The sequence below is a fragment of the Erigeron canadensis genome, chromosome 4, assembly GCF_010389155.1.
Source record: "Erigeron canadensis isolate Cc75 chromosome 4, C_canadensis_v1, whole genome shotgun sequence".
Classification (NCBI taxonomy): Eukaryota; Viridiplantae; Streptophyta; class Magnoliopsida; order Asterales; family Asteraceae; genus Erigeron; species Erigeron canadensis.
Genome location: NC_057764.1, coordinates 40,955,619 through 41,098,559, shown reverse-complemented (window position 1 = coordinate 41,098,559; position 142,941 = coordinate 40,955,619). Strand labels below are relative to the sequence as shown.

The 142,941-nt window shown below is 33.5% G+C and overlaps 15 protein-coding genes and 1 long non-coding RNA gene across 20 annotated transcripts; 10 read left to right on the top strand and 6 right to left on the bottom strand.

Moving 5' to 3' along the window:
* The first annotated feature begins 2,543 nt into the window (after positions 1–2,543).
* LOC122597629 (E3 ubiquitin-protein ligase RNF144A-like) lies at positions 2,544–3,211 on the top strand. Its single transcript, XM_043770204.1, has one exon. It carries the CDS (start codon positions 2,544–2,546, stop codon positions 3,201–3,203), a length of 660 nt encoding a protein of 219 aa, XP_043626139.1. The 3' UTR covers positions 3,204–3,211.
* A 4,854-nt stretch (positions 3,212–8,065) lies between these two features.
* On the top strand, positions 8,066–10,774 carry LOC122597628. Its single transcript, XM_043770203.1, has 2 exons — positions 8,066–8,111; positions 10,008–10,774. Exons 1-2 carry the CDS (start codon positions 8,066–8,068, stop codon positions 10,772–10,774), a joined length of 813 nt encoding a protein of 270 aa, XP_043626138.1.
* An 8,156-nt stretch (positions 10,775–18,930) lies between these two features.
* LOC122597745 lies at positions 18,931–21,868 on the bottom strand. Its single transcript, XM_043770314.1, has 5 exons — positions 21,767–21,868; positions 21,136–21,373; positions 19,788–20,997; positions 19,469–19,671; positions 18,931–19,336 (listed from the first exon to the last, which is right to left on the bottom strand). Exons 2-5 carry the CDS (start codon positions 21,193–21,195, stop codon positions 19,100–19,102), a joined length of 1,710 nt encoding a protein of 569 aa, XP_043626249.1. The 5' UTR covers positions 21,196–21,373; positions 21,767–21,868; the 3' UTR covers positions 18,931–19,099.
* Positions 21,869–41,504: 19,636 nt separating this feature from the next.
* Positions 41,505–45,165, bottom strand: LOC122595603 (protein REPRESSOR OF SILENCING 3). The gene is made up of 4 exons (XM_043767999.1): positions 44,924–45,165; positions 43,975–44,202; positions 43,113–43,517; positions 41,505–42,830 (listed from the first exon to the last, which is right to left on the bottom strand). The coding sequence occupies exons 1-4, from the start codon at positions 45,128–45,130 to the stop codon at positions 41,670–41,672; spliced, it is 2,001 nt and encodes a 666-aa protein (XP_043623934.1). The 5' UTR covers positions 45,131–45,165; the 3' UTR covers positions 41,505–41,669.
* Positions 45,166–48,040: 2,875 nt separating this feature from the next.
* LOC122596350 (protein transport protein SFT2) lies at positions 48,041–52,266 on the top strand. Of its 2 annotated transcripts, XM_043768915.1 has the most exons (5): positions 49,251–49,494; positions 49,757–49,799; positions 50,582–50,849; positions 51,307–51,411; positions 51,950–52,266. In XM_043768915.1, exons 1-5 carry the CDS (start codon positions 49,467–49,469, stop codon positions 52,058–52,060), a joined length of 555 nt encoding a protein of 184 aa, XP_043624850.1. In that variant the 5' UTR covers positions 49,251–49,466; the 3' UTR covers positions 52,061–52,266. The 2 variants fall into 2 exon arrangements, with proteins under 2 accessions (XP_043624848.1, XP_043624850.1); XM_043768913.1 differs by lacking the exons at positions 49,251–49,494; positions 49,757–49,799 and adding an exon at positions 48,041–48,472.
* Positions 52,267–57,825: 5,559 nt separating this feature from the next.
* Positions 57,826–62,407, top strand: LOC122596554 (zinc finger CCCH domain-containing protein 16-like). Its single transcript, XM_043769158.1, has 10 exons — positions 57,826–58,050; positions 58,694–58,871; positions 58,991–59,079; positions 59,168–59,260; positions 60,022–60,115; positions 60,627–60,907; positions 61,003–61,103; positions 61,528–61,642; positions 62,020–62,092; positions 62,189–62,407. Exons 1-10 carry the CDS (start codon positions 58,007–58,009, stop codon positions 62,225–62,227), a joined length of 1,107 nt encoding a protein of 368 aa, XP_043625093.1. The 5' UTR covers positions 57,826–58,006; the 3' UTR covers positions 62,228–62,407.
* An 857-nt stretch (positions 62,408–63,264) lies between these two features.
* LOC122595513 (light-mediated development protein DET1) lies at positions 63,265–70,767 on the top strand. Of its 2 annotated transcripts, XM_043767882.1 has the most exons (11): positions 63,266–63,596; positions 64,637–65,064; positions 66,067–66,295; positions 67,883–68,056; positions 68,580–68,648; positions 68,728–68,784; positions 68,976–69,056; positions 69,170–69,334; positions 69,657–69,752; positions 69,899–69,998; positions 70,129–70,767. In XM_043767882.1, exons 1-11 carry the CDS (start codon positions 63,525–63,527, stop codon positions 70,266–70,268), a joined length of 1,611 nt encoding a protein of 536 aa, XP_043623817.1. In that variant the 5' UTR covers positions 63,266–63,524; the 3' UTR covers positions 70,269–70,767. The 2 variants fall into 2 exon arrangements, with proteins under 2 accessions (XP_043623818.1, XP_043623817.1); XM_043767883.1 differs by lacking the exon at positions 69,657–69,752 and having other exon boundaries at positions 63,265–63,596.
* A 558-nt stretch (positions 70,768–71,325) lies between these two features.
* LOC122596602 (protein ALTERED PHOSPHATE STARVATION RESPONSE 1-like) lies at positions 71,326–76,447 on the bottom strand. Its single transcript, XM_043769214.1, has 5 exons — positions 76,278–76,447; positions 73,813–74,998; positions 72,608–72,825; positions 72,296–72,519; positions 71,326–72,157 (listed from the first exon to the last, which is right to left on the bottom strand). Exons 2-5 carry the CDS (start codon positions 74,927–74,929, stop codon positions 71,440–71,442), a joined length of 2,277 nt encoding a protein of 758 aa, XP_043625149.1. The 5' UTR covers positions 74,930–74,998; positions 76,278–76,447; the 3' UTR covers positions 71,326–71,439.
* Positions 76,448–80,281: 3,834 nt separating this feature from the next.
* On the bottom strand, positions 80,282–83,254 carry LOC122596440 (cysteine desulfurase, mitochondrial). The gene is made up of 3 exons (XM_043769017.1): positions 83,063–83,254; positions 81,311–82,628; positions 80,282–80,545 (listed from the first exon to the last, which is right to left on the bottom strand). Exons 1-2 carry the CDS (start codon positions 83,148–83,150, stop codon positions 81,364–81,366), a joined length of 1,353 nt encoding a protein of 450 aa, XP_043624952.1. The 5' UTR covers positions 83,151–83,254; the 3' UTR covers positions 80,282–80,545; positions 81,311–81,363.
* Positions 83,255–91,217: 7,963 nt separating this feature from the next.
* LOC122596202 lies at positions 91,218–92,220 on the top strand. Of its 2 annotated transcripts, XR_006323295.1 has the most exons (4): positions 91,218–91,417; positions 91,534–91,599; positions 91,689–91,751; positions 91,869–92,220. It is a non-coding gene; the product is annotated as an uncharacterized LOC122596202 (long non-coding RNA). The 2 variants fall into 2 exon arrangements; XR_006323296.1 differs by having other exon boundaries at positions 91,218–91,599.
* A 2,316-nt stretch (positions 92,221–94,536) lies between these two features.
* Positions 94,537–102,206, top strand: LOC122596201 (putative inactive cadmium/zinc-transporting ATPase HMA3). Its single transcript, XM_043768737.1, has 9 exons — positions 94,537–94,756; positions 97,337–97,603; positions 98,746–98,843; positions 98,936–99,191; positions 99,447–99,584; positions 99,716–100,043; positions 100,145–100,347; positions 100,426–100,634; positions 100,707–102,206. The coding sequence occupies exons 1-9, from the start codon at positions 94,561–94,563 to the stop codon at positions 101,985–101,987; spliced, it is 2,976 nt and encodes a 991-aa protein (XP_043624672.1). The 5' UTR covers positions 94,537–94,560; the 3' UTR covers positions 101,988–102,206.
* Positions 102,207–102,604: 398 nt separating this feature from the next.
* LOC122597627 (homogentisate phytyltransferase 1, chloroplastic-like) lies at positions 102,605–109,561 on the top strand. Its single transcript, XM_043770201.1, has 11 exons — positions 102,605–102,755; positions 106,848–107,116; positions 107,280–107,363; positions 107,518–107,676; positions 107,761–107,850; positions 107,949–108,050; positions 108,175–108,270; positions 108,371–108,442; positions 108,533–108,628; positions 109,099–109,203; positions 109,517–109,561. The coding sequence occupies exons 1-11, from the start codon at positions 102,605–102,607 to the stop codon at positions 109,559–109,561; spliced, it is 1,269 nt and encodes a 422-aa protein (XP_043626136.1).
* Positions 109,562–112,233: 2,672 nt separating this feature from the next.
* On the top strand, positions 112,234–115,563 carry LOC122597626 (homogentisate phytyltransferase 1, chloroplastic-like). Its single transcript, XM_043770200.1, has 12 exons — positions 112,234–112,306; positions 112,443–112,720; positions 112,864–112,947; positions 113,087–113,161; positions 113,352–113,435; positions 113,966–114,058; positions 114,256–114,357; positions 114,440–114,538; positions 114,698–114,769; positions 114,854–114,949; positions 115,236–115,340; positions 115,522–115,563. Exons 1-12 carry the CDS (start codon positions 112,234–112,236, stop codon positions 115,561–115,563), a joined length of 1,203 nt encoding a protein of 400 aa, XP_043626135.1.
* A 4,560-nt stretch (positions 115,564–120,123) lies between these two features.
* On the bottom strand, positions 120,124–123,630 carry LOC122598440 (nicotinamide/nicotinic acid mononucleotide adenylyltransferase-like). 2 transcript variants are annotated; one of them, XM_043771032.1, is made up of 9 exons: positions 123,299–123,629; positions 123,004–123,077; positions 122,721–122,806; positions 122,328–122,411; positions 122,002–122,086; positions 121,737–121,816; positions 121,017–121,118; positions 120,731–120,789; positions 120,124–120,643 (listed from the first exon to the last, which is right to left on the bottom strand). In XM_043771032.1, exons 1-9 carry the CDS (start codon positions 123,376–123,378, stop codon positions 120,544–120,546), a joined length of 750 nt encoding a protein of 249 aa, XP_043626967.1. In that variant the 5' UTR covers positions 123,379–123,629; the 3' UTR covers positions 120,124–120,543. The 2 variants fall into 2 exon arrangements, with proteins under 2 accessions (XP_043626967.1, XP_043626968.1); XM_043771033.1 differs by lacking the exon at positions 122,328–122,411 and having other exon boundaries at positions 123,299–123,630.
* A 4,667-nt stretch (positions 123,631–128,297) lies between these two features.
* Positions 128,298–133,746, top strand: LOC122598074 (glycosyltransferase BC10-like). Its single transcript, XM_043770685.1, has 11 exons — positions 128,298–128,515; positions 129,886–130,357; positions 130,446–130,544; positions 131,183–131,283; positions 131,677–131,748; positions 131,842–131,932; positions 132,131–132,211; positions 132,705–132,764; positions 132,842–132,964; positions 133,067–133,105; positions 133,190–133,746. Exons 2-11 carry the CDS (start codon positions 129,980–129,982, stop codon positions 133,316–133,318), a joined length of 1,173 nt encoding a protein of 390 aa, XP_043626620.1. The 5' UTR covers positions 128,298–128,515; positions 129,886–129,979; the 3' UTR covers positions 133,319–133,746.
* A 405-nt stretch (positions 133,747–134,151) lies between these two features.
* On the bottom strand, positions 134,152–136,718 carry LOC122598073 (oxysterol-binding protein-related protein 4C). The gene is made up of 6 exons (XM_043770684.1): positions 136,485–136,718; positions 135,810–136,055; positions 135,621–135,717; positions 135,245–135,536; positions 135,019–135,121; positions 134,152–134,498 (listed from the first exon to the last, which is right to left on the bottom strand). Exons 1-6 carry the CDS (start codon positions 136,713–136,715, stop codon positions 134,235–134,237), a joined length of 1,233 nt encoding a protein of 410 aa, XP_043626619.1. The 5' UTR covers positions 136,716–136,718; the 3' UTR covers positions 134,152–134,234.
* Between the last annotated feature and the right edge of the window lie 6,223 nt (positions 136,719–142,941).

Below are 142,941 nucleotides of genomic sequence, written 5' to 3'. Positions count from 1 at the left end.
ACTTGAGGGTCGACTAAGTACTATGTGTCTTTTATCTTTCGCGTATTATGGATAATAATGATTATTATGTATTTTAATTTATAGTTAAATTAATAATGACCTTATCAATATTCAATTTTTAGGATTGGAAAGTTGTGATTATTTAGATACAAATGTATAATTAATAACCGTGTGTTGGATAATTGGGATTTGCTTGACTCTAAAATTTAAAAATCATATATGTTTGGGATAATGTGACTAAATCTTTGTAAAACATATGTCTTGAATATTTATTTAAATGCAAAAAATTAATTATGATCTTATCAATATTCAATTTTTAGATTGAAAACTTGTGACTATTTAGATACAAATGTATAATTAATAACTGTGGGTCGGATAATTGGGATTTGGTTGACTCTAAAATTTAAAAATTATAAATAGATAGTAAAATTTTATTTAAATAATAAATGTTTGAGATAATGTGACTAAATTTTTGTAAAACATATGTCTTCGAATTTCATTTAAATGCAAAGATTGATAATCATTGTGTGCCATATTTTTCTTAATGGTATTCTGTATGATTGTTTATACCATATTTTTTTCATTCCTTATTTCACAATCATCACACACTAATGGGATTAAATATTGTCATTGTGTTTAATATTTTTTTAAATATTTTTATCTATTATACTGATTAATTGTATATATTTGATTATTAGAACATTGAAGTTTGGATGAGTATTTGACGAATAGACGCATTAATTTGAGTCACACTAATGCAAGTTTTTATCCGATCAACTCGATATTGAAAGCGAATGAGTGGTACGCTTTTGTCTTTTGTTCACATTTTGTGTACAAAGCAATATGATGTTAAAAATAAAGTAAAATTAAAAATATTGAATACTGTAAAAGTGGAAAAAAAATGGTAAGACTTCATTAAGGTCAATGACATTTTAGACCATCTTTATACAAATAGTAATGTATATTTTATAACTTACATAATTAATAAACAATAATTCATAAATCATAATATCAACTTCTTCTTAACATGTAGTATATAAGTGTTTATATATGATTTTTAAATATACAGTAACATTATACTAATTATATGTGTTCACTCGCGTATTACGCGGAATAATAATCTAGTTTGTAAACATTATTATAATTAAAATTAAAATTTTAATTTGAGTTCCTATAAAACTCTTACTTTTGATTTGATTCTTAGCATATGGATTTGCCTAAATCCTTTTCTTTTTTTCTAATCTTCGATAGTTATACTCAGATTTTACGTTACTTTCTTTTTGTTATCTTCTATTTTCTTTAACCATTTATATATTCAAGTTTAGGCTATATTATATATTGTTTCAACATTGTAGTATGTAACGATTTTCTATATATGTGTATGGTTGTTCTTATAATGATATACGAAACATATTTTTGTTAATTAATATATCTTTTTATCCTTTTCATGTCAAGGTTATTTTTCTTTTATACACGTATAAAAAAATTTTTAAAAAGTCGTTAATAGTTTATCGAGTTTTATCTTTAATAAAAGATGACAAAATTTCTAAGATTACACAGTTTTTTTCCGTCTACTACCAGGTATACTTTTGAAAAAAAACAATTTGAATAAAATAAATCATTTTTTTATTATTTTAATATATACGGGATAAATATGTGATTCAAAATAGTTTTCACAATATTTTTTTAGGGTTTTTAAAAAAACACTTCAACCAAGTATTATCTTTACTTATTTATCCAACAATTTAATATTTTTTTTATCTATTTTATTTATTGTATGATTATTTTTCTTTCAAATCAATTTTTTTTATGACACTTAAAATCAAACTCTAACTTTATACATACAAAACACATTTTCTCATTAATAAAATTTTTTCTTTTTCTTTCTAAATTTTAAAACATGAAAATCCCCGTCAACACTTCGCTCTGAAAGAACATCATATATAGGAAATATCACAATCAATGGATCCCGCCACCAGAAGAATTTCGATTAAAAATTTACGTTCAAACTTATTCAATAGTTGCTATTATAAGCCCAGGATATCTGTAACATAAATAAAATAAAAATTAATCGTACCAAATATTGATTGATCAATGATAAAATAAAGGAAAATGATAATGATAGCCCTAAGGCTGTCACTAACAACATATTACATGCTTAAAAACTTGTACATTGTATATTAAAAATCGCCCTCTGATTTTTCTAACAGCAAAGTACAAATTTTAATGCACCCAATTAGTTTTTACTGTCAACCCTAAGGGCTGTCACTAACAAAACTCTAAAATAAAAAGTACCAAATATTCTATGTGTGCGGATACCTTTCCGCATTTATTACGATATTTTTAGATTTTTTAGGAAAATATAGAAAATCTTTAGCGACAATTCGATCGAGATAAAATCAAAGGAAACAGATAATCTTTAAATCTTACATTAAATACGATATCTATAGATTTTTTAGGAAAACTTACAAAATCTTTAGCTATAATTCGATCGACAGAGGAAACGAATAATAAACCTAAGTTTGGAATTCCGTCTTTATCCGATGGCGGATGATCTAATAATAAGAATTCCAAAGAGCCTAGCACAACTATCTCTTCTGGATGATGAAGATTCATTGTTGGTCACATGCGACATCTGCTTTGAACCCGTGATGTTTCCGAACAAACAGTTCCAAAACAGCAATCGATGCATCCACCGGTTCTGCACGGATTGTGTCATCAGATATATACAAACAAAACTCGAAGACAACGTCTCAGACATCAAATGCCCTTGCACCACATGTGCTCACTCTCTCGATCCCCTGTCATGCCGCCCCATTGTTTCAAACCGGCTGTTCACCCGATGGTGTGACGCGTTATGTGAGTCGACGGCGTTGGGCTTTGAAGGAGTTTATTGCCCTAACAACGAGTGCTCGGAGTTGATTATGAACGAGTTTGGGGATGGCAATGTGAAGAGATGTGTTTGCCCTGCTTGCACGAAACCCTTTTGTTTCCAGTGTAAGGTTCCGTGGCATGATGGCTACACGTGCGAAGAGACGAGGGACGGAAACAATGTCGATTTTGCTGTGGTTTGCGAGAAGAATGGATGGAACTGGAAGAGATGCCCCAAGTGTGGCCACTGTATTGAGATTGATCTATATTGTTACAGAGTTGGTTGCTGGATTCTTAAATGCAGGTTTGTTCTTCTTAATTATTTTTTCTAGAAGACGTATATTACTCGTGAACATTAAAAATATGTTTTTTTAGACCCTTATCACTAATTAAATAGATCTCAAAGAATTATCAACCTCGTCATAAGTGAAAAAAAAATTTGTTTGAAGGAAAGAAACCTGTCCGGTATCCTTTAGCTTAGATACCCACATATATCACTCCCCCCTCGTACCTTTTAGCTTGGATACCTATTTATATCATCCCGTAAGATTTTAGATGTTCGGCGAAACACCTTCGCTTAGTTCTCATAAGATATGGGTACCCCCGAGTATCGAAACCCTTGTCACTTAGGGTGGGGGAGTGCCTCACCACCCCTCCCCGTTTTTTCTCCTCCTCCCCGCACTCGCTCCCTAATGACATGGATTGCTTCTCCGCCCATCCACACCCTTTTATATATAATTTATTTTCTATTTATTCATTTGAAAACTAATATAATTTAACTTAAACAATAATAATAAAAATTATTCAAAATCAGATAGTGTTAAGTTAATATTTTTATTATATAAAAATCTATCTATATATCTTGATAATAAATACAACATCACACGTTTGACACATATGACGTCCCGCCCTCCCGCTATCAATATTCTATGCGAGTATCTCCTCTCTTCTTTCTCACTCACCTGAAAAAAAGGATGACCGGAAAAAATGGCGGTAGAAAGAAACAAAGGAAGAAACAGAAAGCCACAAAAGAGAAGAAAATAAGAAAGAAGAAAAAAACGGGGGCAAAAAAAAAGAAGAAAAGAAAAATACGTTTTTCTTATAAATCAATCATCGATAACGGTCACAATAACCGCAGTGAAACCGGCACCACAGTCCCTAATCTCCTCCTCACTCTATCGGTACCAGTACCACGTGTTCCCTTAGGTACCGGACCGATACCTATTCGGTCACCGGGGCACTCCGTGCACCCTTAAGACTTACAATGTGGGCTCTAAACATCATGGGTGAAAGGTACCACTGGGTTATTGCCAAATTGATAAACCTACCATATATAGAAATTAATTTATATATATACATATATATGTAGTGAAGGGATCAAGTGAGAACCGTAAGAACTACTAAAAATCCATCTCTAAGGGCTTTTTCCTTAGAGTTAAGGGCTACACCCATACCGTATACAACCCTACCATCTCTTGGATCGCCGTCTATCAAATCCATACCATTCTCATATGCGTCCGGTGACAACCCCTTTAGAACGGATGAGAGCAACTCACGTACCGTGTCCATACGTTTTTTTAACACGTAACCATATGAATTTTTACAAAACAAAATCTTATATGTGTATATATATATATGTTTTTACCGGAGTGTTACCATATATATATATATGATCACCCAAAATACCGTATTACTTAGGGATAAGAATCCTTTAAAAATGGATCAAATTTATAGATAAGTTGGTGAGATTTAAACTTTTTGATAAAAATTAAAATTAAATAAATTTGATATTTGAATCTTAACCTTTAATTTAAAGATTAAAAATTGTCTAATTTCAGCTTTAAATTAGTTAACTCAACTTTAGAATCTTAATACATTACTTAGATACTTTTGTATATATTTGAAAAGGTTAGTCAATTATATACGTAGGCACCCCAAATACGGAAACATAAATCCCTGTTGGTTTGCTCGGAATTTGTTTTTTTTCGAACATGTGAAAAGATAAGGAAAGCTGTTAGATTTCGGGGTTGAGTGGGTTAGTCCATATACAAATAAAAGATAATATTAGTTGTGCTTAAAGTACCAAGGTGTTCCTTTTTTTATTTTGTGTGTAAGTACTATACCCCTCTTTTAAATTTTGTAATAATAATTGATACTTCATTCGTCACATTTATTCATATTGTCTATGACTCTATGATGATAGAGATAACCTTTAACCATTGATATCATGCAAATGCGGAACTAAATTTTGCTACGAATGTGGAAAAAAGGTACCATTTTGGCATCGGTTTGATATGGTCTATATATGTTGCCTGCCAACACGTTGATAGCTTCAGACTTATTTTTCTACTTGAGATGCAACTTTATAAGATCTCTTAATTATTATATATATATTGTGTTTGAAAAGAAAAAAATAGAGTGTGTGATATGATATTATAATAGTGATAATACGTGGACCAGTTGCACATGTGTGGTACATGGCATGAACGGGTAAAAAACAGAATTATCTCTGTTTTATTTGTTTGATTGTTGCATCAAATTTCCTTTCCTTTATTTATGGCACCTGATAAGAAAGATTTCATCTAGCATTATGGTTTCTGTCTTACTAGCGCTGATGGCCATGTGGTAATATATAGACGAAGATAATATATAAGATACTAATGAATGTTTTTCCCTTCAAACCTACATTATCGGTTGACTGGTTCTTATAGTATAGGTTTTGAGTGTTGTAATGAGGATTAATGTAAGTGAGTGTTGTTAAGTTAATTGCATCCATTTAGGGGACAATTATTATTTCTTAATTTTGTATGTATAGCAACACTCGATTGAGAACTGCTTCTAGGTTATTGTTTATGATTAAAAATAAAATTCCTTATCATAAAAGTAGTTGAAAATTACCATTTTTTCATTCTTCCTTGAATATTGTCGTTCTTTGAGCCGTCTTTAAAGCAAAATCGTCGATCAAACTTAATAGTATCTAATTGTTGGCTTTAGAATAAAACAATACTTGGAGTCTTACCACTTTACGTCCTTATCATATGGCCATTCCTTCAAAATGGGTTTACCGGACCAAGTATCTTCTAGATGACATAGTGGAAAGACTCCAGACAAGGTTGGTTATTAGAGGTTTTAATCAACAAGATGGTACTGATTACATGCATACTTTCTCTTCCATTGCAAAAGCAGAGGGCTTTAGTTGCCATTGCAACTAGCCAGGTACATATAGAGTTGTGCAGAATTGATTTAGTAACATATCTTAACCAAAGAAAATACATTTGGATATTCTTAAAGATGTAGGATTAACTGGTGCCAGTTGGGTTTCCTTTTCCTACTTATGCTAAATTGTCTCTAGATAAACGTCAATTACTCACTTCACCGGATGCTTATAGAAGGTTGGTTGGAAGGTTATTATACTTGTCATTAACCAGACCTTATATCTCATATGTCGTAAAATAAACTCCATATGATAGCTGCATTTCACTTGTTGAGATATCTAAAGGGAACTTAAGGTCACGGGATTTAGTGACGTAGATTGGGCTTCATGCTTGATGACAAAAAGGTCACTCACTGGTTACTGCATTTTCTTAGGACATGCTTTGGTTTATTGGATAACAAAGAAGTAGGCAACTGTCTCAAAATCATATACATAAGCAGAGTAAGCAGAGTATGGGAGTATGACAGCCGCTATCTGTGAATTATTCTGGCTTACAAACTGTTAAAGGATTTACATATACTTGTTAAGGTTTCTTTGACTTTGTTTTTTTGATAATAAAGCAGCACAACAAATAGCTGCAAATCCATGTTACCATGACAGAACCAAATACTTAGATATTGATTGCTATTTTACAAGAGACAAGGTGCATGGGGGATTTTTACAAGCCGCTTATGTTCCCAATCATTTGCAACTAGCAAACATCATGACTAAAGCTTTTGGATCTTCACAACATTCGTTTTTGAGTAGCAAGTTGGGTCTCCAAGAAGCTCCAACTTCAGTGTGGTATATAGAATATAAGTTGTTGTTTTATAACGTATAGAAAGTACAAGAGCAAGAACCGTATATAGTCAAGGTTGTTAGAGAGTTTATTAGAGTTTAAATTTTATAAAGAAATTGTCACAAATCGTCCCCGTGGTTTGTTCGATTCACATTTTCATCTTTGTACTTTTTTTTATCATTAGGTATCCCTATGCTATTCATTCTCATTACTAACCGTCCCTGCCACTAACAGCCGTCACTTTTACCCCGTTAAACCCCTCATGTATTGAACATGAGGGTATAATCGTCCATTCCATAACCACAGGGACTACTTGTGATAAAAAGATTCTAAATTATTAATTATATACGAGTATATCATGTATCTTCATGCTTATCTGTGTGTATATATGCTATATCTATCTATATCTATGTTAAGCATCATAATTAACCATTTAGTAAACCATAGATCAAAGAAATACATCAGTGAAGACACCACATACATATAAAATAATAAATGAAAACATGAACAGATGAAAACATAGATACAAATCTTTACATAACAATCATTTTGAAGAACCCTAAACTAAAAAAGGGGAATTTTTGTCTTTGAGTTTTTGGATCTTCAAAAATATCAAGTGGGTTATGGTAGCAATTGTAGTTGGTAAACGATGAAAGTGGTGTGGTAGTGGTGGTCAGACTAAACCTCAAGCGGACTAAAGTTCCGACAGGCGGCGTAATCTTTTTCTTCTTTTGATGGGTGCGACGGCTGGTTGGTGGTGGTGATGATGAAGGAGAAAGGATGACGTCGTGATTATGGCCATTGGGTGGTGGTGGTGGTGGTGGTGTGGTGCTTGTGAGAGATAAAGGTGTTGCTTCTTTTGTTGGACTCACGTAGTTGTGACCTTCACCGATCATATATCAGTCTGATATGATAATTGACAAATAATTGAAATCCTTATGTCGGTAAATATACGATGGGCGTATTTACCATTAATGACATAATATAGGGTTTCCCATTAGGTGATTAGAATTAAAGAGACTTATAATACACATCACACAAAACACCAAGGGGGCTAAGTATAAATGTTATATATATAAATATAACATAATTAAGTCATTAGTGACTAATCAATCACTAATTTCGGCTGCCCCATTATTTGTGTGTGTTTTCTCTTCTTCCCCATCTAATCCATAATCATCTTAATTTGGGAACCGATCACAATGGCACGTATGCTGAATCAACTAACAGGTTCCTCGGAATCTTCAGGTAAGTAATCATTAATCATGTTTACATTATACTAATTAATACGAATCATATTATCTCCAACATCTGGCATCAGAGCAAAGGTTTATGTTTTCTTGATTCGTATTATTATTAAAACCGAAAATGGTTTATAAAATTAAAAAACGTGATTTTAATAAACGATAATAAGGTTTTGGTTATAATTTTGATCATAAAAAGCCTCGTTTTTTCTTAAAAAATTGAAGAATCTTAATTGTGTTCTTCGTGTTCTTGATAAAACTCAACTAATTTCTTTGAGTTTGATCCTAATTACTCTAAAATTTGATAAGTAATTCGTGTTTTTCACTCGAGCTCGACCAATGGACTAAACAACTCGAATTCGATGTTAACTAAATAGCTCGAGCTCGACCTTAAGCTCATAGCTCGAGCTTGACCTCATTTAACCTCACTCGAGCTCGACCCTAAACACCCTAGTCGAACTCGACCACTAAGCTTACAAGTTGAACTCGACCACCTAACTAGTCTAGTCAAGCTCGACCTTAATCACCTAGCTCGAGCTTGACCTTACATAAGACTACTGGAGCTCGACCTCAGCTTTCTTCGAGCCCGACCTCACTCTTGCTCGAGCTCGACCTCTAGGCCGCTCCTCTTGAGCTCGACCTTATGGATACTAGTCAAGCTCAACCTTATGGACACTAGTCAAGCTCGACCTTACATTGCTTCACTAACTTACTCGAGCTCGACCATAAGCTAAACACTCGAGCTCGACCTCTAAGTTAATGCACTCGAGCTCGACCTTAGGCTCGACCTCGAGCTCAACCTAGCCTAACCTCGACCTCGACCTAGCTTAACCTCGACCTCATCTTGCACTAGTCGAACTTCGACCTAAATTGTGGTGCTAGTCGACCCTCAAGCTGGCTAAACTTCGATCATAAGTCTTGGCTAAACCACGAGCTAGTCAATTTCGACTCAAGCTAGTTGAGTTCGACCTCAAGCTAGTCGAACTCGACCGTATATTAATTTTTTGATTTAGACTTTATTCAATTCGACGTTAACTCAAGTCGTTTTTTGATTAAGTCTCTATTGAATTCGACATTAATCTTAGTCGATTTTGATTTAGTCTTTATTGAATTTGATTTTGAGTTAACCTAAGTCGTCTTTTGATTTAGTCTTTATCGAAATCTGAAATTATACGGCCTTAAAATGACAACCTTGACTTTAAAATAACCCCATAATTTTATGGTCAAATTTGTCTCTAATTTTTCAGAAATGATTTTTTTTAAGACATTTTTACCATAGTACTTTAAGGGTGAAAATTTTTGCTCGATCCCAGCCAGGGGCTCTGCCCCTTGGACCCCGCTTCCAGGGGCGCTGCCCCCGGACCCCCGTAATGCTTGGGGGCTTCGCGCTAATACATGGTTTCATTGTTTGCGCCCAAAGGTCAAATATGATTCTCGTGTTGCGTTTTCTTTCCCTTTGCATAATAAACACTTAACATATTAATTCTGCCCAAAGGTGATTTAATATGTTATGTGTGGTAAAAGGAACTCTTTTTCATGCATAAAATACACGATGCTTAATTTTGTGCCCAAAGGTCAAAAGATAAGTGTTGTGTTGCACGAACCTAAAGCTCATGTTTTTCGCTTAGATATTAGTTACTTCTGTCCAAAGGTGATGTAACATCTAAGTGGAGCCTAATTTTAGCTTATGGTTTTGGTGTTTACTATAAGCATACTTATCACTTGCTTCATTAATATAATGGTCACAGTCTCATAACTTTAGGAACATTAGGCATACTTAATTTAGTTTCATTACTCTAAGAGACCTCACTTAGTCCGCTTTACACAGCTAACTACGTCACTATAATAACCTTCTTTAACTCGTATCATAAATTCATATCTTCTTTATCTCCACTGTCAGTACCTAACTTTGGCATTGAGCCACTCACTGGCGCGAACTTCGCTTCTTGGAAGGATCAACTGATGCTGACTCTAGGCATGTTAGATTACGACCTTGCCATTCGTCAGGATGAACCTGCTGCCGTTACTGAGCAATCCACTAGGGAACATAAGGCGGCTTATGATAGATGGGAAAAGGCGAATCGCTTATCACTTATGCTGGTCAAGAACACAATCAACCTCAGCATCCGAGGAGCAATTCCTGATTCTGACAAAGTGAAGGAATACCTCAAATCTTTAGAGGATCATTTCAAGGGATCATTAAAGGCGCTGGCAAGTAACTTGATGCTGCAAATGCTTACTCTGAAATATGATGGTAGCAGTGGTGTTCGTGAACACATCATGAAGATGACTGACATGGCTAATAAGCTTAAGAGCCTTGAAATGGAAGTGTCAGATAACTTTCTTGTGCATTTCATCATGACATCCTTACCTGCTCGTTTTGACACCTTCAAAGTGAATTACAATGCTATGAAGGATAAGTGGTCAACGAGTGATCTAATTTTGATGTGTGTGCAAGAGAAGGAACGCCTCAAACTGGCACAGCCTGAGTCTGTTCATCTTACCACCACTGCTAATTCTAAGAAAAGGAAGGGTAGATCTTGTAATTTTGGTAATAAGACTGCAAATAAAGTCCCTAAGACCAATCCTGGTGCAGTTGCTTCTAGCTCTAATCCCTTGAGTGGCAAACTTCATTGTAAATTCTGTCGTGCAAATGAGCACACTTAGAAAAATTGCCCTAAATTCAAGGAATGGCTAGCTAAGAAAGGTAACGTACTTTATGCAATATTTGATTTTTTTATGACTGATGTACCTATTAATACATGGTAGGGTGACTCTGATTCTATGGTTCATGTGACCAACTCAATGCAGGGATTCCTTACAATCCAGAAGCTACCAAAGGGCCAAAGAAAGCTTAGAGTTGGAAGTGGTGATCTCTTAGATGTCGAAGCCATGGGAACTTTAATTTTACATATGAGTACCGGAAAGACTATTAGACTAGTAAATACCTTATATGTACCGAGAATTACTCGGAATCTTGTATCTATTGGTAAACTTGATCCTGAAGGTTATGTAATGATTCATGGTAGCGGCAAGATTGCTATTACTTTAAATAATGAATTGCTTGGTCGTGGTTTTTTGGATGGATTACTGTATAAATTAGAACTAGATCATAAATTTTCCCAGTCTTTGTTGTCTCTTAATGTTGATGATGTAACTAAAACAAAGACAAAATCACCTAAGAAATTGGAGAATTCCTCTATGTTGTGGCATAAACGTCTTGGCCACATCTCACAAGATCGCATGAAACGACTCGTGAAAGATGGAATCTTACCTTATCTCGATTTCAGTGATTTTGAAACATGTATTAAGTGCCTTAAAGGCAAAATGGCTAAAGGTAACAAGAAAGGAGCCACTAAGAGTTCCAACTTGTTGGAAATAATACACACTGACATTAGCGGCCCTTATTCCACATCAATCACTGGTCATACATCATTTATTACATTCATTGACGATTATTCGCGTTATATGTACCTGTATTTAATTAAGGAAAAAATCTGAGTCTTTACAAACTTTTATTGATTATAAAACTATGGTTGAAAACCAACTCGATCGTAAAATAAAAGTTGTAAGATCAGATAGGGGAGGTGAATATTATGGCAGACATACTGACATTGGTCAAGCTCCTGGTTCTTTCCATAATTATTGCAAAGACCATGGCATTATCAACCAATACACCATGCTTGGTTCTCCTCAACAAAATGGTGTTGCTGAAAAGAGAAACCGAATCTTAATGGATATGGTGAGAAGTATGCTTGCCAACACCAACTTACCTAATTTCATTTGGACTAAGGCCTTAAAAACAGCCGTTCATATACTCAATAGGGTTCCATCCAAATCTGTCCCTAAAACTCCTCATGAGATTTGGACAGGTAAGAAACCAAGTCTAGCATATATGAAAGTATGGGGCTGTCCTGCCGAAGCTAAAATCTATAACCCAAACCTAAAGAAACTGGACCCTAAAACCATTACATGTTTCTTTGTTGGTTATCCAGATAACTCAAAAGGTTATCGGTTTTACTGTCCTACCCATACTACTACCATCACTGACACGCAACATGCTACTTTTCTTGAGAACTCAGAGATCAGTGGGAGCACGACAAATCATAACTTGGATTTGCATGAAGTACAAGATGCGGGGGGAAACCACTCGTCGGTTATTAGTCCTCTGATAATTCCTCTTGTACCCAACGCTGCTCAAACCACTGATCAACCTTCTCCTAATCACAACGCTGCTAATATCAATGATCCTCCTTCTCCTAATCAGAATCCTCCTCCTAATCATAATGTTGATGTTGCGAATAATGAAGGACCTTCCGTTACAGAACCTGAAATTCAGCTTAGAAGATCATCCAGGCAACGAAGGGCCACAAATTTTGATGATTATGTCACCTTCTTAGCTGAAGATGAGGACATTGGAAAGCTTACTGATCCTACCTCTTATCAAGAAGCCATTAATAGTGACCAAGCCTCTAAATGGAATGACGCCATGATTGAGGAGCTTAATTCCATGAAACATAATGACGTTTGGGATTTGGTTGAACTTCCTGAAGGATCCAAACCAACAGGTTGTAAATGGGTCTTCAAAACCAAACTAGACCCGAATGGAAATGTTGAACACTATAAGGCTAGACTGGTTGCAAAAGGCTATACTCAAAAGGCTGGAATTGATTATCAAGAGACCTTTTCTCCTGTGTCTCGTAAAGATTCCCTAAGGATCTTCATGGCACTAGTAGCTCATTTTGATCTTGAGTTACATCAGATGGATGTCAAGACCGCTTTTCTTAATGGAGACTTGGAAGAAGACGTATACATGTGGCAGCCTGAAGGATTCATTCCAAAAGGTAAAGAGCACATGGTCTGCAAGTTGAAGAAGTCCATATATGGGTTGAAACAAGCGACACATCAATGGTACCTTAAGTTCGATGAAGTCATGAAAGGACAAGATTTCTTAAAGAATCCAGTGGATCAATGCACCTATCTCAAGATCAGTGGGAGTAACTTCATAATCCTCGTTTTGTACGTAGATGACATCCTACTTGCAAGTAACAACTTGGATATGCTGCATGAAACGAAGCGCATGCTTTCGCAGAATTTTGAAATGAAAGATCTCGGTGATGCCTCTTATGTCATAGGTATCGAAATACACCGGGATAGGCGTAATGGTGTTCTGGGTCTTTCTCAAAGGGCCTATATTGACCGTATTCTGGAACGCTATAAAATGCAGGACTGCTCGCCCATTGTAGCTCCAGTAGTTAAAGGAGACGTATTCGGTTCTTTCCAAACCCCGAGGACTGAGATTGAAAAGGAGCAGATGAGGGTGATACCTTATGCATCTGTAGTTGGGAGCATTATGTATGCTCAAGTCTGCACTCGACCAGATATCGCTTACATCGCCGGTATGCTAGGACGTTATTTGTCTAATCCTGGATTGGCACACTGGAAAGCGGCTAAAAAGGTTCTACGATATCTGCAAGGGACCAAAGACTACAAACTAACTTTAGAAGGAGTGATGACTTAGAAGTAGTAGGATATTCAGATTCCGATTTTGCTAAAAGCAAGGAAGATAAGAAATCTACTTCTGGATATATTTTCATGTTAGCTGGCGGACCTATCTCTTGGCGGAGTCATAAACAGAAACTGACTGCAAGGTCCACCATGATGGCTGAATATATTGCCGTTTACAATGCCACTTGTCATGGGATGTTGTTAAGGAACCTTGTCAGTGGACTTAAAATTGTCAATTCTATTTCTAGACCATTGAAGCTTTATTGTGATAACTCAGCTGCCGTAACTTTTTCGAACAGTAACAGTTCGACTGGCGCTGGACTGTACCTCGATACAAAGTATCTGTTTGTACGCGAACGGGTTGAGGAAAATGTTCTTTGTATTGAGTACATAAGTACAAATGATATGCTAGCGGATCCGATGACCAAAGGTCTTCCTCCTAATATCTTCATAGGACATGTGTCGAAGATGGGGCTCACAAAAGATTTAATTTGATAGCATATTGTACTTGTTGGGTCATTATATTTAATAAAATTTTCCTCTGTATTCAGATTTTGTTTGTCTATTATTTACATTCAGCATGCTTATTGGTGTATAGACATTATTGTAACAAAATTTATCTTAGTCAATTGATCATTGCCTATTTAGTTTTGAATTTTGAGTCATAGTTTGACTAGTGGGGGTCCTGAGTTGATGTTCTTTTCTACGACTGTACTTATTTGCTATGATTTCGGTTTAAAACAAAATGAGTATTATCCCAGCCGGATTAACTGTGATACTCATAGATAAATGATCGCTTGGTCAAGTGGGAGAATGTTGGACTCACGTAGTTGTGACCTTCACCGATCATATCTCAGTCCGATATGATAATTGACAAATAATTGAAATCCTTATGTCGGTAAATATACGATGGGCGTATTTACCATTAATGACATAATATAGGGTTTCCCATTAGGTGATTAGAATTAAAGAGACTTATAATACACATCACACAAAACACCAAGGGGGCTAAGTATAAATGTTATATATAAATATAACATAATTAAGTCATTAGTGACTAATCAATCACTAATTTCGGCTGCACCATTATTTGTGTGTGTTTTCTCTTCTTCCCCATCTAATCCATAGTCATCTTAATTTGGGAACCGATCACAATGGCACGTATGCTGAATTAACTAACAAGTTCCTCAGGATCTTCAGGTAAGTAATCATTAATCATGTTTACATTATATTAATTAATACGAATCATATTATCTCCAACATCTTTTTCATCCTTTAACAAATCTGCCATTAAAATCCACACTTGAGTTTCTCATTTTAGGAAAAACCCACTTCACTTAGCTGTTGCTGATTATTCGGTGAACTTGATGATGTATACTTGCTAGCAGGTATTTGATACATTTGTGTATAAAAGGTCTATATATAAAGGGAATATGTTGGTTGTTCCAAGTTGTAGACGATTAACTATTCCAATTTATTAGAAATATATGTTCCTAGGGAAAATAAATGTATGCCGACTTTCATTTTTTCATAGTTAATCATCAATTCTAATATATTAAAAAAGGGTGGATTCATTTATGAGCAATAAAAGGATATAGTATGGCTATCAGTGTTGTTCGTCTGTAAATCTCATTGTTTTTGTTTGGATTTGTATGTGTCTAAGAAAACATGAGAAATGAAAAAAAGGTCCGTTTATTTTTATTTGGGGTTGATGAAGAAGAAGACTCTTGTTAGAAAAAGACCAAAATACCCTCATGTGCATTGCACATGAGGGGTTTAAGGGGGCAAAAATGACGGCTGTTAGTGGCAGGGACGATTGGTAATGAGAATGAATAGCATAAGGATACCTAATGATAAAAAAAACATAAAGATGAAAATGCGAATCAAACAAACCACATGGATGATTTGTGATAATTTCTCAATTTTATAATAGGTGGTTAAGTATATAGATATAGATAGATATAATTAGCATTAGTTTTTCAGCTTTATATGTACTTGTAATTGTAAATCATTTCTTAATTAATCAAATACATCAATTATTCCCAAATTCTGTTTCTTCCTAAAATTCTACATTTCATTTCCAAACGGTTAACTAAATCAAGAAAATCCTTAAGGTTTATCAGGTTTTGAAGGCCAAGTTGGTAACTTCTTTGAATCAGAATCTTAGGATTTCGTTTGTAAACAATCTATTTGTGGACATAATGGGGTTTAACCGTAAGGATGGTAAAGGGGTACCCATGGCAAAGGATATACTAAAAGGGTTGTCTCCAATCAAGCTCAAACTCTTCCTGGTAATTATAAGTAAGGTTGAGAAACTCGAGATCGGATCGGCGAGGAGGGGAGTCATGATTTTTAAAAATTCGGATCGGATCGGAGAAAAAATCAGGTTGAGTTTTTTTATATATAAAGTAATAAAACTATTACTTTTTGTATTTATATGTAAAATACTTCAAACTTAAATATAATTGTTTGAAAAAATTAATAAAATAGTTCAAATCGTGAAATTTAAACATAATATAAGTTAATATATGTGTTGATATACCTCTTAATTATGATATTAACTTTTTGAACTTTTATGAAAGTTTATAAGTTGGAGGACTTTTAAAACTAAAGAAGTTGTAAGAGGGGCTAATTGTATATATAAAAAAAAGAAAGGGGTATAAAGTAAAACATGTCATTATGTAAGAAAGTAAAACAAATTTAGGGTAACAAGTTTATCCATTCGTGTTGTCATTTTTACTCTCTCTATTTTACTGTACATATATCTATGTATATGTATGTCTCACCATTACCAAAAATCACACCCTTTCCTTTCATATAATAATAGCAGTCATCCTTTCCTTATTTCTCTTCTTTTTACCCGATCTGACTTTTGAACTACAATCTTTTTGGCCAGAGTTTACCCTTTTTGGCCGGAAGTTGGCCGTTGACCGATGTTGACCGTCGTTTGCCGATTTTTATGGCCGGTCCAGTAGACTCTGACTCGTAGAGGTGCCGATCCACGATTCGATTCCGGAAAATCGGCTGGATTGGCCGAGTTTTACAACCTTCATTTTAAGACATGTAAGTTGTTTGCATAGGTTGTCTCGGGTAAGAAGATGAGGTTCCTACTCTTGAATCCTTCCTGTTTTGAAAATTGTCTCAATAAAAGATGGTGATTGTACGTAGGAGTAGGGGTGTCAATGGATGGATATGGATTGGATCATCATCAAATCCATTAGTAATCCAACTTAAATGGATCATGATCCGATCCGTGATCCAACATAATGAATTGTGATCCAATTCATATCCAAATAATTTTAAATAGATGGATCATCATTCGCATCGATCCATTAATTTTTTTCAAATAATTTTTATTTTTTAGGTAAATGAAATTTACTTTCTAGAAACTAACGAAACGTTTAGTAAGGGAAAACCTTTGGTGCCCCCGTCACCCGTGTCCCCAGTTACCTCGACTTAGTCACCACTCACCCCAGTCACCTCAGCCCATGCCCCCGGTAACCTGTGTCATGGTCACGGGTGCCCCCGGTGACCCGTGTCTCGGTCACGGGTGCTTCTGGAGACCCGTGTTCCGGTCACGGGGCCCCCGATTAAAGGTGTCCCCGTCCAATGGTGCCTTTGGTGACCCGTGCCCCGATCACCAAGGGAACCATTGACCGGGGGCACCCGGGGCACGGATCACCAGGGGCATCTTGTCCTGGGGACCCGTGACCGGGACACGGGTCACGAGGGGCATGTTTGACCGGGGGCACCCGGGCCGGGGGCATGTTTGACAGGGGACACCCTTGACCGGGACACGGGTCACCAGGGGCATGTTTGACCGGGGGCACCCGGGCCACGGGTCACTAGGGGGCACCCGTGACCGAAACACGGGTCACTAGAGGCACCCGTGACCGAGACACGGGTCACGGGAGCACCATTCAAATTTGGTGATATATCAATCTGGATCGATCTGGATGGATCACGGATCGATCCAAATATTTAAATGGATAAATGGAGCAATCCATTGGATTGTTAAATGAATTAATGGATATTATTTTTGATCCAATAAGTGCTATAAATGGATTGGATCGGGTCGGATTTGGATCAATGTCCAATTCCATTGCCACCCCTACGTAGGAGTTTGATTTCCATCACATTATTTTGGCTAAGGTGAATGACGTGGATGTCATCTGTAATTTGTTTCATAAGATCCGAATGATGGGATGTGATGAGGTTATATTGATTACCAAAAAATATATACAAATAAAGAAACATATACTGATGATCATATCTTTACTAATTATGAGGTTGGTATTCACCATGTTGGCGGAAGGTGGGTATGGATAGAAATGGGTACTGATGATCATATCTTTACTTACCCGAACGCAGTAGTAGCTCAAAGGTAAAGCAAGTGAAGCAAGAGCTTTAGGCCTCAAGTATCCAAAGGCCTCATATTTTTCTAGTTATGCATATAATTATGTAAAAACGGGAATTAAAGAACTTAAGTTTTATCAACTAAGTAACAAGTGTTCCAACGGATACAAGTTTATACGTAAAAGCTTAACTTATGTAGAAAAATTTATATGGTTAAACGTTACATAAAAGATGAAATGAAACTACAATTCTATTGATTACAAGTGTTCATCTCAAATTATTGTTCAAAACTTGTCAAAATTTCTGCATTTAATTAAATTGAAAAATTTAACCTTTGTTTAAGATACCAATAGTATTGTTACTCGAAAGGCCCCGTTAATAAGAATTTGCTTTAGGCTTCCAAATTCATTGAGCCGCCACTGCCCAAACGGTTATGCTAAATACTATATATTCTGAGTTTAAACAAGTGACTAAAGATTATACTCCAGAAGAGCGCTTTGTATGGTTAGATTCAGTGGATCTTCCACTACCTGCGTGGTCACCCAATGCTAATGCTTTGAAGAAATTGGGAGGTTTGTGGAATGTGTATGTTAACATGGACAGGACGGTCCAATATCTCATTGTAAAGTTTCCGTGCTCAGCGAGTCCATGTCCCGCATAGAAGAAATAGTTGTGGCTATGTTAAATGGAAAATCATATGATGTTTTCGTTGAAGAGATTGCATATTGGGCCCTTTGTTTTATAAAGCTTGGGTATGATAGCTCAGAGAATTAGAATTACAAGTTAGGTGGTTCAGGATATTAAAAGGGCATACGGATCATGTCAGGTCCATTTTTGGGCTAGGTTAGGTCATTATTATAGTAGATCAAAGTCAAACCCATAATTAGTATTGGTATTAAAGTTTATATAGTTATTCAGTTTGCATATATATAATAGAAAAGTAACCCCATCCCCATCACTGGGCACATAAGCTCAGTTAATTAAGAGTTGAACACACATGCTCTTTATACATAAAACTATTACTACTATATTCCTAATTCATCAAAGTACTAAGATAGCTCCTCACAGTTCAAATATATGATCAAAGAGAATATATAGCATCACAATGCTCATAACAATGAAAGACATCTAATCCCCCGGTCGATTTTGTTGAACAGGTAGCTCCAAATTCCTCTGTGTGGTCCCAACCGGAATTAACGAAACACAGAGTCCGGTTACAAGCATTTTGGCCTCATAAAGCAGAAATGGGAGCATGTAGCCACTTTCATGAATTATGCTAGATATGATTGGCCACACCGTCCCCCGGGTGTTACCTAGCGCCGTCGCCACCAAAACTCCGGTTGTTCTTAATGTTGTCGGAAAAGCCTGCAATATTTCACCGTATACACTTGGTATAAATTATGTAAGGTATAGGCAAAGTATATATATGCATTTCTTAGGAATTAGGATATCTTTAAAATGAGAAAGTTATAGCATTTATCTTTTGAGATGACATACCTCTGTGGAATAAATCTGAACCAATACAAAGCTCGACCACATAAACATGCGGGCTAAAAACATTAAAATCAGAGTCAACACTTTGCCTTGAAAGAACATTATAAGAAATATCACAAATGCTCCTGCCACCAGAAGGATTATGATTGAAAATTTGCGTTCAAACTTATTCAACATAATAGCTGCAATTATAAGCCCAGGGATCTCTGTAAAATTGAAAAAATAAAACCAAATATTGACTGATTAATGATAAATACTCTGGTAAAATCAATTACAAAGATAAAACAAAAAACTGAATGTATGAAAAGTTAGGTAAGGTTACCCGCCAAGCTAATGATAAAAACATTGCGCAAAGGCCAAGAATTCTTGAAATCTTTGGCAGTAAAAAGTGAGCCAGGGCTTGATTGGAACGTCAGGAGCACAAATTCATAGTAATTGAACGTGTTAAAAAAATACAATACCCAGATTAATAATGTTGTGCGCCTCCACCTTGGTGATAAAATCGAGGTTATGCTATGTGAACCGCTTCCAAAAGAAGAAGAAAACGGCAACTGAGGTACCATTATATGAATTTCATTCTCATCATTCTGTCTCTCATCATCATTCACATCGTTAAATCCCTCATCATGAATGGAATGAATTTCATTCTCATCATTCTGCCTCTCATCATCATTCACATCATTGAATCTCTCATCATGAATGGTACGAATTTCATTCTCGTCATTCTGCCTCTCATCATCATTCACATCATTAGATCTCTCATCGTGAATAGTATGAATTTCATTCTCATCATTCTGCCTCTCATCATCATTTACAATATTAAGTCTCTCATCTTGAATGGTAGAAATTTCATTCGCATCATTAACTCTCTCATCATCATTCTCATCATTATGTCTCTCATCATGCTCATCATCGAATATCTCAGTCAAAGAATTAGTTCTTTCTGGTGAATACATAGAAATGTCAGCAGAATTGTGAGCACTTTCTTCTAAATGGCCAAGAAAGTCACCAGTGACAGATTCAAGAGGATTTTGACCTGTATTGGCAGAATTATCATCATTGACTATATCTGTTTGAGCCAAAGTACCCAAATTGTTACGAGTACTTCGTGGTGAACCATCAAAAACAGAACCAGTTTCTTGAGAATCAAAATCATTTGGATTGGCATAACTTTTATTTAAGAGAGGAAGGGTTAGAGTTGAGTCGGTTGAATCCTCATGATTTATTGACGGTGAACTAATGCCATGCCCGACGTGGGCCTCCTCTAGTCTCTCTAGAGGTCCACGTGTTCTTACGGGCTGATCTATACCCACATTGGAAGTTACTTGATCATAAATGAGCGTGCGTTCAGGTAGTTTTCTACTATTGATGGCAGCTCCTGCTACCAAGACAAAATGTGCAGCAACCACTCGTCCTTGTTCACAAAGAAATCTAGGAGATTCAGGTACCAACCAAATGAGACATGATGCAGCAAAATGGGGAGCTATAGCTGCTCCCATTAGCCATCTCCAACTATAATTGGGGATTATCAACTGCAAATAAAAATGAAAGGAAAAAAAATTCAAAGACCACAATATTTAATAATAGAAGATTTTGGGTCAAATATATTTTTTAAAAAACAAGACTATGATGATCCTACAGAAACATGTAATCATAGTTTTATGTCGTACCCAAACAAGAAGAGCTTGCACTATCGTTCCGAATGTATAGAAGCCTGAAAACGCAACCATCCAAATTCCTTGATTTGGGGTTGGAAGAAATTCCTCGAACCATGTGTAATATATGTGCCCCCCTCCGAGACCCAAGCCAAAGATAGCTCGAACAAGCAGGAGCCATTTATAAGTGAAAGTTTTAATACTTATGAAGCCAGCTATAACAGCAACTATAGACGCACCAATTATCCCTTTCCTGAAACAGAATTGCTAGGTTGTGAACTTGTATGGAGAAGTGGCCTTCAGATATCACATATCGATAAAAGTGGCAAACTAGGTCCTTGTTCATAAATTCAATTACTTTTTAACCATAAATAATTTGTTGGAAAGTAAATCACTAATATCAAGGTTGAACCCTAATTTATGAATCACAAGTAAAAAACTCCAAACTAAACTGCTGTAATTTAAACCTAAAACAACCAGACACAGAACAAGAGAATTTTATTGTATGAACATGATAAGTAATAACACCAACAGAAATCAACAAATTGTTAACTTTAGCATTTTAGTGTGAAGATTGTATAGTATATATTAGTATAGTATAGTTGCAGAGCTAATAGATTTTTCAGAAAAGGCGCAGAATTCTTACTTTCTTAGGTAGTGGATGATGATTTTAACATGGCATCTAATAATTTTAGCATAAAAGCAATCAAAATATGTTTTCTTTTTCTAATGTGGTGTGGTAAGTATACAGAGGCTGGTGATTTTCAATATGTTTGTACTTAGAACAAGAAAGTTGGATCAAGCCAACTTTTTGACTCTGATTTATCCAATCATATAAAACAAAAAAGTTGGACTACTTCAGGCTTCAGCTGTTAGATTTGACCCTGTTTTGACTTTTGAGTTTTGACCATATCTTGGCCCAACTTATATGACAATAATGAATAAAGTTGGACCAACCCAGCTCTTTGACACTATATTGACCCAACTCATATTAAACAAGAAAGCATTACCAATCGAACCTTTATACCCTGGTTTGGCCCAAATTTTGTACCTTTTTTTAGCCCAACTCATATCAAACAAGAAAGTAGAAGTAATCAAAAATTTTGACTCTGTTTTGGCCCAACTTTTGACCAGTTTATAAAGTGAAAACATTTATGATTTTACATCTATAAGGCTATCTCCAATGCTAAGGATGTTTTTAGGCATCCTTCAGCTACCACATCACATCCTTACAAATCCTTAAAATCCTTTAATTTTACCTCCAACCATACAAACATCCGTACATATCCTTACATCTTCCACATCATTACCCATTAATATAGGTAAAAGGCTATGGACATCCAAAACCATATCCTTGGTGAAGGATATATAGGTTATGGACAAGCAAGGACAAACATGCTTCAATGCTATGGACAAGAAAGAACAAGAATGGATCTCGACGGATGTGCACAAATTTCTCAATTGGAGATAGCCTAAGCATGTTATAGGAAACCTTAAAAAGCTCATACACTTGCTAATGATCATTGATCACACGGTATATATCTAAATTATTGTAGATATTCATCCTCCAATATGTGCATACATAAACACACAGAAACAGTGATAGACAGGTAGGAGTATCCACTGTGTTAAAGTTAGAAATAAATGACAGAATCTAAATTGAATTTAACTTATGATCATATTAAGCTCAATTGAAAATAACAGTTGGTCAACCCAAGCCGACTGACCCATTTATGAGGTACCTGACTTTGGCAATTTACCCAACCTGATCAAATTTGTGCATTATATGCCACATATGGATATATATCTCAAATCATGCATCTACAAGTTATCTAGCATGTTATACGATTTGTCTTCGAATAAGCAACATATAAAAGCTTCTATAGTTACGGAGTTACCCACACATTAACACAGAAATGAATTCCAACGAATATATACTAGATTTCCAGCATATGCATACTTTCATACATAAACACACACATATATGCACATAAATACATTCATACACAATAAAATATATAGATGCTTGCAGAGGAACTTACTTTCTTCCATAGCAATCGGATATGTATCCCCAGAAGCATGACCCAACCAATAATCCAACATAAGTGACAACTGATATCAAATTTACTTGAGTCGGAGTGAGACTCATTTCAGACTGGATCCGTAGTCCAATAAAAGTAAGCAGCATCATCTCCATGGCTTCTGCTATCGAGCCCAATCCAGCATAAGCAAGCAGATAAAGCTGGTATTTCCCAATGCCAATTGCAGATAAAGCTTGATCAAGTGTATAAGTAGCTCCCTGTCCTTCAGCCATCTGAATAAACACAATATACAAAACATGCGATGAGTTACGCATTATATACACAACATGAGGTCGAATATCACACAATCGCTAATTCTGTTGCTGCTAGCTAGCTAACAATGTATTAACCAACTTGCATTGAAGTAACAGTTTTGCGATACGCATTTTACACAATGATAATTCTACTACTAAAAACCAATTGAACTAATCAATGAAGTAAACATGTAGTTTGATGAATTTGGTACTGCCCAGCAGTTTAACAAACATATTTCAAAGATTTAGAGGATTTTTTTTGTTGCTGAAAGCAATAAATTAATTTAGTGAATCGCTTTGGCAAAACTTTCAGATTCATCTCTTTGCACATATACACAATGTAGCTACAATACAATGTCATGGTCTCAAAAATAATGAACGACATATAATACGAGTACAATTCTAAATGTAGCTAAAATAGCCTTGAATATATATACTAGAAGTTAAAAAATGTAAATAACTCAAGTATATCAATTAATCACTGTAGAAAAGAAAAAACTACTAGTGTATTAAGCATTAGTTAGTAGAAAGGGATCACTTCATTAAATTAATCTATTTTAATGATATGATGATTTATCATTGGTTAAATAATACGAGTAGCTTAAGTTAGGGCATTAAATAGTAAATTATCCATAATTAACTAATTAATCAAAAACAGAAACATCAATTCTATCTCCTTCTTCACGTCGTCACACTTTTCCTAACAATTTTCCACCGTTTCTCCGGTAACACTAACACAACAACTTTCTACCGTTTCTCCGGTCAACACTCACAAACCACCCACGGCGACCACCGTGCTTACCGGCCACACACACACTATCAGAAACACGCAAACACACTCGTATCTATGCTACCGCCACCACACACACGGCGACCACCGCCTTCCGCCGTGCTTACCGGCCACACACACACTATCAGAAACACGCAAACACATCATAATCACTCTGTCTCTCTCTGTTTCTCTATATTCATCACATACACAAAAAAGTTGTATTACACATATACAATACTATATCTGATACATATAAGTTGAATTTATCTTACAATTTAATATAAATAAGTAAATATTGATATGTATATATGTATGTATATACTATGTGTGTGTGTGTGTGTATAATACAAATAAGTTGAATTTATCTTACAAATTATATATAAATAAGTTAGTAAATATAGAATAATCATGTATTATAAAATAAACATAGTAATTTGATATGTGTATATGTATGTATATATTATATATATGTGCGTGTGTGTGTGTATATATATACACATCTGAATTTTAGTATACCTGTAATGAAGAAATGAAAATCTAGAATGGATTTTGAAAAATGAAACAAAAATATGTGTATATCTCAATAAGTGATAGCTTGAATGGAAGAAGAGCTGATGTTAATTAATTTGTAGAATTTAGGAAGATATAAAAAAAATGTGAATGTTAATATTGGGGATTGTTATGTGTATATTATATATGTGTGTGTGTATGTATATATATATATATTCATCTGAATTTTTGTATACCTGTAATGAAGTGATGAAAATCTGGAGTGGATTTTGAAAATTAAACAAAAATATGTGTGTAAGCTTGAATTGAAGAAGAGCTTTCGTTAATTAATTTGTAGATTTTAAAGAAAATATAAAAATTGTACTGTGAATGTTAATATGGGGGTGGTGGATGATGATATATAGAGAGTGAAATGGAACATGCATATGGTGTAGGAGACAATAGAATCACTATTCGTACATGTATACTGGCACCTTTTTTATTATGACCATTTTACCCTCGTATATATTTTCACCAATTCGTACATGCATATTGGCATCTTTTTCTAGCTTACGAGTATTTGATTATTGGAGCCTTGGAGGAACTATTTATTTTAATATACATGTACTTTTTGAGACTAGTGAAAAAATAATAAAATTAGCTAGCTAGTAAAATGTAGTTTTGACTATTTGACTAATTTAGTATTAAGTTTGTTATTCTTTATTTTGAGAAATTGAGTGTTTTTAAATTCCTTTAATTAGCTAGATCGGTACGACCTATGGATTGACGATGTTGTTGATCGGATAAACTGGGCATGTTATATCAAGCATCTGTGCATGTCCACACCTTAAACTATATAATATTGTCCAACGCCCGACCATGCATTTTAGTTTCATCGCTAGTTATCGTTTTTAAAGAAGAATAATGAAGTATAACACAATACAAAGTAGGCCAAAGAACATCTGTTACGACGACTATTATTTTTGCAAGTACCACATTGTACAATCCCATTTGATATGCATTAAAAAATGTTACTAGTAATTTGTATAGTTCAATTTAATTAAGAATGAAAATTGGCAGATTTTGAAAGCCCCCAATCCTCATGTAGCGCGTGGGCCCTTGTCAATTTATGCAAGAATGTAAAATGTTGAGGTTAATTAACTTTCAGACTCTGTGATTTTTCAAAATAACATTTAGACAATATCTGACATATCAAGTATAATGGTGAAGTAATTCTGCGGCACGAACACAAATAGACAGAACTTTACAGAAATGAGAAGTACAAACTGAATGGCTAGTTATAAGGAAGGGCCTTACATTCATAAATGTCATAATCCATACATATTATTGTGAAACACATACGTACAATTAATAATAATTAGTTAATATTATCGATCATGTTACTATTAAATTAGAATGATTATTAGTTAAATCATACTCTAGTAGTCAGTAGTCTAGTCTAATTTCTTTTCATCATGATCGTCTTGTAATTGTTATACAATTGAATCTTATGGGAGGAAATGGTACTCAAATTATTCCAATTAAAACCTTTCAACTCATAACTACTCAATTCTTACTCAAATTATAGACAATACATACTCAATTCATTAAACTTATCTAATTTCATTTTCTTTTTCATTTAAATTTAATACATATAATTAAAACCATATAAACATAAAACATAAATTCCATTAAAATTAAAAAAACACAATACATAAATAATACTAAAATAAACATAATAAAAACACAACACATAATAAATAGTAAAGACATAAATAATACTAAAAACACATAATAAAAAACATTTCATAAAATACAAAAATACATAACTAACACTCGGAATAGTCTGATTCCACAGTATTGTCACCGACGTTGCGGTGAATGTAGCGGTAGGGCTCAGGAGACCTGGCAGCGTCGCCGGGTTGAGGAGATACGTACTCCTCCTCCGGGTCAGAGTAGTAATCTACGTCCTCACCACCGACACTGCCTTGCGAGAATAACTCGTGGTCTAGCGTCGCAGTCAACGTCGTAGAGGCGGCGGTAAGATGAAAAATAACTTGATTCAACTAATCGATCGTCTGTCGAAGATATACAAGATACTGATTTTCCGCGGTGTAACAAACCCGATTGGGGGCGGTAAGTTGGTTGATTTCTGCTTGGTAGGTTGCTTTGTCGTCAGAAATGCCCTGAATGACGTTGTTTACTTCAGAGCGGTATCTGGAGTCGTAATTCAGGTGGGTTTGGATCGCCAATTTACAATCCCGAAGATTCATTGTAGTGGAGGAGGGAAAGTGTATGTGAAATATTGTATAAGATGGAAGAAGATGTGTGGAAGTTGTGTAAAAATATTGAATATAAGTTGTGTGTGAAATAGATGTGGAGAGTGTGTATATAAATAAAGGGGGTTCAAAAAAAAATTTACTAATGTAGCGGGTTTTTTTTTGGTTGGGGGGGGGGGCACATTGCCAAACGGTCGAATGCATATACCCGCTGATCGACTTCATAGCTCAAATCGTTACCCGATTGGCCTTACCTGGGTCTTACCCAAATAGTTGAAATTGTGTTACCGATCGGGTTCATGGTACAATATACAAGAGTCTCATTTATTAAATTAAGCTATACATTTTTCATTCAAAAGAAGCCACTTACAAGTTGTGTCCCTAAAGGTTTTTGTTTGTACAGCAAATCCGGTTACCTAGAAAGGAGGAATGGGGGTTTTTGGTTGTATGTTGGCGATTCCCTTTTGGTAAGGTGTGAGAACCTTTTGTACGCCAACTATGTGTAGTATGTGTATTGTGAGTGTAGAGAGAATGATCTATATTGTATATCGCATCCCTATTTATAGGGTGGATGTATCTTGTCCTCCAAGTAGGGTTTCCATGGGCCGTGTATATCTCTTCCAGGAATAGAGGATTTGTTCTGATCTTCTTTTCTAATATATAGGATTCTTGATAGATATAAACCCTTTCCTTGTTTACCGAAAGTAGAACGTACCCTTTAAGCGTATCCTATTGGAATAGATTTGTTACCTTCTTTTGAGGAGATTTGTAGTTATCCGTGTAACTAACTATACTGGAGATAAATGCAGATCTTCATATTTGAGAGAATGTATATCCTTACCATAATTATCGGATTGAGGTAGTCTGCGTGTAGGCTCCGTAATGAGGCTGCGTGTAGGCTCCGTAGTGAGGCTGGGTGGGTAACACCAACAAGCCCCCCAGTTTAATATAAGGAGCTGCGAAGATCATTGTATTAAACTCGAAGAACCTCCATAGCTCCTGCTCGCCAGAGTATCGCCTTGTCTTGATAATTCCTAACCCTGCTCTCCTACACCTCAAGAACTTCGTATATTAAGCCTGTCACGAAGGTTGATCAAGTCTTGTCATTTAAGCCATTACAAGGTTTGATCAGCTGTCGAAATGCAAGGGAACAAAGGTTTCAGAAGTTATATTATAGGTATTTGAAATACTAAGAGAAGCTCGAGGGCTATCTTTGTAAGTGTATCAATAGGTTGTAGTGAAATAGTCGTTTTCCTGAAGTGGAGGGGTGAAGTTTGTAAATGTTTGGTAGGTTTGTAATTAGTGGATGCATGTCTCGAGAGTTCAAGATTTAAGCCACCGATCATGATTACTTCCTCACACTTCTTTGTTGTTTCCAGAGATATCTTTTTTCTCATCTTTCTTTGATTGTAACGACGGTGCCCCAAAGTTCGAGAAGATCTTGCTTCTACATTTCTTCTTTGAGGTAATAATCTTTTTTCTTCCATATTTTGATTTTTCTTCAAAAATGTCAAAGAGAGGTATACGCAATACTCATTCCTTAGTAGATGATGATGTGTTGAATGAGTTTGTTGCTAAGTATTTTCCCGGCCGCCATCAGTTATTTCGATTGCCTAATCGGAATCAGACAATGATGGATCCTCCTGCCGGTTATGTGGGTGTGTCTGTTAAAATGTTCACTCATGGGAGTGTTAGATACCCTTTTTCAAAATTTTTCCTTGACATTTTGAAATACTATGGTTGTCATATATCCATGATGCATCCACTTGGGTGTGCCCGTATTATGGGTTTTGAAATTGTATGTCGGGCCCATGGTTGTAATCCCACAGTGTCCCTGTTTCGAAAGCTATGTAATGTGTGCGCTGCTGGCGACTGGATAACAATAGCAAATAGGCCAAAAGTGGATTTTATTGTAAAGGGTGGGGTTGATATCCGTGATTGGAAGGATGAGTTTTTATACATGCAAAGTAGTTTGATTCCTGATGACTACCATGCATTAGTTGAGAGGGAAAATCTTGTGGTTCGTAAGAAAGGATGGTTCACTGATAGTATTCCCCGTAAGGATGTTGGGGAAATATTCAATATATTGCTTAAGGAAGGGATGACTGTATATTTGTATCCTGAAGGAATTTTATTAAGGGTTGGGGTTGTAAATAATATTGCTGAAGATGAGGAAAAGTTTGATGGTAGGTGTTTATTTATCTAGGATATTGTTGCTTTTTGTTTTGTAGCGAGACTAAAAATATATTGATATGCAGATATGTCTTACTTGCAATTTGTGAAGAAAGGTGCCAAGGAGGTATCTGGAGCTCCTCGTGCTGAACCCTCTGCTGCTGCGGGTAAGAATGATACTATTGCTGATAGCGGGGAAGTTGCATGTCGACTTCCTGCCCCGGTAAATACTGTTGATATCAAGGCTGTGCCTGGGAACGTTTCTAAATGGAAAGATGATGTCCCGTCTGATACGACAATTACTGGTCGTCTAAAAAGGGCAAAAATTGCTGTTGTTACTGGAAAGCTAGGTAACAGTCCGTCTGGGGGTGACGTGTATGCTGCTTCACGAGGGGGAAGAATTGTGGGCAAGCCAATTTCCAAGAACCTGCGTACCACTGCTGATGGCTCCTCAGATGGTAGATACTTTCTTGAGTGCCATCTTCTTCTGTTTCCCTCTTTCTTCTTCTTTTTTTTTTTTTTTTTTATAATGATGTTTTCCATTGTTTTTATTTGTAGCTCATGAATACTATGAGTCAGAGTGGGTTTTTCGTTCTTCACTTCCCAAAAAATCAGTTGAGGATGCTCGTGCTCAAAATCCGCTGGAATTCTTGAAATCTATGAGTGAAGATAGTGATGCTCATAATCTGATGGTGCAACAACTGATGTTAAGGTATGGGGATTCTCTAAAAGATCTTGCTTTTGAGAAAGAGAAGAGTGAAGGTCTTCAAAAAATGGCTCAGATGTTGGAGGCCAAACTGAATTCTTCTGATCAGAAGGTTGTAGCTGATTTAAAGCAAAAATTGAGCGAAGCTGAGACTGCATTGGGATTGCAGGGTAGTAACTTGTCTTCCAAAGTTGAGGAGGATGCCAAATTGAAGGCTGAGTTGCAAGCCAAAGTTGCCGAATATGCTGAGCAGTTGTTTTCTTTGACCACCCAGGTAGAGTCATTGAGGCTGGATCGTAAGAGATTGATCACCGAATTTGTTCCATATGCTTGTAAAACACTGCTGGGTAGTCGTGAAGAGGAGAGGGCTAGAGTTTTGGAAGAGTTTGATGTGGAAGGTCATGTTGATTTAAGCAAGCGTGCAGATTATAAGCCTGGTGCATCTGAGGAAGTGGCTGCAGCTGCTATGGAGTGGGAGCGGGTTGCGTTTCCTTTTATTGATGTGTTAAGTTCCAAGCCTGACGCTTCCACTGATGAGCTTTTACAACTTCGTCCTTAGGTATACTTGCTTTGTGCTTTGTTTGGACGTGTGTAGGTGTATGTATGTTTTAAACAATGTTATGTATGTGGATGGAACTCCTAACCCTTTCTACCCCCACCAACAACTTCGTATGTTAAGCCTATCACGAAGTTTGTCCAAATCTTGTAGTTAAGCCATTACAAGATCTGGGCAACTGCTAGGTGTAGGTAAGCCGGGGTTTCAGAATCATTTTGTGTCACCATGTTTGTTCATTGGTGATGTTTATAACCCTTATGTAACTGCAGTTTGTATGCATGTTTGTTGGGCGTCTCATAATGTAATTGCTTTGTGTGAGGTTGCAATCCTTCTTCACTTAGCAAATGGTGCTCGAGGGCGACCTTTTTTATATATGTGTGAGGTTATGATCCTCTTCACTTAGCAAATGGTGCTTGAGGGCGACCTTTTTTATATATGTGTGAGGTTATGATCCTCTTCACTTAGCAAATGGTGCTCGAGGGCGACCTTTTTTATATATGTGTGAGGTTATTATCCTCTTCACTTAACAAATGGTGCTCGAGGGCGACCTTTTTTATATATGTGTGGGTTATTATCCTCTTCACTTTAGAAAAAACTATGTAAGCAAAATGAAATTATAAATGAAGTTGGAGAGAGTTACATGGATCAATATTGTGAGTGATAGGTTGTCTTCTCTCAGCTTATTTTGTAAAAGGATGCTTCCCTAGGTAGCTTTAAATGCTTTGTCCTTGCTGGGTGCAAGATCCTTTTTGTTTGACGAATTCCTTTGACTAGATGTGCTAGCTTTCCAATCTTTATTGCTTTATCTATTCTTCAGTTGGTAACATGAATTTTTATCATGTCCTATATCTTTGTGGAATTCATAGTACTTGGTTTTATTTCTACACCCTGTGTCAGGTGGTGCTGGAAATGTCTTTCCTATTGCTTCTGTTAGCAGTATCTTTCGTGATGTTTTGGGAGTGTCGCTGGATTATATTCTTTCTATTGGAGAGTGTAATGGGCTTGGTTGTCTTTCCCTTTACTCCATTTGCTTCTTTCGTTTCTTGATGTGCCTGTTGTTTGTTGTGTTCAAACGTTCAACAAGTTCCATGTATTAAACCAGAGATTCTTTGGGATTCTGGCATCCCTGGAATTCCCTGGGTTTTACTCGTGTATCGCTAGATGAAGTCTCTTGTTGTTTCATGTGTTGGCTAAAGCAAGATTGAAATTTCTGATTTAAGATCATCAAAACTGTTTATAGATCCTTCCTGGAGGTTTGATAGCCATTCTCTTGCATCGCTCATGAGTCCCATTCTGAATTCCTTACATGCCACTGGTTCAATCCAATTTTGCATTTCTGCTGCCCCTTCAAAAGCTTGAAAAAAAATCGTCGGGATCGTTCTTTCCCGCTATATGTCCCTAGGTGGGAGGGGTATTTCGTGTTTGCTGTTAATGGGTAGCTTTTTATCCATTCTGTAAATGTGGATTTTCGCAAAGTTTTGCTCAAGGTGAATGGTCTTGGCGTGATAAATTGTTCTGGGTGCAAATTGTGACTCCAGGGGTATGTTGTGTGAATATTGGGTTGTTGTATAGACCCATATTGATAACCTGGGTGATATGGAACCCTAGGTATTTGATTGGCCTCGGTTGTGCGCTTCTTCTTGATTTGATCTGACACCCTGGGGGTTGTGGTACATCCTGGGTTTTGTGTGCCCAGGGTATTGGTTTGAGATCCTGGGGTTTCTGCCTCCAGGTATTGCTTTGAGATCTTGGGGTTTCTGCCTCCAGGTATCGGGTTAAGATCCTGGGGTTTCTACCTCCAGGTATTGCTTTGAGATCCTGGGGTTTCTGCCTCCAGGTATTGGGTTAAGATCCTGGGGTTTTTGCCTCCAGGTATTGCTTTGAGAACCTGGGGTTTCTGCCTCCATGTATTGGGTTAAGATCCTAGGGTTTCTGCCTCCAGGTATTGCTTTGAGATCCTGGGGTTTCTGCCTCCAGGTATTGGGTTAAGATCCTGGGGTTTCTGCCTCCAGGTATTGCTTTGAGAACCTGGGGTTTCTGCCTCCAGGTATTGCTTTGAGAACTTGGGGTTTCTGCCTCCAGGTATTGGTTTGCCATGGCTATTGAAAGCTGTATTGGAATTTATCATTCTTCCGGTTATCACCCCGATCGTGCGAAGGTGATGTAAGGTATTGATGAGGTTGTCATGATTTTGAAGTATATATCCCTCATCAGACAATGATGTTAAAGTGGAGGTAATGATTGTTGTTCCTGATGGAGATTTTATGGCCACCTTGGTTGTTTGAGCCTAGGTTGGTTTGTCCCTGGGTGTTGGACCCGGGGTTGCTTTGTTCCTGGGTGTTTGACCCAGGGTTGACTTGTCCCTGGGTGTTTGACCCCAGGTTATTTGGGTGTTGAGTATTATCTTGTGATCCCGCTGCATTGTTTGGCTGATTATTAGGCCTTTGCACTCTTGATCGAGGATCATGTGATTGCCTACGCCTTCCGCTTGGCGGTGTATCACCATCATACTCATCGTATTCTTCATCGAAGTTGATTGCCCTGCCTGCCAATTCTCCTGCGTCCTGGAGACGTCTTAGAGTGCTCAGGATACTGACATAGTTTTGCCGTACGTATGCATCGTCGAGCTGGGGCTGAGCTGATGTAGAGGCATGCGTCGCCCCTACTGATGAAGGTGTTATTTGTGTGCCGCCTTGATTTCGGTTCAGATCTATGCTTTATCCACCGAAACCAGGTGGCGGCTTATTTTCCTCACTTATTCTTCTAGGTTTTAGGGCTTGGGAAAACAAAAATTTTTACAGGTTTTGCTATTCGGAGAATGTCCCGCGGATGGCGCCAATTGTTTGTACAGCCAATCCGGTTGCCTAGAAAGGAGGAATGGGGGTTTTTGGTTGTATGTTGGCGATTCCCTTTTGGTAAGGTGTGAGAACCTTTTGTACGCCAACTATGTGTAGTATGTGTATTGTGAGTGTAGAGAGAATGATCTCTATTGTATATCGCATCCCTATTTATAGGGTGGATGTATCTTGTCCTCCAAGTAAGGTTTCCATGGGCCGTGTATATCTCTTCCGGGAATAGGGGATTTGTTCTGATCTTCTTTCCTAATATATAGGATTCTTGATAGATATAAATCATTTCCTTGTATACCAAAAGTAGAACGTACCCTTTAAGCGTACCCTATTGGAATAGATTTGTTACCTTCTTTTGAGGAGATTTGTAGTTATCCGTGTAACTAACTATACTGAAGATAAATGCAGATATTCATATTTGAGAGAATGTATATCTTTTCCATAATTATCGGATTGAGGTAGTCTGCGTGTAGGCTCCGTAATGAGGTTGCATGTAGGCTCCGTAGTGAGGTTGGATGGGTAACACCAACCGTTTTCAATAAAATATACGAGTAATTTGGTTTACAGCAGTATAGAAGAGTATGACAAGCCGTACGGCCTAGCTACTAAAATTACACATTTATCCTTTCTTTATTATTTTCATTACAAGCTAATTTCTACCCTTTTTTTTATTTCTATCGATTTAGTTGGATATTAGTAGATTCTAGAAGATGTTTGGTTGTCATGTTAGAGATAAACTAATTTAACTTTTTTATGGATCATTTGATCGCATTCAAAGAGGAATTTATTGTGAAAATCCTTTAAATGTTCTCACTATGTCTCAGACTCGAGACTTCCAGCATTTAAAGCTGGTTCTCAACCACTGAGATATAATGAAAATTACATTATAAATTCAACCCTTTTCAATTAAGCTATCAACATAAAAAAATGATTGTAAACCAACAAATATCATTTTTATGACATCCTTGATAAGTAATTGATCAATTTTCTACACTTTCAAGTTGTTAAATGTTACTCAAAACTTTACTTAATTAATTTACTTGGTTCACTATAAACTTAGCCGCCCTTAACGTTAATTCCTGAATTCGCTTTTGAAAGGTTCAAATGCATGTATATGATTGTGGGTTAGATAATATTACAAGGTAAAATATTCATTGAGACCATATGTGACATTAAAGTTCGAATTAGAAGGTTGTTATTTGACAAACTACAAATGTTATGTTTTAAGATGGTTCTTTCCTTTACGTTTACAACTTGTAGACTACGTTTCTTGGACTAATTAACTTACCAAGTCGTGTGATATGCAACAAATACGTCGATCGACAAAAAAAAACACGAGTTGAGCAAAATAATTAACATCATGCTAATTAATCATAATTACTTAGTCCACATACACGGTTATTTACTTTTTACCTATCGTGGTATGGGTAGGTTTTCTCATTAGAGATTTTTCATCGGGGTAATTGGGAACCAAAACATCGTATATTAGACCTCTCGATATTAGCTAGTAATTTATACTTCTAAAATATATGCATTGATCGAGCAGATGTTGACAAACACGTTCGAGATTGCAACCCAATGAGAGATGATCATTTTAGTGTACGTCTTTGCCTTCTCGTATGAGTTTACGTGTACTCCCTCGATGTTCTATAAAAACTAGCTGGTAATTATTGACATATATATATCTACGAAAAAATTCCAAGTTCCATTACCCTTAATTATAATAATGATATATATACGTACATCTCACTATGTATGAACAACTCGATAGGTATTGGTACGTGTTCTCCCGGCCATATAATTCCATTTATATGTGTTGATGCAAGTTAAATATATATATATATATATTTCAAAGTTGTAATAGAAAAATTTTAGACACTGTAGGCAATCTTTTACATTTGACCATCAAGATTTTTGGTGGGAGCGATTATATATTTAGCACTAAACAGCGTATTTCAAGCATTTTGAAATTTTAACATCTACAAATGTGATTAATAATTTTAGACACTGTAGGCAATCTTTTACATTTGACCATCATTTTGGGATATACCGCTTCGTGGCTCAGCTACTTGGAACTGGCGCAAAATCCTTCAACTTAGGAACCAGGTTCGTAATTATTTTTGGTTTCGCATTGGTAATGGTGTTAGCGTTTCTGCATTGTATGACTCTTGGACTTCGGTTAGTCCTTTAGCTGATCGTTTAACTCCAAGAGAGATTATGAATGCTGGATTTCAACTTAATGCTTCTATGGCTGATCTTATTGAAAAAAGAAGCTGGAAATGGCCTTTTGAATGGAATACTCGGTTGATTAATATTCAGGTTCCTCTTTTAAGTGTGCAAAGGGATATATTGCTATGGAAAGATACTAACAACAACTTGAAAGACTTTTCTGTTCGTGAAATATGGGAAGTTGTGCGCCCAAGGGACAACCTGGTAGCTTGGTCTTCAATCGTTTGGTTTAGTCAGAATATCCATAAACATGCTTTTATTTTGTGGTTGGTTTTTAGAAGAAAGTTGAAGACCCAAAATTTGATGAGTCAATGGGATTTTAATAGTTCGATTGCTCCTACATGCTCGCTATGTGAAACTCAAGCATATTCACATACTCATTCTCTTCTTTGAATGTCCATTTTCGCTTCAGATTTGGAATTGTGTTAAGGTGAAAGCTAAACTTGCCCATGTTGGTCACCATTGGGACTCGGTTGAGCAGGAATACTTCCAATGGCAAGAAAATCTAGTATGCAAAGTGTTATAGCTAAATTGGTTCTTGCGGCTACTGCCTATTACATTTGGAGTGAGCGGAATGCAAGATTGTTTCGTAAGGAAAGAAGAACTCGAGATCAGCTTATTGGGATTATTATCAATACGGTGAAACTCAAAATTCTTACATGTAGATTCAAGAGGACGAAATGGATGGAGCTATTCTTAACAGCTTGGGACTTGCCTTTTTCATTATTTAGTAGCTAGTTTTGTTTCATCTAGTTTTTATGTTTTTCATATAATGGCAAGTGGTAATTGGGGGGTGGTTTGCCGCCCCTAAGTGATGTTGCTTGATTAGCATAGACAATTTGTAAAGCCAACTTGGTATTTCAGCCAAATTGTCTGTTTTTATCTTGTGAAAGATATAAAAAGTTAACAGGGGTGACGGCCTTTTATTGAAATGTGATTAATATATATACATATGGATATGGGAAATTAAGTAGTCTAAGGCCAAAAAATAATTGCCTTATAAATTTAAATGCATTATGAACAAAAACATATGATAATACACATAAATTCCCACAAACCTTTTTGGGTTGTCGAGGCGGTCACCCAATGTTATATCACTGGATCCGCCTATGACGACGATAATTTATCTTTTTCAATTTATTTTCAATCTAAAATTGGTTAAACACTTAAACCTCTTTTCTTTCAATTTATGAAGATCCTAAGTAATATTTAATAAAATATGAATCTTGGTTCTTGCTAATTTATAAAAATTTTAAGTAAAGTGTTTTTTCAATTTATTTGCAAACGTTAAACATTAAGCCTTCTGTACTTCATATTGTCTGTATTTTCCCACGTTGATATAATTAATCAGTTAACACTTACTAAATCAAATAGTTCAACTCATGGGCGTTTATTTTGTATCTCATGTTAGATAAAGGCACTTTTTGTAAGATGAAAAAGGAGAGCTTATTTACAAAAAAAAAATAACACAAAAAAATAAAGAAAGAAATAAAAAAGAAAGTGGCGTGTGGTTGGGCCCGGGCCGAGTGGATCATTTGAGGGATCATCCAAAAAGGGAAGTTTTTCTTGATTTGTAAGTTGCAGCTAAATTTTGGCGTATTCACAATTCAGGTTGTTTCGATTGGCTGCAGCCCCAAAGGGGCAGCAGGCTGCTCACTGGTTTTCCATGTTGTACTATCTGATTCCTTTGTTCCCTGGCTTTTACGAGTAATATATTAAAAAAAAAAAAGATCAAAAGTGTCAATTCAGTTATGCTTCGGCCTTTGGGCCCTTAAAATTTAAAAAAGGACACAAAATGAAAACATATATATTCTCCATTTAATTCAACACACTCATAAGCAAAGTGCCAAAGTCACAAATTTAATGTTGTTAAAGTGTTAATTAATAACATTACAATTGTGAGGGCAGGTACTAAAAATAAAAGATTTTCTAGCAAAACATTACACAATAGAAATTAATGTTATATATTTCAAATTAATTACCAAACTGTTTTCGTCTATATATAATAATAAAGTTGTAATTTTCATTTTAATATATTCATATACACACCCATGAAGACATTGCTCTTTTTGTTTTTATACCTTTTTGTCACAACATATGCATCTCCAATAGCTTACGCAACAAAAAAGTTTTGTTAGTTAGATTATTGGACGATTTATATTTACAATGAAATAGAGAGTCCCATCACCGTTCATGTTAAATCGGCTAATGATGATCTCGGCAACCATACACTTGCATTGAACGACAATCAAAATTGGGGGTTTTGTGAGGGCATCAACACTTTGTTCTATTCCCATTTCAATTGGAATGCAAAGACAGCCATTGTTGATGTTTTTGAACATAAAATGGCTAATGCCTATTGTTCAAAGTGGCATCTTAGCAAAGAACGAAGGTGTTTTTGGTTAGTTAGAGAAGATGGATTTTACGTGGGACCAGAACTTAATCCGTTTCCTAATAAAAAATGGACTAAGCTCCATGATTGGTCATGAGTCTATCATGTATTATCTATTTTATTTTATTATTATTATATATACATTATATAACTTTATCGAGTTATCATTCTTGTATGAACACATCCAAGAATTTTCATTTTCTTTTGTTTTGGAATAATCTAATAAATCAAATTAAACTATGAATATTACAATAGACTTGTCATTTATAAAATACATAGGTATTTATGTATAGGCGGGCGTGCGGGCATTTGTTTGTTAATTTCTTTACCAGTGAAAAAAATGTGGATGTATTAAACATGGCATAAGATATGATATATTTTAAAGATAGACACTTCCAAGACTTCTCATTTTCTTTTGTTTGTTAGTTTTTTTTTATATTATTTGTGATCACCAAATCATGGAAGTAAATAACAGCTAGTTATTAAACGTTGCTCATCACGATTTTAATTAGCTCTGTTAAAGTCATATTATAAGTTAACTTTTAAGAATGGCTGAATAATTCATTTACATAAGTTTTTGTTACTCCTAAACTAACTCGAATAATTTAAATGCAACCTATGACTTCATTAAAAATACTCAGGAGAATATTCTCATATGTTAACACGAGTTTAAAGTTTTATAGGAGTCTATATGTAGGATTTTGTCATCGAAATCTTAAAATTTGATTCAAAATTGAAGAAAAAAATTAAATTACAACTTAAAGCACGCTTGTCAAATGATTCATATCTATACTCCCTTATAAAGCATTTTGAAGTTTTATTTATGGTATGTCTTAAAAAATTAAGCATACTTTTTTTTTCTTCCAAAACCCCTTTCACTATATATATGGTTCTCAAAATGATCTTCCGTACACTACAACACTAAATTACCGTATCTACCCTTATAACAAATTGTCACTCCTAAAACAAAATTCCGCCGCAACGTGCGGGTAGTATGCTCGTAATAAAATACGATCAGCCGTGTTAAACATTTGATTAAACATATCTTAATTATGTTCCAAAAGAGTTTTCACTGGATCTTTAATTATAACCCGGAGTAGAACATAAACTTAAAAGATTAAAGGGGCCCAAATCTCATTTATTCTGCCTTTTCGTTGAATACAAATCGGTTCTACTCTAGAATTCCAAATTAGTACAATTATTTATCATTTATTACAAAAAGTTAAACCTACAATATGTATATTTTTAGTTGGTTACAATTTGATAGATATGTGTTCATAGCTAAATACATTTCTAAACATTCATTCTTCAAAAAATTCATTGTGAACTTAGAATTTTTACCTTTGAGTTTAGTGATCACCAACATACTTATAGTAGATTTATTAGTTGTCTTTCTAAAAAATAGATTTTCAAGAAAACTGATATTCATAATTATTGATTTTCATTTTTTTATATTATTTTACCAGAATGTGCTTCTCAATATTGAAGGATTTCATTTTTAAGTTTGGGAGCCTTATGCAATTAAGTTAAAATTTATCTTTTGCGAGGGCGTATATAGTTATCCACTCGTTACTTTTGACTTGACTAGAATTTTGATTTTTTTTTTCTTGAATCGTAAGAGTTAGGATATTTAATTATATACAATTTTATTATTTTTATAATTCTATATAAGTTTTTATTGTAAAAATATAGTAGTGTATTGATATACTAAGCTAAAAATAGAAAACATTATTAAAAATAAAATCAAATTTAAAGCACATAAAGAGTTATGTTTTTAAAAAAAAATATTAAAAATATCAAATAAAAAAATTATTCAATGACCTGTGAGTCGACTCGTAACTCGGGACATGAATCATACCGACAAACAACAAAACACACGTCATGCTACGAGTCTGGAGCAAAGTCGAGTCATACGAGTCGACTTGTGATAGGACTTTCACAACTATGGTCGCATACATACGTGGATGTTGTTCTTGACACCAAATAGAGGGCAAATATACATCACTACTACTAATTGGAAATAAAATAAAATAAAAAGAGTTGTTTTTCGTTAGATGATTTTCTAAAAACTATTATATGTTGTCGTTCTTCTTTTTCACCAAACATCATGATTTAGGCAATACTGTTTTTAACAGCAAAATATCATTAAGAATTTAGAACATAGTAAGATTCAAGAATCAAGAAGTCAAAAAGTACAATTACAAATTTAGAAATATTACAAAAAATGATACATTTTGGATCTTTCCTAAAAGTTTAACTGTGAAATTTACAAAAAAGATATTCCGTAGAAAAAAAACTTGTGTCAATTACAGTTTTACAAAATCCTAAAGACAAGAGAAAATCTATTCACGTACGAAAACCGAACCATCAGTTTTAGTCGGTAGTGTTTTTGATTTAATCTCAAAAAAGTTTCGGGGAAAGGGACAAGACAAATTACAATCGTTACACCAGTTGAGTTGGGTTACTTGACCATGAATCCCACGACAAAATTAACGCTTTAATTAAATTCATCAACGAAATGGCCTTGTGGGAATAATTAACATACTTTGATTTTTTAATCACACACATTAACAAAGCATTAAGAGTTACTCCGTATGTACGTTATTTCCTTAAGCTGTAGTGTCTTGAATATATTACTACCTACATGTTAATGAATTTGTTCGTTTTGTACTACACTTAATAGCTCAGCGTTTTAACAAATTAGCATTTATCATAGATACGGGTATGTTCTTGTAGCCGTGCATCGCAAACAGGTCACAACTTTTTTGGTAACGACATATATAGTACAAGGTCTCAACCTTTTGGTGTATATATATATGTATGTATCATACAATACAATTTTCTAGACTTGCATCCATGAAAAGCTTATTCGTTTTGTTCTTTTACCTTGTAATACCAGGAAATGCATCTGATTCTGCTATACCATCCTCGTTACCACCTCAAATAGATGCATCGCCTGCGCCATGCCGCCATCTCCTATAGACGATTCTCAATGGGTTTGTCTCAGGTCTCATTGGAGGATTTATATCACTAACTTAATTCCTGATTCTTTAATTGTCCACCCTCAATCAGCCGACAATGATCTTCGAAACCATACAGTTGTATATCATGATTCAATAAGTTGGAGCTTTTGCCTACATACCTTTTTCAAGACTCGATTCTATGCCCATTTTTATTGGAAAGATAGGACTGCCTTTTTTGATGTTTTTAGCTACGATCTGAGTAAGTCATTTTGTGCTACGGGGGTCTTGCCTATTAAAGAGCAATGGTGCTTTTGGATGGTTACAGATGATGGCTTTCATTTGACAAGGCACCCTGATAAGTTTCCTGAAGGAGCGAACAAATTACATACTTGGTCATGAGTAAGGTTGGCGAATATACAAACATTGTAATGCATTGAAACAACTACATGTATGATCACTAATCATTTATAAGATGAACAAACCGCAAACGTAGTAGTTTGACATGCAAAAATAGCCCATCATAATGTAAGTATGTAACTTAAAGTAAGAATATCAGGGTGAAGGGTTCTGAACTAAATACACACAATCCATTGCAGGGTTTTACACTGATTTGTGCTGCTTTCAAAATAGAAGTCTTCTTTCTTGGGCAAACAAACAGTTTATAAAGCCATACATAATTGATTCATAATCAAGATTTTTACATTATAATCCGATTGACCTAACCCAAGGCATGAATAAGCTGTATGCAATCTAATAATAAGATTAAACAAGACAACAAAATCAATATTCAAGATAACCTTAATAAGGTCAAGCAGATTCATTAGCTAACCGTTTCTTTTTGTTGAGAGATCCACTTAAAGATGCCTTCGCTTTCTTCCACTCTTTCATGGAATCTTCAGTCCTCATAAACGAACATGTTCCCTTGGATTCTAAGTTTCTAAGAGACAAAATCCTCTTTTTCTCTGAAGTATTCTTCTTCACAGGTGATGAAGTAACTCCCTTCCCAGTTGAAATCTGATTATCAAGAACCTTGTGTGCTGGTTGTGGATCGGACGTATCCACCTGCTGTTCTTGCTTTTCAAAACTTAAGCTGGGGACAATTTGTGAAATACTAAAAGAGCTATGGCTTGTAGTGCTAATCAGTTGTGTCCATGAGGATTTATGTCGCCAAAATTCACCTCTAGCAGTTCGAACTACATCTTGCTCATTTTTCACAGGTGAAGCCTCTTTTAAACTCTTTCTATCTTGATCAAATTTCACAGGTGAAGCCTCATTCAGCTCTATATCTTGATCATTTTCAAGCTTTTCTAAGTTGCAATCAAGATCCTCATTTCCGGGTTCCTCCCCTTTTTCATTAAATGAACCTGAAAGAACATCTGATACCTTGCATTGCTGACCACTTGCTGTCAAAGACATTTCAAGACTGTCGGCTTTCAATTCATCTTTTTGATCATATCCATTTGCAGGGGTTTTGGAGATACTGTTTTTAGTGATAACTGCACCTACTTCGGATGTGGGCTCTTTGTTTATAAGCAAATTTGCAGATGTAGTCTCAGAGACTGACACTAGCTCATTATCGCCCTCTGACTTCCTCTTCTTGGCCAAATTCTTCTCTTTTGAGACGTGATTGGTATCAATAACCTTCAATTCCTCTTCTTTCTGTTGAGCAATGAAGTCTGCAATATTGAATGATGTTTTGCGCTTTCGACCAAGCATATCTTTCCATGTTGACTTAATTGACCGCAAAGAATTGCTATCAGATTGCTTTGTACTTGACTTTACTTTCATTTTGCCATCATTTCGAGTATCCACGTGAGTCTGAGAATTGCTACTTGTTGCAGGGATCGGGGTTTTACCAGATTCGTTTTCTTCTGAGTAAGGCAACTTTCTCTTCTTAGGGGGTGACACAGTCTTCTTTTGAATCTTTGGCTTTTCAGTTGATGTAGTTGGTTTCTTAGTGACCGGTCCCTGAGAATCCAACAGATCACAATGTATTAAGCTAAAATTATACATATAAAGGATGAAGAAAAATACAGTTTGGACGGGATCCTGCTACTCAAATTGCGATCATCAGATAATCACATGCTAGAGTGCTACTTCACGTAACCAAAACAAAAAAATGACATTCTAGTGGGAAGAAATAATATGAAAGATTGTTTTGTCAATTAGGTTTGATTCTGACAATTTAGTAAAAATCCTTTTTGTTGCAGCAATTATTAAAGATGAGGAGCAAGTATCCATCATTGTTACCCGATTTGCCATCATGGTCCTCATTTCCTCTAACATATCCAGGTCGTCACTTTTTCCATTAGCCACATTAATTATCAGATTAGCTTCATCTGCTAGATTATCTGCCTCAGTTTCAACAACCACCAAATTATCTTTTCCAGGTGTAGTTTCAGACTTCCTAGATACTTGCTTAGCCGGATTTGCCCTTTCAAAAATCTTGTTCATCACTGAGTTCATAATATTGAGCTCCTGCTCATCAACTTCATAGTTTACTTTCTCAATTTCAGGAGATTGTTTCATAATGGGTGGAGTAAAAGCAAGTGAGTGCTCCTCACAATCACAGAAATGGGTCGGAGTGGACGGAACTTCAATGCGTTGGAAGCTATATTTGTGTTTGCCAATTCCCACTTGAGCCAATGATTTCACCTATACAATAACTAACAACATGATGGAAGCAATAGAATATGTGTCATAGAAGCGACAAATTCAAGCCATTTACTTATGATAGTTATGAATGGGTTGACTTAGGTTAAGCTTTATCTCTAAAGGATCAAAAACCGTGTAAAAGACATTTAGCTCAAAGAAACAGCCACGATCCAGACGAGTCATAAGTTGCAGACAATGTATTTTCAATGTATATAATCTCCTAAAGCTTTACATTCAAAAAATTAGACAATTTTTATGAACACAAATTGTGTACCTTTTGTTATATAAAAGGAACCCAATACATTAATCAACACTCAGACAAAGGGGTGTTTCTGATTGATTGACCCTCAAAACCCATAACATATTACACGTTTTAACCTACTTACCCAACCTGCCTAATTTCCCACCTCGACTAAATACTTGTTGAGTTGTAAACAAATGTAAAGATGGGAATTACCTTGCCCAGCTTAGGGAAAAATATGTTAATTTGTGTTTTATCTGCCGGGGAAGGCTTTTTTGGCTTTTCTAAACTATCATGACTTTTGGCTGCATCGGTATTACAGTTATCAGACACTTTGCTGGCTTTTTCAGATTCCTCTTGCCACTCACGCTTCAATCGAAGAAGATAATGCTCCTTGGCCTTCTCGAGCCGTAGCTTTCCTCCTTTCCACATACATCCATTATACTGTAATGTTAAAGTATTAGTACAGAAATAGAATATACTGCATTTAGCAATAATGTAACATCATCAAAACAGATTACAAAACAAACAATAGAATATTAAAGACGTAGAATTCTTTCCATGAATTATGCACCATTAATTTTAAATTCTAAATTCTTTACAGAATTATCATTTAGGGCGTATACTCATGGAGGCAAGAATGTTAAGCTATGTGCAAGTTCCCAGGAGAACACATGTATTGGTTAATGTACTTGTAAAAACTAGCGATTAACTGCAATATAACTTTCTAGGCATTTACCTATGCAGTCACAAACACACAAGGCGTAATCAACAGGATTCGTCAAAACGAACAACACAATTTTTGTTGACTTGGCATCTCATTTCCCATGTGGCGGATTACAAGATTTATAATATTTTAGTTTTAAGTTGTTTGTGTGACTGTAATACGATTACTTCAACAATTATCTTTGATGTATCATAACTATTTGATATATCTAGTTATTTCTCAACATTAATAGTGAACCAAATTCATTTAAAGTGTAATATATTCAATTGAAACTAGAAATTACAATAAAAACAATTTGAAAGTCAAAGCAAATTATATGACTTTAACATATTTAGCATTTTCCTCATGAAAGTTATACAACCTAAAATCATAATGTAACTACAAAGATTAACACAAAACTTAATAGATATAGAAATATATAGATATATAGATAGAGACCGTGCTGAAGAGTTTAGGGAGCGATTTATCGTTAGAAGGAAGGAAATCGAGATAAGCGAAGCTACGGCCTTTGGTACGGACGACATCGACAGAGATAACTTCACCTAACGCCGAGAATGTTTTCCGGAGATCGTCTTCCGTCACGCCGCCGCCTAATCCTCCGACGTATATTCGCGTTTTTGTTAATCCTTCACCGCCTTCCATCATTTTTGAGACACAGAAACCAGAAGAGGTTTCGCACAGCTTTAGGTTATCGATTACAAGAGTTTTACTGGCGGGCCGGGTTAGTGGATGGGCCGGGTTAATTTAGAACTTGAATTTAGACGGGTCATACCGATTGCTTCTTTTTTGAGTTTCAATCTTTATAGAAAATACCTCTTAGATAAAAACCCCAAAGCTCGAATCCAAAATTTTGCTTAGCAAAGTTTATTTAGAAAGATATCTTTGATCACCGACAAGAAAATTTAAAAGTTTAACGTCTAACTATGTAAAAATAAAAATATATTTGGTGACTTGGTCATCGAGTAACTAAATATAATGTAGAACTTAGTATTTTAGTTGTTATTGTTATCATTATTTGAGTTTTAAACATAAGATTTAAGATAGTAGATTAGTAGTTACGGCTAGTTATTTCCTTTGATTACCTATATATTTGGTAGAGGGCTTTTAGGGGGTTTTAATAGCTTAAATCTAGAGCTTTAAAAATAAGTTCTTTTTAAAATGGTAACCCTGTTTGAATACATATTTAAGATCAAAAGCCTCCGTCCCAAAAAAGCTCTTAAAAGTCCCAAAAATTCTTTGAAATAAAAATTTGTATAAAAAAAGTTCAAATATAAGTCTCAACTCCTAACCCCATTTTCAAGTTTCGACTCCGAGTTCCTAATTACAACTCCAACTCCAACTTGAAATTTTTGTGACAAACATACCCTACATATCAAGGTTTTGTTTGTTAAAATTTAATGGACTTAGTAAAAATATTTAGTTTGTTAAGTTATTTAAATATAGTTGTTTTTTGACTTGAAAAAACAATATAACTTTTTATCGATTTGATTAATTCAAACATTACTTATACATTGTTACTTTGCAAATTCAGTTATTTAATTGATAAAAAACAAAAACAAAAGGAAATTTTTTTAAAAAAATGGAAAAGAAAAGTTACAAGCAAGGAAAAAAAATTATTTTTTCATGCAATGGTAATGACATGTACGCAGAAGGCAAAAAAAATTGTTTTAATAAAAAAGAAGGCCAAAAGATCTTTTCCACCATTTATATTTATCATCATGCATGGTCTCTAATTAAAATCAAAACGGTTAAAAAGGAGTTTTCCCAAGGTTATTCTTAGCATTTGAATATTTGATTTACATGTTTACTTGTAACTTTCAATTTTTAGTTTCGATACTATCACAATCATTTTAGCTTTAGAACAACTTTTTATCAGTCATATGCTCTCGATAATAATGACAATAAGTTAAAAATTTTAAAATTACATTTTTCATCATCGTTCTCGATTCTCGTTCACAACTTGTATCATCGGTCTCATTATGGATCTAAGTTATCTTCAACAACTATCAAGAAACTAGAAAAAAAATTATAGTTTTGTTTATTAAGAATTCTTTTGTCAAATTAGATACAACTTTTAGATCCTTACTATTTATCTAGCAGAAGTTTAACATTTGTGTTTGTACACTTGCCTTTTATCCGTGCGATGCGGCGGACCATAGGAAAAAGATGTTTGTTAAGTAGCGGTACCGTGTTATTACATGAATGTATCTCAAGTGTTTCTTAGTCCGGCTGAAAGTGCAAATCGCCTTTGTTGTTTTAGAGTGAACGTATTTTATGTTGATTGATTATTAAATTCGGAAACGCATGCATGTTTTTTTAGTATACTATGTGAGCAACTTCAGAGAAAGAAAGGGACATGCGTACGATTTTTTTTAAGGGTATTTTTGGAATTTCAGGGATAAAGTGTTCTATGCTAGTATAGATTAAAAGGGTAAATTAGAGATTTTAAAGATAGAGTGTTAAATTTTAGAAGGGGTAATTTGTTTATATAGATAATATAGATATAGATTAGTTTGTATTGACAAATTCAAATTTACTTTCAAATTTTAGACTTAATCCACCAAAATATAAAAATTTACCCTACACTAAAAATTATCTTTATGTGATTATTCTAATTATTATATTTTATTTTGACAAATTTTAAAATTCAACAACAATAAAAACAAAGTTTCAAATATTAATATACAATAATCAAACTAAAATCTAAGATTGCATTTGATTGGCTCCAATGAAAGTAGTAATTGAATGGAGCACTCAATTAAAATGGAAATAATGTGTTTGATTAATAATTTTTATATTAAATAAAAGAGGATTGTTGTGACATTATCATTTCATAAATATCTAAATTATTTTTTAAAATTAAGTTTTATTTTTTTAAAATTTATTTATGATGTCATAATCATCTTTCTTCTTACAATTTATTACATTTTTATTTTTGTTATTTTATAATGTTAATTTTTAAAAATATATATATATATTTTAATATTTTAATGAAAAAACACTAATAAATTATACATTGTCTTTTAAGTTTCATCATTTAAATAATTTGTCATAACAAATTTTTAATTATCCACATATTATGTAAGTTAATAAACTAATTATAACTTATAAGATGTAGTATTTTGACTTTTGAGGATACGAGTACTGTTAAACTATTGCAATTTCGGTGACGAAAATGTGTTTTTATAGAACTTTGATTGATATGTCCGGGTTGAACACGAGTTAATTAGCTAGTTTGTAATATACTAATGTTTTACTCGTATTACGTTACAAATTTCATTTTTTAAATATATGTCAGAGAGATGATTATTATTTTTTTCATTTCATGAAATCAAAATCACTTAAAACCCCTGTTATTGAACTTTAATTTATAAAAAGATGATATTAAAATTTTTTTATTTTTAAATAAATTTTTCATTCCATTTCTAATCGAATCCATGATAAACCAAGTAACTGTCTATTTTATCCCATTAATAATTTTATAAGTTATTTATTTCATTTAAACATCATTCCATTCAATCTTCTTCTAACAAAAGTTAGACGTTTATTACCCTGGATAAATTCTAACATTTACTTACCTTAGCTCCAAAGAAAGAAATAATTCACCAAACTGTAAAAAACCAACACTAATAAGTTCGACGGCGGTGGAGGGCCCGGCCAATACGACACCGTATCAATTCAACACAGTACATCACAGTAAAACCTTGTTGATCCGACAATTCAAAAACTGGTAGTTCAGATTCCTAAAAGTAAAATCAAACAAAAAAAAAAAAAGATGCAAAATTGGTTTTCAGGTGGTGATGATAATTCTTCAAATGGATTGCCGAAATCGTTGTCGGGAACATCATCGTCTTTGTTAGCAGACTGGAATTCATATGCTGCTTCTTCTAATAAAGATGTCAGTAGCTCTACCAGTCTTGTTGCTTCTTTCGATATCGAGTCGGCTGTTCGTTCTGCAAACGACACCGTTTCCGGCACTTTTAGTGTGTAAGTTTTATTTATTTCTGAATCAAGTTATATGATGATGTGCCAATAGGTTATTACTTATTAGTTAGTGTAATTATTTGCCATTAGATCTAACTTACAACATTATCATTATTATTATTATTATTATTATTATTATTATTATTATTATTATTTTAAATTTAGTTACTAGATGAAGTAGAAATAAGGATTTCATATACTCACCGGTCATAAGGACAAAATATGGAAGACAATGTTCACATCGTTTCAGTAGATTTCTTTTCGCATTGTGACGGGGTCAACATGGTCCGAACATTATGTCCAGTGTGATCATTTCGGGTAAAAAGGGAGTTGAACGTAATGCTAGCTTCTAACGTGGCGATGTGATAGGTTTGTTTCAGTTTGACCACTCTAGATACTCTATTGGAAATGTACATGTACCCCAACTTGGAAGCAAATAATGATAATCTAAGTAACAATGACTGTATTTGAAAGCTATGTGCTCGAGGGCTGGTCTTAAAGTTGTAGCATGTGAGGATTGAAATTGGGGTGTCCACTGGAACTTATCACGCCTAGTAGCGTTAAGCTACCTCCATCGGGTTAAGATTGATTTGTTGAATTTTAGTTACCCTATTGAGTTTTTGCTGGGCGGATTTAGTTCAACTGATTTGAAGTCGATAGCCAGCATATGTTGTTAACTTTACTTCTTTGGAGATAGATCCTATAAACAAATAGTTCCTTTTTTGTGGTTTCAATAATACTTTCGTATTTGTGGCTGTTAGGTTGATCGTTTCAGTGTTTGATCTTTTAAACGCATAAGCAATAGGCTGTGGTATAAGATAACTTTTTTTGTGGGTTGAATGATATTGTTGTTGTTACAATAAGAAAGGCTGATATGGAAAGAAAGTTGAGTTTTATGACTACGAACAAGAATAAAGTCAACGAGAGGTATCCCGAAGATAATATGAACACCTATTCCTAAATTTTGGAGACTCAGTTGGGTTTTCAGCAGTAACCTATGGTGCTCGTGTACAAGAGGAGAAGGGTTGTGTAAGAAAGGGGGAAGAGGCCGATGTATCAAATTCTTATTGCTTGGAGACGAGAGGGTGATGTGGCACAATCTTGTTAGACCTCATTTAAAATGTGTTTATGTGTGTGTGTGTGCTGCGTGAGAAAGAGAGGAGATCCGGGGGGGGGGGGGGGGGGGGGGGGGGGGGGCTCCTGTGTCTTGCCAGTTAATAAATCACATTTTGTTTCCATCTTCGGCATAATCAATGAAATACAATATAGTGAATATACACATTTATCAGTATTATGGCATGCAAAAGAACTTATGGCCCAGGTTTATAAGGTAGTTGCTATACAAACAACATTTCTTCGTAGATTATAGGTTTAAAATTGGAAAAAGTGTTCCCATAAACAGTCAGACTACTCTAATGAATGTAGCAGATGTAAGGTATATGAGTAGGAACTTACTTAAAGTATGATATTGGAGTGTGATTTTCCAAGGCTCCTATTTGAGGTACTGATAAGGTGCTACCGTTTTATCAAAACATCTATAGGTTTAGCAGTAATAAATAACTTAAATACTTTTTTGTATGATTTCCTTGTTTGAAGAGTAAATATGTACCTGTTTCTGTTTTTACCTTTTTGTCTCCCATATTTCAATCATTTTGAGCTCTTTTAGTTCTTGGTTTCATAATCCTCAATCACATTCAAATTTCAACAACCTTTAATTCTGCCTTTTGTGTTGATAGTTTTGGTTATTACTTGTTAGTAGAACTTGCACAAACTACTTGTGGTATTGTCAGTTTGTCACACACAAGGGGACACACTCGTTTAGTATTTAGTATTTAGGATATGACGAGCTATAACCATCCACACGGGGTATTTTCAGACTTACCGCTTCGCTGCAATTGTGGGATACCATTTGTGGCATTATGAAAACTCCATGAAATTTTCTTATATACTTCTTTGCGTAGCATCTGATTTTTGTTATAGGGGCAAAACATCAGCCATTTTTGTGATATTAATTTTTTGAATATTTGTGCTACTCATGCACCCGTTGCTTTTTTACTGTAAAGACCAGAAAATCTAAAATCATTATATAATGTCTGCTTGGTTGTTATTCAGGATGTCTAGGGGAGTGAGTAACATACCTGGAAATTTGCAGTCTGCCACCAGTAATATCCCTTCAGGAAAATCTCTCATGTATTTTGGCCTTCTCCTTGCATCTGGTGTGTTCTTCATTTTTATGGCGTTTACCGTTTTCCTTCCTGTGATAGTACTAGTACCACAGAAATTTGCTCTCTGCTTCACGGTTGGATGTGGCTTTATAATTGGGTCATTCTTCGTGCTCAAAGGCCCAAAGAACCAGTTTCTGCATATGACATCAACAGAGGTAATCACATTAAAGTTGTCAGTTAAAGCTAGAGATAGCAAACTGGACACAAAGTGGATGGGTCGTGTAACGGGTATTTATACTGTACGGGCTGGGCTTGGTTAACCTGAGATACTTTTTGTTAAAAACTTTTCTCAAATACTTAGTGTGTCAGTATGATTACAAGAAACTTCTTATTTCAATAAAAAAATTTCCTTTTTTTTTATAATAAGATGATTAGGGGTTTTATGCATTGAAGTTATAAAGTACATTTGGGGCTGCTTTTTAATTAATGTAACTCGTTTCCTCTTAACCTATTTACTTTTTATCATTTGACCCGATATGAGATGGTTCATGAACCAATTCAACCCATTCACAAGTTAACGTGTTGGAATTGCCACCTCTGCTTCGAAAATCCAATAATGCTGGCTTTTAGCTTCTCATCATTCGTATTGTTACTTTGTCTGATTTCTACCAGAGACTTCCTTTCACATTGGGATTCATAGGCAGCATGGTTGGTACCATTTATGTTTCCATGGTTCTTCATAGCTACATCCTTTCTGTGTCCTTTGCCGTAATTCAGGTATTATTGATTATCTCGTTATGTACCCAACTGTCATGGATTATTTTGATTATGCTTTGTGCTGCTCATAGTTTGCTTGTTACACAATAGGATACAGTATGAATGACTAAAAGGTTAAACGTTAAACCTTTGATATTCCAACTAATAGATAGGCCCATGGATATAAACATTTTGTAAATTACGAGAGTATAAGCGAAACTGATGATCTTTTTTTTTTTTGTCTAAATAGGCTAAGTGGCTAAGTAAATTGACATTTTTCTCTACTCCCTATGCCAACAATATAACCCTTGATCTTCTACCTTTAGTCTGAACGGCCCAAATAGGGTTGACAAACGTCAATGTTATTGATAGTTTGCAAAGATTGTTACTGAACAAAAAGACCTTTTTAGAATGAAAAACAAACTTGCTCTTAGTTGAAAAATCTCTGAGTGTATTTTTCCATGCTTCTTTTATCTAAGGGCTGCAAACTTAGTCTATTGATCCCCGAAATCGAATGTGGCTCCTTTAGATGAGATCTGACATTATCGTTCTATGACAGGTTCTTGCTCTTGGTTACTATTGTATTTCATACTTTCCTGGTGGATCGACAGGGATGAAATTTCTAACATCTTCTTTGACTTCCTCGGTCATGAAATGTTTCGGGCAGTGACGGCCACATGATCAAACCCTTGTAATTGTTTAGTCTTTTATACTTTTTGAAATGAAACCCCTCTATAGTAACCAACTTTAATTTTGAGATGAGTTGATATGTTTTTCTTTTTCAACATTTTAGCTCGTGGCAACTTGAGACTTTGATTGGTCAAATACGTAAAATGTGAATGAATTATATCCTAATTGTTTCTTTCAAATTTGTCATTTGGCTTCTTTTTTTTCTTTCCTTTTTTTTTTATTATTAATATTGCCAGGTTTTATATGAATGGCATGATTCAAAGTTTATATGTGGTTGTGGGTCATATTTACATTTGAATGAAGATATATTAGAAAAATGCTGTAAACATATATAACCCGTATCTTTTCTTTGAGACCAACATATGAGTTTCTTTTACTGGATAATTTTAGTAAAATACTCTTCATAATCTACTCTATGCACATGCTGAACTAATGGTTGCTGTGTTGCCAGCATTGGTCTTGACGATTGAGGCAGGCTAAATTGTGTCACATCCCGTGCTTGACGTTAACTGCAAACTTGTGACAATGCATGAGGATGGTACATGGTTTCATGTGCAGTAGACCTTTGGGCATTTTCTACCTAGTTGTCATCACAACCTGGATGAATGATGATGAATGATCCGTCCATTTTGCATATGTGCTTAATAAGCTAAATCATACAGAGATGCACCTAGTTCATATTGAATTTGATATTTTTTGAAGCATTTAGTTTTCGTGATAGATAAATGATGAAGTTAGTTTAATAATGGCTAGTTAAGGAGAATTTTCTTCAATCTAAATTAAAGATGACCGACCAATGATGAAAGGTTGGAATGAGATGATGAAATTAAGTGATAAAAAGAGATTAAAAAGATGGGAAAGGGGAAAACACGGGTGTGCTCTTGTTGGGCTCAAAAACCATGATTTTGCTGCGGGATAATGATTTTCAAGGCGTAAAACATGAGAAAAGTTGTCTTGATAATCAACGTATGTTTGTCCCGTTTGGATTCAATAATTTTGGTGTTTTTGCCCTGAAGTTGTGTGACTTCTGAAACTAATTCAGAAAGTAGTTTATAGTACTTTTTCGTTCTTTAAGGTCCAAAACATTATATTAAGTAGGATTGAGTTTGCTATTTAAAAGGAGTAGTGACGCAATTTGTGGTCGACTTGAATGTAAGATTATGCTCTCGTTAATCCAAAAAAAAAAAAAAAAGATGGATGTTGATGATAAAGGAGAAATTAGCCCCTATTGTATGTCTGAACTAGATGCTTATCAAAGAAAAAATGAAATAACTCGATATCTATACATGCAAATGGAACGATCAATATTTTAGATGCTTAAAATGTTACTTCTACGATGACACTCTCTTTCAAACGGCTCTCTCTCTCTCGTTTTCTTTTTCTTATAGATTTTTTTTAGATCTAATTATGAGATGGAGAATTTTTCTTTTTGACTTGGCTTCTTTTTGTAATCGGGATTTTTTTCAAGAGTAAATTTCTAAGTAGGAGGTCTTTATGTAAACTACCTCTCTACCTTTAAATCTTTATCTTTATATATAATAAAAAAGAATTGTCTTCTTAAACTATTTATAGAAAAAATTGTGATATGGCATGCCTACAATTGTATTAAAAAAAAATAATTTTATTTATGATGTCATATTTAGTTACTAATATCTTAAAAATAGATGCCCATTAAATGTTTATCTTAAATTTATATCCTTTTATTAATAAAAAAAAAGTAAAAATTTTTTTATATAGTGTCATGAAATGTCTTTTTATGTTTTGTTAATACAATAGATACTCATATAATAAATTATTGTGTTAGTTAATTTATTTTTTTCAAACCGAGTTATAATATATAAATAACAAAAATTATATACATATTTTTTAGAATTTTTTTGCTTTTAATATTTTAGTTAAAATGGTCAGGTTGAACCCGAGTTAATTAACTAGTAAGGATATAATTGTTTAAATCATACCTCCCTCATATGTCGCTTAGTTATTGTAAAATGTTACGAGTACTTTTTAGTTTTCTAATCGAATATCAATTTTAGCTTTTTAACCAACTCATGTCACTCGCACACTTTCGTTCAAATCAATTTGCATATTTTCTTAGGCTATAGATTCATATTTTCATGGATATAATACTCATTTATTTGATCAAATATAAAAGAGAAAATTACATTTTTCGTCCCTCAACTTGGCAGTTTTTTTAGTTTTGACCCTAAAGTGAATTAGTTACAGAAAAAACCCTGAAGTTGGTTAATTTTTTCAGTTTTTACTCCGAGACTAAACACCGTTTATCTGATCCGTTAAGTGAGGGGCATATTCGTCATTTTGCTCTTCTTCTTCTTCAATACTCAAACACCACCAGATCTTCATAACTTCATTCTCCAAATTAAAAACAAAAAAACACCATTTCTAATTCAATAAAACCCCCAAATCCAATATAAAAAATCCACCATTTACTTTTTGTTAATTAACAACACCTGTTTTTCATAATATAAAAATAATCCATCACCATGCTCAAACCAGCCAAACTCAAACCCAATATATAAAATCAAACAGATAAATGCAACTAACTACACATTTAAAAACACATAAAGTACATATAAACAATAATATTGATAATTGATACTCATAATTTATATCTCTTCATATTTATATATATCTACCTGTATGTATATGTACAATCCGATATTCCAATTGGTATGTATTTATACTGAATGAAATGCAACAAAAGGCAAATAAAGGAAGCTATGATAAGATAAAAAACCCGTCAGAATCTTATGCTACTTGAAACCGTCGGATCATTTGCCTCTTTGAATCGCGGAATCGTTTGTCACCATCTTGTTATTTTGTAAACACCGGTGTTGACCTAATCTATTGAAACACGAGATGGATAGCATCGATGTTTCATAAATCCCTTATTGCACAAATGTTTTTGAAGAATTGTTGAAGTACATAAGAAGATAACCACTATGTGAGTGTGTGATGCTTTGTTGATAATGTGTGAGTATGTATATGAGTGTTGAAGATATGGTTTGTGTGTTTATGTATTTAATTGAAGAGTTAGATATTTGTTGAAGATTTGGGTTGTAAAAAGGAGGTGAATAATTAGATCTGGTGGTGTTTGAGTATTGAAGAAGAAGAAGAGCAAAATCATGAATATGCCCCTCAATTAACGGATCAGATAAACGGTGTTTAGTCACGGGGTAAAAACTGAAAAAATTGACCAACTTCAGGGTTTTTTCTGTAATTAATTCACTTTAAGGTCAAAACTGAACTGCCAAGTTGAGGGACGAAAAATGTAATTTTCTCAATATAAAATAATTATAATTTTTTTTATTAATACCTTCACACCAATGGTATGGTACACTAAACTTATGTTATTGTCATATGGAGTTATCTTTACATGACTTATGATGAAACCCTTGATATGTGACTATTTTTTTATATAAAAACTTATGATTGTGTTTGACAATTTTTTTCCAAACAAAATTAACTATATTTTTGTTTTTGATTAATTTTTGTTGATCTTTCTTCTTTCAAAATAAACATATAATTAATTTTTCTAAACACTAACATCTAAAAATTTCAATTAAACATGTCTTTATTCAAATCATGACTATATTTTTTAATTGGGTTTATGCTAAATAACCCTTTTATATAATACTTTATATGAGAAAAAACCCTTTATTAATTTGCTTGAAGATATGACAATTAATAAAAGTAACTCAGAAACAAGCCTTCATTGAAAGATTTACTGTATCATTGGACAATGAACCCAAACTTACACTGGATTGTAGAGCAGACAAAATCAACCCAAATACAGAAGTTTGGATCAATTTGGGTGGTTTCAAAAATAAAATGGACCTGATTGGTTGACATGTAAATTTCATGCGGGTCGTGATGGATAAAAAAACAATGCATCACTTTGTAGCCGGGTTAATTTGGGTGGACAAAAGAATGATTTGGGTGTCTGCCATATTTTACAACTTAAAGAAAAGAAAACTAGATAAAGACAATCTATTGTACTGCTATAAATGTCTTTTGTACAATATATCAAACATTAACACTTTCTAGTTTCTCCGATTCGAATTCTGTTATAACACGTAGGACCGTTTAAATCACGACCATTATGACTATAAATGTGCGGAATCCATTCATAATCGTCTTTGAGATTTCTGTAAATTAATGGACATATGAACACGAATTACATGAAGAATAAGAGATAAGAACAGATGCATAAATCGTGTATATCATTAATCATATGAATATTACACCAAATCAGCATACATCTGACTGGCACATGGTATAGATCTCTACCACGCGCGCTATGGACGAAATTTGTTGCAACTAAGATCGTCAAACGTAACCCTAGACCTAATTCTTATATATATAGGCTATCGAATGGGCTGAACTTCAATCACGTTCGTGGGCTTTGGATCTCTTCACACGAACTAGATACCTCGTGATGACATAATCACGGCCTTGATGACGCCTTTTCTTCATCATTGCCAGCCATCAGAATTGCATTGCAGCTGACAATTAAAGGTGCTGAGAATTTGCACCAACAAATTCCATTTGATTCATTTGTCCTTGTGGGACCCTCCACCCCACCAAGTATTTCAATTAATTTATCATCCAATTTTATATTTTACATGATATATAAAAATAAAAATAATAATTATAATGTTTATAGCGACAATAGTAAAGTAATGTATAAAATGGCAGTACGACGTTTATATTTTTTTTTACGCGTATATTGTTTTTATAACTAATAAGCGATAATAATGTAAATTATAGTTATATGCATATTTTCGTTTAAGATTAAGATATGCTGTTATTTTAAAAAAAATTAACAAGTATAAACAATAATGAGTATTAAAAAGTATATATACAAACTCATTTTTAAAATAACTCGTTTTAACCCGAGTCTGTTTTGACCCATTTTCAAAATGACCCGTTTTGACCTGGACACCAATCCGATCCGACCCGTACATTTTGCCACCTATAGTAGATTGATATAAAATAATGAATTTTTTTTTAATAAAGTGAGTTTCGATTCAGACGTGTTGGAGACAATTTTAGAGATTTTTTGGACCTTCAACCCCTTCCTCATGAAAAATTCCTTTGAGATGAGAACCCCAAAACTCGAACCTGAGACATTGGGTAAACTAATCCCCGAGACCCACATAATGGATTTTGAAGATACCCGGACCACTAGGTTTAAGTTTGATACCAGTGTTTTAAATACCGGTACATACTGGTCGGTATTACTCGGAATACCGGATACCGGGTGGTACTCCGGTACAACTATCCCGATATTTTCACTATTCAATACCGGCCGGTATTTCCGGTATTTTCCGGTATTACCGGATATGGTAATACCGGTATTTTGAATTTTTTTTAAAACTATTTTTTGATACTTTAATATTATGTTTTGTTATTTGTAAAGTTTAAAACTTATATTTTGTTATAAAATACCTATTTGGTATTATTTTTAGTGGATTGTACTTGGATTTTGACTATTTTTGTTAAATTATAATAAATTTTGTAGGATTTTTATAAAAATAAAAATACAAAAATTAAATTACCGTATTGATACGTATCGGCCGGTATACCGGTACCGGGTACTCGACCGGTACGACAAAAATACCGGTATTTAAAACTACCATTTGCTTTTTGCATAAGGTCTAAACTTACAATAATAGAAGGATAATAGTTAAAAAATTTTTGTTAACCAACTGTACTAAAATCGTTACTTTGGGAGGTAAAATAATACTCCACCGTATTACGCAACTCGGTCACCGGCTACGCGGCTATGGACGGCAGTCAGATCATACATATATACATAGCATCAGAATCAGAATCAGAAAGAAAAAGAAAACATAGGGACGCTTGAAAATATACATATACGTACATATATGATATACATATAAACATGCATCCCCGGAAAGAACTTTGCCGGAACTTCCAGCGTGGCTAGTAAGCTCATCTTCTTCCATTTATTTCTCATTGTTTTATCCTTGTTTAGGGTTTTAACTTTTTTTTTTTCCTATAAAAAATTAAAACCCATGTTAAAAATCTAAACTTTTTAATAGCCCAATATTATTTTTCTTGTTATAAACTTGCCCACATTCTTATTTAGGGTTTTATTAAAAAATGGATTTTTTATTTGTTTGTTTATAATAAATGTTTGACTAAGATAAATTAGCATCAATTCTGTCTCTATGCATGATATTATTGTTATATATAATATCTTGTTAAAAGTTTGTATTTTTTTTGATGGTGTTGAACATTTTGGGTTTATCTATATATTTGAGGGTGTTTGAGATTGCATTTATAGAACTTAAACAGTTATGTTTATGGTTTTTGAATTTCTAAACCGAATTCTGTTTAGTTCGTTTCGTTGAGGGAAGTTTGATTGTGTGTTTTGGGTGTTTATAGTGCAAAGTGAACAAACATGTTTATGTTCCGATTCTTAAACTGGAGTTATGTAGAGTGTTTGCTTTTGTGGTCAAGTTTTGTTTAGTAAATATAATATGACTACATTGCTCGGATTGTGTTGATTGTTCATTTATTGGTGTAACAGTTCGATTTATTTACATTGTTTTATCTTTTTGTATAGCTGTCAATATGGTGAACGTTGCAGATTTCTTCATGCTAGTCAACAACAGCAAGCAAAGCCAAACCCTTTTGGACTTGGTACACAAAGCACTAATAGTTCTCAACCTCAAAAACCCAATCCGTTTGGGTTCGGTGTTAAGAATAATAGCCAAACCGCATTTAACTCTAATCAGTTCAAGGTTCACTCTGCTAACTTTTATATTTGTGTAGTTATGTTTATCTACGTTGTCAGTTTTCATCTCGTTTGTTTCAGATTTTTCTTCTTGTTGATGACTTTCTAATATGTTTTGTTGATCAGCCTGGTGAAAATAAGTGGAGTCGATTTGGCCCAACAAATGCTCCAGCCTCACAAAAAGAGGATAAGCAGTCTTCGGCGCTTAACCACGTGTAAGAATCCACTCAACCGTTTTTATGCCTTTCTTTCATTCTATGTCTGTTGTGGTTACTGACCGAGTCAGGTTTTGATGTTATGAAGGTGCACAGATTCAGAGTCCTGCAAGCGCCAAATTGCTGAAGATCTAAACGAGAAACCAGTTTGGAAACTTACATGTTACGGTCACTCTAGAAAGTATGATGTTCCTCATCTTCTGTATCAAAGTTAATGTGAATTCTAGTCTAATGCCATGGTTAAATCAAAATGTCATGATAATCTATTCACTTTGTTATAAAAACACCAACAAGTATTTTTGCCAAAGCTAGTTGCTGTTGGGTATTCAGATGAAACTCAATTAAATATGTAGAGAGATCAACAAAATTCTAGGTCAACAAAAACAGTCTTTGACACTGGTGCACTGAGCTTATGTTTGACATTCATCCCATGTCATGGTCTAAGATAATTTGGAGGTCAATGGGTGAGGTATAGTGCTTTGGGCTCATGTATTATCATTGATGAAGTTTATGAAGTTATGTTTTTGTATATGTGTAGCCCTTACAACCTTGTCAGCTTTGATCGCTGTTTTGAAACTGAGTATCTGATTACTATGATTTGAAATCGCAAGAATCAATTCTTAATGTTTGGACAAAATGATCTTGTTTAGATCAAATAATCAGTTTTGTATGAGCTAGGTACAAATGAAAGTTATCTTTATGTACAGCAAATAGGCATGGTATTCCTTTTCCATAAGATGATACAAAATTTGATATGTGAGATCGTTAATGGAAGTTAATATGAAAACAGTACATATCCATGTAATATATTGGGCATAGAGGAAACACATGATTTCAATCTGGCTGTTTGCAAGTTTCAGGAATGCATGTCATTGTTCTTCAAATTTCTTTTCTACAGAGGAATGCAATAATGTAACCTGGAACTTTTTATTTTGTTTTTAGTGGCCCTTGTGACATTGTTGGAGATATTAGCTATGAAGAATTACGAGCTGTTGTATATGATGAAGTTAAACGTGGGACGAGCATGCAGTCGATTGTAAGTTTATTAAGAACCACACAATCGTTCTATTTTCTGCATCCCTTTTCTTCTAAGATTAGAGATAGCAAATTTGACCCATTTACTTATTAATGGGTCAAACGGGCGAAAGAGCTACCCAGTGTGTCTTTTTGATGCATACGACCTTCTGCATCTTTTTTCTAGTTTTGATGATCATGGTCGTAATGATACAGTTTTTGTAACCACAGTTAAGGAAAGGACAAAATAGTGTTCAGGGTCAACCAAATTTTTTACAACCCAGTGGCTCCGTATGTTCAAGTTTGGGTTTACCCCAACCCTCTCAGTTTCTACCTGCACTAACAATGACCCGCTTTGACCCGAGTTTGTTTTATTGGTTACCCAACCGCCCATTTATTGCCTTTAAAGATCATGGTAGTCAAATTTAGCTCTAGTCTTTACTCTCTACTATAATAAGTTTAATTATCTGTTTCCATGCCATATATCATCTTGTTCTCAAATTTAGCAACTAATAGAATTCACATGTATACAGGTGGAGAGAGAGAGGAGCTTACTTAATTCCAAGTTGATTGAATTTGAAAATTTACTTTGTAATCCCTATCCATCTCCACAAAATTCAACCCTTACTACCCAGAATGCCTTTTCCGGAACTAATGTCCCTTCTTCGGCTCCGGGTTTCAGCCAAGTGGGTACAAACTTCAATTCTGGAGCTAATACAAATGTATTCTCTCAAACAATTCAAAATAGAGGCCCAACTCCAGTTACAAGTTTCAGTCAATTGAATACAAACTTCAATACAAGTTTTCAAATGAGGCAAGTATTTCTTTCTATCTGGTTTTCATTCTTTTTTTTAGCAAGCTATCCTGACCCTTACTTTATTACATTATGTTTTTGTGGATACCTTCTAGTCCGGATGCTCCAAATAATGCTTCTGGGCCAGTAAGTCAGTTCCAAGCTCCTACTCATATTTCAACTCCATCCCAGAACAGCTTTGCTTTTGGAATTCCAGGTGTGGTTTTTGAAGTTTTTCCTCTTATGCAATATATAGAGTTGGCAATTTCAACACACTTATATCTGAACTGGTCTATACTCTAAGGGGTCAAATAGGCCAACGAAATGGTGAAATTGGCCAAAAGTCGCTCAAAGTGTATTTTTGACGAGTACAACTTCTTATCCAACTTTATCTGGTTAACTATTGTAGATAAGTTCTTTGCATTAATACTACAATATTTCATACTCTGGTTATTAATAAAGCGTCCAAATTTTTGGGCAATCAGTGTGGTCCGTATGGAGCCAACCCCAACCATATCTATTTTGACTGGTGACTCAACAACTCTCCCAACACATCCATATTACTACCCACATTTATCAATTTTATGTTTTTATTTTTTATTTTTTATATATATATCAATCTTTTGTCTGGTTACTTGTAGGTCAACTGAGCGGTCAACCCTCTAAACAGTCATTTGTTAGCTCCTTCCCCGCCTCGACAAGTAGCTTCACCAACCCGTTCCCTGTCGCTGCAACTTCACAAAATCCTTCTGCTACGTAAGTTTATTTTACACATGTCAAGTGTTACGTATGTAGCATTTCTAAGATGGCCAACTACTTGGTGTTTGGATGTGCTGTTTTAAACTGATTATCTACTATTGCGATCTTGAATCTTAATAATTTCTTTTGAATACACACTGCTACAAAAGTGATATCCCAACATTTTACAAAAACGTCTTCCTTTCTTACAAAAATATCGTTTTTGGTCATGTTCTAATTGTTTGAACAAATAATCAGAATATAAATTTCTAACTGTTACAACGTCGAACACAGCCAAACACTATTCTCTACGGCATGTATTATTAGAGATGATTTTTCTTTGCATTCCGAAATCCCTTACATTTTGGGTTCACTGTGCTCCGACTTGTATACAGGCAAGACCTTCCAAGTGCAAGTAGTAATAATGACTACAGTATATGGTTAAAAGACAAATGGAGAGCGGGAGAGGTAATTTATTGAAGTTAATGTGAAGCTATAGATAAAGAATAATAGCATGCTGTAATATAGACATTATATAACTGGATTCATGTTTTTTGTTTGCAGATTCCTGAAGAAGCCCCTCCAGATGGAGTCGTTTATTAGCCAAGAAGAAAGTTTCATTTTTTTCCACTTTCCATTGAAATATATCCAAACTTTATGTAGTTGTTTTTTTTAAAAATTTTTCCCGGGACCAAACTGTAGCCTTTTATACAAATGAAATGTCATAAACATGACAAGAACATTATGGGTTTTGTGTTGTTATTTACATTTATTTTTTGGTAACTATTGAGTATTGACTATATGGGGTGTTTGATTTCAAGCACGGAATCGCAATTAAAGTGGAAATGAGAATAAATTTTGAAACCCACCATCTTTTGTGGGTATACGATTCCCAAATTGTAACATCAAGGCTATCAATCAAACACTTTTAAGGCGTGTTTGGTCTGCATATTGGGTTCGTTAATGGGTTTAGTATGAATTTAGGTTTGGTTTGATTCTCGTAATATAAATTGTTTATTTAAACCAAACGTAATCAACCATTACTTAAACTTGCTGGTGCATTTGGAAAGCTAGAAACAACAAAAAATATAACAATAAGGAGGCTTGCCTTGTGAAGATTGTTCAAGACATTAAGTCGTTTGGTTTTCTTTGGTACAGGAACAGAACAAAAAATAAGTCCCTTAGTTGGGAGGATTGGAGGAATTTTAATATAGTGTAATTATTGGACTGTATTATTATGGCTGCTTGCAGTTGCAAGAGCCTTGTCAATATATATACATATATTTTTACCTGTAAAAAAGAAATACTTATTGTCGTCTTTCATTATCGTCTTTCACTCATGAGTCATGATGTCAACCACGAGTGCCATCACCACAAGCTGACCAAGTTAGCCCAACTGGTCAAGTGGTGTGCACTCGTGGTCAGACAACCACTAGTCCAACGATCAATCTTTTGTGATGGCATTTGAGGCTTTTTTTAATGATACTCAAATAAGTGGTTAACTTACGTGGCGGATCATAAAGACACGTAGGCATAGAGAGATGCGGGCAGCCCATTTCCATACCTTTATTTTTATTATTATTATTATTATTATTATTATTATTATTATCCGATCAATCCTTTTTTTCTCTTTTTTCTAAACAACATTTAAAGGGGGTTTTATGTATGTATGTATGTAAATGTAGAGGCTCTTCCAAGTTTGCTGCAAAAATCACTTATCAATTCTTTAAAAAAAATGTTTTGTTCTGTAAAGTCGATAAATAGTAACAATAACAACAATAAATTTTTAGCAAAGCTGGGGAGGTAATGAAAAGAAATACAGTAAAAAATTTGTTAGATTTTTGTTGAATAAAAGATATAGATATAGATAGATATAGAAAGAGAGTTGGGGGTGGATATTATGTTTAGAAGCAACAATATAACTGCAAGGTTATTTGAGCGTCAGATTCACACTCCTGCTCCTGGTACCACTGTATGTTTTTTCCTTTTTTTCTTTTTTAATACGTATATGTATTATATACTCATTATATATATGCTTTATGCTTTATATATGTTTAGCTGTCCGTAGCAAAATCCTTACTAATTATCATTATCATAAGATTTTTTTTTTTTTTAACACTAAGGATTCTGTTAAGTTTCATTAGATAAGTAGTAGTAGGTTTTATATCAAGAGACAAGATGTATACTGTTTACAAATTTGATAAAGCCATAATTTTTTCCCTTTTTTTGAGGTATATTTACAAATTGCGTTTATTAGTACGAGACTCGGAAATGAAAACCGTTGCCTTTCCGAAATGAAAACCATTGCCATCTTGGCATCAGCTATTTCCCACCCCGCAAGGACGACTTCGGGCAACTCTTCTGGCGCAGGAGGCCGGTTTTAAACTTGAGACCTGTGATCTTGATAAAGTCACTCTTAGGGTCCATGTGTTTTGTGGGTGTGGGTACCGATTGATTTATGATCAATTGGTTGGACCTGTATGTCTCCTCCTATACATACAGCTTATTACAGCATTTGTTGAAAAAACCAAGTGGAAAAAGGAATTACATATTCGAGGAGTGTATCTGATGCAGTCAGGTCCGACTTGGATGGCAAGCTAGAAATTGTTTTATCTATCAACTTTTTATCTATATTTAGGATTGATTTGGTTTGTGTCTATCTTCAGTTAAGTTGCTTGCGTAACTTAAGGCTTTGAATTGCTACCCAAGTTTCATGCCTAACTTGTGGTTTGGAGCTTCTATATATACGGTTTCAAGTATTTTAGTTTAATCAGTTTTGAGTGAAAATAATAAACCATGAAGGTTTTATTGGTCTTTGATTAATCTTTTAGCCTTGAGCCATTTGATTGCGTGCGAAACTGCATCAGTATCATATGTGCATATTTGACTTTATGGATTTAGGTAGTCTCTTTTAATGAAGTTATCTTGGAGAACACTTATAGTTTGTCACAAAATCTAGAGAAGTTGTATTTTATTACTCGTAGTTGTATGCTTATTAAATGGTATTTTCAGGTTCACCGAGCCAGAAGGTTTTATGAAAATATAGTTCCAGGATCCACAATATATGATGTTGAATGTCCTGACCATTCGTTCCGGAAGTTCACAGAAGATGGAAAGTACTTAATAAGCTTCAGTAGAAATCATCAGGATTTGATTGTCTACAGACCGACGTGGTTATCGTTTTCTTGCAAACAAGAAGATTGTGAAACTCAAGATCTTCCAGTAAAAGCAAAGAAGTTTGAAAGTTTCTTCACTCAATTGTACTCTGTGCCTCTTGCTACTGCAAGTGAGCTCATATGTAAAGACTTCTTCCTTTATGTGGAGACTAACCAATTTGGACTCTTTGCAACGTCAACTGCACAAATCTATGATGCCCCTGCTACTGGAGGCGCTATTCAGGGTGTTCCCTCCATTGAAAAAATAACATTTCATCTTCTGAGGTATGGTCTCAACTCTTGTTTACACCTTGTGTTAGAGAGGTGGCAAACATGGATCTGGTCAACAGGTTCTGGTTAAAGAAGGTCAGCTCAGGTTGGGTTAATAAGGAATGAGTTACAAATACATTATTTATTTCAATAATAATAATAATAATAATAATAATAATAATAATAATAATAATAATAATAATAATAATAATAATAATAATATAAGTTTTCAAATCAAATGATTTATGTGATTATATGCATTAATAAAATAAGTTTTGGTTAATTATGAACCTTTTGACCTGTTCAACCTGTTGGACCATCTTCGTTTTAGTTTGACCCATTTGAGATACAATGCAATCCCAGCAGAAATATTTTTGCAGAAAGCGAACTACAGATTTTGAGAATGCCTGAATTCTGGATCAATAATGTAAATGTAACTGTCAAAGTAACCATCTTTCTTGTCACTATTGGCCTATAATCTCTAACTCTTGCAAAGTTTATCATTCCAATATAAGTTTTACTAGAGGTAGTAAAATGAGTGGGTTGGGTAATCAGTCAAAACAGGTTCAAGTTGAAATGATGGATCATTGTTCTGTCTGAGCCAAAAAGGGGTGGATCTGGCTGTGTTGATAGGCCAACACTTTTTTTTACCACACTCTAAAGAAATATATAGGTACTACTTATGATTAGAAAAAAAATAATATACATAACAGTAATCTAAGTACCTAACTCGTCCACTAAACCGATTTTGGAGGTTCTATTCATTAAGATAGAATGTGGACAACTAGTGTTCCGTCTAACACGTTCTGCTATTGAACTTTTATTAATTGATCCATTTGACCTATTCGAGATTATTAGGAACCCAAAGCGATCATTCATAAACAAAGGGGTCAAATTTGCCAACTTTATAATCGTGTCAAAACAAAAACACCACCTCTTCATATGATTTAATGTAGTGAAGTTTGTTTGGAATTTTTAGCATTTAACAAGGGTCTGTTTTTTGTTGAAATGTTTTAGATTGGAGGATGGAGCTATCCTTGATGCTAGGGTTTTTTGCAATGATTACATCAATTTAGCACATAGCATGGGTGTTTTTTTATTTGAAGATTTACTCGCAATAGTCTCTCTTCGTTATCAGCATATTCACATACTTCAGATTAGGGATTCTGGCAGTCTTGTTGATGTAAGGGCAATCGGGGAATTTTGTCATGAAGATGATGAACTTTTTATTAATTCCAGTGCCCAGGCAAGTACTAAAGTTATGGTTTCTTTGTTGATCTGCAAACACTTCTTCATATATGATTTTAAACTCATTCTAATGATATATAATGTGCTAAAGCATGATTATGAAAAACCTGTTTAGTAAGTTAAAAAAAAGTTCTAAGTTTTATAATAAAATGAAATGGAAGGGTTTTTTTTTTTTTTTTTTTTTTTTATGCTTTTCAATACTCTTTAGATGACCTTAAACCCCTTTTTTGACTCATCAAACACATTTTCTTTCTAGTAATATCCTTGAGCTCAAGCCATTTGACTTATGGAAATCAAGCATGATCCAAGTTTTTCAAGTGTTAAACTGTTACCTTTCTAACGTCACAGAGACTTTTTCCATTAAATACTTTTTTGTGATAGAGTAAAAGCAATTTTAACATATGCCCCATAGAGAATATTCATGCATTTGAAAAATCTTTAAAGGTATTTACTTGGCTTATTAAGTTTTCTAGTGTATCTGCTTCACTTTTTCTAGCCTTGTATGGTCTATAACTTGAGGTCTTACTTTACAAGCAAGACAAACATACATAAACTTTTCAGATCTGATTACCAAAGTTTGTGGGTTTGTAGCTGTACTTCTGTAGTATCAAAAGTTGAATCATTTTCCATTTTTTGAGAGTTAGGGACTAGGCACATGGTGTATTCGAGTTGTCTTTGGTGATGATGGGGCATTTCATTTCGAATGCCGATTCGTGTTAAATTTTATCTCTAACTTGTCAGCCTGATAAAATAGAAAAAATGTTTAGTTTAAAAGGTTGAAACGGGTGGAAAATCAGCAATAGTGTAGATTTAATGTTATATATTACATTAGATTATTAATACAATGGATTATATTTGTAACCATATTTGACAAACTAGGTATGGGCAAAACACTAAAAAATTTACACCAAAAGTATATTGGGTCAAGTGGTCAACCCCACCAGACCTGTGACCAGTACCAAAAACTACCCATTTTGACCCTTTACTCAACCTGATCATTTTGCAAACTGTAGAGGCTGTAGTCATATGACCTCAGTACCTTTCGATTTGACTATGCAAGGAGACTCTTTGCTTTCTGCTGTATCCTATCTCTCGCAATGACAATTGACAAGTGGAATATGCTCAATAAATATTTTGTAAATATAAAGATTAATGAGTTTAACTTGCAATATGCCGACATAAAAATGTTACACTCGATGCACGGCCTCAAAATGGATCTTGCGACTTTTATATGACACGGAGTATTTTTCTTTTCTAATGGAAGAGATGAAAATAAACACATTAATTAACGATGACCATGATGTGTAATGTAATCTTGCTTGAGTGCTTTACGTATATCAAATGCTACAAAACATGAGGTTGGTATTGACTGTGAACGTGTAGAAAACATCTGGTCGTGTGTTAACTTTTTTGTGCTCTATATCCACCAAAACCTCAACTCTATTAGCTTCAACAAAAAAGTGCACATATAATATGATCAAATCCATTTATGCTAGAGTGATTTATATGGCCTGCAGTCATCTTCTGCAGTTGTTTTGGTTTTGGAGAAACATTTTGAATTTACATAACTTGGTTTATGTTGCAGACCATTTCAAATATTGACAAAAGTCAATCACAACACATGCCCATGAATCATGCTATGAATGCCCCAAATCTTGAACCGCCAGCTCAAGAAAACCCTTTCCTGAGTGGTATAAAGCAAAGATTGCTTTCTTTTATAGTCCGGGGGATACGTAATGAAGAAACAGATGAAACTATGGTTGGTCATCAACTATCAAACTTTTTGTTGCCGGGTGTTTGGATCTGTCCTTTTGAACTGATTCTTTATTATAAAAGTTGAACATTCATTTTGGATATTCAGGTAATAAACCAGCTGCAATGAAACTGGTAAATAGGTTATTTACCTATTTCTTTGTATCTAATTTTGGAAGACTTTCACACTATCTAACAAAATGTCTGCACTTCTAGAATAAAACAGTTTTTGATCGTATTATCTATTAAAGTTGCTTAATAGTCTGATTGACACTCTAACATGTAGGTATCTGACTATTACAACTCGAAACAATAGAAACACATCCATATACCTCTGATACTGCTGGTTTTGTTATGAATATTTATTTTGAATTTTTGGTTCTGATTAGTACCATGTCATATAATCACTTTAAAAACGTACAACCAAACACCCCATTAATTTCTGAGTATATACATGTTTGTGCATTTTATATGTCATGTTTGTCACATGTGGTTTCTCTGCTTAATGATCTAATCATTTGTTTATTCAGAGAATTCAATCCCTTAAGAAGAAGTTTTATTTTCACTTTCAAGATTATGTTGACTTGATTATATGGAAGGTAGGCTTTGACTTCTCTAATACTTTCTGTGTTCTGTTCCCAAAAAGTGATGAAAATGTTGTTCTCTTCTTTTGGGTAGGTGCAATTTCTGGACCGGCATCACTTACTAATCAAGTTTGGAAGTGTTGATGGAGCAGTAAGCATTCCTATTCTTACCATTTGTTGTCTTTTTACTATAAGAGATCGTAATTGTATAGAGAGAGAATGTATAGACTAATAGACATCACATGTTTTCATATTACAAGTAACTACACTTGGTGCGTATGAAATACTTGTGCTTCATAATATCAAACACATGCTCTGTCATTTGTTGTCCACGTGATACAGGTGTCCCGAAATGCTGATAACCACCCTGCATTTTTTGCTGTATATAACATGGAATCAACAGAAATTATTGCCTTTTATCAGGTATATGTATTTACATTAGTACGTGGAGTTTCTTAGTTCTTAAAGTTTGTATAAGGGAAGTTATAATATTTTCTCTGCTTACCAAATCAATTTTACCTCGAAATATCTTGCAGATGTCCTCGGATGAGCTCTATATGTTGTTTGAACAGTTTTGTGATCATTTCCATGTACCGTCCAAAAATACCCCATATATGAATTTTATATCCTCTCACTCAAATAACATTCATGCTCTCGAGCAATTGAGAAGCAGTAAAAATAAAGCTACAAGCTTTTCTTTGGTAAGATCTCTGTTTTATGTTTCTTCATCCTACTTTCTCAGTTTCTTGATATTACACTATTTACCCTTTCCATAAAAAACGATTTAAGGTGGCATTGTCCACGGAGAAACCACCCCAAAGCCAAGTCACTATGGAATTCAAAAAAAAATGCGCACTCTGACTTTTGACAGCAGCTAATTGTTGGTTTTTTCTTTGGAACAATATCAGTATCAAATGTTTAATTGAAAAATGTTCAGTTCTGATCTCATAAGTTAAAGGGCACGGTTTCAAGGTCCTTTGAAGCTTCATTGCATGACCTTTTATTGTCACTTTATACATGCAGTTTGTTAAGAAAGTGATGGCCTCTTTGCCATTTAATTGTCAGTCTCAGAGTCCTTCACCCTATTTTGATCAGTCTCTATTTAGATTTGATGAAAAGGTTAGTCTTCTATACAAGTTATGACTTCATAAGTGTGCCATTTTAAACATTCCATTATCGACTTAAGTTTCCTTTTTTGAGCACTTACATTATGGCATAACTTAGGCTCTATATAAAAGCTGTTATATGTATATATCTGTTTGCAGCTTATTTCTGCAGCTGATCGTCATAGACAGTCGACTGACCATCCAATCAAGTTTATCTTACGAAGGCCTCCACATACCCTTAAGTTCAAAATTAAGCCAGGTATATTGAATGAGCACAACAATAGACTTTGTAACAGATTGAAAATCGATCTTTCTCTTGCCTGTTTAATGCAGGAAGATATTGATCGATGATAATAATAATAATCTTAAATATTTTATTGGCTTATCAGGACCCGAAGCTGGCATTACAGATTGCAGGACGAAGAGGATATCTTCATTTCTTTTTCATCCAGTTTTGCCCCTTGCTCTTTCAGTTCAGCAGACTCTGTTTTTGCAGCCTGCTTTTGTTAATATTCACTTCCGTAGATAGCAAAATGTGTCAACTACCAGTCTACCATACAACTGGTGTCATGAAAACTGCATTTGTGTACAACATCTGTAAACATGTGTCTAGGTCACGTTGAAGAGTGGGTATAGACTGTGGTTAGCATCAAGTCGAATCAACAAGAGAATCATTGTTTAGGCCACGAATCATTTTGGGATTAACTCTTAACGGACGGTTACCCAGTCCAAAGAAATGGTTCTCCATTTCAGAAGCCTGTCAAGATATGTTTTCCCCCAAAGTGGGGAAGGAAGTTGTATAAGTGTTAAGAGATTAGACATTAGAGTATAAAGAGGCTTATGTTATATTAGGACTTTTTGACTGATTGGTTCTCATATTGTAATGGTTTTAAACTCGATTGTCATTGTTTGATAAAAGTTCCTAAGCCTTGTTAGGCCCAATTGTACCTAATTCAAGGCTTGTAGATTCCAGTGACGATCATTTATATTTTAGCTTATGAGAGAACATCTCGGTTCTGAGTTGTGAAGCCTCCTGTTGTTTGATATTGATCAAGCCGCAAATAATACATTAATCCGAGGACATAAGTTCCTTAACAGGGAAGCCTAACAAGATTGACCAGCTCATGTGTTTGTAGACTTGGAGTGAGTAGACATAATTATTCTGAACTTTTTAAACATACTTAATAGGATTTAATTTCATTCTTAAATCAAACCTTGTTATTTCAAGAAAAAAATGTTATATTTTGATTTATTGTTCGCTTGCTTCAAATTTCAATCGTATCATTAATTCATCTCTTTCATTCCTTTTTTTTTGTATAGTCTCTATCTAATTTTGCAGTTTCATAACTGCATCAGACTAATATTTCAGCTAGTGTTCAACTAGGTAGTCTTTACTTGTAAGAATACAAAAAAAGGGAAAAAAAAATAATAATAAAAGAATGAAAAGGGGAGAAGACATCCCTAATAGTTCAAATTAATATTATCTTGTCCATTTTTGCAAGATATTCCGTGCTTTATGGTTTGTTACTTTGTTAGTCTAAAAGTTACAACTACTCTTTTCCCACAACTAATTCTAGCTACTAATCTCCATCCAAATGGATCTTATATAAGACACAAAAGAATATAATATTCTTTAACTAATTACACCTAACAAAACTAACTACCCCAAAAGCAAATACAAACACAAAAATCCCCAGAAATTACACCTTGGACCCATTACTACTTTCTGGATACGTGGCACTCTCCCACTGCTTGATCAAATCAGCATATCCTTGAGCAGAAGATAGAGCAAATTCTGTTAATGAACTAACAGCAACTGACATTCCAGCACACAACACTCTAATGGCGACTTCAGCCATTTTCTCCACAGTTTCCTCCTCATCTTGACGCCCGCTCTCCACCATCTCCATCCCGGAGCTGCTACCATACCGCTTTGACGATCCAAGGCCTGAACTACCACCACCTCCTTCTTTTAGCTGCTGTACATATAAAGAACCAACCCCTGCTGCAAAAAAGTCTAGCCCGTCTAGCACAGGGACCTCACTGATTGAGTCAAGTAGTCTAGCCCATTGGATGCACAGCCCAAATATTGGTGGGGCACCACTAGACCTTCGAGGTGAGAATGGGAATTTTGTGGTGTTATTGGAGTTTGACCCAATGCACCTTAGTAGCCAGCCAGTAATCGCGTGAATGTAGGCTTTTTGAGAAGTGACCCACGACTCGAAACTAACTTTCCAATTTTGTAATTCGAATTCAAGATTGGTAGCAGAGCGGGCTAGCCGGTGTGGCTCACTAGGGTGACCCTGTGTGTACTTTTTGGGTTTGGAAGGTGTCCCCGCTAGTAAAATCTTGGCTTCATCTAGTGTTCGTTTCTGAGTTTGATGACACTCGGCCATTACCTTCCACATTCTTGATAAACTGGTTCATGTATCATCAAAAAAATGGCATCTTTGTCAATTCATAATAATATATTCCCAGTTTTCACCAAAAAAAAAAAAAGAAAAGTTATTATGTAATACTGAAATGAACTATGAAGTAATGAAATGATAACATTACCCTTGGATCAATTCGAGAAGCTGTGGCTGCAGTTCTTGATCCCTTAAAGTTTCAATCCTTTTTGATACAGCTTCAACCGAGTGTATTGAAACCTTAATCTGTGTATGCAAATCTCTAATGGCATTTCTTGTTTTATCAAGGGATGAATGATCATCACCTTTAGCATCATGGTTCCTAAGTTGAGCACATTTTTTGTCATACGCTATACGAATTCGTTCACCAGCCTGTGAAGTTAGACAAAAGAAGCTGCCATTACTGGCTAAACGACAATAATACCCATGGATGATTTACAGAAAGGCAGACGATATATACCTTAACTTCCTGGTACAGTTTTTTCTCCCAAGCATATAGTTTGTCAAGAGTCGATTGATGACTGTTGTGAAAGATACACGAATCGTCAGATAAATCACTGCTGCTAACATAACCATCTTCTTTTGAACTGCCAGAAGAATTCATCAAGAATCTTGATGAGTTTGAGCGAGAAGACGATGCAGACCGCAATAATGCCATTGGATTCAAGATCTTCATAGCTGTTGGGTGTGAATAAGAACCAAAGAAACACGAAATCAGTGATGTTGATTCCATTTTGAACTTCCTAAAAGATTTATGAGTTGTATGTATTATGTAGTCTTTGATGTATATTATAGTCACTCCAGTCCAGTTTCATTATTTCAATCAGAACATTGGATAGACTTTTTAGCTTCAGAAAAACATCCTGTATAAAAGTAGCATTTTGCATACCTGTAATAAAATTTTAAGATGCATCAATTTTCTCTCTATAAGAGGTGTAAATGTGTAATTACAAATTGTTTGATAGAGTGAATATCTCTTAAAGGTGGTATAAGGGACGGGCCAGGCAGTGTGAGTGATTGGTCAAATTGGGTAACTATTTCGTATGGGTGGGTCGGATGTGTTAGACACACGAACACTTTTTATAACTAACCAGCAAGCCAAAATATCATTACAAAGGACTTTTCAATGATCATCTATGTGTTAATAAAAAGATTTAGGATGTTTTGTGCCTTAAACTTTCAGTGGGGTGCCATTCAAAAAACAAAAAAAAACGACATTTGACCCTTTAGTTTAAAATTGCTTACCCACTTACCGGTTAAAAATAGTATATAAGCTGAATCCGCTTATTAAAGAGTAATGTACATGGGACTATTTTGCCCCTTTTATATATGGGTCAATTGTGTTCTCTTATCGCTAACAGGTCAAAGTGGGTAAAGTTGAAAGGAAACATGTAAAATGGGCCAGACAGGTCAAACGGGTAAGTGTTACAAAACCAAAGAAAATTCATTACTTATTCTAGGTCATGATTTATATGATATAGGGTTTTCCGTAATACTTGAAACATAATTTATTTTACAAAATTTAAATATCATAACAAAATGTGCGCTGGCGAACGCGTTCTTTCCCAGATAAATTATCCTTTCTGACAAGTTATCCTGCCAACCCGTTTGCCAAGCCTGAAATAATTAGTTCGAAACTGCAACTTTAGTATCTATCACGCTAACCTGTGAGTTCGTGTGACGTTGAAGCGTACTGAGCCCGATTAGCCTCTAACATAACCGAAAGCTCTTTTGCTGAATCAGAAATGATCATGAACTGAGCTTCAAGATCTTTAATAACTTCTGACATGCTTGTTGGTCTACGGTTCACATAAACCGTGAACCCTGGTGTTCCTTCGCTTTTGCTCCTTTCATGATTTGCAACGGCATCTCCCTTCCCATTATTCACAACCTTCCCCGAACTCTCCGCCTTTGAAACCTCGAGATTTTGAGTTTTACTCACCAAGGGTGGCGTTTCTAGTTCATGTTCAGAGTCAGTTTCCTCCCCACTATCCGTTTCAAACTCATCATCATCGTCATCATCATCATCAACATCTTCAACTGTTACTTCATCTCTATGATCATGATTCACATGAATGTTTGATCTCCTGTTCACTCTATGAATATGGTTATGATCTATTTCAAACTCATGTTCGGTTTCTTCCTCAAGCTCTGGAATGCCTTCTTCTTCTCTAACTTGTTGCTCATCAAAAACACTTTGATGAATACTGTTTCTTGTGGAATACCCGGAATAATCCAAAGACGCAAATGGATTCCATAAGAAATCCCACGGTGATGATCTTTGAGGTGAAGGTGGCGGTAAATTTGGTCTACTGTAACTAAAAATGGACGAAGGTGGTGATTGTGATTGCATACCAAAGAAACTATCAGCTGCATATTGGTAAGCGGGTGACTGGTTATATGACTCGACTCTTGCTATTTCCGGTGACTCGGGTAGCCTTTCTTCTACAAAAACTGACGGGTTTCCACCTGATCTAAGATAGTTAACTCTTGGCTGTTCAATGGTGAATGAATTTGGTGAAATGGTGATGAATCTTGGTGCAGTTTTTTTGTTTGTTGGAAATGGTGGTGTAGCAAAGGAGTCTAATGAGAATTCACGGGGTTCATCACCTTCTACGTAATCTTTAAGGGCAGCAGAAACTCTTCTAAGTGATTGAAGATAAGCTTTATGACCAGAAGCGAATTTGGTTCGTTGTTCGACAGCTTTCTTGATAAAGTTTTTTCGATCTTTACAGAGTTGTACAGCTTCTTCATCATCCAACTTTGATGAAGAACATCCCATTTCTTGATTTCACGAGTTTTTATATTTCGAATCAGGGGGTTTTACCAGATTCATATGGGATATTCAGGCCTGTTTCAATTCAAAAAATAAGTCAAATAAATAATGAAGTGCACAGGAGATTTGACCTTTTTCAAAGTAAAACAAGTGATTTTAACGTTTGGAATTTCGGTGGGAAGATGTTTTGTAAGAAGAAATCTTGATTAGTGTATCAAACATACAAGCCTATAGTTATGTGCTGAAAAAAATTATGCTAAAAAAACGCAAGACTAATACATTTAATTGTAGATTTTGCAAATACAAATTTGACTTCCAAAGTCAAACTGTAGAAATGATTTTGGAAATTCATGAAAGTCAGGAAGACATAGCAGAACAATATAACTTATTCTAAGGCTCTACATTAAGCTCAATGTAAGTTGAAAGACACCGGAAAAACGTCTAAAAATGATAACAAAAGAACTTACTAATGAAAAAAATTAACTTAGAACAATATCAAACTAAAAATTAGAAGAAAGTACAGAAATCATCTTTTTTGGGACAAAGAAACAAAAGATAAAGTTTAATTGAGGTACAAGCTGCAGCCTTGCAGAATTCATCACATGGGTGAAAAAAAAATACAAAACAAATAATCCAATGGTAAAAAGTATTTCTTAAAATACGTATAATTAATTAGCTTTTGTTAAAGCATTAATAGGAAAGAAAAAGAGAATTATTAGAACATTGGGAAACTCCAAAAAATAAAATGAAAAAAATCTTAGTAATCATAGCTTCTTCTTGACTAAAGCTTCTGCTAAAAAACCTTTAACAGTCATATTTTGCCAGAAAATAAAAAATATAATATTGAACTATTGAATTGGGGAAAAATGTGTAAAACATAAAGAAATAATATAATGAAAATACCCATTTTGTAAAGATGATTAATGTCAAAAAAAAGTTGAATATTTTTCATATAATTATTTTTTAGCATTCTATTTTAAGTTCTAACATAAACATTTTAAAGATTAAATGACTCTTGATTATCAGTTTTTCAAGCAATAAGAATCACAGATATATTAAACTATAAAAAACAAAAATTACCATTAAAGCTCTAAGAAATATAGAGATACAAAACCATCAAATACATATATAGGTCAATCCTACATTTAATAAACATAATAAATATTCAAGATTGAAACTTTATTACCAAAATCAAGAAATGGTTATAAAGAAACAAGCAACAAGCACTTATTTATTATACATATAATAAAGAAACATGAAATAAGCTATAAAGTTTCATGCTTTAAAATATAGTAAAATAATAGTTCAAGAAAAATAGGAGTAATTAAACATGCAGTTAGTGAATGATACTCACCTGGGTATTTCTTAATTAATGATGGGAATGAGAAAAAATTGTGCTTTATGTGTTACTAGCTTCAAAAACACACACAAATACACACTTCTTGGTGTAAAACAATAATATAAAAAATAAATTTTAAGATTCTAGAATATAGATAAGAAACAGAGGGGGTCCAAAAAAACACACACAAACACCAAAAACACACACTTGGTGGTGTGTATGAATGAATGAGAGAGAGAGAGAGAGAGAGATGAGTGAGAGAGACAGAGAGAGCGCAACGGTCAAAACTCTGTTTTGGAGTGGGAACCAAAATAGCATGAAGGAAAATAAAAGCAATTAAATTTTAAGGAAATTTATTTTGTAGAGAAATAACAGTAATAGCAATGATATATACACGCCCAAATGTGTTTAATAATTTAATTTATGTAGCGTGTGAGGTACAAAATTTAATGCATTTATTATAGTTTTTAAGTAGCTATTAATATACTGATTTTTGTCCTGAGAAAAAACATGTATAGTAAACTTTTATAAAGTTTGATGTTTGGAGACCTAAAAATTAAAGAAAAGAATCACATGAAGTTCCCATTAGTGCCCTTTCTTTCTTTCTTTCCAATTTAAACGGTATATAAATAAGGGAAGGGAATACGATGATGTCAGACACCTATGTTGGTGAAAAACTATTCATATACCTTTTTTTAAACCATAAAAATCATGGGGTCTAAACATTTATTTAAAATATTAAAATATTAGTATGTGAAAGATTTTTTATCCAAGTTTGGTGAATAACAGCCTCATACTCACTTTTCTCATATAAATATACAATACAATTTTCATCTGATATGATTGTGATCATTTACAAGTCATAAATCGACATTTACAAGTCGAGTCGATTTATATAAAAAATTGAGGCGATTTGTTAGATGAACCCTTTTTACTCTTGACTCTAACAAGTCACGATGTGAACTTGGACCAAGTCATTGTGAGTCGCAGATTTATGATTGTTGAATTTGATACCATTGTTATATATTATATATTATATATATGGTTAAATTTTCTTTTATGTCATATATGTATTTTTGATCCTTTTAGTATGAATTTGAAGATAAACTGGAAATTAATGACTCAAAATTATCAAATATATAATATTTTGGTAAATGTATTAGAATAATCAACTTATAACTTATTTTTAAAAGACAACACATATATACAATGAGAAAAGTGAGTGTGGGGTTGTCACACACCTAAGTTGGGTGAAACAAACTCTCACATATTAATATTTTAATATTAATGAATAAATGATGGGCCCCCTGATTTTTATAAAATAAAAAATAAGATGTGAGGGGTATTTCACCCAAGTTAGGTGTGAGACCACCCCACCTTCACTTCTCCCATATACAATGTTACAATTTCATGTAATATATAAAAATGTCTTAACTCATACAAATTGAGTCACAGGTTAAAAATCATGTTTTCGACTATAGTTGTGACAATGGTAACCAAATGAAGTGTCATATCAGCAAAATTCCCATTACCATTAATCGTTTCAACATCTTATATGTCACCACTACACTAGTATATATAGTTGCCTTTTAAAAGATCATTAAAAACATTTTCCTTCTACTTCTTCTGACCGGAGTTCCTTATAGAAGCAGTCTCTCTACCAATGAGTAGAGATAAGACTGTCTACAGCTCACCTCCCATACCCCGCTTAGAGATTGGATTTTGTTGTTGTTGTGTATTAAAACATCATCAAAACAATAATTCATCACATGACATTGTTTAGTGGGGAAAGGGAAATTGTAAAGTTTTGCCTTTTGAAACATAGTCAAAATAATATATCTTCCTATAGTGTTGTTTATTGAGGAAACGATAGTGCTTATAAATATAAACACTTTTGACAGCACCTATCAATATCATATGCGTAATAGTTGAGTGATTATCTTAAAGAACGATATAAATAAAAAACTTAAAAATAAAACACAGAACATTTTATACGTTTACTCCTCGACTTAGGCGCATCACCTACAAAATACGTATAAAACGTATAAAATGTTATGTGTTATGGTCTATATGTGCATTTATGTATATAGTTGTTTTCTGAAAAACTAAAATATATAATGGGATAAAATAGCGATGGTAGTATTATAGATAGGATATAAGAGTGCAGTTTGGTAAATAAATAAACGTTGAATGGCGATATTGGAACAGGAGTCAGAAAGTAATGGGGAAGAATTTGCGAAAAGCAAAAGAAAGTTGGGTATAAAGCAAAAGAGGGAAAATAGAAGGTCCTACTAACCCCCCTTTTATGCATGTATCGTCGGACGAGTCTCGATGAAAACGACCTTTAACATATCTTATATTAGAATTAGAATGTATTCGATATCGAGCAGCTGAAAGTGTGGGAAGAAAAAAGAAAGTCCTATTCGTTTGTGGCGTGATCTTACGACACGAGGAGAGAGGCAACGGTCGTTAGTGGGGAAGAAAATGAATCTCAATATGGATACGGACGATGTGTGACTACATATCACCAAATGAATCTCAATAGGAAATTTAGTTTTTCATAGCCGGTTTGGGCAATGAGTCCTTCCTTTGTACTGTAAGTATTTTTGTACTTGTGTTTGCTTAGGCGCGAAGCACATTTTTAATAAAATCATAGTAGTTCTTAAAAAAGAAAAAACTGATTCGAAATTATAAGACAAGATCAAAAGATAAAAGCTATTTATATATATTCTTATATATCTGTCAAGAGATTTCCCTAATGAGAAATACTAGGTTTGAAAAATGATAAGTGTAGTTTTATAAAAAGATTTTTTTGTTTTCAAGAAAAAATTTGTTTAATACTACTAGTATTTATCAAACCAAACAACTACTCAGTCCATTTGGTAAACAATAAATTTAACCAATTATGTATATGGGCATTATATATAATGGTATTGAAGGGAGCTGGTGCTATATGATATTACACCTAACTTCATTTATTTCCTGTTATATATGGATGGATAAACTTTTTGAGTGAGATTGTATTAGAAAATTGATGGGAAAACGGGACCCTATCCATCCAACTTCACACTTGATATACCAATATTTAAAGGTCTAGCTCTACTCTAGCAAGTACTAGTACTATGTTTGATGATGTATCCATCAAGTAGTTGTGACTTGGAAGGACGAATATCTCTATATATATGCTCCCTATATTTTCTTTCTATCTAAATAGCAAAACTATTTTATGTATTTCAGGGTGATTTTTTAAATCTATAAATTTAAATCATTAGCTTATGAATTAGATAAAGTGAAACTTACATTTGATAATTAACCAAGCGATAATCACTTGTGGTACAGTATTAGTAACACAAGGTTTTCTTAAAAACCTCATATTTTTTTTTCATATTAAAGCTTATTTTAATTGAAAGTAAGATAAAAACTAGCAAATGTAATTGTGAATGTGTGGTGAAAGCTGTAAGACATGCTGGTGTTGTATTTTGGCCCATTTACGGAAAACATGTAAACCCATGGAGGCCCAGTCATAGATACCTATGACGAACTACAATTCAAACAAATTAAAAATCGCATATGATTCGAACCACACTCATTAAGTCATCATTAACAGGCTGAGCCAGTGAACCCACCAAGTCTTTAACCACACGTGAAACCCCCTAATCCTTCGTTTGTAAATATCTAGATAATATTCACCCTATTTCTAATTTCGTACAACTTGTATGCCAAACAAGTTTAACACTAACTATTCATAAATCTGGGAAGTAGTATATCTGCATTGAGAATACTAAAAGAAAATTCATAAGTTTTTACACACCAAGGGTATCTTCTTTTATGATTCTTAACCCTAACATATTGTCTTGTGATCTCTTACCATGAAAGAATATGATGACTTGTCGGACCTTACATTAGAACTTGTGAAGCGTCTAACTACTTCATAGGTAAACAAAATAATAACTACTCTTAAAAGCCCTGGCCAGAATTTCTTAAAAAGGGTGCTAAAATTGTTACACAGCATGAAATTATGAACTGTGAAAAAACATAAGAATTATTGTTTTTATAGCTACATGGATAAAGAAGCAATGTCAAGTGTTTGTGATTCACCGATAGTGTACAAATCAAAATAAAATAACTGACATATATTACAGACGTCGAGTGAAGACATACACTTTAAGAGTATACTGTAAATGATTATATCACTCTTTGGCAACTGCAAAATTTAACTAAATTCCTTGACAAAATCGATCCGGGCTAGTGGTGTTTCCTTTACTTCAAAGAGGCGTCAGGTCCTGAAAAGAATCACTTAACATTATTAACATCACTGAAAGCAAACAACGCCTTATTAGATGCTTAAACATTAGCTCATATCAGACTATCATTTAATCACTTCATCATAAGTTGACAAATAGGGACACCTATTTACAAGCCAGTCTAGATCAACAAGATAACCTTTTACATCTTGATACTCGGTAATTACATCTGGCTCAATACATACATATATTATGTCAAGACATGTCTTCGATCAAAGGCCACCAAAAAGCAAGAAAAATTATAAGGCACCAACACCAGGGAAATTTCGACAGCTCCCTCAAAACAAAAACTAGTCTCTAATGGTTCAACTATGTTATGTTGTGCTCCTAATGTCACCAAGTCGCAGTCTGCTGATAAAAGGGATTCATACGAGATAAATTTTCTTTTACTTTTAAGTTTAAGTCTGCTGATAAAAGGGATTCATACGAGATAAATTTTCTTTTACTTTTAAGTTTTAACTAAAGGTAAGGAAAATCTAGTGAACTACAATACCATTGACTCGTAGTTAGGTATCAAAAAAAAAAACAAAAAAAAACAAAAAGAAAAAAAATAACTAACAATAAGAGCAGGACACTAAAGGCATAATCCAAAATTTACAACTAAAACACAACTTTAACATCCATATCAAGATCAAGCATTTAAAAGTAACTACCAAGTTCAGATTCTGTCGAATTTCAACATTTAAGAGCAGAGGCACATATATGGATATACATATTTAATAAAGTACATATAAAAGGCAATACCTTGTAAAAACTCAAAGCATAAGCCAGCATCTGATCCAAATACTTCACTTATATTAGTGTTGAGACCATTGTATACTTTTGATATCAATCCCCTCTTTCACCATTTCATAAAGCGGGCTCATTTCCCTTAACTTTACAACCTGGTTAACAGTTAGCTCAACGGCTTTATCTATCTCTTCTTCAGTGGTAAACCTCCCAATCCCAAACCTAATTGAAGTATGAGCCATATCTTCGTCCACGCCCAATGCCCTCAGCACATAAGAAGGTTCCAAACTAGCACTAGTACATGCACTGCCACTTGATACAGCCACCTCCTTCAGTCCCATCAACAAGCTTTCTCCTTCAACATATGCAAATGATAAATTCAGATTCCCAGCATACCGATGCTCACTACTCCCATTAACTACCACCCCATCAAGCCTATCCCTGATACCTTTTAGCATCCTATCTTTCAACTTTGTAATCCTTTTCTCATCATACTCCATCTCTTTCATCGCAAGTTCACATGCAGCACCCATTCCAACAACCAAAGGTGTGGGCACTGTTCCACTCCTAATCCCCCTTTCTTGCCCACCACCATTCATTTGCGGTTCCACTCTAATTCGTGGGCGTCTCCTCATATATAAAGCTCCAACACCCTTCGGCCCGTAGACCTTATGGCCACTCAACGACATCAAACTGACATTCCACTTATTCACATCAATCGGAATCTTCCCTAACGCCTGTGCAGCATCAGTGTGAAACGGAACATTAAATTCCTTACATATCTGACCAATCTCCTCCATCGGTTGAATAACACCAATCTCATTATTCACTGCCATAACCGACACAAGGCCTGTATCACTCCTAATACTGTCTCTCAACTGTTGCACATCCACCAAACCATCACTTTTAACCGGAAGATATGTTATATCATACCCTTCTTGCTGTAAATGCCGACAAGAATCAAGAACACACTTATGCTCCGTCTGGGTCGTTATTACATGTTTCTTCTTATCCTTGTAAAAGTGCATCACACCTTTCACTGAAATGTTATTACACTCAGTAGCACCAGACGTAAACACAATTTCTTTAGGCGACGCATTTATTAAATTCGCAACTTGCCCTCGTGCAACTTCAACCGCCTCATCGGATTCCCACCCGTAAAGATGGGTACGTGAATGAGGGTTCCCGTACTGTGAAACGAAATACGGGAGCATAGCATCAAGTACCCTGGGATCAACAGGAGAAGTAGCTTGCATATCTAAATATAATGGTCTCCCTGATATCTTCACCCCTTTCATCGAGATTCCGGGCTCTTCATAAGGTTCCGCCATACCTATAGATACATACACATATATACATAGAAAACCCCAAATCAATCTTAACTCAACAACTTTTTAGATTAACTAATTCAAGGATTCTGTCACACCTGTATCTGTAGTTCTATACACATATACATATAATATGCATATACAGACCCTATATAAGTTGCCATCCAATTCAGCTTTTTATATTAATTTACTCATGGGTTTCAAAATTGAAACCGTAAAATGTAAAATTATTATAAAAAGCATATACATACACATATGTATACATATACAAACCCTATATCAGTACTCACTCAATTAAGAGTTTTAGTTTAATTAAGTCAAGGGTTTTGAAATTCAAACCCTAAAATACAAAATCATGATAGAAAGCCTAAATTTTTACATAACCACGATATATTTATATAAATAAATAAAGAAAGGTGAAGGGAACGAAGGAACGTACGAGCAGCTGATGTAGCGGTTGAAAATGATCGTGGACTCACGCGCCACGCGCCTCCACGAATGGCCGTTCGAAGACTGTTTCGTATCATCGCCGACTTTGATTATTTTTCGTTTTTATCCGGTCGAAGGATTTTTATTTTTCCAAAAGAGAAATGCAGTAGTAGTAAGCGGTGGGGAAGACCGGAAAGGGATTGGTGAATAATCAAGACGCGTGCATAAGTTACGAATCGCCCTTATCAGTGGATCAGACTCTCAAGTCTGAACCATCCAGAATGTTTCACTACTCTATGGGCTAAAGTAAGTTCGTCATAAGTCCAGCATCATTTAAGCTTAATTAGGCTCTTTTAAAGTCCAGCATATTATCTAGTTTGGGGCAGTAAGTTCTTAAGTCCAGCATAATATGTATTTTACGAGTCATTGAACTGAATTTAAACCCGACCCGACAGGAAAACCCGATACCCGATGAGAAAACTCGATACCCGAACCCGTTAGGGTCAGAAAGTGGGACATGTCTGCCCCGACCCGACCCGATATGATATATTTATATGTTATTTATATTTTTATATAGGGATTAGTTTCTTGGAATGTAACTATCTTTGACCGAATGTGTAGGAAAAAACTAAAGTTATGTGTATTGTATGTAAGCAACTTGAAAAAATGTTTATTGTATGTAAGAAAACATACGTGACAACCATATACAGGTGCCACTTGTCATATTGTAATTGGTTGAAACGAAATTCTTACATACAATAAACATTATTTCAAAGTTGTTTACATACAATACACACAGCTTTAGTTATTTCCTACTATAGACATTCGTTCAAAGTTTCTTATATTCGAGGGAACTAATCCCTTTTATATAATGTCAAAGTTAGAATTATGATATGATTTACGTGAGATTATGATAATAAATAGTTAATATCAATACTGATGGTGTCTTACATCATTTCTAGATAACATACTCAGTTGATGAATCAAGTAAGAAATGTATGGAAATTTTTGTATAGTAAAATATATTGAAAAAAATATAAATTAAGCAACCATTTAAATTTAACCTTTGAATAGTTTAGAATTAGACTTCGTTAGTATTGGAACACAATTCACTTTTCGAGGCGGGTTCGGGAAGCGCTTTTTTTTTTTATCGGTTTGGGGTATGGTATTACCCGTCCCGAACCCGACCCATTTCCATTCCTAGAACTAATAAATAGTCCATTTCTAGGGTACCATAATCGATTGGTAAAAAAGTTATTTGATTTTGATTATTTCTGATTAAGGTATTATTACATGTTTAGAAGGTTATACCTTAATCCCAAGTTATCTATCATCTAAATTATCAAAACATAGTGTACATTTTTTAAACAAATTATACTCCGTGACACATTATTAACAGGTCGTGCTCCAATTTTCAAATCAACATTTTTACATTGTATTTAGTTAAGTGTTTTCCTTTTGGATTTTGCTAAACTAACTCTAGAAAACTATGTTTACGACGCACATAGGGATGAGCAAATTTATGCCGGTACCACCGATGGTGTAGGTTTCGGCTTTAGATATTTGACAAAAATGCTCTGGTTCCAACTGGTTAAAAGGTAGCAAAAATTTCTGTTTTTTTACATTTCAAAAGTTACAGTATAAATAATCTTGCATTCTTATTAGTACCGTGAAGTCATCCGTTGTATGTTTTATATTCTTTGTACAAACTACACCTTTTATACATGTAATGCACTAATCATTGAGTACTATCGAGCATGTTGAAAAATGTTTGATAGATGGGAATATGGCTCACAAGAATGATATGATATTGTTGGTGGGTCAACTAGGATTTCCAAAGTACAACAAATGCTCAGGGAATCATTTGACTAGAAAACACTTTGTAACAGCATTAATGCTAATTATGCAGATGAAGCTAGCTGTGGCTTTTAAGGTGCAGCATTATTGGCAGCAAACTTAACTGGTAGTGGCAATGAAATTGTGAAAGTATATGGTACTTTTATACACATGATTTACATATTATTATTGTTAGTCATTATAAAAAAAAAGGCCATCAACTGTCCTAACTCCTACGGGCATGGGCCGCATGGCTATTTCATCTTTTTTTCTTGCAAAGACATTAAAAAATGAACCATAGCAAAAGTTTAAGATAGTTTGTAGCTTCTATCTGGTTTAACAACAGTATTGGCAACAAACTTAACCATACCAACGGGTATGGAACCGAAAAGTACCAGTCAATAATTTTGGTATGGTATCGGTTTTGGGTATGAGATGGTTTGAGTTTTGGTGTCAATCGGGTTGTTATGCTACAACATTGAATACCATCCCTAGACACACATATGTATAATGTACAACCGCTTTTTAAACTTTAGGATACTTTTTTTGTGTGTATGAAGTACTAATCATAACTCTTAAAGCGATACATATTATGAGGAGAAGAATAATTCCTTTTCATATATCACCCTATCTATCATAGATTGTTGATCGGCAACATTAATTATTGTCGACTTTTGAGCAACAAATTAAAACAATCTTAACTTAGATAATTACGAGTAATATAAGAACTTTTTTGATCATAATCTTTAGTGGAATACATATAACAGTACACTGCTTAATTCTCAATTGCCTTTAAAGAAGACATCAAGCAATGATTGAAATTTAAAAGGATATATAATAGTGGGAATTGAAACCAAGATCGAGACATATGATATCTACCAAAAGTTCATGAACATTGTGAGAGACCATATTCTTATGCTTTCTACCACTCATTAAGTATATGCTTATTAGATGCGTTTTGGCAATCTGTCATAATTTGGAGTGCTTAATGTAGAGACCATGTTTTGTTGCTTTCTACCACTAAATCCACTTCTTATTTGATGCTACAACTCGTAACACACCATTCAATTAAAAGGTTATATATCCTGCTTTTGATAACTAATGTAATCATTATAGACCCACAAGATATGCATACATATATATATTTATAGCTAGCTACTTTATCTAGTAAAAAAAAATATGTTTCTCTTTTAAGGACTTATTAATCATAATCGTCATGATAAACACGTATCGATCATAACATGCTTAATTAGATTGATGGGTCCAAAAGTAAATTCAAATTAAGTTAAAAACATTAGCATATACGAGTATACAACAAATACATAATATGTACGGTACAGGCGTATATAAATAATAAAAGGTTCAAAAGCTTCGATCTGTGTATATATCATGTTTATCCGATCACATCACATGTCCCGTGACAAATTTGGTAGTGTAGGCATAATGATTTTTAAAGGCGTCTTGATACGTCACGAATTCGATCACCTTAGTTAAGTACGACTCTACAAATTAAATGTGCAAAACTGACTCATCATTTACGGAGGTATACGACTCAGAGTCCTTTTGAAAAAAAAAAAGAAAAAAGAATTTAATTGGAAATCCGAATGAAGCCTCCAAATTGTATAACCAAGCGCCAGCCTAGCTAGAAAAATTCAAAATATTACTCGTATTAGTTAACTAGTGTGTCATTTTGCGAGACCATATCTTGGTACATAACTTTGACCATCTGCTTCCTAGATAGTACATATAATAATATCAATATGCCCAATGTGGTGCTCATTGTCGAATACCACGTACTCTTTTGCTTTCCACAAATAAGCATGTTTGTTATTGGCTACTGCGCACACACAATTAATTAATCTACATCTTTTGCTACATTAAAACCAATTATATGTTTTTTATAATGGTTTGAGTTTATTTTTTTTAAATATGGTTGATTAGTTTCATCAGAATCACACGCGCGCGTTCAACATCTCAAAATTAAGTTGGGTATCGCTATGCAGATGATGTACTAGAAAGTGGTAAACATGATAATATGAATCACAATGCACTAAATATATAAGATTCTATCTATATATATATATATAGTATGAAACACCATCTATATATTCTTTTTAGTTAGTGGCCTGGTTTTATCTTTGTAAGAAAACATATACCGTCTATTAATTTCATAAATCATAATCAATTGAATAACATCAATAATAGATACACATAGGAACAACATGTCCAAATAAGAATAATCAAGTTCTATATTTGAATAAAACTTTAGTTTCGATGTGTATATATATGAGTTTTAGGTAAAATAAAACAATTATTAAAGTAAAACAAATAAAACAATAGGTTTTTCTTCAGTGATATTTGATCACCGTGCATCATGAAAATCATCGTACATCAATTGCTTCGTGAATCTTTGTGCATCAATTTAACCATGATCTAAGGGTCAAGATCTAGTCTTATTTGTTTTACTTTAATACTTGTTTACATTTTACAATACCCAATTTTTATATATAGGTTGATTTATTTTGAGAACTCATTTTCTAAATATGGCAAGGAAATAGATCTTAGACTGGGATTCATTTTTTTTCTATCCCCTTTTTAAATATATATATATATATATGTATATATCTGTTATATTTTTTCATTTTTATTTTTTTTTATATATTTTATATTATTGATTAAGTCATCATAACTGTTTTATTAAATCCTTAAACAAACACCACCTTAGTTGTATATCTATTAATCCAATGTGTTAGAGCTTAAATTTGTTAAATGTAGATATATATATTTTTTTGAATGACAAATTTGGGCTCCGCGGTATGCCTCTTCATATACCTAACTCCAATTCCAGACCCTTGTCTCCATTCATGAGAGCATTTTATTCACACCAGGATTTGAAATCAAGACCTCTCAGTCTCAGGCTCCACCATATACTAATCCATCTATTGATGATTAGTATTATATCTTCGAAAATGAATGAGATAGAAAGTCATCAGGTCTATAAAAGGTGTCTTAAAACGTATTTTTAGACTATATAAATTACAGATCGATATCTCATTAAGAGTGATTCCATTTTTTGCCATTCAGAAGCAACTAAAATGAACGTCTGAAATACTGAAAGTTTACAAGATACATGTTTTACGTTTTGATGGATCAAGTTTTACTTAAGTCATGTGTAAAATTAAAGATGGTAAAAGCAACATGAAAATAAATCAAAAGCAACCAAAAAAAAAAGAATTATTAGGCACACTACTAGAAAACTGGCCTTTACCAACGGAATTACCGACGAAAACACATCCGTCGCTATTACCGACGGATAGCCCGTCGCCACATTGTTTAGCACATATGAGTCAAATAACGACAGATTTGCGACAAAATAACGACGGGAAAATCCGTAGGTAATCTGTCGGATAAGTACAAACGTTACCGACCGATTAACGACGGACATTTTAAATACTACCTAATACTTTTTATTTTTAAAAATAATTATTTAGTTACCGACGGATTACCGACGGAAATACTAGATAAATTTTATTTTATTTAATAATACTAAAATAATGAAATATAAATAACTACCGTTGACTTAGTCTGTCGGAAATGCGTCGCTAATAATTCAAAATTTAATATTTCAAGTAATTTGATCATCTAATCCGGCGGTTTTTCATTGTTTCGTGTTTTTTTAACTACTTTTAATATTAAAACCATATTCATCCTTGGCAATTGTGGTCATCGTGTTATCATTTAGATAATACTTTGCATTACTCACTTTCGTGTTTGTGTTTTTTATTCATTTGTTTAAAAATAATATAATTTACACTTTTAAATCTTTTTTTCTCATTAAAATAAACTACATAAAATATAAATTCATGTTATTCTAAATATCCAAATAATTTATAAAAAAAAAAAACTTTTTAATAATTAAAACTCAATTTGCTTACAGTTAATATTCATTAAACTATAGTTATAAATTATTCAAGATATTCATCATTGGCTATCGTAACCATTTTAACATATTTTCTATGTTATTTTGCATCAATTATTATATATAATGATTATATATAGTATATAACATACAACTACCACTTTTCATGTTTGTTAATATTCCTTCGCTTACCGGCCGGAGTAGCATTTGAATTATAAGACATAAACAAGACCAAACTAATAAGATATAATAATCCGTCGGTAATCCGTCGCTATTAACGACAGATTACCTACGGATTTTAAAAATCCGTAGGTAATCCGTCGGTGATAGCGACGGATTAGCGACGATCAATTCTTTATTTTAGCCTTTTAGCTTTAAAATCTATTTTTCTAGGTTTTAAACTTCATACATATTCACAAATATATATATAAAATGTAACTATAGCTTGTTTATACTCACAAAAGTTGTGTTTTTATCATCGTCACACGTTCTATAGTTATCCTTAAGTTAACAATGATGTCCATCCTTGGCCATCGTAACCATTTTAGCATACTTTCTATGGTACTTTGCATCAATGATTATATATAGTATATAACATACAACTACCACTTTTCATGTTTGCTTATATTCGTTCGCTTACCGGCCGAAGTAGCATTTGAATTATAAGACATAAACAAGACCAAACTAAAACTTTATTAATACTATAAAAGATAAACATTTTTTATGTGTGTGTGTGTCTTCTAATTTGAGAAACACAAGTTTTAAATTTTTGAAACTAAAAAAGTATAATAATCCGTCGGTAATCCGTCGCTATTACCGATGGATTACATACGGATTTTGAAAATCCGTAGGTAATCCGTCGGTGATAGCGACCGTCAATTCTTTATTTTAGCCTTTTAGCTTTAAAACCTATTTTTCTAGGTTTTAAACTTCATACATAATCAAAAAAATATATATAAAATGTAACTATAGCTTGTTTATACTCACGAAAGTTGTGTTTTTATCATCGTCACACGTTATATAGTTATCCTTAAGTTAAAAATGATGTCTATCGTTGGCCATCGTAACCATTTTAGCATACTTTCTATGGTACTTTGCATCAATGATTATATATAGTACTCGTATATAACATACAACTACCACTTTTCATATTTGTTTATATTCGTTCGCTTATCGGCCGAAGTAGCATTTGAATTATAAGACATAAACAAGACCAAACTAAAACTTTATTAATACTATAAAAGATAAACATTTTTTATGTGTGTGTCTTTTAAATTGAGAAACACAAAGAATGATGTTCTATAGTTGTGTTTTAAATTGAGAAACTTTTAACTTGTTTATACTCAAGAAAGTTGTGTTTTTATCATCGTCACACGTTCTATAGTTATCCTTAAGTTAAAAATGATGTTCATCCTTGGACATCGTACAAAGAATATAATAAAAACAGAATGGCAATATTATTTAAACGACACTTGACACGTTCCTTACACGAAATGTGTCTTTTATCGTAGTTTCATATTAACATATTATAAAGATTGTAAGTGCTACATTTCAAAAATAACAACCTTGGTTTTTGAGTGAAAATTTGACTAAAAGTTTTTCTAAGTAAAGAGAAAATTTGAGTTAAAATTTTTTAAAAATTGTTTAAAATTTTTATATGAAAAAAGTTAATTAAAGAGAGAATGAAAAAAAATGGAAAAAAAGAAAATAGTTTAAAAAACAAGTTAAAAAAAAATAGAAAACGAACATTCTCACCCTTTTCTCCTTAAGGTACCTTCTCATTTGATCTCTATCATATATATATACTATGTCTTTTACCCGCACGATGTGCAACTATTTAAAAATATAATTGAATTCAGTATTGTTAAAGCTTACAATGTAGACGTCAATCATGATCAATTATTTGTCTTTTTGTTTTTCTTTTTTGATTTAGTAGTATAATAATGTGTTGGTTATCTTGTTTTTCTTTAATTTAGTAGTATAATGCTACTATTGTTTATTTGTTAATATATGAATAAAAATTATATATCTAAAGTATGTTTGACAAAAATAGTTGTAGCTTGTATTTGTAATTTTTTTTTTAGCTTTAAGTTGTAGCTTTTAAGCATAGTGTTCCAAACTTCTTGATACACATTTTATTATGTCTAGTTCTTATAATAATAGAATTATATACATCTTCTATGGTAAGACTATCTTGGACTATCTTATCTTATAATTATATAGGTTTATGTTTTACTTATTGAGTGTTTGACCAAATTTGTTACTATATTGTATTTTAGATAATATTGTAAATGAAGTGAAAAACTTGAATTTAGTTTCAATTTTTCGAATCCCACCTGAACCCCCCAAATCCTTCATATCCCAAACCAACCTTATCCTCATCTATATTTAATATTTCTCTACTCTTATCCTCATTTTCTACCACCATTTTTTTTCCACCACTCTTTCTTATCATCTATTATTGTATAATAAAAACCATCAACCAAATAACTTAAAAAACACTAAATAAAACCTTCATAAATTGTATTCCACCTTTTTATTAATATTCAAAATCTGTAATCAACAAACCCACCACATGAAAAAATCTCAAAATCGATCGAGCACGCCGAGGTTTAAGCTTTTGTTTGGTTATCTATAACGTTTATGTTTGTTTTGTGTAGATCTATAAAACTATCTTTGTATGTTTTGTGTAGATTTAAAAACCCATCTTTGTTTGTTATGTGTAGATCTAATAATGATCATAAATAGGCCGAAGATGCGAGTTTATTCTTGGTCGATCCACACTAAAAGAAGTAAACAACATATTCTTGTTTATGTATATTCTCACTAACTTTTCCTTCCATATAAATTTGAAAATTTTATTGTTTTTTTCCTTTTTCAGATTGTTGGAATAAGAAGATTTCATCTTTGTAGCTGAAATATAAAACAATTGTATGCAGCGCAGGTATTGTTTTCTAAGATAGAAACTAGTTATTAATTTCATGTTTCATTTTTATCAGTATTATATTATTATGTGTTTTATAACTTGTGTTTTTTATTTTGTTTCATGTTTTTGTTACAGATATAAAAGAATAAATTTTGAGGTATTGATGGAAAGAAGAGAGATAAAAAGCTAATAGTCATTACCGACGGATTTGGCCGTCGCTAAAGCCCAGTTTTCTAGTAGTGGCGGTTCAAAAACAAAAACAAAAAAAAATGAAAAAGAAAGGCAACCAAGAAAATCAGAATAGTATAGCAACATTTAACTGAAGATAGAAATTACTTGTTTTTTTTACCAATCAATCCATAAGTCTAGTGGAGTGATACCCGTTATCAATGCAGTTTGAGTCTATATGTGAAGTTAAGAGACGTGTGTTCAATTCTTGGGATGTCCATATCATGTGATTATTATTAAGTAAAATATTTTACTGACATCATAATTCTTATGGGGTGGGATGATAGGGATCCAATATGGTTCCAGGAATAGGGTGCCTTCTTTACCTTTTTTTTTTTTTTTTAAGACTAGCGTTTTTTTTTTATGCGTTTCTACGTGAAGCTTATTAACGAAAAACGGAAAAAGTTATGTTAGACCATATGCACAACGGTTGTTTTTGAGTTCCCCCTTAATTAATCTCAACCAATGTTATCGAGCTATTGACTTACATTAATACTTCGTAATACTTCTTTACATAATGAAATCTTTCTTTGATATAAATCTGACCAAAAAAATATGGATATATAGTATGTTACCCAGGTTAAAGAGAACGAAAAAAAAGTTAATTGCCTAAATCGAATGTTCATGCAAAGAACGTTAATGCCGTTCAAAACATAAATATATTAATAAATGCAAAGAATGTTATTAGCCCATAAATCTAGATTGACAAATGACGATGGACTAACTCATGCCTTCATTATACATTGACCTTACCGTGTTTCAATTTAAAGTGTGATAAAGTGTGATACTGTGACTACACTATATATTCACGTGATGCAACAATGATGGTAGTACCAGCAGTGTGGTGGTGCCAGTAGTAATGGCAATGATGGGTAACGGTAGCGGTGAGGGAAAAGGGGGGGGGGGGGGGCAGAGGCGGTAGCAGAAAAAAATCTCAGAGGTGGCAAAATTAAAAATTAATCCGTCAAATATAAATATAAAAGGGGTCAAAATGTTAAAAACTTATAAGAAAATTTTAAAAATACATGAAAATCTAAAATTTTAAATGTACTTTTTGAACTAATGTGACAACTTACATGTTAAATGTACTTTTTCTTTTGTATATGCCCAATTTACTTTTTTTTATTGATCTGTATCACCCATTAACTTGTAAAATTTCTATATAGTTAACCAAAAGCACATGTTATAGCCGTTAAATTAATAATATGGATACTAGTTACCAAAACTATTTATTATTATTTAAAGTAATAATATGGATATTAGGTGTATATTATACTGATGACATGGATCCTAATAAACTAACCTTATTCACTAAATACAGACGTGGTCGCGTGTTTTTTAAATAAATAATAAAAAACAATAGATGAAATAGACATGGCTAGCTCTTGAATCCCGGTGATGAAACAAACGGCGGGTTGAAACAGCCAATCACGTCTGTTTCATCATATGGTTGTTGAGTTAATAAAGATGAGACCACGTTTGTATTTGATGAAAAATGTTGGATGTATTAGAATCTATGTCATCAGTATAATACAGACAAAATATCCATATTGTTAATGTTAATAATAAGAAAAACATTTTCGCCATTTCTATCGGTTATAACATGTTTTTGGTCAACCATGTACAAAATTTATAAGTTTGTGAGTGATACACATCGATAAAAAAAATTAAATTAGGCAACCATGTACAAAAAAAGTACATTTAACAGTAAAGTTGTCACGTCATGACCAGTTAAGGTGCCACGTCAGCTCAATAGAGTGTAACCGGCTATAGCCGGTAGTTTTGGCTAACCATGTACAAAACTAGCTTACAAGTTTGTGGGTGATACACATCAATATTTTAGTTATAGGCCAACCATATATAAAAAGAAAAATACATTAATTTTACAGTGATTAATCTCTTTAATTAGTTATTTTAACAATTAAAGGAACTAAGCTACAAATGTTTTCATCAACGATATATTTGTTCATGTATATTCATTCGTTTATATCTGTTTATCTCCATCATGAACACAAGCAAATATACACGAATAACCAATGTCTTGAATGAGCAAATATGAACGTAATTGTTATGTTTGGATATCTATTCGTTAAGCCAAATGAATAAATATCATATTCTTATTAATTCAGGTCGTTTTAGAGCCCGACGGCCTCGACCTATGATTTTGATACTTTAGTAGTTCAGTATGCTATTCTACAAGACTACAATCCCTTTGAATCACTTTGAAATATCGTATGTTAATCATATATCAGTTATGTAATTTACCTTGATCTAAACATTTTTGTAATAAAAAAATATTTCTTAGTGCAAAAAGCAAAACAATGTAAAAGGAGACATGAAAAAAGTAATAAATTAGTATTATCTTTTCAGCTTTTTTTCAATTCTAAAGATTCGGCCCCACATGGAAAGTGGTTTCATTCGTACATTCCATCAAACACAACATTTTTCATAATTCGATTCTCCTTTCTCCTTAAACTCCATTTCTCCCTCCACTACAAATAATACTCGCCATTTCTCCCAATTTCTATTCTATTTCTCTTGTTCCGCACTTCATACTATAACCGAAAACGTCCATATATACAAAAAAAAAAAAAAGGATATGATGAAGGAGAATTCTACAAAGAAGTTAGAAAAAAGCTACTTTGATGTTTTAGGATTATGTTGTTCGTCCGAAGTGCCATTGATTGAGAAGATCCTTCGACCTATCGAAGGTGTTCACGATATCTCTGTCATTGTTCCTTCAAGAACCGTCATCGTAGTTCATGATCCATTCTTAGTCTCCCAGCTTCAAATTGGTAATGTATTTCTTGTTATATATCTACTTCTCATGATCACTTAATTGGTACTTTTTTGTTACTTGACAACATGAGTGTAATTAAGTTGTTTAATTGATCTATCATTTTCTTTCTTCTAGCTTCTACATTATTATTATACTAAAGTCATGTGCATCCAAATACGTACTTTTAACGTGTAGAAATATATCTAATTAATGATAGTCATAACTAATGATATGAATTTTTCAATTACCTAACTAATCTTTGAAGCAAATAATATTTGAATTAAAATTGCAAGAATATTCTTTTTGAGGTATATATATGTGTGTGTTTTTATAATTATCTATGTGTATATACCCTCTAAGTTTTACGTCTAACATATAAGTTCATCTTGTCAAAATTTAAATTCTAATTAAGTTACCTAGCTTTCTTGTCCGTATTCCATTTTTATTTCCTTTTGCAACTTCTCATTTTTTTGCTCTCCTAAATATGCAAAACTAGATTTCACAATTTCTTTTGAGTATGAAAATATCTTACGTAAAAAAATTTGTCAAAAAATGTATTTTATTTGGTTATATATCTTTCACTACAATTTACCCCTTTTTTTTCTAAGTATCTGGCCAGTGGTAAGATTTCACCTTATATAAATTTTATAGAATTATACAACTAAATTTTCATCCGATAACGTTCTCTTTCTATCCTTTTTAATCTTCTTTTTTATGGATATAAAGTGACATAAAGCATATGGAAGTAACGTAACGGCTCATGTTAGTAGTTTAGAAGATTAACTTTTTTTTATAGAAGATTAGGGTGTCAGAAAGCACGATGTTTGGTCTTATGACAAAATTTCAATGTACTAGCTGATATCATAATTCATAAAGCTTTTATCGAAAAAAATACTTTAAATACTATTAATATATACAAACATTCACATGTTCTTTAAATATTCATATATAACCAACATTCACATGTTCATTAAGCAAAACAAGCACTTAAAATGTTTTAGTCTTTTATCCGATGATCAATTAATTTGTCGTTATCATGTTAGTAATATATTGACTCAGCATACTAAAACACTTTTACCCAATAATTTATACTATATTATATATCAAATTCATTTTTGATTTTCAATATTGAACTTAATATTTCAATATTAATTTTAAATTTAAACAATGTACACATTCTATTGCATGATGTACTTATATACATCATAGCCATATCACATCAATAACTTCCATTACTCACCGACGCCACACCACCACCACCACCGCCATTATCGCCGCTCGCCGCCACCACCACCCGTCACCGCCAGCACCGCCGCTGCCATTCACCGCCACCTTCGTCACCTCCGTAACGCGTAGATATTGTTCTCGGTATAGAATGAAAACCTAACAACCGGTTTTCAAGGATAGGTGATGGTTAGAGGGGACAGGTGAAGCCATAGAGGTGGTTGATAGTGAGGACCTTGTAGTGGCTACACCCATAGAAGGAGAGGGTGAAGGGTTAATGAGGTATATATTTATGGGGATTGATATTTGTATTCATATTTTTGATCATTTTATCACAGTGAATATTTGTACGTTATGATACTTATATATATGTTGTGGTAAAAATATTAAAAATCATGGTACAATTATCAGTCTGCATACATTTATAGTCAACTATTATGGAAGTATATTTAGGTATTACTTAAATGTAAATCGTTAGAAAGTGAGTTTAAATTGAATGTGATATTTATATTCCCTTATAAAAGAATTTTAACCCTTCTTCTTTAAATTTAAGAACTTGATATGTCTAATTTACCCTCTATTTTAATACATTTTTATTTTTATTTTATAACTGTGACTAAAATGCCTTTTAAAAAAATTCAGCCTCTATCCCTCTCTCACGCTAGAAACACATAGTAACTCACAATTCGTCCCCCTCTGCCTCCTTTCACATCCCACCGCAAAAACTCTTCACATCTCCGGGCACAATGAAATTACTTTTATGTTAATAACTACACCCTCACTACATTGTGCGGGCACCAATCAATCTAGTAGATTATACATAGAAAGAGTCGAGTGATGAGAATGTACCAAAAACAATGAGTATTAAATTAACCAAATTTGGCACTTCGCTAAGGGGTGTGGACCCTGTAGGTACCGAACACAAATACCTCTTTCAGGAAAATAAGGACTCGTTCTTTTGAAAAAGTTATCTTTGTGTTTTTTTTTTTTTTTAATCACTCTTGCGACTCTTGCTTTAAAAAAGGTTATTTTTGCGTGTGTGTGTTTTTTTTATAAGCCTTATTTTATTATAACTTTTTTGCATTCTACAATACAAGTAGTAAGTTTCAGTATCGCTCCCAAATAATACGACTTGAAATATATGGATTAGTACATTAGTAAATTAACCAAGTGTTGTAAAATATATTCAAGATGAGATGATGCATACATGTAATTTTTTCTTTTCATTTTAAACAATTGTTTATAACAGTTTACATTTTTTTTTTGTTGTTGTTGTATCCTTTCAGTTTTAATACTATTAAATAAGGGTTTTACATTAATTACTACCATAACTAGTGTTATAGATCTTAATTACATTTATTTGTTTTATTAGTTAAGGCGCTTAACCAAGCGAGATTGGAAGCAAACGTGAGAGTAAAAGGAGGAGATACAAAGTATCGTAATAAATGGCCAAGCCCGTATGCAGTGGCTTGCGGTATCTTACTCTCGTTGTCATTTCTGGGCTATATTTATTCACCATTTAAATGGCTGGCACTCGCTGGAGTTGCCATAGGCATAATTCCTATTGCTCTGAAATCTTTTACTTCGTTACGCAATTTCAATTTCAGACCTGATATAAACACCCTCATGCTCATTGCAGGTACGTACACAATTCTAAACTAAAAAAGTGTCTAATCTAGTGCACAATAATGATCATTTTAACGTCTATCATATATAATTCATAAATGCATATTTTCATGTTTTTAGTTTCACATCGATCCATTGCCATTTTTGATGTATCATGTGTGCTCAATAATTGTGATTCATTATTGAATTTCTATTCATTGAAACTAACAAGTGAGTAACCGGCCAGTTCAAACAAAGAGTAATTAATTACAAGTTTGGCTAGATATCATATTGTCTTAAACAAAAGAAAACCCATTTATAACATAATCATTGTTCTGACATTACGTACAAAAAAGTTACGATGAAAACACAAAAACAAAGTGCAAACAAGATTAGATTCTTCAAGTTAAAAAGACATCAATTAATAGTAAGTATTGTATGTATGTCTGTTTTAGGCTTTGTTTTTCTTTACGTACGTATTCTAATGTTATTGCCTTATTGGCCATATGCTATTGTATTGTGGCGTGGGCCGGCCCAATGATGTTCCACTAGGAATCTGAATCTCTGCCGAAATAGTTTTGGGACTTTTGCTCATCACGTGGGCCGTAGGGAATGTAAAATAAATACTTCTTTTCTTATCCACTATATAAAAACTCAATTGGTATGTAGAGTTTAAAGAATTTGTTACTTTTAGTTTTTGAAAAATGAGTAATTAATCATTGATTGCTTTATCTTTCACAATTTCTTACAAAATTTGGACGACGATAGATGTATAACATACACTTTTTTTAAATGCTTCGTTTACTATAATATTACATTTACATGATTTACCTTTCTCTCATATTGAACATGAATCTAGTCCTTAGAGGACGAATAATATAGTTTCATAAAAAATAAAAATACTAGTAGGCCACATATTAAAGGATAACAATAGATGAAAAACCGACTTTTCTCAATTAAATTTTACATTTTTTTTCTTTTTTCTTTTTCTCTCTTTTAGAAGAACAAGAATAAATTATATTATTAACGACCACCAACGAGGAGCTAGGGATCAAAGGTAAAGTACAATCTAGAGATACATACAGTCTAGAATCAACCCGGATTTTTTTTCTTTTTAACTAAAATTACTAATTAGCGTTTGCTTTTGAAACTAATACCACCAAATCTTACTCGCAGTTGCAGGATCAATCTTTCTTAAGGATTACTGGGAAGCAGGAACCATAGTGTTCTTGTTCACTACTGCCGAATGGCTCGAGTCAAGGGCAGGTCACAAGGTTCGCTGCAGCCTCTCGTATATTTCATGAAAATCGTTACTTAATATAACTTAAACTACTGATGTATAGAATGTTTTCCTTCAAATCTGCAGGCCCATGCTGTAATGTCATCTTTAATGAACATGGCTCCACAAAAAGCTGTATTGGCTAGCAATGGCGAGGAAGTCAATGCCAATGAAGTCATGGTCAATACAAAGCTCATAGTTAAGGCTGGAGACGTTATCCCGATTGATGGAATTGTGGTGCACGGTAGATGTGAAGTTGATGAAAAAGCTCTAACTGGAGAGTCATTTCCTGTATCAAAACAAGTAGATTCCATTGTATGGGCTGGCACAATAAATCTGAATGGTATGCGTTGACTTTTGAGGTCAAAAACTCTACTCTGATATTCAAAATCTTTAATCTTTTTTCCGGTACTTGTTAAAATTATTGTTGATACACATGCCAATGCTTGTATTAGAAAACTATATTTTAAGTTATTATTGCGTAACATAAAAGTTTGTAAAAAATTTATTGATTTAAAATAGGTTCTTGTGACTTAAAAAGTCAAAGTATGAATAGAGGATGTGATTTTTCTGTTAAACCCATTTTATATTTCTGCAGGTTACATTAGCATTAACACTAGTGTTCTAGCTGAAGATTGTGTAGTGGCGAGAATGGCTAAGCTTGTGGAAGAAGCTCAAAACAACAAATGTAAAACTCAAAGATTGATAGATGAATGTGCCAAATATTACACCCCAGGTAATGGTTGCTAATCATTATAACATGCCATTATAATGATTTAAATAAATGGTATCACTTGGCTATTATGCCAATAATCTAGTTAATCGATTATTGGTGCTAACACTAGTTCTCTTCATGTGAACGTGCAGTTGTTATTGTTATAGCAGCCTGCTTGGCTATTATACCAGCTATTATGAAACTTCATAATTTAAATAAATGGTATCACTTGGCATTGGTAGTTTTGGTGGGTTCATGTCCATGTGCACTCGTACTGTCGACACCAGTCGCTACATATTGTGCCCTGTCAATGGCAGCTACAACCGGACTTTTGATCAAAGGTGCAGAATACTTGGAAACACTTTCTAAAGTTAAAGTCTTTGCTTTTGACAAAACCGGGACAATCACTAGAGGAGAATTCTCAATTTCTACCTTCGATTCAGTAACTGACGACATCATTCTAGACAAATTGCTATATTGGTAAATTATCAACTCACTCTTATGATCAATATTTATGGTAATAGGTTTTTACATATTATTGCTACCTGATACTGATTTTTGTTTTGGTTGAAAATTAAAAGGGTTTCGAGTATAGAGAGCAAGTCTAGTCATCCCATGGCTGCAGCACTTATAAACTATGCACAATCGTATTCAGTAGAAACACAACCAGAAAACGTTGAGGAATTTGAAAATTTTCCAGGAGAAGGAATCTATGGGAAAATTGAAGGGAAAAATGTTTATATTGGAAACCAAAAGATTGCAATTAGAGCAGGCTGTTCACAAGGTGCATAGTTTTCCAATCTGTTTTGTGTGCATCATTTAATTAGTCCGTTTTTTGTGGTTAATCAATTTTTGTTTGTAGATTTAGTTCTGAATAATGAGCGTGAAAGAACGGAAGGAACGTCGATGGGATACATATTTCTAGGGTCTTCACTTGCTGGAGTGTTCAGTCTATCAGATTCATGTCGAACTGGTGCAAAAGAGGCACTGAAGGAACTGAGATCAATGGGTATAAAAACTGCTATGCTTACAGGAGATTGTCAATCTGCAGCCAATCGTGCACAAAATGAGGTGAAAATCAAATGTCCGCTAGGCATGTTCAATTGAAAGTTTATGTACTCATTTCAACTTTATACTTTGCAGTTAGGGGGTGCATTAGATATAGTACATGCTCAACTTCTACCAGAAGATAAAGCCAAGCACATTAAAGCTTTTCAAAAGTTAGGCCCAACAGCAATGGTTGGTGATGGGATCAATGATGCGCCTGCTTTAGCTACGGCAGATATTGGAATCTCAATGGGGATCTCAGGATCAGCACTTGCAACCGAGACTGGGCAGGTGATTCTGATGTCAAACGATATACGTAAACTACCGATAGCAGTGAGGCTCGCGAGGAAAACACGAAGAAAAATATTTGAAAATATTTTTTTGGCTGTTATTACCAAGGCTGCTATAATTGCGTTGGCTATTGCAGGCCATCCATTAGTTTGGGCTGCAGTTTTAGCTGACGTTGGAACTTGTTTAGTGGTGATTCTTAACAGCATGCTTCTACTGAGAACCACACCCATTTCAAAAGGTTCACAAAAGCATTCGGGCTCCTCGCATAATCATAAACATTGCCATTCATCTCATAAGCATGATAAATGCTCATCTGATAAACATGGGCATACAAAATGTCATAAAAGCAAGTGTTCCGATGTTGGCCAGAAGAAAGATTGTTGTGGTCGTAAAGATAAGGGTAATGAGCAACAGGAATTGGTACAAGAAACACAAGTCAAACATAGTTGTTGCTCTCGTGATCATCATGTAAGTGAGGTGAACAAGCCGATGAAAGAAACTGAAGAGCATCATTTGCAAGAAGTGAAAGTTTGTGTACAAAGAACAAAAGATGATTGTTGTGCTCATGATCATGAAGAGGGACATGTGGCAAACCATTTGGTACAAGGTGACGGAAGAAAACATAGTTGCTGTTCTAGTCCTAATGATGAGGTGCAAAAACACGAAAACCATGGTTCATGCTGTGCTCATCCTAGTGACAAGGCACACAAAGATTTAAATGTTGAATCACGACGAGCCCGTAGTTGTGAAAATGTGGCTAAGAAGCTAAGCAACAACTGTCATGACCATATATCCCACAAGAAAAGCCACTCTAGTTATGAAACTACACATGGTCATTCCAGCCATATCTCTGAGGCGGGCGATCATCATCAACAGAATCACTTACAAGAGTACTACATAACGGAAGAGGAGTTGGGGAAAATGGTAAAACATTGTTGTGAGAACCATGGGCTAGATCATAAAATGCATAATGTAGGTGGTGGTGGTTGTTGCAAGATGAGCTTCAGAAAGGAATGTTGCAGGCACAAACCTTTTGGAGTTGGATTCAATGAAGAAGGAGGGTTATCAGAAATAGTGATTGAATAATAATTGTATAAATTTTTACTATTTAATTTCGATAATTTGCCATATTTTATTGATGGCTTTCATTAGGTACATCCTGGTTTCAAAAGGATATAAGCTGTTCAACCTTTTGCTAGAGATGGATGTTGTTAGCGGTTTCTTATATTTGCATATTTGTTCATTCAGGTTCACTACTAGATTTCAAAGCAATCAACGATATCAATGGGTATGGTATTATATTAACTGATGCATATCAAAAAGTTTTAGTCATATGTAATTGGTAACATATCCCGTATATATTTTTATAATTTTATTTCCTACTCATTGCCAGGCTAGTGTATTAGTCGGGCTATAATTTGAGTAAAGGGTGTGGGAAAACTTTGAACACGTATAGGAGACTTCCTAAATGATTGCATGTATCACAAGAAGAGCTTGCTTGTCTAATCAATTAAAAAAAATTACAAACTTATTATAAGCTTATAACTAGCATCACATAAAAAAGTATATTTCATTTTAAGCCCATAATATCTGTCATAATATTCACTAAATCTTTATCGATGCTCACCAGGGGTATAGCAACAATAATATCAATAACAAATATATTAACAATTAAAAAAAAAAAAAAAAAGAACAAGAAAAAAATGAGCTATTGGGCTTTGGTTCCAAAAGGAAAGAAAAAAATGAGCCTCTACGATCCTTATATTGGGCGTGATGAAGGCCCAAGCAAACTTAACACGACATTCGACACCAACGATCTCAACAACTCGATAAATCGATACAGTAGTACACAATGTATTTTGAGAGGGTTGGGATTACTTATCAATTTCTTCATAATTTGGAATTCTTTCTATTGAATTGTTTGTTGATTAAAAGGTTGTTTCTATCACGTGGGTATATCCAGGAGATGGCTTTGACACATTTGAAATAGAATTAAGCTAGCATAAAAACTGATCAAATTATAAGTTGAAATAACCATGACCAAATCAATTCAATTTCTGGAGGGGAATCGGAATTATTGGGTCGGTTTATGTCTCAAAATAAGTGTCAACAATAACAATGACACACAAACCTAGTGATGGTTTGTGGCCGGCGACAATGGTTGATTAAGTTGTGAATTGTTTCACACAGAAGTGACTCAACAGTACTATGTGATTAAGTGATCGCACCCTTACTGGATTTTCCATCAATATATGCATCTTGTTTATCACTAGTAGTTCAATAACAAAAATCGAACTATTTTTTTTTTTACTTTAATTTATATAGTTTTGAACTAGTCCCCAAAATTGATTTCATTTGATGCCTCCAAAAACCTTAAGCCGCCACTGGTTTCACGAATACTTACAACTTTACGAGAGAGGTGAGCAACGTACTTAATTAGTCATGAAAAATATGGATTCTTCGAGGCTTGGTGGGTTAGACCATGTTGAAGACATTGTCTTTTTCATCTAAGACAGCCCATATATAGCTCATATTTGGCCCACTACTCTATTTCCTCTAAAATTACACATATTACACGTATTAATGCTTCTCTCAAATATAAGTGCATTTTCTTTGTTTTCAATTTTTAATGTTTCGTGAATTATAAAAAAAATTTCTAAATATATTTTGTGCATAGATCTCATTTCAGTCGTATAATGTAATTCTTAAAGGAGTTGGATTTTTCTAAAAAAACTAAATCAAGCATGTAAAATTGGGCCTCTGCTTTGTACTGCATTTTTCCTTTTTCTATCAAGTCAAGTGTACGTCAAGTGTACCGGGTTTAATAGATAAAAAGTATTTTCTATCACTTTTGGCTAATTTTTTTTGTTTTCACAGAATTTTTATTCTTAAATGAACACCTAGATATATGATATGATGCTACTTTTTATAGTGAGACTAGCTAGCGTTGTGTTTCAATTTCATCTTAGTGAAACAAACATTGTTCCGATTGACGTCAGTTTTGTTAATATACTTTTTTTTTTTTATAGATATTGCGATAGCAAAATATAATTTAGTAAAATTCATTTAAGAGGTTGTTGACAAATATGGGTCAATGTCAATGTCTCATTCGATATCTAAATCGATCGATGTAAATTTCAATCATCTATAAGCCGTTCGAATATTATATTTTTTCTTTCAAAATAGATGTAACCTAGATTTTAGACCCGTGTCCAACACTGGACACCGGATTTACGATATTAACAATATTAGATTTCCATACATTTAAGTCATAAAAGTTTACAATTTCAAAAAAACACGGTTTTAAGTGTTATATTTTGCAAGTTGTAGTATAATAATCATAGATTCCTCACTGTCATTATTAGCCTAAACATATTGATGGAATTGTTTGCCGTAGTCAGTCCACAAGGCACATCCTATATATAATAATTTATCCATTATAGAATATTTTGAAACAGATGTACTCATAATGTGATATTATTAGAAAAAATAATTAAGAATTAAAATATAAAAATATTTGTGATCCTGTACTTGACATTTAAGTATATGTATTTAATCATGATGCGCGTTCATAACACGCATATGTTTATTTTCAATCACTTGTTCTATGATAATATGATAACAATTAGAATTGTTTTTGTATTCTTTGATAACAATTAGGACTCTTCTAATATTTGTTAATAAGTCATTAGGTTTTCAAATTATTTTTTGTAGAAAATATTTCATATGTTAATTTTTTTTTACTTAATTAAATGATTGTAAATTTTTAAAAATTCTCTCAAGTTAATGGTTAAAAAAAAATATAAATGAAGTATTCAGGGCTAAAAAGTGTAAATTATTGATGGAAAACAAAAAAGTGTAGATTAATGAGACTTTTTATACAAATTAATATAAATATTAATATAATAATATATTTGGATAATGATTATTATGATTTTTAATTTGTAGTTTATCTAAATGATGACATCATCAAAAGTCAATTTGATGAAATCAAACGATGTGCTTGGTTAATTAATCATTAGTTATTAAGAAGATTAAGATTAAGGTAAGATTAAGATCTCTTCCCCTAAATAAAATTAGGTAAGTTACATCTAAAACTCTTCGACTTTTTATCTTCATGTCGTTTGACCCTTCACAATAAATGTAACTAAACAGTAGTAAATACGTACATCAAGTCAAATTTGAAATAAAATCAGATTTCCCCTCATTTTTTGATTACGAAACCAACACGTTGTGACAAAACAAGCACTGTATAATAGAAAAGGTATTGAAGGCTTGAATCCAAAGGAAAACAAACGATTTTGTGATGGATAAGTCGATGAAAGACGACTAAGCGTGACAAGAAGGTCGTGGTTATTTACATTATCTTGGAAATGAATCATTTTCAACAGCTAGCCAACACCAACTGTTTGATTTTTTTCGATATCACCAATTTAACCCTTTTCTACATATACTTGTATAACAAGGCTTTTTGCACTTCTTGTGGTTTGGTTTTTTGTTACATGCAAATATAATAAATGAAATCTATACAGATTAATCAATTGGTTTTGAAGACCTCGTCAATTCCGAATTCTCAATTGGTGTCAAATGGAGTTTTCTCGCCCGGTAAGATCATGTCAATGTTTTAAGATCTATTTTTTTTTTAAAATTTGTTTGAAATGCCATTTGTTTTAGATTTAACTTTCATAGATGTACATATCAAAATGATGACCTTTTGTTAATTTTTCCTCTTACGAAAACTTTTCTAATCATACGAAAATCAACAGTACTGAATGACTTAAATTGAATTTGAAATTCCCAATATACCCAAAATAGGCGTACGGTTAGTATAGTTTTGTGGTGCCTGTCTACCTGCGAATGTATTTTTAGTAAATACAAATTAATTAACATGATGTGCATTTAAAAAATCATCCTTCTGCTTAGCAAATATGGGTGATTCACTAATTAGTAAATTGAGGATTCTGGACTTCTGGTTCTACGATAGACAATTGTATGTAAAAACGTGTGAATGATGGAATAAAATGTTTTTATTATAAAATAATTGTAAGTCAAACAAGCCAATGAAGACGGTGGAACATTGGTAAAGTCATAGTATCTTTGGGATACTACGTCATTGAGACTCACATCTCACCGTGTATTAATCAATTTTCGACTTTCAATTTTAAATAATACATGAAGTATCATACATTAATATGCCACAACTTTTTAACTTTTATTTTCATCTTTCTCATCAAGTTTTAATTACTCATTTTTTCATTCTCCTGCATAAATCATTTTATTCCTTTAATTTATTCAAAATCTCATATCTCAAAAACTGTACATCGATAAATTATAAAAGTTATATGGGTGTTCTTAAAATTTCATGTTCTTTCATTAGAGATGTCATTCGATATACTTTCGACGAATTTTTAAATTCGAGGGCGGAGCCCGTATGACTAATGCATTTGGCTATCACACTCTATGACCTATCATCTCATATGACCTATCACACTTTATGACTTATCACCCCACCATCTTACCGCCGCAACACGCGAGTACTTTCTCTCGTTTACAATAACGCACTACAACAAATATCTTATTTATCAACAATCATTACTTCGTATTTTTTAAAAATGCTAAAAAAATTGTTAACTTGTTCACACTTATAAATGTGTGAAAAGAATTCACATTTAAAAGTGTGAATAAAGTTAAAGAATCAAAATCTTTTCACAATTATATATGTGAAAATAAAAAGTTCAAATTTTTAAGTGTGAATAAAAAGTTTACTTGTGAAAAAAATATAACTTTTCAAATTTGTGAATTTTTTTGATACAAGTTTAAATGTGAACAAATTAACATATGTTTTCACACTTTTTTTAAAAAGCGAAAAAATAAATGTAAAAAATTGATATTTTTATTGCAGTGATGATTCATTTCTAATTATTTGTTATTGGCATTATGGAGTAGGCGTACAAGTACCAAGGGCTAACGGGTGGGGGGATTCTCTACAAGGTGGTGGTCGTAAACTGAGTTGTCCTGGAAGATATAGCCACAAATATTATGTTACAGAAATTCAAAGGCGGGGAACAAGTTTTCTTGCAAACGCTACATCTGAATATTCAGACAACGCAAACGATTCTGGAGTATTTCGTAGTCCTCAAATAAACGGAAAAACAATTGGAGCTACATTAGATGTTGTTTACAAATACTCAAGAGCTTACACTCTAAAAGGAACGGTATAATTTCTACTAATACTTAGTACACCCTACAATTTTTGACAATAACGTACAATAGCTGTAATTTCCCCAAATTAAAGTCTGCATGCTAATGAATTGTTTATTTGAAAATTACAATGAGTATATAATTAAGCATTTTTTTTTTCTTTCTATAATTTTGCAGGCATTGTCCATCATTTCAATTTCCTTGCTTGCCGTGCAGAACCTATCGGATTTTACTCCATCGTTCTTTCTTGGGGTTTTGCAGGTCTGTTCGATCTCCTTTCTTGTGATTGTTACGTGCAATAACTTTGTCCGCCAATTAAGTTGTCTTTTGTCGTCTTAGTTAACAGCTAGTAGTATAAAAATCAGATTGATTCATATATATAACATATGAAATGAAACATCTTAATTAATTTCAGGCACTCCTTGGCGGTTGTTTGGCCAATTTGTATGTTGTGGGCATAAATCAACTCTCAGATATCGAGATCGACAAGGTTAACAAACCATATTTGGTGTTGGCATCTGGCGAACTTCCTGTCAAAACTGGCATTCTGCTCACCTCCTTCTATGCTCTTTTGGTATATGATAACATCATATGTTAAAAAAAAAAAAAAATTAGCTATGATAACAAATAATAAATGGTGTTTAGTTAATTTTAATAGGGATTATGTCTTGGGTGGAGTGTTAAATCATGGCCCTTTAGGTTGGGTCTCTTCCTGTGGTATGCGTTTGGAACTGCGTATTCCGTTCATGTGAGTGAACTATTATTAGTTCATATATATGTATATCTCAGACTCTTTTATTTGTGTGTGATCGATCTCAACTTAATTGGGATTTTGCCTCTTTTTAGATTCCATTACTACGATGGAAGAGGATTCCTGTGCTTGCTGCAATGTGCCTTTGGTCAGTCCAGGGCACGATCGTTCCTGTTCTGTTCCACCTCCATGCTCTGGTTGATTACAACTTTAATAAATATTCCTATCTATATATAATAATTCTATATTTGTACAAAAATTTCCAAACATTTAAACAAGTTAAGATTATCATGTCCAACTAATGAGCGCGCAATATTACAGACATACATAAAAGGAAGAACACTTGTACTTTCGAAGCATGCACTTTTTGTATCTGGAATCATGAGCATCTACGGTATAGTTATCGCACTTTTTAAGGTACTAATTACGTATATGGCCTAGCTTTCTCCCCACAAAATAATAGAAGAAATTTCTTTACGCATTGATAATTGTACTGATGTATAAAATGTGAATCTAGGACGTTCCTGATGTCGAGGGAGATAGGATTAATGGAATAAACTCCTTTGCTTTGCAATTTGGGCAAAAACGCGTAAGCTATATACAGACTATATACTTAAGCCTTTGGAGTTTGGATTCACTTGAAATACATCTATCTTTAAATCCTTTTTTATTTTTGCAGGTGTTTTGGATTTGTATATGGCTTCTAGAAATGGCAAACGGTGTGGCTATATTGACCGGGTTGTCATCAACACATTTTTGGATCCGATCGATCATGGTAATATATATTTAACCTTTTTTTTTTTTTTTTTTTTTTTATCACTTTTGAAATAACAGTATTTATAGTCTATGCTTGAGTATTAATGAACACAATGTTGTCATATGGGCTCTTACAGGATGAGTCGATAAATATCCAATTGTGGTATCGGAGTTAAGGTTTCCATTACCTTTTTTTTCAGTATATTTTTTAAAACTTTTCATCTAAACTATCAATCCTGCTTTAGCCGATTGATTCCAAAGGTACCACGTACGGAGTTTAAGTATAGATAAAATCGATTCATGTAATTAAGTCAATGGCTTTGTTAAGAAGATTGAACCACAATTAGGATTAACATAATCACTTTCTCTAGACCGATTAATTACATTGTTAGTAGACCAAAATACATTGCTTAATTCTTATTTCAAAACGTATACTTAATTTTATAACACTAGGAAACCTAACATGATATATGTACTTGTGGTGAATAGGTAATTGGTCATGGCATTCTTGGTCTTATACTTTGGAGAAATGCAAACTTAGTTGATCTCCAGAGCAATGACGCGATTGAATCCTTTTACCTTTTTATTTGGAAGGTACCACTTAGACCCTTCTTAAATCTTAATTATACTAGACTAAATACATACCAAAGAATAAATTATATCCTTCAAAAAAGTAAAATCTGTAAGATGATATACGAGGAATATATGATTCTATACAAAATTTAATTGTCTTGTTCCACTTCAAGTAAAGATCCTTTCAAGTTGAGAACGAACTTGAAAAACAAGTTTTATAAGATAAAATACTCACAATGAGGGTTTTTTAAATCATTCTCACAAAATACTCAACTTGATAAACCAAGTTGAAAGATTTGGTCCACTCCTTGTACTAATTGCCTTCTTTATGCAGCTATACTACGCGGAGTATTTGTTGGTGCCCATATTACGATTTTAAGCATGAACAAGAAGAAGTACTAGTCATGCATCTTCCATTCTTTTTGTTTTAGTTTTATCTTTGATTTTAAATTTAGTCGTATATATATTGAATAAACCATGTCAATGGAACTATGGTATATTTTTATCGTAACCATCCAATCCAAGTAGTAGATGTCCCGTTACTTTCACAAACTTCTTTTTTTTTAAAGGTGAATTTCGCTGAAAACTTTTTGTCGCATTTACATTCAAGTTAGTCAATCAAATGCCTATTACATTACTTATCGTACTTTATTATTTGTCAAATATGTAATATGTATTCCTACACATTAACATTCAAGTTAGTCAATCAAATGATTATTACAGATTAAACTTGATAAGTAATGTATTCTTTAACAGTACTCCGCATTCCGCAAAATATCTTCAACTAAAGAAAAAGCCCAACAACTTAACCCACTTTCTGACCCAGCTTTACCTACAGCCCAACCCAACTACACTTGTGCCCATCTAATGATTTATGGAGACTTGGAGCTGGAGGAGGGTAACATAAGTGGGCTAATATATAAAATACTTGTCGGACTTAACTAGATAACGGTTTATATATTGTATTTTTATTAGCGGTACCATGTTGCGTATATATGTATGTACGTCTATGCTTGTTGTGTAACGTAAATAGATTGAGATTTTTTATTATTGGTTTATTTGAGGAGGACGAATTTTTTTTATTTAGATGTATCCGGCTTAATGTAGTCATTTTTGAACTTTTCACTGATCACCTTCAAGATTATATCTAGCGGGATTTAAATCAAAGCCCTCGAGACTGAGACTCGAGGAGCCGAGTCGACCCGAGGGAGACACCCAAAATACGTGTTGGTTAAAAGTTATAGATTGATATCCAGTACTAGTAAACGTTTCCACATATATATATAAAAAGTGATGAGTTTGCACTTTCTATTAAAAGAGATGGATGTAAAAAGGTGCAACATTAACTTAATTAGCGAATTGAATGCTTTTGCCAATCGACGGACAGCTGATAAGATTCTTAATTGACTTTTTAGAATGTGATATGTATACATTAATTCACATCTAAACAGATGTCAAGAAGATCAGTATGGTGCTGAAATCAAGCTGACAAGGTGATTAAAGACAACCAATACTTGCAAAAGACGGTAACGTTTCTTTTATATACATAAAACATTTTGACTTGACGAAGATAACTTATTGTATTTTTCGAAAACGTATATCATACAAGTTTATTAATTTGCCAATAAATTTACTACTGTAGATATAATCATATAAATATTCTTATTTAACCAATTTCTCACCATAGAATGTTGTATATTATTTTATAAAACTCGAACCTATAACCGGGTCAAAAGTATCATACCTATACAACTTTTAAAATATTCATCAGGTATAAATTGAAAAATACATTGCTATTTCATATGTTCTCGACCCTATTATTTTTACAACAAACAATCCATAGAGTTTGACTTAATCGTCATATTCAACCAAAACAAAGTTCACATGCATCAATTAGAAGTTATAAACAAAAGTTAGGAGTTTGTAATTCATTGCTAGGCTGTGTAAATTAATAAAGAATAGTTTGTATACAAAATAAACTTTTTTTTTTTTAATAAATAAATGTTACCCGTCATATATACAACACTTTATCAAGTTTTATCCTAATGGGAACATCCAAATACATGGATAGAGATAAAACTTCATTTACATTTACATGGATTGGAATGTTAGCTTGGTAATTAGAAATTGAATCTTAATTCCCTATGGTTTCAAGTATTTATTTTTTCAGACGTGTGCACGTCGTGTTATCCAGGGGCGGATCTAAGAGGTAACCTGGGCTACGGGTCCGCTAAATTCATGTAGTTAAAATTTTTTGAAAAATGATGTATTTTTTTATTGGTGCTACGGGTCAAGTAAATATGGGATACCGGTCTTGTAACCAACTTTAAATTTTTGAAACACTTTTTTATCAATTAAACTTATAAAGATGTATCTGTATAATTAAATTATAAAGAAAAACTACTAAAAATGACAAAAAAAAATCTTAACATACATTAAAAATAGCCAAAAATCTGTTAAAAAATGTTAGAAATCGTAACAATTTAGTTATTATCGTTACTTTATGCCTATACAAGGTTAGTGGAAATAAAAATTGTGCTATGGGTCACTTCCGGTTCTGATTCCGCCACTGACTGTTATCGCACCTTTAATTGGTCTCGATGGATGTCTTCTGATTCCAACTAGCTTTTAGCATACTGCCCACTTATATATCGCTGATAGGGTTCGAGTGACTAACCAACTAACACGTAGTGGAAAAAAAAAAAATTATAATCCGAGGTATAGCATCTCGATCAATTACTTTGATAAATATGATGTAGCTATAATATAAGTAAATTAAATTAATTTTTTTAATTGCAAAAATCTTTTATGCATGCACTAAATCGAAGTTGCACGTGAGAGATGCATGTTCAAGTTTCCAGTAGATGCAAGCAATGACTATTTAATTTTCACTATATTGGAAACTTCCTTCTGCATGCGGTGCGTTAATTATCTGAAGAAAAGTATTTGTGGTAAAAGTTGATAACCGGTTATTCAAATCGGCCTATATATATATGATCTACTAGTTTGTTAATTACCTGTACGTGAGGTATATATACCTGATTCAAACGTATGGCAAGTCATCAATGTGTTAGATCTTTCTCAACCTTTAATTCGTCGTCTAAATTCCCTGCTGTATCGACAGGTAATATTATGTACCACGAATATCTGATCATATAGTAGTTTTTTTGTTAGCTCGCAATTTTCAATTGAAACAAAAGAAATAGAACGTGCGCTGATGTAATTATACAACGCGCGTGTCCTTTTTTTTTTTTTAACAGGAACCCGATACTCATTTGGAAAATGTAACATTGAGAAAAGCTACAAGCTGACGTCGTCCTTCAAACTTCGAGAAAAACATAGAAGAAATGATCATCTTTATAAACGTTTTGTGTTGTTTAAACCAAGCAATTGGAAACATGTCCCATTAATTTTGGGACTACATGTACGAAATAACTTCAAGTCCGAAAGATCAACTCGGGACTCTATGATCAGTAGTAGTGCCATGATGATCAACATTTTGTTCAAGTTTTCAAGACCTTATGCAGTTATTGCGACGGTTAGATTTTAAATTAAACATCCTAATTTAATCTTATATATACTAGCAAATTAATAAACAACCTTTTTCAACAAATAATTTAGCTAACCATGGAGTCGATCGGTTAATTAACTAACTGTATTGTAAGCAACCTCTTTTTTAAGGTTCTGAGTGTCATTTCTACGTCTCTTATGGCTGTTGAAACGCTTTCGGATCTCACTCCATTGTTCTTCATCAAAGTTCTTCAGGTACGTACGTACGTAATTGAGGATATGATCAAAATAAACTACAACTTAACTTTTACATAAAAAATAAGTTATTGGCTGCTAGAAAATAAATTACAACTTTTTTCGATTCATGATACATATGTGTACGTAACTTTTTTAGGCCATATTCGGAGGCGTTTGCATGCAAATCTATGTTTGTGGTTTCAATCAGATATGCGACTTAGAGATAGACAAGGTATATATATATGTTTCATACAATAGTCGTACATCAAATCAATAATCATTCGTTTTTCTTTTTGTACGTTTTTCTATCGTATTAATTAACTACTGAGCTGAGTAAACTTTTGTAAATTTAATTATTAGTACAAAACTTAATACTCTATAAGTTGACTTCGCATTTTATGGTTGACTTTATGTATATCCAGATTAATAAACCGTATCTTCCATTAGCTTCAGGGGAGTTAACCATGAAGACAGCCATCTTTGTGACCTCATTATCCGCTATTATGGTAAATTAATTAAGTTGTTTTTACGGTATGTATATTTACCACACGCATAGAAATTAATTAATCTCAAAAGTGAATCGATCATCCGATCCTAGCTAGAAGTGTATGTAATTAACCGTACGTACGTCACAAGTCACAACATGTGAGCACGTACTTTACGTACGTATAGTATTGTATATTTTACAAGATTATTCTATATTTTACGTACGTATTTTATATTTCCTTTCATACATCTTCAACCTGATCTTTTGTGTCAGAGTTTACAATGCTTTGCAAAATACTCGTAAGAAACTTACTCCTTTTAGGATTTTATTTAATAAAAAATTTTACATATAAGAAGTAAGCGTATTTGAAGAATAATTTTCAACCGGTAACGGAGTATGATATATATATATATATATATAGGTGAGACTTAAATTAACCAACAATTAAGACACATTGAATACAACTATATATATAATACTCCGCATATCTAGTATACAGGTGATTATATGTTTTAACATAAGTATGTATGGATCTTAATTCGAGTGTAGAGTTTATTGATCGTGTACATGAGTGGTTCTTGGCCTCTATTTTGTGGTCTCTTCGTATGGTTCGTGATTGGAACTGCATATTCAGCAAATTTGGTTCGTACATAACTACTAGTACTCGTATTACACAAGCTAGCTAGGCACCCAGGGGCGTACGTGCCTAAAGGGAGGCTAATGCCTCCTTTGAAATTGGTACACCGCCCTTGTAGGCACCATTATATTGATCTCTACATTAATTTCATGAACAAAATATGTTAATATTCGTAACAAAAAATATATATATATTTTTCCAGTTACCTTTTCTACGATGGAAGAGGTTTCCTTACACTGCGGTCTTATACATGATAAACTCCCGAGCGCTGGCCATTCCATTTGGATATTACGTGCATATTCAGGTATATATTAATTTTCGTCACTATATATATATTAATTTAAGGTTAGATCGATATATTAATTGTTAATTCATAATAATAATAGAATGCCATTATTCGTGGAGGTGTCATCATCCTTTCAAGACGTCACCTTTTTTCAATGGCAATGCTCATCGTGTTCTCTGTTGTCTTGATACTGTTTAAGGTGAATATCGTGTTTATTTGCCTTTTAATCCTAATTTGCGTGCTTTTGAAATTATATACTAAGATGAGCTCGATCTTCATAATTAAATTGATCAGTTTGTTAATTGTTGATCAATCTAGCTAGCTCTTTGATTTCTTTTCGTCGATGGTTAATTATTAGGACATTCCAGACATTAAAGGAGACGAGATGCATGGAATTAGATCACTTGCTTCTCAAATCGGCCCAGAACTGGTTAGTTTTATAAAAGTACAAGTAGCACTTTCGCATCATATATATCACCTATTTATAAACAACTGTACGTACGTACGTAAGTAGATGTTTTGGAGTTGCCTTTGGCTTCTTGGAATGGCTTATGGCGTCACTATTTTCGTTGGGGCTACCTCGTCCTCTGCCTGGAGCAAATTCGTGACGGTACGTACGTACGTATAAAAATTATTACTCAGCTCGTATTACATATTTATGGTATACGTGGTCTAGCTAGACGTCATTTTTGCATGTCATTAACCAAACACATTACACAATCATAATTAAGCACCGCCCCGGCCTCTTAATTTTATTTTATTTTTAACATTACCTGCAAGCCTCTTAATTAGTTACAGAAATATTACTCGTACATGATAAATGTAAATATATTTCTCGATCATTATTTATATTTATGCATTAATTAAGCTAACTTTTGAATTTGCCATTGCCACAGACATTTGGACATATAGTGACGTTTTTGGCACTTTGGGTACGAGCCAAATCAGTGGATTTGAAGAGCACGACATCTATATCGTCAATGTATTTATTTCTTTGGAAGGTAACGCTTACAATCGTATCATCTTTCAATTCGTCGTTACCCCGTCCCAATGTAATTGTGTAGCAAAAAGAAAAACACATGATGTATTTAATATATTTTTTTTAAATATTTAATTTTTGGTATGAAGAGATTATTAGTACTCAACATGGTTACTTATGTAATTTTTTTGACTTGCATGCAGCTTTTCTATGTCGAGTACTTGCTTCTTCCCCTTGTAAGATGAAGCGATGATCAACACTAACAAAAAAGTCAATTGTTTTGGTGGAGCTGACCAATTAATCTGTTTTAGTTGTATATGATGAATAGTCATTGTATAGAACAGGTTTGTAGACTTTTATGCGTGTATGAGTGTGAGGTTACAATCAAAACGATGGATACAATTTGATATATGTGAGTGACCCAGCGTAAGCAAGATTTACACCATCCTTTGGATACATATAGGGGGATTTTATTGTGGAAGGTGAGGGAGGCATTGGGCGACCCTCCTAAGAGTTTGCAAATCTAATTGTGTGTGCTTTTCTTTTTGTAACGATAAAATTGAGGTTTATTAGAATTGAGCCTCTAGCACACACAATTAGATTAAAACATGAGAAAAATTGAAACATGAGGAAAAAAAACCCCACCAACGGAGGCCGCATTACTGGTTTTCCACCTCGCGATATTTTTATTGATTCTCAAACAAGTCCTGAGCGAGTTGTATGAAAGCACGATACAACGGTCCATAATACATATAGCTAACAAAAAAAAAAAACCGTATACAACCCTCTAAGATTCCACAACAAATACATTAATAAAAACACAAAGGTTAGCGACCCAATCAATCCAGTTGGATTGATATTTTCTATAAATGTTTGTTGTTCACATAAAGGAAGAAGACACGATAGAAAAAAAAAAACCTCAACTACCTTTTCCCGTAGACTATTATAGAGCACCATTGTCTTTTACTTTCCACAATCGCCACCACCAACTAAAAAAGCTAGCCTCAAAAGTTCTGTGAGAGCTTCAAGGTAAATGCAAGTCATCAAGCCATGCCAGAAGCTCTTTAGATGATGCTATTGTTCTTTCACCAAGCTGCATTTTTTTAAGATATGTGCGATATAATCTCGATTTGATTGTTGCATTGAAGACAATAAAACGCTTTTATGATGATATAATTGTGGTAAAATCTTAGTGGTATCTCAGTCCTCCCATGAGGGTCTTAGGCCTGGGGAGACCAAGGTTCGAATTCTGAGAGGGCAAAGTTTACTCCTATTTATCGTCGTGTCATTTGGCGGATTAATAGGAGGTTCTTATACCAGGAAGTCCTGTAAAGACTTTTAAAAACGAATGGTTTAGCAGGCAAAGCCAACTTCTTGGGTTTCGGGCGGAGAAAAGCGGAGCGGCTTTTTTCAAAATGATAATAGAAGGTCTTCCTTCCTCCATGATTCCCTGAAAATTCGAATAACATCATGCCTGAATGACGTAGGGGCCGATAAGTGGGACGAATAGGCTCTGACCATTCGAACGTTAAATAATAATAATAATAATAATTGTAGTTTGGATCTTGTAATGTGTGTTTGTATGTGTTTGGATATTGGGATAAAGATAAAATTAGATTTTACTATGTGAAAGGCTTGTTTACAAATGAGGCGTTAGGGGTATTTATATATCTAACGTATTTTCACTAATACCCCTTCCACACTTAGAAAATTACAATTCAACAACATATTTCTATACTTAAGAATCTCCTCTTGGTGTTAAATTGTAAATGTTGCATCGTCTTCACTCTTGGTGGGTCCTTTTTGTTGAGAATCTTTGCTTTGGAGTAGACTTTGAATTTTTCTCTTTGTCTTCATCGTCTTTAAGCAACTTTGACTCTATAGATTCTTAAACATCCTGTGAAGATGAAGATTTGGGTTTTTTGTGAAATGCGAAAGTTTGGCTTGGTATAAAGTGTGAAACTTGACTTGATCTTCCTCTTCATTCTTTGATCATTTTTCTCTTACTCCCTCATAACCACTCAATTTCTCAACAACATACAGTTTGGCTGGCAACTTCTATGTTCCATCTATAATTTCCATTTACGAGTTCAAGCCTATAGTATCTAGGTACCAGAACGTTACCCACCCCTATGTAACTTATCATGATTGTGAAAAAGGGCCCAAGTGGATTCGTAATTGCAAAGTGGACATGTTCGACACGATTAAAATGCAAGTTGAAGCCATTAAGTTGTGGAGCCCCTAGTTGATAGACTTGTTGTGTGTTAAACAAGTTTACAACATACAAATACAAAGGTAAATCCGCCTCGATAGGGATGTAGCGGAGTAAAACAAGGCTACCACAACAAGCTAGTAAAGATACAACACCATCTGCATTTGCGATTCCTCTAAGTACTGGTTCAAGGGCTAGCACACATCTCCATTGTTTTGTGTCTCTAATGAGTACTAAAGCACCAACCGTGGGACTAGCTTCGTTGAGCGTGTGGATAACCTTCCAAGAATGGGCGGCTTCCCGCTGGTTGTACGTCGCCATAAACATAGGTGACGGAATTAGCTCACGAAACTGTTTCTTCGCAGCTTTCAGTGACACCAAATCCGACATATCCACTGTTAATAGCATAGTGGTTAAAAGTTCTGGCAGAAAATTAGAGAATCTGTCGATACGCCTTTGAATTCAACCTCTTCTCAACACTTCGTTATCCATCACAGAATCAATAACAAAAATCGTATGTTGATGCGAGAGAAGTGGGTGGTATGAAACAAGCCAAATTTGTTTTCAATCTGCTTTATAGATGATGTTTGATTCCCATTTGTGGGCGTATGACATTTCATCATGATGGGGAGAAAAGTGCAAAGACAAATTGATTATCATTTTGAGGGGGAGCACATTGCTTTTCCAGATTCTTTGCTCCGAATATTATTCCCAGGTCGAGGGGGAGCTAAAATGAATAATCACTTTTCGATACAATTGTATGCTGTTTAGAAATTGAGTGGCTAAGGGGGAGCAAGAGAGAAATGATCAAAGAGTAAAGAGGAAGATCAGGCCAAGTTTCACACTTTATCAAGGTTGCAAATATCGGCCATATCGGACGATATATCGGTGATATATCGGATATCGGCCATCAAGGCTTCAACTGATACGAAATATGGGTTATCAGCTGAACTTATCGTTTTGGTCAAATGTCGGTCAATATTGGTAAAAAAAAAAGTTGACTTTTTTTCCTTTTTTTAAAATAAAAATAAAAAATGGGTTAAAATCAAAAATAGGGTTTCTGACTTTAAGATTAAAAGTTATGTAAGATTTGCTTCGTAACATAGCAATTAAGATTGAAAGGTATATAAACTTATGTCAAATTGTATATATTGTTAGTATAAATTCCTTTACAATTTAGGGTACCCGATATATCCGATATATCGCATATCGGGGGTCGGCCGATACGATACCGAAAGTGATATATACAACCTTGCACTTTATACCAAGCCAAGCTTTCGCACTTTATACCAAACTTCCGCATTTCATAAAAAACTCAAGTCTTCGTCTTCACAGAATGTTTAAGAATCTATAATGTCAAAGTTGCTTGAAGACGGTAAAGACAAAGAGAAAGCTTCAAAGTCTACTCCACAGCAAAGATTCTCAACAAAAAAGACCCGCCAAGAGTGAAGACGATGCAACATTTACAATTCAGCACCAAGAAAAGATTGTAAATATAAAAATATGTTGTTGAATTGTAATTTTCTAAAGGTGGAAGGGGTATTAGCTAAAAAAGGCTAGATGTATAAATACCCCTTCACACCTTATTTGTAAACAAGCCTTTCACCCAATTTCATACATATTACTTAATTGATATCCAAAAAAAAAGTCCTTATCCAATCTTTTGTGGTCCAACGAAAGTCATTGATAGTTTACCACCAGAGATCATGTCTATGTACAAGTTCAAGGACCCATTCAAGCTCAAGAGTATAAGGAACTTGTTGAAGAAGCCAAAAGATTAATTCCTTTGGTCAGTGAAGAACAATACGTACAGAATTGAACGCACCAATAACATCCACATAAGGCAGAAAAACTTCATTCAAGTGTCGTCCTTTGTTGTAAAAAGAACTAACAAGAAAATATATCAATACACTGGATATCATTTCAGCATGTTGCACGTATCTCATCTACCTTTACAGGCACTTCCTCTTTTCCATGAAGAAAACTGACGCGGGCTCGAAGACGTCGTTGGAAATTAACAAACCACGGTCAATAATAATGGACGTGAAAAATGAGAAGGAAAGTCAATACTTCACCAAATACAAAAGTATATGGCAAGTATGACTCGGATGTCGACAAGAAGGCGGTGAATTGAAAACTTGAGCGAACTATTTTAATTTTGAAAATGAATAATTAAACAAAAGTTTTGAAAGGTGATTTTAAACTAACGAAAACATAAAAAGCAAAACAAACAAACATATAAAGCAAATAAATAAAAGAACAAGATATAATAATACAAAATGGATAGTGGCTGAACAAGATATAATAATACAAAATGGATTGACAAATTAAGACTCATGACCCTTCACTTCTCACGTTCACTATTCCCGCAACAAACAATTACTAAAACAACTATTTATCAATAAATGAGTTTCTAATCAATCAGTCAATTACAAATTACAAATGACACCCACCCATAATGTTAATCCTAAACAATGACTAGTCAACCTTTGACTCTAAAAGTCAAGATTCATAATCCCCAATTTAACCGGTCTATAACCACTAATTAATCATTACAAAAAGAGTTCAAATCATATGCCCAAACAAACACAAATAATCAACTTACTAATCATACTCATAACATCAAATAAAACACTAAGATTCATGCATAGACACATTATCAATTAATGTTTCACAAAAAGTATGAATAATTGAAAAGAGTAAGAGATTACAACCCAATATCTAACAATAAAAATGGAATGGTGGTAGGATCTTCTCTTTCTTTCACCAAAGCTCCAAACCCCAAAATCTCAAGCCTTACAAGTTTTAATCTTTAAAGATGATAAAATTAGTGAAAGGATTTTTGATGGATAAATGAAGATTTGATGACAGTGGATGGTAGACAGATGATTGATTTTTGATTGTAAGATATTATGTGTTGGTGTAGTTCAAAGCTTCATTCACCTTTCTAAGAAAATCTTGTAAAGGGCATAACAGATATTATGTGTTGGTGTAGTTCAAAGCTTCATTCTTGTCAGATGATAGGGTTAGTGTACAGTTGATTTCGTTTTATGTAATCAATAACTTCATCTGATGTCAAATATTTCACCGACAAATTCCTTGAAATGCAGTCTCTGTAATTACATAAACAGAGACACTTAAGCTTCAAGTTACAGCAAATAAGAAAGCATAACTTTTAAGTTTATCAGCTTGATGGCTACCTTACTAAAGTTGAGCTGATACGGTTTGGTATTATTTCATCCACCACTTCGATATTATCCTGCATGATTTGAAGAAGAAAAAAGATATTTAATGAAAATATGCAAACAAGACTACAAGATTGTAGAAAATGTAATTAATCGAAACAACGATGCTAGGAAACTTGATTTATTTAGAAGAAGATGGTAAACAGAAGTCATCAAGCAGAAAAAAATTGCATCTGATAAATTATCAATTTTGTTGCAGTTTAGCATGCTAAATTGTGTTGAGAAAATAATGGTAGGTTACCTTATATTCTGTCAAGATTTCATCACGTAAGATGATTTTCTCAATGTCTTGACCTTCTCTGCGAATACAAACCACACCGTAATCTCTGCATATAGTCCTGACCTAGAATGAGAGGATGGGCATGTAGAGTTAATAGATCAAGTCATGAATTTGTGCTCTAGTTTGGATGTGAATCTATTATTGCGCCTATTTGAAGTGTTTGGTAAAAATGTGATCATGTTTTTTTTACTTATTGAGGATCAAAGTATTACCAATTAGTAGCTGCAATATTCTGGATCATAGCCTCCTACTTCATACTCCTAAGTCCTAAGTCCTAACCACAACCATTGACAGATCCAGAAACCCTTTTGACTTTTGAGTAGTTTTCATATAGTGCATGTTGACACTGGCATGGATAATTGGTCACGTTTTATTCATGAAATGGATTGAATTGCTTTGGAGCTTTGGATATGAGAAATTCAATCTATTCGTAAATACATCTGATCTAATAAGTACCTTTTGTCGGAATTCAAACTTGCTATATCTATGACTGTTATCTTTAGTATTTTCTTACTCGTTAAGTGTATGTACTATTTAACCATCACCTAATTTTAGTAAAAAAACTGAACAAACTCGGCAAATTGGAATAAAAAGAAGAATTTGATAGGAATGTACAGGTATCCACAAGTTTAATATTTTGTACGACACCACTGGAGATATACGATCAAGGGCGAAGTTTACCTGCTCTGGAATCCAAGCTCCAGGGATGCCAAATGATTCTAGCAGATCAGAGCCACAGACAAGCATGACCTTTAGGAACGCTACAAATCCATAAACAAAATTAATTTTGATAGCAAATGGTATTTTCAACCCTAAAACTTCTTCGACACAAATAAATACAGTTATATGCCTACTTAACAGATGTGCTCAATAAGTCAGTTGTGTCACAACTCACAACAAAATCCACTTTCTATGTACCTGTAGGATATAGAACATTAGAACATACCACTAGATATTAGTCCGTTATCACAAAAGAAACTCCTTATTCTTGACAATACTGTCAATGAGCGTTGAAACGAACTTTGGTTTGCCTAAAAAAGATAAATGGCTCTGCATCAATATATAGAAAGAAAAATAAGCAGAGGTCTTGTACAGCAAAGAGGTCGATATTAATTATCAGTAAATCAGATCTACATCTGCCCTAAAAAAAGAACTTATTCTACATTCAACATGCTTTAGTCATAAAAGTAAATTGCAATATGTTAAAGTAGAGCTTTAGTAAAACATATTTGTGTGTGTGTGTGTGTCAGAGAGAGAGAGAGAGAGAGAGACCTCCCAGCTATCAACCATTACAAATTCAGAACTTTTGCAAGCTAATTGGCACATGATGATACGATGGTCAGCTGGTATGAGATCCTATGCAAAGATTAATATTTCAGCTCATACATCAATTCTTAAGAATCTGATAAAGGAACAGCAATTGGCTAATAGTAGCAGGTTCTTGGTCATAGGTGATTGCACACAAAGAAATCTGTGAAACCATAGATTCAACTAATGTGGACATGTGGTCGATAAAATTAACTAGGTTCAAAGATATAATGCAGAATGCAACAAAACTATCAATATCTTTAGAAAATGATAAAAGTCTTAGACTTCATAAGATTTTGATTTAACAATGTTTTGTAACTGGCATGAACAACATTAAGCTGCAGAAAGTCACATTACCTTTTTATTATATGCATCATTTACAGGCGACATATAACCTCCAACAACATGAAACCCTTTCGAGTCAAGTGCATCTCTTGCCAATTCTAAGCATGAAAAGACAATTAGTATACGTCAAATTATATTAACGTCTAAGATCATGTGTGCCAATCCAATAGACTAGAAATCATTAAAAACTCACAGATTAGAAAATAGCAGTCATGTACGTCATGTTATCGAATATCAAAGACATGAAATCAATTTTTTTTCTATTTATTACAAGAAAAAAAGTCCAACTACATACCAAAAAGGCGCAAATGCATAAATGTAGGAGGGTTGAAGCTTCCAGTTGATACTAAAACTACATGCATTTTCCCCCTGCAAAAATGTAAAAGGGTTTAGACTTTAGCAAACACAGTTATCTTAATTCTATTGTTTGCATCTATGTGCTACAACTTTCTCTGTTGGCTGTTTGGCAAGTGGCAACAAGACATCGCCAAACCATGATTACCAGGTTTACTAATCAATATCGGTGTGACAACTACAAATCTTGAGTCAAGTTACAGTTTTAGCAACAAACATACTTCTGTAAAACTTACTTTGCGTTCGAATGTGACGAAGCATCTTCTTCATCTATGGGCTCTAACGATAACTTCTCAAGGGGCAGCGCATAATCCATTTACTCAAAATTCAGATTGGTATTTCCTAGCATCCAACACAAGAAAAATCATAACTTTTCAACCTTATATAAACAATAAAAGAGTAAACAAACAGTATCTGATCATTGTATCTTCAAACTCACATTATCATAAGCTTCTGCTATAAGTACATATTTTTTTAGCATTTTTCTGACCCTAGTCATTATAACACCCAAAAAACCATTGTACAGCTGATCATTATTTCTATTTTTATCTACAATTTTTTTTGCCCAAGAGCTATGACTATGATTAGCAACCCCCCCCCCCCCCCCCCAAAAAAAAAAAAAAAATCTAAATATATTATCAAAACTAGAAAAAGATAAAAACTTTGTGATCAAGATTCACTTTCAGAGAGACCCTTAATACATAATTCCCTATATCTACTTGCTTCATCTTTTGGAGCATATATATATAAAACTTGATAAAAATCGATAATTTTAATGAGAATGTAAACTCTGCAAACACATACAAAGAGCCCGTTTTCATATCAAAAGAAAGCAACTGCCTTTCAATAACAATATTAAAAACTCACCCCAGAAAGTTATGGTAAGTGTACAACTATTTTATACGGAGCAAAACCCATATCAAAAAACTCAAATATATACAACTTAGTACAAAATAGTAGCAATAGATAAAAGAGTGTGTTAGATAGAAGTAAAAATCATTTTCCATATTTAAAAGTTGAATAGAGTACATGATTATTATGAAGCACATGGGCCTGTATTAGCTGCCTAATGATGACAAGCTTTAAATAACTCATTATTGGCAATTTGGCATATGCATAATTGAGTAAAATATAGATATACATACATACATACATGGCCTAACTTATTCTTATGTAAAAGAGGGAGGGAGGAAGAAAATGATGATGGGTGAATTAGCAGAGGGAGTATTGTATGTATGTATAGTGTGTTGGTTGGTTCGTTCACATGGGGTACCGAGCGACACCATACACCACGAGGTCTGCCTTGCTGGTCATTTAAGAAATTGCCAGATTTTTTTTGTTATATGAATGAATGAAGTTGAGATTTTTTTAAAATAAATTTTCTTTTTCTATATAAATAAAAAAAGAGATACTTTAATTACAGTAATTTTTTTTCTTTTAGAGACAATACATAATTTGTCAGTAATTGGTTTCTTAGAGTTAACAATCTTAATTAACCTATTATTATTATTATTATTATAATTATTATTATTATTATTATTATTTTTTAAAGATTTACTTGTAGTAGTTATTCGACATTAGAGACATATCATCATATAAAAGTAAAACCTCGCACGCACTTTAAAGTACAAAATGTCGACCATTAGTTGTTACATGTGATTTAAAGGTAAAACCTTAGTACACGTCATTTCAAAAAGTTGAACCTGTAACCTTGGGTAAAACGGAGATGTTATAAGAAAAAAAAAAATTCATTTACCTCTTGAAATTATTAAAGGGATATTTTGGATCTTTTAGATGTGGGGGTTAACATTTAGCTGGAGATATTTATGCTTTCTCAGTTTTTAATTTTTTTTTTTTTAATTTTTAAAGGTGATATTTCATTAATATTCACAAATTTACAATGAATCATAAAAAAAAAATAAAAATGGATAGTGGCTGAACAAGATATAATAATACAAAATGGATTGACAAATTAAGACTCATGACCCTTGACTTCTCACGTTCACTATTCCCGCAACAAACAATTACTAAAACAACTATTTATCAATAAATGAGTTTCTAATCAATCAGTCAATTACAAATTACAAATGACACCCACCCATAATGTTAATCCTAAACAATGACTAGTCAACCTTTGACTCTAAAAGTCAAGATTCATAATCCCCAATTTAACCGGTCTATAACCACTAATTAATCATTACAAAAAGAGTTCAATCATATGCCCAAACAAACACAAATAATCAACTTACTAATCATACTCATAACATCAAATAAAACACTAAGATTCATGCATAGACACATTATCAATTAATGTTTCACAAAAAGTATGAATAATTGAAAAGAGTAAGAGATTACAACCCAATATCTAACAATAAAAATGGAATGGTGGTAGGATCTTCTCTTTCTTTCACCAAAGCTCCAAACCCCAAAATCTCAAGCCTTACAAGTTTTAATCTTTAAAGATGATAAAATTAGTGAAAGGATTTTTGATGGATAAATGAAGATTTGATGACAGTGGATGGTAGACAGATGATTGATTTTTGATTGTAAGATAAAAGGATTTTTATTTGAATGATAATGTAAAAGGTAAAATAAGAAAAAGAGGTGAAATAAAATGAAAGTGGAGGCTGCTGCTGTGTTGTTCTCTCCGTGTCCTCCTCATAGCCGCATATAAAAGGAGTAATATGACTTGGGATGTGGCATGTAGCTATTGGTTGGTCAAAGTCAAGAGAGTAAATAATTTATGTTGTTCTTGTGCTGCTCGTTTCTATCCTTTTCTTTGGGGAATGATTAATTTTTATAGATGTACCATACTGTACAAACTGTATTATTAACTGTATAAGTTAACAATGTACAATTGTGTGTACATATATCAAAAGAAGTCAAACTGTATTATTAACTGTATAAGTTAACAATGCATAATTGTGTGAACATGTATCAAAAGAAGTGGTACAAATATCAATTCCTTTTCAAAAATGACATCCTTTTTCTGTAGCTCATGGACTGCTGGGCCTTTTAGTACTTCAGCCCAACAGAAATATATAGCTGGGCCTGGGCTTGTGATGTTAGGTTTATTCCATGCTTCATACGGGTGAATTCATCTGGCTTCTAAAGTGGTGGTGGCTCGGCTGGTTCAGAAAAACAAAACAATGACATCTTAAAATGAAAATGAGTTGCTAAGGGCACGTTTAGTTCGAGATGGAGTTTTCATTTTTTCATTTTAGAAAACTAGAAAACATGTTTAAATTCATTTGTTTTTTGATTTTAGGTTTATAAAAGGTTTGGAAAATATAAAAGTGAAAACAAAAACTAAAAAAAAAAAGTTTTCTAATTTTAGTGCAAAAGTTGAAAAGAGGAACTTTCATTTTCTAGGAAAACTTTTCTAGAAAAATACAATTTGAACGTGTTTCTTGTTTTCCATGTTTTCTTGAAAAATGAAAATGAAAAACACGGGAGTTTTCTTGAACTAAACGCACCCTAACTTTTTTTTTTTTTTAGCATCCCACATCGACATAAAATGGCCTAGCCAAAGTAAATGCACTGCTAGTTTGTTCCCAGCTGTATGTGTGTGTGAGTGCTTTTGTGATTCCCTCCAGCCGCAAAGTACGATAATAAAAGTCGAATCGAAAGTCGTCACTTCACTTTATATCATTAAAAGTTCAATGTCAATCATCAAAACGTCCATTTAGTTCCAAATTGTCACATCTTCACATAATACCTACACAAAATCTTATGAGAATACTAAGTGTCCATTTAAACGCAAATATTAACCTAAAATACATATAAATGATGGATATTAGCCAATTAATGAATTTGAAAGCTAAATGGGACTTATACAAGTAATAAGTAACAAACACACAAAATGGACATAAAATGCATTCAAATAACGGATATTAGCCTCAAAATAAATTCTTAGAAATATACATAATTTGGCTAATATCAAAAACTGATGTTGATCAAAAAGCCTTTGATACAATTAAGAGATTCATATTAGCTGTATTCAATATGCTTCTCTTAATGATTTTCAGATAGGGTTAGGACTCCAAAAGAGAAAGATTAATGTGCCATCTCCTGACCAGTCCTTGTACTCTGGTGATATCGAAAAACTGAGCATTAGCCATATCATTCTAACTCCAAAAAATGGTGTTGTTTTCATCAATAGCCTAGGAAAGAAAACTTTCAACAGATTCACTGAATTAACCAGTTCTTATATAGGACACTCGAGTACTATAAAAGGGTCCTTGATTGCATATATAGCTGAAGATGAAAATGATCCAAAATCCAAATGAACACTTGAAAAGGCAGCCCAAAAAATACAAATAGACTCAACAAGAGAGATAACATCAGAAAACTGAGAAATGCAAAAAGAGCCACACCAAATGAGAATGTTTGTTATGTCAAAGGAAGCTGTTGGATCAGATAAGATATGCACCTAATAATGTCCGTGGTCAGCACAACACACCACCAGACAACTATGTTGAAAATCAAAATCCTCCACCAAATAAACCTTGGGGAAGATTGTTAAATTTATATTGTAGTGTTTGATTTGCATATTTTGATGTATTTATATATTTGGAATAGTGAGGGGTTTAGATGTAATTAGCTTTCTTTTGTTAGTATAAATACTCCCTCACCTTCGTACCTTTATAACCTTTAACACTTAATACCAATTTCCTTTATCCACCCCATCTCTAACACACACATATTCTAAGGTTCACATACATATACATATACATATAATCATATAATCATGAATTTCATTATTTTACAAATCCCTCCAACAAATATGTTGGTATAAGTGAGAATGCATTCACGCAACAATCTCTAGATAAGAAGATTGAATTTGAGCTTCTTGTGGTACAAGGGTAAATGAGTATGAATCATCTTGTCTAATGTATCATGTTGATACTTAGATCATTTGGTATGCATGCTTGTCCAAGTCACCACGCTGATAGAGTTATTAAGATGGATAACTTTATGAAAATTTGAAATAGGGCCACAACTAAATTAACATAAATTGATAATCTGTTTTTACCTGTCTAATTTCACCGATTTGGTGATTTTGATCACATGTGTGAAAATAAATTATTCAAAGAAAATATATCATTATTATTATTTCTGGAAGTAAAACAAAATAGAAAAATACTACTGTATGAAGCAGAAGTTTATTTTTAAATATTCACATGTATGATTATTGATTTTCTTAATTTTACCGGCAAAATTATGACCCAGAGACATTAGAAAATAGGGCAGCAGAATTGTTCTTGTGTTTTGGGCTCTGTAAAAAAAACAACCACGCAACCAATAAAATAGCACCAATCTTTTTTAATCTTTCCTTCCACCAACAAACAAAGTATAGATACAAATTACTCGTAGTTGATTTATTCACAGCAATGTACTATTCAGATCTTCAAGATTAAATTATTCGAGATAGGAAAGATCTTTTAAAACAGGTTATTACCCTAATATTCTTATTCTTATATTTGTATACATAATACCGAAGTAATATTTTTTAATACTTTTTTTGATGTGTTTTTGTTTAACAAAATGCCCTAAATTATGTGCCATGCCCAGATGGTTTGTGTGTGTTAAATGGTGTAAAGATTTGATTTTTATTTGTGGGTTTTGCTCAACTGACTGAAAAAGATGTTACATTTGATTATATATACATGTATGTTGCGTGTATGTATGTATGTATTGGCATATTGGGAATTAAGACATGAAAGTTCTGTGTTGTAGAAAGAAATATATTTTTACTCCCATCTTTTACTTTTTAATTTTCTTTTTATTAAGTATTGGGAAATATTACTTGCTTCTATAAAAATTGTTACTCGAGTTATCTTCATTTTCCATGTTATGCTTTATGATTGTGACGGTAGGCTAAATGGGTTAATAATTAGTGAAAAATGATAGATTTGCCTATAGGTATGCTTAGCCAGGAGATAGACGTAAGTAAGTAAGCGCTCATTGCCGTCTTCCACGGGTTTGGGTCTCAATACCTCAACGGTGGATTTTTTTTATTTATTTTTTTGAACGGCATTCCATCCTACTCCTACTCTTAAATTACACGTATGCCTGGAAACCAGGACTCACGAAAAACCCGTATTAATCCACCCCCACAATTGTGAGAAGTGGGACTTGAACCCAAGTGGATCCTCTCAAGGTCAAAGACCTTACCAATGGGCCACCAACCCCATTGGCACCTCAACTTTGTATTGGGGAGGTTAAGATATAGACAATCTTGCCCCTACCACGAGGGTATAGAGAGGCTACTTCCAAGTTCTATCTAAGATAGAAAAGGACCTCCAGCCTTGCAAGGCATGAGGATAGAATTCTTGACCTCTGCCTTGAAGACATAGATTTAGGAAGGGCGAGTATTCCTATGTGGATTATCTTCATGCACGTTTCCTAATGTTTTAACTGGTCACCTGAAGATGTAACTAGTGAGGTTCGAACATGAGACCTCAGACCTCTTGTGAGGATAGAGAAAGATGAGAATTTATGTCTCATGCATTGAACGGATAAGAAATATTTATTAGGCTAGCAATTTAGGCATGCATATCATTTCTGATAGGTACTTGAATTAATCCAAGTGAAATAGAAACAAATACCTAAATGTATGCTTTGTTGATGTTTCGGAATGTTGGTAAGGAAATACGTTCTAACATACTGCCGTGTCTTCAAAATGATTATTTAAGACTTGTATAGAATCAATAATCAGTTGCTTAATGTTAGGGGTAATTAGAAACTTAAGCGTAATTAATCTCTGCAAAACGCTCAAAATACAACTTGGATGACATAGTTGTGACTTTCTTGTTTGCAGATTTGGATAATTGATGTTTTGGAACTCAGTTGTGGTTCAGTTTCAGTTTATCCTTGTTAGTATTGAGTATAAACGTGTAATGTGTTACCTTTGAATGAAGGAAGGTCAGGCGTGGCGTATAGGCATGAAAGACACACAATTGCCTCCGCCTCACCATCGTGCTCAATCGAAGAAGCCAACATGGATTATCATATTAGTTTCATTTGTTTGCGTTTTCTTAGTTTTTGCTTATGTGTATCCACTTCAAAACTCAGATGCATGTTACATCATCTTGTCTTCTAGTTGTAATACCTTTTCTAGTTGGCTCCCGCCCCCTACAAGAGAACTTAGTGATGATGAGGTTGCTTCTCGTGTATTTATCAATGATATTTTAAACATGCCATCAACTGAACCGAATTATCCCAAGATTGCTTTCATGTTCATGAGCATTGGATCATTACCTTTTGAGAATTTGTGGGACAAATTCTTCGAGGTATGTAACAGTATTTATAGAAAATATATAAACTTTCTTGTTTTTTATTTATTTAATCACTCATGGACACTCATTTTCTATGTTTCAGGGACATGAAGGTAGATTTTCCATCTATATTCATGCATCCAGAGAAAAACCGGTCCATTCTAGCCATTACTTCATAAACCGTGAAATTCGCAGTGGCAAGGTTTGAACATTCATTATAGAATACAGTTATGTGCATGTCACTCTTTAAGTACGTAGTTATTAAAATCATATTGATCAAATGTAGAAGTGGCAAAAAGTCGGTCTGGGCGCACTGTGAAGTGGATCAAGATATGTTCGAGTTGAGACATGTAGCTTTTAAATACGAGTCTTAAAGAATAGGGTCGGTAATGCTGACTTGTCAACCCTTTCTGGCCTTCTGGGTCGATTGTAGTGGATAAATTAAGATTATAAATACCATGTTGTTAAAGTAATGATCTAATGTTTTTAAACAAAGTGATTAAGGGAGTTCTAAACATTGGAGAGCACTATGGGAAACTTTTGAGTTTTGACCCATTTTACCTGGTCAAACCATTGGACCGGTTTCATTGTACACGAGTATTAAAAATATCGTTTGATCCATTGGAGGTAAAATACAACCCAAACAGAACTACTTTTTGGTAATTGAATAGAATATGTCACTGCTAATCAGCTAATCAAATGAATTAGCAGTTATATCCAAAAAACCAATGATATTATAGATATAAGTTATATTCAAAATCATTTTGACTTGATGTTTAATCAAGTTAGAATTACAAAAGCTTATCTTCTCTTATTACTGGCTAATAATTTATTATACAGGTAGATTGGGGGAAAATTTCAATGGTTGATGCGGAGAAACGACTTCTGGCAAATGCATTGAAAGATCCCGACAATCTCCGTTTTGTATTACTTTCCGACAGGTTACCATCTCTCATCCTTTCTAGTAGAGGTAGCGGTTTCGGCCCCACCTGCTTATAGATGGCAGGATGGGTTGGTTTTAGTTATGTTTTATCTAAAATGAAATAGGTCCAATGGGGGTCAATAGTCCCCTAGTGTATTCCAAGGTATAAAATATCGTCAGTCAACTTATTGAAAACTATAAATAATTTGGATGGTATAATTTTTGTTTCTCTCTTTTGCACACCAAATACTATTGAAAAGACAAAGTGTTGCGAGTCAGCTGAACCTGCACCAAAAGTTGCCTATTTTGATCAGTTACCTAACCCACTTGATCCAGCCTTCGTGCTACATTTACTTTCTAGTGTCTGTCATCTCTTTAAAGCTCTTATTATTTTATTTTTTTTGCATTTCAGCTGTGTACCATTGCGTGATTTCGACTATGTGTACAATTACCTTATGCACACAAATGTCAGCTTCATTGACAGGTTGCACATTGACTTTGGATGCCAAACATGTACCTTGTAAATGTTTTTGATGCTTTTTAATCCCATGTACCTTCAATTTTTTGCTCTTTTTAGCTTTGAGGATCCTGGTCCACATGGTAGTGGCCGATATTCGGAGCATATGTTGCCTGAAGTAGAGAAGAAATTCTTTAGAAAGGGTGCGCAGGTATACCTTAAAGCTCTCGTGATTACATTTTTTAACTCTTAAGCAATTTGTGTTATTAAGCTCTAAACTTTTATTCCATCTCTGTTCAGTTTTATGGCCTTGGTTCTGCTGGAAACTTTTTTTAAGCGTTCTAATTTTTATAGATTTAGACATTTAGTATTTCTAATTTGATGCTAGTTCTGATGTAAATTTGTGCAGTGGTTCACAATGAAACGACAACATGCAATCATAGTTATGGCAGATAGTCTTTACTACACAAAATTCAGGGATTATTGCAGGGTGAGTGTGTCTTCATGCTTTAGTGTATACTAGAGGTAGCAATTTCACCCTGATATATCATTTGTTGGTAGACAGGTTTTGATTATATGAGGTCTAACTTGCCACAGGGTAACTTTTAATTAGTGAAATTGAAAATGGGTTCAGAGGGTCAAACTGTCAAAAGTCAGCCAACTGTCTCCAAAATGCGTAAAACCTCCTAAATAACCCCAAAATGCATAAAACCTCAATAACCCTACTTCAAAATTAGATTATATTTGTAATAAGATAGTTTTTCTAATCATATTAACTCAGTGTTTTTATGAAAATTAAAGAACAGAAAGAGTAGCTTCTTGTGTATCAGTGAGACCCAATCCAACCTATACTTCAATTTTGTGTTTTGGCTCATTACTAACCTGCCCAGCCCATTTGTCTCCTCTACTTTATGGGTGAGGTCTGTGATTGTTATTGATTTTTAAAATAAAGAATCATTGTATGCTTCTTTCTTATGTCACAGCCTGGTATGGATGGGCGCAATTGCTATGCCGATGAACACTATTTGCCTACCTTTTTCCATGTAAGAATTTTCACTTATTTAACGAAATCAAGGGGCTATCTACGAATTATGTGAGTTGTTTTATTCAAACTGTTCAGATGCTTGATCCAAATGGGATCGCAAATTGGTCAGTAACACATGTTGATTGGTCTGAAAGGAAATGGCATCCAAAATCTTACAAAGCGCTAGACATCTCATACCAACTAATCAAAAACATAACGGTATGATTATATGTTGATGTTGCTGTATAAGGATGAAAACCCCCCGAAACACTTTCTAAAATTCTTCCGATTATAATCTTATCGGGATTGTTATTCATGCAGTCTATCACCGATAGTGTTCATGTTACAAGTGAAGAAAAGGTATATTTTTTAATTTTTTTTTTTCCCTTTCTCTTTGTTCTATGCTCCATATATTCTAAATAAATTGTCTTCCAATTTATGCAGAAGGAAACTATGATTATGCCTTGTATGTGGAACGGGATCAACCGGCCTTGTTACTTATTTGCACGAAAATTTTTACCAGAGACCCTAGAGCGCATGATAAACCTATTCACAAATCAAACAATGTTTTAAGCATGAAAATGACATTGGGGATGTTTATTAGTGTGATTATTTTGGCTGGATCAAACCCTTAAGCTTGAGATCCAACCCATTTTTTTAAGGTTCCCCTTTTCGAGAGATCAGAAGGGTAGAACTAATACTCGCCTAAACATGACATCGTTTCATGTTCACGTCCACGTTGGGACTCATACTAGTTGGTACCGAGAAGAGAGGTTGGATACCGATGTTTCTCGAGTATAATGATTTTGTTTTTTTTAGTGCTAATTCTATGTTGTATTTGATTGTGAGAGTAAGATGTAAAAGGCATTATTGCAGTGGCTTAATTTTTGTAAAAGTTTAAACAATGAGTTGCAATATAGGGACAGGTTTTTTTTGTAACTTGAACAGTATTGTAATTATTTTAATAACAAAATTCAGGGCTGCAATTTTGGTTGGTTCAAGTCACTTATTGTATCTCTGATAGAAAGTCACAATAGTTATTACTTGTTCATTTCAGTTGGTACAGAATTTTATTTCTTGCCCAATCGCTTTACAACCTCTAATATTGAAACACGGCCAACCCAACCTATCTGTTATACTACCCTAGTTCGAGTAGTAACTGAGCTGACCCAATTCCGGGTTTAACCAATCTCCTTCAATCTCCTTCTAAATATGGTTTATATTGATCATCAGACCTTTGACTAGCCACAACCACATCTAACCATTTACTGGTCATGTTTTGAGCTCGACCCAAACTAACCCTCCATCCACTAAACCTTTTACCTGTTTCGAGGTTTGGATCATGTCTACAGTCTACTTACATCCAGATTCTATAAGATAAAGGTAAAAAAAAACCCATAACAATATACAACACAAACAAATGCCCATATATATATGAACAGATATGTTATGCACCTAGCTGTTGACAAAGATGATGCAAGTTAGATGATCAAAGTGGGACGACTATGGGAGCTGGAGGTACCTTTATATTTTTGGGTGTAACCTCCCAGTCCCACTCACCAGTTTCTTTACAATTGGATAATACAAAATGCTTTGGAACCCAAGTTTCACCTTTCGACCTCCTAATTCTTGCCAGTTTTCTCTCCTTCTCTTCAATGGCAGTCTTTGCATCATTTGCTTTATCCCATGATTTGTTCATAATACCTTCATTAACTTTTGCCCATACGACAGCAGACTCACTCGCCTGCAATCCCTATTTCATACATAAATTCATGCATCAGTAAAACCTTACAACAATGAGGAAACTAAGCATATCATGCATGGAGATCGATTTGGGCTGTGTTTTATTTCAAATATATGTCAAATGAGTCAACTCAAAATATTACCCTAGAGGTGAAAGGGTCAAATAAGCTGAATGGATCAAACAAGATGGAAATCGTATGAAATCTTTTAACCTTTTTAATTGTTTTTGTTCAAAGATCTAAATTACTATTATAGAAAAATATGGCTCATACGGGCTGAGTTGATGGGTATCCAATTGTGGTACCAGGGCTAGGGTTCCTCCATTACCTTTTTTTTTAAAAATATGGTTTTTTCTTATCATAATTGACGTTTTAAATATTAATTCAAATATAAAGAAGATACCAAAGTGTTAGAACTTGAAAGGGCCACTCATTTCAAGTTTCAACCCACACCAAAAAGAGATCTTTTACTCAATCTGTCTGACCCACCCATATCGTCCACATGTATAGATCGAATTGGTAGTTTAGTACCTTTGCATCCTTGACAGTTGGTGTTTTCATGGCTGAAATCACATCCTTTGCGTTATAAATGACCGACTGTTTTCCCGTTTTGACATCCTTAATTGTCACAGTCCTGGGTAAAATTTTTAAAAAATAAAACAAAATCATGTTAAGTTAAACTTATTCGCAGAGCTTATATCTTGTGGCCAAATAATGATATTGGCAATCTGCCATAACTCAAGTATAAGGTGAATACCTATCCCAATGACCTTTGATCTCATAAATAGTTTTCATAGTTTGTATAGATACAATCTTTCCTCTGATAGACCTGTAATTTCCTCGTTTGCCAAAGAAAGAATTGCCTTTAAAGCACAGTTGTGCTTCAAGGTCAGTTTCTTGGCATTGAATTGTGACATTTCCCAACCACTCCACATCAGGCACTGGAAGGAACTTTATAACAAGATTTGGGGAGTTCATCACATAAGATTCGCCCAAGTTCAGGAACTTCAGTTGTCTTCTTCCGAGCACCTGAGCTTCAATAAAGGTACCTGCATAATAGATAAACATGTTTTACGCCAAAACTTATTATGTGCAACTTCATAGTTACATCAAGAACTTAGCCATTAGCATACCACAGAACTTTGGAATTGCATATTGACACCAGGTCATCTCGATGTTGTCTATCTCATTAGTAGCATGGAGAGCACTCACTGGCGGATGATGTGAAACCTGCAAAAAGGTGTGAGAAGAATAAAAACACGAGAAAAGGCCCTTTTTTACCTAAAGTCAAAATATTAAAACAGCCACGGTCAAGGAAATACCTGTTCGAGTAGTACATTTAGATTGCCTCTTGAAACATGGTGAGTCTCTCCAAGGATGGGATTGTAGGGAGCCACACCAAACATGAGAGGGCGTAAAGTAGAGATGCTCCAGGCAACAACCGATGTGAATCTCTCGAGCGAGCTCCCACCATTGGCACATCTACTAAGAATGTCATTGTTAACACTATATACTGATTCCCCATAACATTGAAGCTGTGATTTGGGAATGTTGAAGATAGGTGGCAACTGAAATCAAGCATTTAATTTAATCATTAACTATATCACATAAAACAAAAATATATATCAGTAAATTAACATTTCTTGATCATGATGTAGCAGCTGATAAGTTGTTACAAGTGTTCAAATGCATACAAATAGAAATGAATGGAATGCCCAAACAGAGGGGCGCAATGTACCAAATACAATAAGGTATAGCACCGGGTTTGGTTTGCTACCCCTCATCCTAATAGGCAAAAATTTGGATTAGTTAAATTAGCTTTAAAACGACATCAAAAGTTCACCGCCATACTTCCAAAACCGAAGCAGTTTGAATATATGCACTAAATTCTATAATCATCAAAAGAAAAAACAATACAAACTAACTAAATTCAATTTACTACTATATAAACAAACATAAAGAGAAACATAAAGTAATATAAATAGAAATAGAAATACCGTGAATGTGGTAAGGTCAGAGCCAGGGCGTACATTCTTCAACAAACTAAACACACGCTGTAACAAATTCGGCGGTGATTTATTACTATTATTATTACCACCAAAATTTGACTGATCATAACAACTAGTACTATAATCCAAAGATAACGGCGCCGTTAAAATCGCAGCCTGCACTTGATCATCGTCACCCTCTTGATCATTTGTTACCTGTTTCTGCTGCTTCTGTATCATATCCGTACGTTTAATTAATTAATTAATTTGTTGTTAATTTCAATTCTAATTAATTTGTTCAAATAATTAAACACACCAAAGATACATATATTTTACCAAGTATATATAGATAGATAGATAAAAAAAATAAAATAAGTGTTTTGTGTGTGAAAAAAGTGGGGAATGAATATAACTTGAAGGAATGATATTGTGACGATGGCGGAGAATCTTTGACAAAGCACGCAAACGAATTACACTACTATTAAAATAGATTACTCATAAAACGGCTTTTTTAATTCGGCTATTCTTCCTTTCTTTTGAGACAAAAAAGCGCCAAAAACCGTGTATCCGTTTTTTGCCACTTGTAAACGTGTGAGTGTCCTTTTCGTGTCATTCATATACACATTGGGGATGGATGTTTCCAAAGAAGAAATTAATATTTGTTTGACGTTTTTGGTTTTCTTTTTATATCGACCCTAAATTGATAACTTGTGTAAAAATTTGTAAAAATGTAGAGGTGGTTTAATTGGTGGAAGACTGGAAGTTAAGTTTGTAAAACATTATTTGTTAAAGGTTTGTAAACCTACAATTATATTACTCTTTTATAATATTCATATATGAAGGGAAAAAAACAACTCCTGATAACTTACTACCTACTGGATCATGTTAAAATTTTATAATGTATAATTATTACTGTATTCTAATGTATAAAACTCGTTAAATCGTAGTACTATGGAAGATAAAGGGCACTACGAATGATCAACTGATGACATTTTAATAATATTTAAAAAATCCATACACCACAAAATCCTAGTACAAAATGGCAATGATATGATATCATGACACATATAGTATAATTAGTTGACAGCGCGCCTAGTTAATACAAATTAATTAATTAATATTAATATATATTATAATCGACTAATGCTTACCGGCCTGAACTTAACATATATATATGTACGTATCGTTGATGATTATGAATAAGAATAAGAATATCACCCATTGACATGGTTCAATTAAAAAACGATCGAGGTATAATTGACGGTAAGTACTATATATATCTGTATTGACAAAATCTGAGTTTCAAATAGTTAAAAGACATCAAACATCAGTTCATCTAATTAATGCTTAGCAACCTTAGGCGGCAGGAGCACAAAACATTCTTATATTGTTCTTTTAATAAGTTTTGGTCGACATCGAATATAATTATTAATATTTGTATAATTTAAGTAGTAATGTTGTAACTTCTTATTTCTGCTAAATTGAGGTAGTGTTCTTCAAGGTCTTTATAAAAAAAAAAATCATAACTTAATTTAAAATACTTAATTCATTAATTATCAAAAGTGTTAATTTGTTTTTTTACTTAATAAATAAAAAACTATTATATTAACTTAATTCAACTGTATTGAATTAATGGTTAATGATCATACGGAGCATAAGAAAAATATCATTCTTCGCAACTTATTTTACACTTACGTTAAAAAGGTATTATCAAAGAGGACATGAAAATCAACTACTTCAATTCTGAATTAGAAAGACATATCCCCGGTGATCAAGGGTGTGGTCGTGACAAAAACCACAATGTTTATTTTTAGAAAAACTATTCGGCAACCTTAGACTGAAACATTCTAACTCCGTCACTATATATATCTACATTATAAAACAGTAGTTAATCGAGCCTTCTGAAGCACTCCTCAAAACTAAAGCTATGTTTAAACATTGCCACGTAGGATTTATCCTATGTGGCATCTCCATATTTTTTTAACAATATTGTATAAATTTAATACAAAATATTAAATAAAAACAATATAATAACAAATCAAATCTCATACTCCTATATTTTAAAAGAAAATCCCGTACATGAAAAATACAAAATATTCATAATATCAAATCAAATCTTATACTTCTATATTAATTATAAAAATCATAAAGAATCACGTACATGAAAAAAAGAATATTTATATCTAAATCTACTTTTACTCCAAAGTTTTCCAAACGAAAAAAAAAAAAAATCTATTTTTAGAATAGTTTTGTGCTTGAAATTGCATGGACTTTCAACTATTTGAATTTATAGTTAGATTAAATAAAACTTTTGTAAAAAATATATAAACTATATCAAAATTTAGAAATCATATGAAAATATTATTATTATTAGATTATATATAATAAAACAATTTTGTTGTTCGTGTCCTTCCTTCTCTTGGCCGAACATATAAAATAAAGTAACCGAAATTGGTTTGTATTCTAGCACAAAACAAAGTCTATTATATAATGATAATAATTGTTACTTGAGTTTTATAAATGAGTTTCTTGGTTGACGGAGATAAAATACTTTTTATCTTGATTGTGTTTGAGATTATATTTTTTCCATCACTACATAAGGTATTTCCTTCATCTATTCAGCATAACTAAAAGCAAAAACTATAATGAATTTCTCTTATTTATCTTATTGGTTTTTTACTTATACGTAATATATTTATGTGTATGTTATATGAATAAATTGTTGTCATGTTTAGTATTTTGTTTTGTACATATAATTACATTTGATGATTAGATAGGCATGCTACATATTTTCCACTTCATTGTTGATATGTATTATTATTGAATACAGTAATATATGTTATAATTTTTTTTAATAACCTATGTAGTAAAGTCTAGATTCAGCGCATGTTGTTTAATCTTTTTGTTGACCGGTTTTGTTGTTAACCATAATATAAAAATACAAGGGCCAACAAATGATATAATTGTATAGATTAACACAAAATAATTTTAATAATTATCAATATCCACATCTAGATTGTGATTAAAAAAAATCCACATCTAGATTATTTTTCTTACATTCCGTTCATTAATGATATTTTAATTAGCCGTAGATTATTTTTCTTACATTCAGTTCATTAATGACATTTTAATTAGCCGCACATCGTGCAGGTAAAAGACCTAGTATATATATATACACACTCAATGATCATATATATATATATATATATCGTAGCATATAATCATGAATACTTTACCACTGTTTTGAAAAGAAAATACTTAATTAATAAGATATAAAGGAATCAAAATGTCAAATTAATTAATACGTACTCCGTATAAATGTTTTCTATTTTCTAACGATCGGTCGATACTATACGTACCATATATATGTTACCCATGCACATCCGTGACGCCCGGCCATTCGATGGTCAACATACATACAAAGAGATTAATCGATATTTTAGTACTCGTAATTAGTTTGGTTAGGTCATCTATAATATACTCGTGCAACAGTCCGATACATGTTGTATATGCATGTATATATATACGAAGATAGTATATACCTATACGTACGTACATGATAGACATATACTCCGTATACAAAAGCTAGCAAGAGAGAGAGAGAGAGACTGAGAGAGTACCATCTAGAAGATCGAAGCAGGGTGTGATATTTGGATGGACCGTGGACGGCGGTAACAAATGGAAACGTAATATATGTACTACGTACTGTACATATATATATATATATATATGGCTAGCTACTCCCTTGTTGTATATATTGTTTTGACAATTAAAGCAAAGTAGGGGTATATATATATATACACTAGAGTTAAGCCCGGTGCTACGCACGGCCGGGCTTCACGGGTTGTTTCGTACGTTTGCATGTTGTTTCAGTTCGAAGTTTTTGTTATTGAACATATATTTATGATTCTTGTGCAGGGATCATAGAAGATCGGAGAGAGCAAAGAAGATTTTTTTTATGTTTTATTTGGGAAAATGAATAATCCTTCTAACAAAATAGCCTAACAATTCTCTTAAAACTCTAAGAAAGTGACATGTGGTATCCACTAATTTTTTGTTATTGAACAATTCTCTTAAAATACAACAATTATAGAAAACAATAATTGTAAACATACAATCCGATATTCTCATCTTCAATTATTCTCTTACAAAATGTAAACAACATCATCAAGCTAAGACTTGACAATAACAAAAATGATAAAAATACACCTACATGAGATAAATATTACCTTGTAGAGAGAAACAAATGGTGGAACAGTTTCTCTGGAACATAACATCAAACACCTAATAAACAATTACACACCCTGCTAAAAAAAAATGACAACGGTTCGGTGGTAGGCTAGATTGCTGGAGGGCAAAATAGAAAGGAGAGTTTGGGATATGAAAGATAATTGGAACTATTTTGTCTCGAAAGGAAGGTCTCCATTGTTTTAGAATTTGGACGGCTTCTTGTTAAGTTTTATAATTGTTAAGTTTTATAATTCAGAATGCGTATGAGGGTTGGATTTCAGAAGGCACAATAAACCGTAGGGTCAGCATCAAAGGAAACGGACTTTCATAATAAACTATTCGACCCATGAACAGATCTGGATACAAACTACATAGAAATATATAGATATAATCATAAATAGGTACATAATGCATTACTTCCTCCTCCTCTTCTTCCCTTTTCACTTCCACCGATGAATAAATGCATTACTTCAACTTCCACTCTTCATTAACCTCATTAACTACCATCCCAATATGAATACATACATACGATTAATACTAAATAATGCATTCAATAATCAATTCGTAGAAGCAATTCACAAACACATACATGCATTATACTAAACAAAAGTAATTAACCCTATTAAGTATCCTAATTACATCTATTAAGTACACATCGATATAGCGTCAAGAATGCGCTAATTTTTTCACCACAATCATAGAACTTTTAGATATATATAGATATAGGGTAACACTCCAGTGAGAACAGTCTTAAAATAAAAATGGTGAGAACACTTAAAAAACATCATTTTGATGCATTAAAAGTCCATAAAACTAACATAGTGCATAACTAACTATCATTATTTAAGTGTTTAATAACACATTGCCTGTCAAAATCAAGAAAATCATGTTTTTTGTTTTGTGCATCCATGTTGGATGCATATTTTTCAAAACGATGCATCCACCAAAAAACGTGATTTTTTTGATTTTGACGGATCAATGTGTTGTTAAACACTTAAATAATGATAATTAGTTATGCACTATGTTAGTTTTATCGACTTTTAATGCATCAAAATGATGTTTTTTAAGTGTTCTCACCGTTCTTATTTTAAGATTGTTCTTGTTTGATTGTAAATATATAAATAAGTGGATTGAGATTCCCTAAAGTTGATTATCAATTTTAGATAAAGTTGTCTCAATTTTAGCCATTGGATTAAATCCAATGGTTAAGATTTAAATATCATACTTTAATCTTGACCATTGGATTTAAAGTTAATCCAATTTTACCTAAAGTTGACAATCAACTTTAGGGAATCCTAATCCTATATATGGAGAGAGAGAGAGAGAGAGAAAGAAAAGACCAATATTTGGGCATTAACCGGCCATGAATTCCATAGAGTTTTGTAAGGTTTGGTTTCAAAAACCTATACTATCCATAATAGATCCAGGTGATTTGTTGCATGATGTTTGTCGGTATGCGACTATGCGATAAATAAATCTGGTATTTATCTCTACTATCTATATCTATATATATACTATATTATAAAGCAGATCTCCCCTATTTACATTTTAAGTTTCAACATTTACTTTCTCAAAATGCTTATATTTCAATTCTATATTTACGTAACACCATTTCTCTCTCATCAAATCTCAACCAATCATTTGTTTTCTCTCTCCTCCATAAATCATTTATTCCTCCAATTCATTCAAAATCTTTTATCTCAAAAACCGTACATCGATAAATTATAAAAATTATATGGGTGTTCTTAAAATTTCATGTTATTTCATTAGAGATGTCATTCGATATACTTTCGACGAATTTTTAAATCCGAGGGCGGAACCCGTACGACTAAGGCATTTGGCTATCACACTCTATGACCTATCACCCCCATCATCTCACCACCGCAATGCGCGGGTACTTGCTCTCGTATTATAAAGCAGATTCCCCCTGTCTAAAATTTTAAGTTTCAACATTTACTTCTCCAAAATGTCCATTATATCAATTATATATTGCCAAACACCTTTTCTCTCTCCTCAAATTTCAACCAATCATCTTTTTTCTCTCTCCTCCATAAATCATTTACTCCTCCAATTCATTCAAATCTTTTATCTCACAAACCGTACATCGATAAATTATAAAATTATATGGGTGTTCTTAAAATTTCATGCTCTTTCATTAGAGATGTCATTTGATATACTTTCGACGAATTTTCAAATCTGAGGGCGGAACTCGTACGGTTAAGGCCTTTGGCTATCA

Coding starts and splice junctions, on each gene's coding strand:
- LOC122597629 (XM_043770204.1), top strand. CDS start 2,544: ATGGCGGATGATCTAATAATAAGAATTCCAAAGAGCCTAGCACAACTA.
- LOC122597628 (XM_043770203.1), top strand. CDS start 8,066: ATGGCACGTATGCTGAATCAACTAACAGGTTCCTCGGAATCTTCAG. Junction 8,112..10,007: donor AGGTTCCTCGGAATCTTCAG/GTAAGTAATCAT, acceptor CTCCACTGTCAG/TACCTAACTTTGGCATTGAG.
- LOC122597745 (XM_043770314.1), bottom strand. CDS start 21,195: ATGGTTGCGTTTTCAGGCTTCTATACATTCGGAACGATAGTGCAAGCT. Junction 20,998..21,135: donor TGCAAGCTCTTCTTGTTTGG/GTACGACATAAA, acceptor TTTTATTTGCAG/TTGATAATCCCCAATTATAG. Junction 19,337..19,468: donor TTCAGATTTATTCCACAGAG/GTATGTCATCTC, acceptor GAAATATTGCAG/GCTTTTCCGACAACATTAAG.
- LOC122595603 (XM_043767999.1), bottom strand. CDS start 45,130: ATGATGGAAGGCGGTGAAGGATTAACAAAAACGCGAATATACGTCGGA. Junction 44,203..44,923: donor TCCCTAAACTCTTCAGCACG/GTCTCTATCTAT, acceptor TTAACATTACAG/TATAATGGATGTATGTGGAA. Junction 43,518..43,974: donor TTTTCCCTAAGCTGGGCAAG/GTAATTCCCATC, acceptor GTTATTGTATAG/GTGAAATCATTGGCTCAAGT.
- LOC122596350 (XM_043768913.1), top strand. CDS start 48,261: ATGCAAAATTGGTTTTCAGGTGGTGATGATAATTCTTCAAATGGATTG. Junction 48,473..50,581: donor GTTTCCGGCACTTTTAGTGT/GTAAGTTTTATT, acceptor GTTGTTATTCAG/GATGTCTAGGGGAGTGAGTA. Junction 51,412..51,949: donor TGTCCTTTGCCGTAATTCAG/GTATTATTGATT, acceptor GTTCTATGACAG/GTTCTTGCTCTTGGTTACTA.
- LOC122596554 (XM_043769158.1), top strand. CDS start 58,007: ATGCATCCCCGGAAAGAACTTTGCCGGAACTTCCAGCGTGGCTA. Junction 59,261..60,021: donor TGTTACGGTCACTCTAGAAA/GTATGATGTTCC, acceptor TTTTGTTTTTAG/TGGCCCTTGTGACATTGTTG. Junction 61,104..61,527: donor CTTTGCTTTTGGAATTCCAG/GTGTGGTTTTTG, acceptor GGTTACTTGTAG/GTCAACTGAGCGGTCAACCC.
- LOC122595513 (XM_043767882.1), top strand. CDS start 63,525: ATGTTTAGAAGCAACAATATAACTGCAAGGTTATTTGAGCGTCAGATT. Junction 68,785..68,975: donor TTGGAAGTGTTGATGGAGCA/GTAAGCATTCCT, acceptor CACGTGATACAG/GTGTCCCGAAATGCTGATAA. Junction 69,999..70,128: donor TAAGTTCAAAATTAAGCCAG/GTATATTGAATG, acceptor TTGGCTTATCAG/GACCCGAAGCTGGCATTACA.
- LOC122596602 (XM_043769214.1), bottom strand. CDS start 74,929: ATGGGATGTTCTTCATCAAAGTTGGATGATGAAGAAGCTGTACAACTC. Junction 72,826..73,812: donor AACGTCACACGAACTCACAG/GTTAGCGTGATA, acceptor CACACCCAACAG/CTATGAAGATCTTGAATCCA. Junction 72,158..72,295: donor CTTCTCGAATTGATCCAAGG/GTAATGTTATCA, acceptor TACATGAACCAG/TTTATCAAGAATGTGGAAGG.
- LOC122596440 (XM_043769017.1), bottom strand. CDS start 83,150: ATGATACGAAACAGTCTTCGAACGGCCATTCGTGGAGGCGCGTGGCGC. Junction 82,629..83,062: donor AACCGCTACATCAGCTGCTC/GTACGTTCCTTC, acceptor ATGTATCTATAG/GTATGGCGGAACCTTATGAA.
- LOC122596201 (XM_043768737.1), top strand. CDS start 94,561: ATGATGAAGGAGAATTCTACAAAGAAGTTAGAAAAAAGCTACTTTGAT. Junction 99,192..99,446: donor TGGCACAATAAATCTGAATG/GTATGCGTTGAC, acceptor ATATTTCTGCAG/GTTACATTAGCATTAACACT. Junction 100,635..100,706: donor CCAATCGTGCACAAAATGAG/GTGAAAATCAAA, acceptor TATACTTTGCAG/TTAGGGGGTGCATTAGATAT.
- LOC122597627 (XM_043770201.1), top strand. CDS start 102,605: ATGAGCTATTGGGCTTTGGTTCCAAAAGGAAAGAAAAAAATGAGCCTC. Junction 107,117..107,279: donor CTTACACTCTAAAAGGAACG/GTATAATTTCTA, acceptor ATAATTTTGCAG/GCATTGTCCATCATTTCAAT. Junction 108,443..108,532: donor TGCAATTTGGGCAAAAACGC/GTAAGCTATATA, acceptor TTATTTTTGCAG/GTGTTTTGGATTTGTATATG.
- LOC122597626 (XM_043770200.1), top strand. CDS start 112,234: ATGGCAAGTCATCAATGTGTTAGATCTTTCTCAACCTTTAATTCGTCG. Junction 113,162..113,351: donor GCGACTTAGAGATAGACAAG/GTATATATATAT, acceptor ATGTATATCCAG/ATTAATAAACCGTATCTTCC. Junction 114,059..114,255: donor CTGCATATTCAGCAAATTTG/GTTCGTACATAA, acceptor ATATTTTTCCAG/TTACCTTTTCTACGATGGAA.
- LOC122598440 (XM_043771032.1), bottom strand. CDS start 123,378: ATGGATTATGCGCTGCCCCTTGAGAAGTTATCGTTAGAGCCCATAGAT. Junction 123,078..123,298: donor TCGTCACATTCGAACGCAAA/GTAAGTTTTACA, acceptor ACATTTTTGCAG/GGGGAAAATGCATGTAGTTT. Junction 120,790..121,016: donor AAATCTTGACAGAATATAAG/GTAACCTACCAT, acceptor CAAATCATGCAG/GATAATATCGAAGTGGTGGA.
- LOC122598074 (XM_043770685.1), top strand. CDS start 129,980: ATGAAGGAAGGTCAGGCGTGGCGTATAGGCATGAAAGACACACAATTG. Junction 131,933..132,130: donor TCTTTAGAAAGGGTGCGCAG/GTATACCTTAAA, acceptor AAATTTGTGCAG/TGGTTCACAATGAAACGACA. Junction 132,765..132,841: donor ATTTGCCTACCTTTTTCCAT/GTAAGAATTTTC, acceptor CAAACTGTTCAG/ATGCTTGATCCAAATGGGAT.
- LOC122598073 (XM_043770684.1), bottom strand. CDS start 136,715: ATGATACAGAAGCAGCAGAAACAGGTAACAAATGATCAAGAGGGTGAC. Junction 136,056..136,484: donor CTGACCTTACCACATTCACG/GTATTTCTATTT, acceptor GCTTGATTTCAG/TTGCCACCTATCTTCAACAT. Junction 134,499..135,018: donor CAACTGTCAAGGATGCAAAG/GTACTAAACTAC, acceptor TGTATGAAATAG/GGATTGCAGGCGAGTGAGTC.